At 40.7% G+C, this 144179-nt stretch overlaps 6 protein-coding genes and 2 long non-coding RNA genes across 12 annotated transcripts in view; 6 read left to right on the top strand and 2 right to left on the bottom strand.

The window, feature by feature from the left end:
* Nucleotides 1–43632, top strand: part of peli1b (pellino E3 ubiquitin protein ligase 1b) — a 46950-nt gene extending 3318 nt beyond the window's left edge. The window contains exons 2-7 of the mRNA XM_032553379.1: nt 24240–24540; nt 30168–30297; nt 33104–33205; nt 34516–34713; nt 34874–35062; nt 39775–43632. Of these exons, the coding sequence (XP_032409270.1) occupies nt 24458–24540; nt 30168–30297; nt 33104–33205; nt 34516–34713; nt 34874–35062; nt 39775–40353 (1281 nt within the window). The 5' untranslated portion in view covers nt 24240–24457 and the 3' untranslated portion in view covers nt 40354–43632. The remainder of the gene's footprint in view (nt 1–24239; nt 24541–30167; nt 30298–33103; nt 33206–34515; nt 34714–34873; nt 35063–39774) is intronic.
* Nucleotides 43633–53174: 9542 nt separating this feature from the next.
* lgalslb (lectin, galactoside-binding-like b) lies at nt 53175–63777 on the top strand. The gene is made up of 5 exons (XM_032553362.1): nt 53175–53340; nt 53828–53914; nt 54058–54146; nt 55116–55302; nt 58085–63777. The coding sequence occupies exons 1-5, from the start codon at nt 53308–53310 to the stop codon at nt 58226–58228; spliced, it is 540 nt and encodes a 179-aa protein (XP_032409253.1). The 5' UTR covers nt 53175–53307; the 3' UTR covers nt 58229–63777.
* A 1792-nt stretch (nt 63778–65569) lies between these two features.
* Nucleotides 65570–66121, bottom strand: LOC116713260 (uncharacterized). Its single transcript, XR_004337841.1, has 2 exons — nt 66005–66121; nt 65570–65660 (listed from the first exon to the last, which is right to left on the bottom strand). It is a non-coding gene; the product is annotated as an uncharacterized LOC116713260 (long non-coding RNA).
* On the top strand, nt 65680–72214 carry LOC116713257 (zinc finger protein 664-like). Of its 2 annotated transcripts, XM_032553361.1 has the most exons (3): nt 65680–66331; nt 67908–68524; nt 71365–72214. In XM_032553361.1, exons 1-3 carry the CDS (start codon nt 66133–66135, stop codon nt 71716–71718), a joined length of 1170 nt encoding a protein of 389 aa, XP_032409252.1. In that variant the 5' UTR covers nt 65680–66132; the 3' UTR covers nt 71719–72214. The 2 variants fall into 2 exon arrangements, with proteins under 2 accessions (XP_032409252.1, XP_032409251.1); XM_032553360.1 differs by lacking the exons at nt 65680–66331; nt 67908–68524 and adding an exon at nt 70343–70703 and having other exon boundaries at nt 70925–72214.
* A 476-nt stretch (nt 72215–72690) lies between these two features.
* aftphb (aftiphilin b) lies at nt 72691–83257 on the top strand. Of its 4 annotated transcripts, none has more exons than XM_032554074.1 (10): nt 72691–72942; nt 75890–77061; nt 77176–77315; nt 78356–78482; nt 78580–78636; nt 79468–79584; nt 79657–79714; nt 82079–82165; nt 82282–82405; nt 82535–83257. In XM_032554074.1, exons 2-10 carry the CDS (start codon nt 75925–75927, stop codon nt 82677–82679), a joined length of 1992 nt encoding a protein of 663 aa, XP_032409965.1. In that variant the 5' UTR covers nt 72691–72942; nt 75890–75924; the 3' UTR covers nt 82680–83257. The 4 variants fall into 4 exon arrangements, with proteins under 4 accessions (XP_032409965.1, XP_032409964.1, XP_032409962.1 ...); XM_032554073.1 differs by having other exon boundaries at nt 77173–77315; XM_032554071.1 differs by having other exon boundaries at nt 72709–72942; nt 77149–77315.
* Nucleotides 83258–84066: 809 nt separating this feature from the next.
* On the top strand, nt 84067–99380 carry actr2b (actin related protein 2b). Its single transcript, XM_032554128.1, has 9 exons — nt 84067–84206; nt 87262–87372; nt 89369–89584; nt 89792–89864; nt 92141–92277; nt 92386–92535; nt 94297–94442; nt 94694–94826; nt 97890–99380. The coding sequence occupies exons 1-9, from the start codon at nt 84159–84161 to the stop codon at nt 98058–98060; spliced, it is 1185 nt and encodes a 394-aa protein (XP_032410019.1). The 5' UTR covers nt 84067–84158; the 3' UTR covers nt 98061–99380.
* Nucleotides 99381–105356: 5976 nt separating this feature from the next.
* LOC116713842 (sprouty-related, EVH1 domain-containing protein 2-like) lies at nt 105357–141957 on the bottom strand. Its single transcript, XM_032554127.1, is given in 7 exon segments — nt 105357–110962; nt 111938–112096; nt 119460–119524; nt 120924–121092; nt 121194–121259; nt 121261–121387; nt 141290–141957. Coding segments are annotated over 7 exon segments (1398 nt in total). The 5' UTR covers nt 141316–141957; the 3' UTR covers nt 105357–110176.
* Nucleotides 122246–127877, top strand: LOC116713844 (uncharacterized). Its single transcript, XR_004337925.1, has 2 exons — nt 122246–122317; nt 122424–127877. It is a non-coding gene; the product is annotated as an uncharacterized LOC116713844 (long non-coding RNA).
* Nucleotides 141958–144179: the final 2222 nt, after the last annotated feature.

Here is a 144179-nt window from a genome sequence, read left to right as displayed (position 1 = left end):
TCTGTGACTAAATCATGATATGGTTCGGAGATGGGTTGCTCTGTTGGATGCTGCATGCCTTAATCTGAATTTATAAGCCCTGAAAAACACAATTTGTTCAGGCAAATACTTTGTTCTGCTCTCGTCACCTATCTTCTGAAAACTTCTTTCTCCGTGAGTTTTTTAGGTGCTGTTTTAGTGATGCATATAATTGTAACAGTTCTATGGAGGATAATACTCCTATTAACTTGCATCTGACATGGCAGTACGGCTGCAAAATTTATCTGTCCAACTGTCTTCTCTTTATTTCTCTTAAAAAAGATGAAAAAACTACATAAAAGGGATAAATTAACGCTGGCCTGAAGAGGGTGTGTGATTTAAGGCTGGGTTTTCTTGCAAAAGTGTGTGTGAGTTTATGCTAACAAATCAAAAAAAAAATTTCCTAACGCTTGTTTTTGCTCATCTTTATCAGGAGTTGCTATAAATGAGGCTGATACAAAAGTTTGTTTAAATATATATATATAAAAAAGACTAATTTATGCAGAAGTATGCAGATGCTATACTGTCTGTGGGATTGGGAAAATAACAAATCCTTGGATATTAATGTACTGTTTCTTTCTGGGCTTTATTTCGCTCATTTGCATATTGCACAATGTTACAACGGCTCAGGAGGCATTTTTCATACTGCCGATGCTTTTTAGCACATTTCCGGTCAGAATACTCAAAGATTGAGTGTTTTACCTGTAGATTATTTAAAGTGCAAGTCATGTAAGACTTATGTAAGTCAAATTTGGATGGAAAAATCAGCCATGAAAGCCAAACATTTTTTTCTGTTTGCAGATTTGTCATTGCGTGCGCGCAAAGCAGTTTCTGTGGGGACCTTCGGTTTCTGTTTGAATCATCATGTTTTGTTTTAACACAAACAGCTGAGTTAAAGCTGCTCTGGTTCTACATAACAGGATTTTTGGGGTTGCTGAGATCATCTCTGCGGCTTCCCTGTCAAGTTGTTTGTCAGAACGGCCCGATGTCGTTTAGCGGCCCAAGAAAACACGCAGCCATGCAGGCGCGTTTTCTTATACACAGCGCTGAGTCTCTCAGAGGCTGTGTGATCATGCTCAATACCCATTTCCTGCCTCTCTCCCCAGCCTTCCTGTGTCGAATGAGCTTGAGTGAACGTCGATGATGAGTCTCACACACAGATTGGTTGAGTGTGGGACTTGTTGACGTCGTGGCTTCCCCGCTCAGTGCTGCTGCTGCTGCTTCTCTAATGCACAAAGAGATACCGAGCAGCGTGAAGTAGTGAGCAGTGATTGTTTTTACTCAACCAGGCAATTGTGGAGAGAATTGCTGATGTCTTAAGGAAAGTGTTTCGTCTTCACGGTCCTTGTTTGTTCACTAATGTTTTCTATCAAGCCTTAGAGGCCTTCACAGAACAACTAGATCCACACTTACAGTAAATTACAAGTAGGTGGGGTCTATTTATCAGTCAGAGGATTTCTAAAGCAATTGTTTGGACTCAATTTTATTTAGTAAGGTGAACATACTATATATGTAAACAAGATTTTTACATATATAATTCGCTTTGCTTAAAGCTTAATCTTAATAAACTTGTTATTTTGGCTTACTTTATATATATATAAATTATATATTATATATATACATGTATATATACTGTGTATATATATATATATATATAGAGAGAGAGAGAGAGAGAGCGCTAAATACCAGCTACCTGGTGTAACAGCAATATTAATACCGAACCACATTTTCATATCAGTGTGTCATTAATATTAGGGATCACTATTATAGCTCTACATTGACTGATTTGACAATTTTTAGTTGGAGTTGTTTTTAATGGCTACAGTTAGCCAAAATAACACGTTTTACTCCAACCACTCCCAAAGGGTTTGTTTACATTTTCAAAATGAGGCATCTTTTCCTTATTTAAAAAAGGAAAAATCCAACCTATCCCTTTTATTTGGCTTCAGTCAGTTTGAGGATTTCATGACTTTTTGTCACAGACGTACATTTTGTACATCGAACGGTTTAATCAGTAAAGATCTCAATGAAAGATTTTATATGGCAAAGCAAGCTGGCTTATGAGTCAAATGGCCGGCTGAGGACCAAATATCAGGACTTTCTGTCACTGAAGGCTCCAGAGCCAAGTGAAGTGAGGAAGTCCTGCTGGGGCTGATGGATTTGACCTCTGAAAACTCATAGCAAGAACCTGGGATAAAATTAAACTTCCTGACAATAATAAACATTCAAATTCTTCCCAAGATGTAAGGAAAGAAAAGGACTGAAAGAAGCATGAGTGAGATTATTCCTGCATGCTATGTAACTTTCATTTTCTTATATTGTTAAAACTGAAAATCGGGTTTTGAAGAAATATCAGCTTTTTCAGCTCAGCAATTAGTTGCTGCTTTTCCTGTACAAATGTGCACAAAACTTTGTCAATATTTCGCTAATGTCATAAAAAGATGATTTTGGGAAGTGTTTCCCTCAAATAAATGGAATTGAAATCACACATGAATAAGTTTCTTCATGCGATAAGTCATTAAAAAAAACATGCTCCGACTACTTCATCTGGTCGTTGGTTTCGATACGACTGAAAAAACAACCTAAAGCTAGGGGCAAAACCTTTTATTGAAATTGCCACGTTTCTGTTAAGCGAATTTATTTTCATCTCATCTCTTTTCATATCATCTGAACTTTTTCCTAAAAGACCCCAAAGTGGTTCCATGGGTCTCATTTTCAGCTATTTTAAATCATAAAACACTGAAATCTGCGTCAAAAACCAATGATTAGAAATGTTTGAGTACACTCTGACCCCTGATGAGAGCTCTGCTGTCAGATGCTTTAAGGCCGGCCACAGTGCATGTTTTATAAAATCTAGAGATGACACTTGGCTGTGCAAGCAGTGCTGTGGGGACATACGTGTGCTTATGTAATGTGTATACTCTATCATCCTTGTCACTGTTATTTATTAGAGAGAAGTGTTGCAGCATGCAGCCGCTGACTGGACGCTGATACTGGATTCCTGTGTATGAGGCTAAAAAGAACAGGAGCATCATCTTTCATAGTAAACCTATAAGATTTCACATCCAGACATGTTTATCATGACATGTATCAGCGTCTGACTGTGTGCAACACACAGGCACCTGGGTGCTTTTACTGTAAGCCCGTACTCTGACTGTGTTATGTTTTTTTTGTGCTGCTCCAAGACCTTGCTTATTTGTGTCCAACAAGACTGTTAGTTGTATGTGTGCACAGTATACTGCAGTCGGCGTTCTGCCCGCTGAATCATTGATGAGGCTGTAATTCGAGCGCCAGCCCTCCCCGCCGTCTGTCACAGGATTGTCTCCTCCAGGCGCAGCCCTCAGGAAAACCAGCAGGCGGCTCTTTTACGGTTACATTCACACCAGTCCCATTTAGTCCACTTTAATTTAATTCTATTTTGTTTGCCTAGAAAGGCCGGCCTGTTGGGGACGTGTGAATCAATCGAACTGTGGTTTGCCTCAAAACCTAGGTCTTGACTTGGTTGAAGTGAACTATGGTGCATATGTGAATGTCAAGCGGACCGGAGACTGCTCCAAAAGCAGGAAGCAAACTATAGCGTAGGACATTCTGGGTTAATGCAACCAAAACAAATGCTAAGCGCTAGTGGGAGAAATGGTTTGTGGTTTTTTACCAATGACAAAAGGCAAATCCTACCACCGCAAAAGTTCAACGCCACTCCATTGTGTTTACGTGTTGTCAAAAAGGATGTGGCTCTCAGTGTCTTCTTCAAAGACATTCAGTGGTTCTTGGTGCAGCGCCACCACAGGCGTGGAGGGGAATAGGTTTTTCAAAGAGTTTGGATTGTTAGACACAGTGTAGTGTGAAAGCAAACAACACCAGCTGAAAATGTAACAAATGTTGCTACTTTGGTCCCCATTAGAACCGAGTCTCCTCGACTGTCAGGTTTGAAAACACCCTAAAACAACTACAGGGGAAAATCGGCACCGGAAACTGCAAACAGAAACCTTTTGTTTCTGTCACTGTTTCTGTTTCAGATGAAAACCTGTCCTTGAAACCTTTATTATAAATTGTATCATACCTTTTGGCTATGTCCAAACATGAACTACAAATACATCTTCTTCTGACATCACAGAATATATACTGATACATTGAGGTAAAATACCAGCAAATTAAATCAAAGTGAAATCCATTAACATCTCTTTACAAACTATTCTCCCTTTGTTAGAATTATGTAACTGGTAGCCAGAATAAGGTGCAACCAGAGTCAAGTCTAATCGAGACCCAACAGAGATTTTCCTTCTTGTACTTGTAAGAGTGCAAAAATGCCAACAAGTTTATTTTAACCTGCTATGTACAGCGAGAGAAAGTTTCTGGCATCTCATTGAATTTACCTGAAACTGTTGGAGTGGTAAAGCTGGCGAGGTTTTGGAACTGGAACTTCAAACTACTTGCAGAACTCGACGCCTTTAACTCGCTCGTTCATGTTCATTTCGGTAGAATCTACCAGACGGAAATAATCACACACCGGAAAAAAGAAAAGTTCACTCCAGCTCTACTCTTAATTGTTACTTCTTTGCACATTTTTTAGTCTATGAAGTATGGCATTTCAGATGTATTTGGTTTGATGCCTTATATCATTATTTACGTGATGGGTTTATTCTCAGAAATTAGATTCATGACTTCTTGTCTGACTGTAGAAAAATTTGCATTAGATGAATCCTAAGGTAGTCTGTTTCTTGGCACTTAGTAGGGTAATCTGTGCAGTAGACAATCTTAATCTTTTTTAGTAATGCACCATTTGGTGGTTCCAGTTCAAGTAGGCAAGCAAGTAGTTATAAGATATATCTTGAAAAAATAGTCCCGACAAGTTGAAGACAGAGATTACAAAAGTCGTTATTTATTACTTTATGAGCTAATCAACGTCAGATTTTGGAAAATCTGATTCAAATATTTCTAACATTATTCATAAAAACAGAACCACAAATTCTTTTAATTACTTTCCCTTAGCTGCTTTCATTAGCGAAGTGCAGCGGAGAGAAGGGAATGATTAGTTGACCTCAGTCATGAGTCAGATTCACCTCACAGCTCCACAGATTCACACTCTGACATCTGCTCTCATCCACTCAGCTTTTCATTCAGTCTGAAGATGAACACCACGCCTCGGCCTCCAGCCGGGAACTCCCCCGCCCTGCTGGGGTCCTATTCTGGATCCTGGAGTCTGTGAAGATGCCAATCCCGTGGACGCTCCACAGCAACCAGTAGTTTGTTATGAAGAGTTAATTTAATGCTCAGCAGGAATTTGGCACCAAAGGGTCTGACTGGTTTTTTTAGGACTGGTGGGTGGAGATGTGAGTGGTTCCACTGAGGACTATGAAAGGCCGTGTCCTGATTGAGTTAAACTAAAGATGTGTGTTTTCTGGCTGTACCGTTGGGTTACTCTAAGAGACAGAGCAGCTTATGATGCCACTGTTACAACCTAGTCGCTTCGGCTCTGGTCCGCCTAAAAACCAAGGTCTCGGTTTGGTTGAAGTGATCTCTATTCAAATGCCAAGCAGGCCACGCGGCGCTGCAAAAGTACTAAGTGGACTACAGCGTAGAGCATTCTGGGTAAATACAATCAAGACAAATGCAAGAGTCTAACTCTACCAGGAGAAATGGCTCATGGTCTTTTGACAAAGACAAAAGAGAAATTCTACTACTACTAAAATCTCACGCCACTCTATTTCTGTTTACTTTTTGAAAAGGAGGAAATGAGATCAGTGTCTTCTTCAGTGGTTTTTGAGTTGCTTCCTTCGGTGATTCTTGGTGCAGCGCCAACACAGGTGAGGGGGTGCACAGGTTTTTCAAAAGGTTTGTGTGTTTGACACAATTCAGTGTGAAAACAAAAGGCAGCAGCTGAAAATTTAACAAATGTTGCCATTTTGGCCCCCAGTTGAACTGAGTCTGCCGGACCATTAAGTGTGAAAACAAGCCTAAATTTCCTATTCAGACAAACTAAAGGGATAAACGAATGTGACCCAATTTAAATATTATCTTCATGCACTTTGTTATAAACCGCATTTTATAAAAATGCCAAATATAACAGTTTGATTTGAACACTTTTTTTGACACGTCCTTACTTGACTACCTTTTTACATTTTAAGCACACACTGAACAGTTTTCTGACTTACTCAGACACAAAGAAAGGGATAACTTTGAAAGACCTCTAGAAGCTGCACCCAGAGACATGTTTAAAACATACCAAAGTTTGACTCTTTGGCAGCCAAGTAATTTGTAAACTGTTTTGGCAACAGCGCATTAGGAAGTGTTTCTGTTGTTTCTAGGAGTTTATGAGATCCCTGGTGTGACCTGATACCACTGAATGTGGATTTGCTGTAACACTATGTTTTCATAAAAGTGGGGAGAAGGGGGTCTAACTCCGCTCACATAAAAATGACAAATGATCTAGGGCTAATTAATTTCCTAGTTGCTGTTTTTGAGAACATGTGCTAACTATCCAAAGCGAACAGGATGTGGACCAGTCATTTCCCAGAAGTCGACGGTTTTATGAACGTTTGCATTTATGGTGTTTTACTTATGAGAGTTACAGCTTTGCTCAACTTTCAGACAAAACAGGATCAGTCCCCTGAAGACAGATTTGTTTTTTCATGGGGTGGTTAATAAAACGTCCTCGTGAATTTAAGCTGCTGTTTTGGGTCAAATGTCAAGACAGTATAGAAGATGTGTAGATGTAAAGAAGCTGGATTAATAAACTTTTTATATGAGTTCTCACGTGTTGAGAACAAACATAAAAATACTCCATTCAAGATATATTCCTGCAGCTTTTTGGAACTAGTGCCATCTCAGGAAATAGCAATTTTTTCAGTTTGGTCATCAAACAAAACAAAAGCAATACATACGGATGGGAGGATGTGGTTTAGTTGTTACATGTTTAATCTCAAATTGAAATGTCCATGTTTGAAGTTGGAAAAATTAACTTATTAGTAGTTGAAATTTTAAGAGGAAAAATGACAGCTTTCAAAAAACTAATTCTGACCTCAAATTCCAGTATGGCTGACCTACATTAGAGGTTTACTGATAGCTGGAATCACAAATATTTTTTGTACTTTTAAAGATTTGTATCTCATCCAAATTTTTACACACACAGAAAATACTGGCCAGCTCCTGTAACAGCATGTTGCTAAATTTTCTAATAGTACAGAATTCATAGAAATAGCTCATTAGCATGCAATGCTAGTAGACGTTAGCCTGATCACTGAGCATGAAAATAGGGAAAGTTTATAAATTTATAAACTGGAAACTGAAACATATTTAGTTTGGTTCTCATATCATTTCTTCAGAGCTAAATGGAACAAATCTTTAATGGTGCGTTCACACCAAACATGTTTTGAGCGTCAGGCGCGTCTGCTTTACATTCAAAGTCTATGTGAAGGCGCATCGAGGGCCGTTGTGGCGCGTTTCGGAGCGTCTAGCGCGGTGTGATTTGTACCGTTTTGAGCGTTTGATGCGTCAAAAGCGTCTAATGCGTCCAACAGAAAACAACAGGTAGAGCTGAGCCATCTGACGCGCACTCGACGCGCCTTCACATAGACTTTGAATGTAAATCAGACACGCGAAGCGCTAGGTGTAGAGCAAAATGTCAAGCGTCTGCATTCAGAGTGCAGACGCTTGACACTGCAAGTTTGAAGCGTTGGACGCATTTTTGACACTCGTAACGCGTTTGGTGTGAAGGCACCATAAGTCCTCACCAACACTTCCTGATTTACCATCATCCGCTTTAGTTTCACATAGGGAGTTCTCCGAGTCTTCTTTACTGAACTTCTCATTTGTTCAATATCCAAAGAAGCAAAAATCAATCTGCTTGAATAAATGGCTGTACATCACAGTTGATGCTTCCTTATTTTCTTTCCAAATGGGGTTGTGAAAGACGGGAATGAGAAACCATAGTTAGGAACAAAAGTGAAACTTGTTACTTATTACTGATTACAACCAGGCATAAATAAATAGTATGATGTTTTTCTAGTATAATAATAACCTGAGTGAAAACAACATTACTGGATTTCCACTCCAGTCACAGTTGCCATAGAAACTTCAGTCAGTTTGGCCCATTCTCTTGAATCTTGTCCTGACATTGAAATCACTTATTTAAAGTGAATTAATGTGGAACATCTGGTTGGGATGCATTTCTGTCCTGGTATGTCTTTGTTCTGGGTAACCAACAGAGGTTTGTTCGAACACCACCCAACAACAGCTCTGCCTGCGCTCTGTTTTCCTTGGAAGTCAAGAATCGGCGGTGGGAATGACTTCATGAGGATTTGATCATCGTCACTCTCACCAACAACACTGCCTTATATTTTACACGCACAAGTATTACATGTATTCTTGACTTTCAAAGAGCATAGGAGCATCTGCACTGAGAAAAGCTCAACGGTTCTTTTCCTGTCTTGTTCTTGGAGAAGAACAAGACAGGAAGATTATGAGCATCATTTGACTTTACAAGTTGGAAATCAGATTTTAGGTCTGATTTAAGTGGGAAAACACAGTTTGTAGCTGTAGATTTAAAAAATGGCTTCATTGCCCAGCGATCTGAAGTCAGTGCACTAAAGACGATTTGTGTATGTCGTAAACAATGGAAAAGTGTGGCAGCCTTCTTTCAGCTGTTTATAGCAGTAATTGAATCTTTAGGTTCTTGGTGAAGCGATTCGATTACCGTTCAGAAGAATCCGTTTCCCTTCTAGACCTGTACGTCTGTCCTTCACTACTCTCGTTTGGAGCACAAAATCCACTTAAGAGTCTGTGGAAATGGCTTTCAGTAGCTCACATGTTAGTTATTTTATTGTCGCTTTGTTTTGGTCTTGTGCGCGTGGTTTGGCATTTCGGTGAAAATCGTTGACATTTTATCTTTGCATGTGATTTTCACCATAAACCCTCCTTGTGACGCACTTTGCACACTTCAAAGGTCCAGCCTCTGCATTCCTCAAGATTTAGTAATAAAATAACTTCAAGAGAATCATGTTTTGATGTTTGTTATTGGAGTCAGGATTGTCCACATCTCAGTGTTACTACTTTTTGATTCGTGCAGAGGGTCTGGCCCCTCGGCTATTAGGAAACGATTGCTTCCTGGAGGCATGGACTCTGTTTAAGTTTTAAACAGAAAAATAAAATAGAATAGAATTCAACTTTATTGTCATTGCACTGTCACAAGTACAAGCAACGAGATGTAAAATCCAGTTTTTCTGGTAGAAAGTCAAAAAGGAGAAGTGAAGGGAGATATGAACCAAGTGGAATAGCATAGAAAGGCCAGACTATCCTAATTTGATTTTGACTGGACTGCTACAATTGGTAGTTTTAGCAGATTTTTTTTTTTTTTTTTTTTTTTTTTTTTTTTGTAACCCCTCCAGGGGGTCTTTTTGTGGGCTCTAGTGTCCCTTTTTATGAAGTAGGCTGACAGGAAAGGGGGAGGGAGAGGGGGGAAGACATGCGGTAAATGTCGCCGGGTCCGGGAGTCGAACCCGCGACCGCCGCGTCGAGGACTTAAGGCCTCCAAATGTGGGTCGCGCTAACCCCTACGCCACCACGGCACGCCCAGTTTTAGCAGATTTGATCACGTTCTGTTCCTTTATTTTTATATTTGATAAAGATAGATCTCCAGATGAAAGACATTTGTTCACCAATATTAATGTACAGTACATCTCTGTCTGTCGTGTCTTTCCTCATTATTTCCTGTTTTCCTTAAGCTGGTATCTAACGAGACTCGTGTAGTTTCCATTTGCATTCATCGACGTGCAAAAAGAGAGCCTCCTATAGCCGTACATTCAGAGGAACAGCAGAAAACTCCTGGGACCAGAGAGAATGAGAGGAGTGAGAGTGGGGAGGGAATTGGGACTTCCTGTGTACATCGACACGCTGACTCTGTGTAAATCACCTCTGAGCAGACCGAACTCCAGGGAGATATGTTGTTTTTTGGAATCCCATGAAGTCTATTTCAGAGTAATATGAACATAAAATTTTATTTTAATCAATTCTCCATTTCTAGCAGCTGCACAGCAACACATGTCTGATTTGTGTCCCTAATGAAGTCTCATCTGTCTGTACACGTTAGGAGTTTAATTCATCTTTTGAACCATTTGTTTTCTGTAAGTCTGCAGCAGGCAGCAGGTTTTCCTTTCCTAAAACCCTCTGCTGATCCGAAGTTTCTCTGGGTTACACTAATGTATTTTATTGCACCAGCTTACTTTTAAGTCAGGAGATCCGATGTAAGAGGGAAAATGATTCTGATCGTGTCTGGTTGTATTTTAGACAGTCCCTATTTAAAGACAGCCGAACCCATAAAACATTTCTACATGTAAAGATGAAGACAATTAGATTTTAAAAATGTAGGAGGTGTTGCAGCCTTGCTTCTGAGGTACAATTCACACCAGAAGAAGAAAGTGTGAGCAGGATGAAGAATTAACACAAGATGTTTGCCAGATTCAGATTTGACGTGTTCAGGTTGCCAGAGATGACCACACTGGTAAAAACTGAAAGATGATCGTTATTATCTAATCCTCAATTACTACTGTCATTGTAATATGTGTGAAAAGAGAAAGGAAAGGTTAAATATGTCCATACTACCAAAAAAAATGTTACTTTGTGTCTTGCTTTGAGTTTCTGTCCACATTTACCTTTTTTCTGTCAGAGTGAATTACTGGTGTGGCAAACACTTCACCACAGTTGCTCATTAAAAATAGTGTTCTCACACATTTAGTGTTGAAGAAACAGCAAGCCTGCAATATGTGAAAAAGATTATTTTAGTAAATCTGATCAATTCTGTCTGGAAACCCATGCTAAGATAAAACGGGAGTGAGAAAGGCATTGGCTGGTTGCTAGTATTAAAACACACCAAGGTTTTAAAATGACTGTTCTGATGGCTACTATACCTTTCTCTTACTGACAAGGTAGTCACATTTATCTGTTTGGAAATGCGTTATTTTTATTAGCAAAAAATAGGAACTGAATTAGTGCCAGCCATCGCTCTTATTCGCGTAAATTTGTTTTAAATACAGTTGATGAGCTACGAGAAGAACACAGACAGCACAACTAATCAAGAAGCAAATGTTAGCCAGTCCTACGTGTTTTACTGTATGCAGAACTTAAAAAAACTATGACTGATATACTTTTTGAGTTTCATAAAAATCAGATAAAAGTATAAATAGAACTCAAGTTCTGCTAGTTGTTTGTTTACCTTGTAGTAGCAGAGGGAATACTTGCTTTTTAGGTTAAAACTTGATGTTTGGCTGCAATGATTATTTTAGTAATCACAAATATTCTGCTGATTAGTAGATTAATCAAGCTCTGTCTATTGACTTTTTTTGATGAACTGTATAATATTTGGATAGCAAAAGGAGCTCAATAAAAGACAATATTTTTTACTGAAATTGAACCAGGTGACTAACACTATGCTACTTAAGGAGTTCTGGGTAGAAAATATTTACAGGTGAAGGTTTTTCTTCTATCTTAAAGGCACAATGTATGTATTTTGTACTGTTTTGGCTTAATTACTGATCTGAGCATGTTGCACTTTCAACAGTCGTCCGTTTTTAAGTCTGAATACTCCAGTTAATGATTAATCAATTGCTAAATCAGTTTATTCATTTACTTATTTTTTTCATTTCATTTTTGTCAAATTAGTGTTTTGAGAATTTTTAACACATGCAGAGCATTGTAAAACATTTTATAGTTGTATAATTTAAACAAGACAGTAGTTTAAATAAAACATGAAGAAAGTTTTATTCCATTGTATGCATACAAGCAAAAATCTGAAAACCTTTATCTGACTTTTACTTAACTTAAAAAGGTTTATCAAAAGAAATGCTGTTGACTCAGGCATGTTTAGATTGGTGGTGGGATTTCTCAGCTCCCGTCTCTGACCAGCTTCTTCTAATAGTTTTGTAATCTTCCACTTAAGGCCCTTGGAATGGCATAAAAAACAGCATAAAAGTTCACATAAATAGTAATAATAATTTGATAAATGCTAAAAAACAACTCTGATATCTTGACGACAGCCAGAGACGCTCATCCTCTTTCTGTGTCGCAGGGGAAAATGAAGTCATTGATTGGATCAGTTAAACCAAGAAGGAGACAAAATGGAAGGTAAAAAAAAAAAAAAAAGGGAAAGAGGATCTGGCATTGGGTTTTGCCAGATCCTCCACACGGATCAGTTTCCGAGGCATCAGGAGTCCTATCTTCAATATGTGTAAATCAACCCCTTTCCTCTGACCCGGTCCTGCAACCCTACCCACAGACACCAGGCCCATCCATCAACACACATCCTCGCACGCCTGCGTTTCTGCCTGAAATTCTCTTTTTTGGTTCAGTGTGTTTACTGCTTCCCACTCTGAAATGGAACAGAACAAAGAGACAAACAAAAAAAAACACTCAACCATAAATTGTAGGGTTTGCGCTTGAGTGTTGTTAACATTAAGACCAACACCGAGGATGAGCATGTGGACGACAGTGTAGGCCTTCAACATGATGTGCTGCATAATTCTCTGTCTGAAAGGCCATTTGGAAAACGTTTCCAAGAAATTGTAGGAAGCTTTCTGTTCCACGTCCGTCTGATTCCAAGTCCTTTTTATGTCCTTTTCGATTGGCAACAAATGTAATCTAATCTGATATAGGTTTGTTTTTCTTGCCCCCCGCCCTCCAATTAAAATTAAACCTCTAATCACCAGTTAGTTTGGAAAACTAACTGGTTCATTTTGGGAGCATAAGACATGAATATGAATTTTTTAAAAATCCAACACACCATCAGTGAGCATGACTCCAGCTCTGCTCCTGAAGGCAGCAGTTATAATCCGGCCGCGAATTGAAAGGCGTCACACTCAGATCTGGCGTCCAAATGTGACAGTCACACGCGTGAGATGGCCATTTAGAGGTCTCTCTCTGATGAGCTGCAGACCTGGTGGCTTTCCCACCACGCAGCCGCCCTCTGACGCAGGAAGTTGAGGGTTTCGAACCACAGCGCTGACGTAGGACCGGATAGCTTCACATGGAGCTCCTCTCCTCTGAAATCCGCTTTAATTGGAGGTATTTTAAGCTAATTATAGATGGCTACACCACCATTGAAGTTGAGATCCTTGAGTCTCTTTGTAGTAGTGTACAAATGTGAGAAGTTAGATCCAAACTCAAAAGTTGTTGTTTTTTTGATGATGATACGACAGACTGTTGGTGTTGACAATAAAACATTGACAAATTAAAACCACCCAGAAATGTCTATTTTAATTAATATTTTTGAGGTTGGCTCCAATTCTCTCTCCAACTATGTCAAACAGGAATAAGTGTCATAAATGACACCGGCATCACCCAGAATGAGTCATTTTTTAATATATCTGAATAGGTCCAATAACTGAAATTGGGTTGATATTAAGCACGGATATTTATTTCCATTTTATTGCCATTTGTTTCTCGGGGAGTACAGGAAGTTGGTCATTCGCTTGTGATAGTGATGCATCAAAGCATTGTGGGAAGTTTAACCACGGTGTGATGTTATCGGCCCAGATTTTCTCATCGGTGCATCTTATGTTTAGAAAACTTGCTAAGTCCAGTGGTTGTGTGCTGGGGTATAGTCATTCATCCAGTGGCCTGCTGGGAGTTTGAGTTAAAAAATGTTTATAGTTGACAGGAAATTTGAAAATATCTCTTGATAATTATGTGTTATTGAAAGATTGCAAGATTAATACCTGAACACCAACTATAAAATCTTAAAAAATTAAAACATTTTAAAAAGACTTGAATAAATAAGCAATGCTTAGCCTAGGCACAAGTAAAGCCTGGTGGCCCGCCAGGCTTATAACACACACAAGATTTTATTTTAGATCACATTATGGTACAGAGAGATCACTCTCTGTCACTCCACTTCAACAAATAATGACCTCCGAGAGACAAAGACATTTACTCAATTAAAAAAAACAGAAAAACAGTGATTGTATAGTTTCAGTGATGCTTTATTACTTTTTTTTTTCTCTCCCAAAGACGTGTTTCTTGGTGTTGTGAGACCTTTTTTCCCCACTAAGCAGCCTCAGTCATTGCCCACTTTACAAGTGGGACATGGTTCAAGTGGATTGGGAGTTTGAAAAAGGGAGCTTTTGTTAGAGGTGAGGTCTGCTGGATTCTTAGCAGCGGGTGGTTCTGTGGAGAAGCTGAGTTGCTCCTTTGCGTTACATTGGACCTTTTTATGATCGGTCCAGCCTCTGAATGTGTACACTGTAACGAACTTTAAGTCCTTTGACTTGCTGTAGAGACAAAAGTTCAAAGGTTGCCTTAAAACTCGGAGTAAAGTCAACTTTTCGACCTGAGTTAAATCAACTTTGACATGCTTAAATACAGGACAGTTTACAACTGTAGGCTAAAAATGGGAAAACTCATGAACTCGCACTCTGTATTAAAAAAACTCATAACAAGTGGAGTTAAAGAGATGAAATAAGAGCTTTTAGCATAAAGGAGCTGTCATTTTTTACAGTTAGGACATAACAACTGACAGCTTATGACGTTTTCCATTTTCTTACACATCTTTTGAATCCTTACAATTATTTTTTTTATACCTAATGTTATTTTCTTTTCTTTATGTCCATTTTGTGCATTTCTGACATTTTATTTCAACAAAACCTTCTTCTTGGCCATTTCATACTTTTGCGGTTTTGTTCTTTTCGTAATTGTTCGTCCATGAAAAGAAACGCTGTGGACAACCAGGACTAACTAGATGTCGGCTCACGTTTTGCCCTAACAAAATGTGGTTTTGTGACTAACGGATCATAACCCTAACAGGAGGCCGCTCTAGGTAACACTGGTTTGATTAAGAGTTACAGTCTGTCATATGTAATGAGAATCAGTCGTCAAAATATAATGTAGTATTAAAATAACTCCTAATAACTTCCTTTAATATATAAAGACAACATACATATAGTACTTTGTTTTTCATAAATGTGAAACAAGCCTCTTATAAAACTGTGTTTTTTCTTAGTTTTGAGACCTAAATAAATACAGTTCATATTTTACAACTCCAGACAAATTGTATTTAGTTCATTGTATGCGAGATGGACTGTAAGGTTTGTCTTCAAATCACCACATTTTTCTAGATAAGACGATCCTAAATGTAATGTTTTTACCATCCCAGTGAAAACGGGTTTTAAGCTAACAGCAGACAGAAAACCTCACACGCGTGATCGAGAGCTGTTAAAGCGATTTCTCGATCACAATACCTCATCTGTTGTGTCATAAATCTGTTAGTGAGGCAGAAAAAAAAAGCCAGTTTGATTCATTTGTGTATTTTAATATTAACCCAAACGCTGACGAGGTGAGACGTTTTTACTACCAGAACCTGGCAGAACTGCCATGAGATAATTCCTGAAAGATTTATTTATTATTCCCTAAAACAGCTGTCAAAACAATAAATCCAAACTTCTGTAAGAGGACCGTAGACATGTTGAGTCACGCTAAAACCTTGATTTCCATGCTGTCAGACCTGGTATTGACACACGCTTACATCTGCTTTCCCAGTCTGAATTTAGAAGTTTCGCCTAAACTTGTAGAGCTCTGATGTCCGGACAAATGTTAGTAGTTGGGTCAGAGAAGACAGTGTGTTGTGAAAGTCTGATTAGAAATATCTTTAACAGGAATGGGCCGCGCCGTCCTCTGTTTCCATCCATCTCTCCCTTTTTTTCCATTACACGTTGTGCTGTGATTGCGTTCAGTTCGCCCAGATTCACGTCAGCGAAACACATGTTTGCTTCCAAGGACACATGAACCTCCAGGTAAACTGTTTGCAGATCCATAATCAGAACCACACTGTAGAGTACAGTTTCCCATCCTGTTCTGTCCCTTGGCTCCTTAAAGAGAGTTGTGGGAAGCGGAGGAAGTGGCGGGAGGGGAGGAGGCCTGGGAATATGACGTGCTCGACTTGAGTTTGTGTAGCAAAAAAAAAAAAAACCCAGCCTAAAATAAAAGTCCCTCTCTTCTTGTCAATGGCTCGTAATAGCTGGAACAAAACCAGCAGTCATGGGACGCGGACATGAAAAGAGTGCAGAGGAGGGACGAGGTAGGCTTTCTGTTTTTTGGAAAGCGGCTGCCGCGAGCGTTTGAAGAGATTTCTGCGCGAGGCAGCCGGGGAGCTTCAGAGCCCCGCGTCATCGCGACTCGTCGCCGGTGACATGAAAGGTGCGAGATGCCTTAAAGCCGCAGTGTTTTGAGGATGTGGTGAAAGCCAGCAATACCGGCATGATTAGATATCTGCTGGGTCTTATTCATAAAGGGGCTCTGACAGAGATCACAGCAGCTGCAGGCCTGGAGAGGAGCTTGTTTTTTCCTCCTTCAGGTTTCTGTTTTACACAACCGTCATCCGCCCTCAGCTTAGATTATGCTAAATAATGCCAAATTTCACCTCAGCTTGCAAAACTTCATTAACTCTTTGAGTGACGTGTTCAGGTTGTTTTCACACGTCTCGGTTCGACTGGGAACCAAAATTACTACATTAGTGACATTAGCAGCTGGCGCGGACCAAACTATTGAAAAACCCGTTCCCCCTTTTCGGCTGCAGTGGTGCTGCAGCAAGAACCGCTGAAGAAAACAACTCGAAAACCTTTGAAGAAGACACAAAAATGGAGTAACATCAGATTTTAGTGGTTGTAGGATTTCTCTTTTACTGTGGTAAAAGACCACCAGCCATTTCTCCCGATAACACTAATTAGCTAGTGTTTGTTTTGCTTATATTTACCCATAATGCTTGTAGTCCACGGCCTGCTTTTGGAGCTGTCTTGGTCTGCTTGCATCACAGCGCCAGAGTTCACTTCAGCCGAACCGAGACCTAATTTTTTTAGGAGGACCAGAGTTCACTTTTTTGCTCCACATCAGAGTTTCCAAACGAACCAGAGTTTCCAGGCAAACCGACTACAGGTTGATCAAAGCATTAAAACAGTGTTGGTGTGTAAGTGAATTTGTCACCATCAAGTTTCTACGGATGTTCAGGAGACACCTGGACATACTTTTACTGCCAGTCGTTTATTTACGGAAAGCGGGTTGTTAAAAAATGTCGATGAAGCTACGTGGGAGATGTCGGATCCAATCTTGGACTAAAATCCAGCCTTCATCCTTTTTAACATCCTATAGAATATTCACAAAATAACTTAAAATCTTGAAGAAAGCAGATCAAAACCGTCTCGATATTTAGAGATCGCATCCTTTGTTTTGTAGTGTTTGCAGAGCAGCGGGTCCGTTTCGTCCTGAACCATTCTGCATGTACAGGAGGCCAGACTCATATCATCACCCCTGAGCTTCTTCCTAGCATCCGTAATTATTTATTGATTTCCTGACCCACTTTAACACGAGGATACTCTTACCGCTCTCCAGTAATGAAGACAACAATCATGTTGGAGTCTCTGGATTTTTTGTCGTCCAGCTGTTGCTCTTGTCCTTGTTTGCTGATGGCAGTTTCTTTCAAACACGTTGTGAAAATTAAAATGAATCATTTTTGGTGTCTGCATGTTGAATTTTTTAAAAAATTTTTGTCAAATATATATTTTTTTTTTATTTAGCTTGTAGTTCAACAGGTTTGGGGTCTTTATTATCACACCCTCAGGTTATAGAACCTGTTTAATGTGTTTCTTTCTCCAAAGTTTGCTCCTTCCTGATGTTTTAGTGGACGATCATGTGCTATGCCAGAAATTCTGTAATTATTTTGGGGAAAAAATTTGGATGCAAACAAAATTTTCAAGTTGTTGACGTGAAAAGTTTTCGCTGGGCTTTGTTTTCTAGTCAAGTATCTTTGACAGGGTTTCGGTAAGTTTATTACAGCCAGCAAAAAGCCGGCGTAAAGTCATTAAATGTTGTTTAAAGGGGCAGCATTATGTATTTTTTCAGACATTTTGTAGCACAATCAAATAACTATCTTACCTTTAGTTGTTCTGAAAATGCTCTATATAAAAAAACAAATAAATAAATGTGACTTCACATCATATCAGACACCTTGACATAAAACTCTAATGTTACATCTTCGGTGAGTCCAGTGTTAATAGTTAGAGACGGCTCGCTGCAGGAAGGCTAAATGAAACATTTTGAAAGCTGTCAGCCATCGCTCTTAGAGAAGCCAGAATCAGCCAAAGTGGCGTGAAGCCGGTGAGCCGTTCCCTCTCTGAACCCATTTTGTCCCGTTTCAAGATATAAATCAACGTGAAAGAAAGAGAAACGAGAAAAAACTGGACATACTGTTTGAGTGCGGCGTTTGTTTTTATGCACTGAAACAGGCCGTAGTCAGTCGTGTTTGCAGGTTGGCTTGGCGATGCGGTAAACAGAGGCGCAGCTGCTGCTTCCTCGCCAGCATGAATCAAGGTGTTTCCTCATGTCGTTTGCATTAGGTGCCATGCCGTGGGTTTGTCAAGTGTCGAGCTCTCTCTCTCTCTTCCTCTCTCTCTCTCTGCTGGAGTGGCAGGTGTCACCTGTGCTGGGTTGCGTTGAGATTTATGAGGTCGCTCTGTGTGCTGTCAGCAGCTTGCTGCTACAGTCTGTGACCTCAGCCTGCAAAGTCAGCCTCTCTCTGAGCTCCCCGGCTCGATTGTTGCAGCGCTGTGTGTCTCTGTAGCTTAGCAGCAGTTGGCAAGCGGCCATGCCGGGCTTTAGTGTCATGCAGAGCTGTGCAGACACACTCTTCAGAAACTGCACACACACACACACACACACACACACACCCACCCCCACACACACACACACACACTCATAACACGAGTGAATAGCGGACAATGGCTGTAAAAAGTAAAAGTTGTGTTTTTTCCCCAAAATGCAATCTCTTTAGATTCCTTTAACCCTGTTTGTAGGTTGTTAAAAAGATGACGTATTTTTAAAATCGTAATGGCATTTTTATTACAGTTATTTTAGTAATTGATTAATCGATTATTCTGACAATGGATCAATTATTGGCTTAAAAAAATTGGCACATTCTACAAATTTTTCATTTAACCACTCAGTCCAAAATACAAAGGGAAATGCAAATAAACAAGTAATTCAATTCCTTTTTGTAAGTAAGAAAATAAACATTTTATTGCCTAAAATGCGGTACTGTAGCATTCCTTTAGTAAACCAGATGAAGCTAGAACTGATACACTTAAGACGTTTTGGCTAAAACACATTTACAGAGAAATATGATTTTATCATAAACAATGTATATATTGTTTACTTAGTTTTATAATACTGCTCTGAATTTGTTGTTTTTTCCCCAGATGGCCTTTATTGAGTCCAGTTACTAAATTAGTGGACGGTTATTATAAAAAAGAAAGCGATTATTCACAATTAATTTGATTAATCGTTTCAGCAATAATTTTTTACTGTAATTTCTTTACAAAAACAGGCTGAGTAAACTCTTATCTTCATTTTTAGTCCAAGTGTTTGTTCGCTTTAGGAATCCCTTTTCGCTTGGACATCGATCCATGCCAGCTAATTTCTCTCTTAAGGTTCTAAGTAGTTATTTTCAGTCTTCTGGAATCTAAAAATAAAGACTGCCCAGAAATTCATTTTGCATTTGATAGTAATCTGAAGATTTCCTCCTTTTGATTTATTTGGTCATTGTGTGTTTAAGAGTTGGACAGAGGTGAACAAGAATAGATTCGGGGTATTTTACAGGGTACAAATGCACCAGATTTATCTAACAGGCTGTTTGTCATCCGCAGTCCTGCAGCGGGAGAAACGGATCACATCTTATCCTGAAACGTTCCAGAGATGTTCAGGACGCAGTTATTTTTTCCCCCCACATCTTCTAAAGAAATCGGCAGCGCACCAAATGTTCTGCTCAAGGCATTGTTCTCCTGACCTTTCCAGAGCTTTCCACTCTCTTATTACTATTGTGCACACGTTCATTGACATTAAGCTCATCAATGTAGCCTGCTGTTGCGGGGGCCACCAATGAGATTCTCTGCATTTCCCCTCCCAAAAAACAGCGTGCAGAAATGGCTGCAAAATGTAGAACGGTAGAGATATGTTTTTGGTTTTTTTTACCATTTCCTCAAAATTGACAACCCAAAGAAAAAAACCCGAAGTCCTTAACAAAAACGTAGACTAAACTCTTGCTACAGGACTCTCAGCAGCCGGGTCTATTAATCTTTTGCCCTACCCTGTCTGGATCCATACTCAAGCGATCAATTTCTGGCAAGTCCAGCTAGTAGCTCTATTCAGACCCCTACATACTTATGCACGCACGAGGCATAGTTCGCTATGTTTGTGTGGACCCTCTGATAACTTTGTTGGAGTTTTGTGGGATTAACCCGTTTTTCGCCAGGGAAGCAGTTCAGGTGTCTCCACCCTCCCCCAACCATCTGCTGAAATCAAGCTTGTTAAGACGCTGCTGCTGCTGCTGCTGCTGCGGACGAGCTGGTTACAATTTAAACGCGTGAAGCAACGGCGTTATCTCCGTGTTGCTACTAATTGTTTCACCTCCACCCTTGCTCTGAGAGGAGAACGGCTCGTCGCTCCTTTGTCAAATGTGGGTTTTAAAAATAGATCAGAAGTGAAACGAGCGTTAAAACTCTTGTGTTACCGCTTCACAGGAGCTGCGGTGAGACTGGGAGACAGTTTGTAAAGGAGTGTAGCTTTCCGTCTGCGCTGATTTCAAAATAATGTTCAAATGTCATCAAATTGTCATCGATGAGACACACAGAGAGCGAGAGAGAGAAATGGCTTCCTTGCATCAATTCAAGTCGATTCATTGTATGTAAACAGCTCAATTCATAATTTGCAAAACAAATACAATTTATGTGCAGAAACATCAGTTCAATTCAGTCATTTATTAAACTGATTTAGATTCAACTACATACATTAGAATTTTAGCGTTAGTTATAATGCAGTGCAGTCAAAATCAGGTTATTACTGAAAAACACGTTTTCGTTTAAGGGAAATCATTAATCTTTCTTACTTAGTAAGCATGCGGCAACAGTGAAAAGGAACAACTTCCTTTTTAACAGGAAGAGAAACTTTTGATCGACTTGTCCAGCTACAAAACAGGTGGAGTTGGAATCAGAGGACAAATAAAGTATGAATTCATTAATGGTATGGATTCGTACATCACTGGTACAGGACCGTCGTTTCTGGCTTGACATAAGGGCAGAAACAATTAATCGCGATTAATCAATTATTGAAACTAATTGAGTAATCGAATCTTGAAAACAAACATTGAATAGAAACGAATGAAACCTCTATTCAACATACGAAAGCAACAATAATTTTCATATCTTTCTTACATTAAAGCCACTGCAGAACTAGAGAAGCATGGAAACCATATTTTAAAAAAAAGTGTTTTTAGCTTTACGCAGTTTTATTAAAATCATCAAATCAAGAAATAACATTTGCGTAAGGATTTCCGTTTCACTTCCACATCTTGTCATCTTCAGGTAGTGAAGTGATATGTATCGCTGAAATCACATGTGGACTGTCTTCTTTCTTCTTTCTGTCATAATAATGTTTTGTTGAGATCTTTATCCACAGAACCTTCACCAAGACATCAGTAGGACTTTTACTAGCAAGGAAACTCGATGTGAAATGTTTGTATTTACACATAAAAAGTCCTCTTAAGAATCTTGAAATGGAAAATGTAGCATTAATTTAGTGTCTCGGCGCTCTGGATCCTGTGATCGCACCTTTTCTGAGTAAAAATGTGTAATACCTTCCCTCCTTCAGACAGTTTGCTATCAGCGACATTTTAGCAGCACAAGACCAAGTGAAACTTTTCTCCTGACATTGGTCAACCAAACAACAGAGCAGTCGCTAATGTCAACACGAAGTTGCTTCCTGTGTGAGTGTGGGAACGTTGCAGGTTCACAGCACAAAGTGCTGATGCTCTGAAAGTGAACCGCTGAACACTTTCTAAATGTCCCCTTTAAACCAGTGCTTTGTTTTTTTTTTTGTGGGGTTTTGTGGTGTATATATTAGCAACCAATGTGTTACACGCACACTTTCTCTCATTTTTCTTATTCTAAACCAGCAAAAAATATTGAAGGCAAGTCAATTGATGCTATTTCGTGGCTTTTTCTACTCAGTTTGGGTTTTTCAGACTCGTTGGACAGTTCATCAAAGATTTTAATGTGCATGTTTGATTGTTTTATGCCTCTTGTGGGATTAGTGAATAATAATAATTCAAACCAAACAATTTATAGAGCTACCGTAAATGATGAAGCAAGTGCGAAAACAAATTTGGGAGCTGAAAAACATCGATGTCGGCACAAATTTGGAGCTACGGCAACAAAAGAATTGGCTAAAGTCACAAATTTTGGTTCGTAGCATGAAAATACCACAGTTTGCAAAATGAATGTTGCTGTGGTTCTTGAGAATTTGGCAAAAGCTGTTTTCATTTAGAAAAATAAATGTCTTAAATACAAACAAATCTAAACTAATATGAACATAGCAGCCCCACCTTGGCATTAAAAAAAGACAGTGATGCAACCGCTGGGACTTATTTTTTCCATGAAATGTAACAAGTATCCCTAATTATTCTGGATCGAATAACCTTGATACCTTCAATAATATTTATTTCATACAATTCCATGTGCACTCATTTTAAGAGTATTACATAATGTAATAACAATCACCAGCATTAAATATAGAGTATGAAAATGTTGGACACAAAAATTATTTTTTGTAATTTTAAATAAAAACTGATTTAATAAATCATCTGCATTGGAAGAATATGTTGCTCGATACATATTGATTGACCTACATTTCCTGTTTACAACTTTTATTTATCATTAACTATTTAGCGGTATTTGAATGTGTGTATTGGCTAGAAAAGTCTATTTTTCTGTATTCTATAGAGGTCAAAAGAATGATTTCAAAAGAGTTATTTGAATTTGATTGAACTGGAATAATGTTCTCAAACTGTGCTCGTCAATAAACTTGTATGCAGAAAACTGTTTTTCTATCTTCAGACAGTGATGTTTAACAATAGCATGTGCCTGGGCAGGACAGCTGGTGCTGATAAAACCTTAGTGCATGTTGGGCACACCTAATGGTTCCCACTGAAAAGCACAATTTATTGTGGTTTGTAGTGCGTGTAAAGCACTCAGATAATTAGTCCTTCCAGAACGATCTGGACTTCAGATGTTGGATGCATTTACATTCTTGAATGCCTCCCACGCTTCATCACTCTTCCTGCTCCTGCCCATCCTCACTCATAAAAAAAAAACAACAAAAAAAAACACTTTACGTCCCACACCGTGTGCATTTGTGGTGGTGGAAACTCCCAGCAGATGGGCACTCTGGGAATCGTAGGAGAAATGCACCGCTTCGCCTGGCGCAGGCTGCCTGGAAGCGAAGTCATGATGTAAAATAAATTGTACGATAAATCCGTCTCTCGGTTTTGCCCGTCTAGTGAGTGGTGGGGAGAAAAAAGGAGCTGTTACAAAAAGGTCACGAGTTAGACTCAAACCCGTGTTGATCTGTTTCAGAAAGCCGCCGCAGGAAGTCCACTGCCTTCTGTTTCTCATGCCCTCGTTTCTCCTTTCTGTGATTTCCTGCGTACAGAAAGTCATACACAGATGCTTACTTCAGAGGATAACTCAAAAACAGCATCGATAACTGACTGTAGTTCTTAAATAAAAAAACCCCAAAACATTTGAGTTGTTTTTCTCAGAGGGTCAAAAAGGTTTTGTAGGTACGATTTTCTTCAGTGAAATGTGTAAAATGTTTTCTACATATGAGGGTTGCAACAAATATCAACATATTGTCAAAAACTGCAATAAATCTTAGTTAATTGTTTAAGTGTGGCGTAGTTTTGGCCCAAATATCTAATTCTGCCCGGGCCTCATTCAACCTTGGACTGGCCCTGCAAGTTTCATTAAATCTGCAAAACCTTGTATTTTATGTTGGGGTTTTAACATTGTAATGGAGTAGTAGCAGCCAGTTAAATGTGCTTGATGAATTGAACTAGTGATCAAATATAAAACGATGTGTTTGTACATGAAATATTTTTGCCAAAGTTTGCAGACAAATGGTGCAACACACAAAGCAACTATATGATGAACATGTGTAGAGCCAATAAATCCACTTTCTGTAGAGTAAAAATCTGAAATCTGATTTATTTTTTTTAAGGCTGTTGAAATTGCTAATGCTACTCTACATTTTAAAAAATTTGTAATATTTGGAATCCAGACATGTGTGTTTCTTCCTCTGGTGTCAGTGTAAATAAAACGAGCAGAGCTTTATGCGTGCGTTTCCTCTGTCTCTTCCTGCAGGGCAGGACAGGCGGCGCTGCGACACGCGAACACATGGAGCATGAGAGGCTGGAGCTGAGGATCAGCTGACCCCTCTCCCCTTCTCCATCTCCTCCTCACCCCTCCTCTTGCTCCGCTCGATCGACGTCGCCTTCTTTTCCTCCTCACCCCGTCCCGCCTCACCCTGTTGGATCCCGTCCGACCTCCCCCCCCCTGCAAGCCTCAGTCAGCAGGGCCCGATGTATTCCCCGGAGCAGGAAAACATCTCCACCACCTCGTCCACCAAAGTGCCAGTGAAGTACGGGGAGCTCATTGTGCTCGGGTAGGCGAAAGCTAATAACGTCAACTAATAACGCTCAGAAAGTTTCACACGCTGATTCTATTACAGTCATTTCAATCATGAGGTGTGAAAATGTAAACAACCCAACCTGATGTTAGAGAAAATGTGTATTTCTGTTTGTTTTAATTCTGTACATATGGGAAATATTTCAATCCTACAACACATAAATATTTGTATATATGTTTCCATGCTGTTTCTGGTTTTTTTTTTTTTTTTGGGTAAGCATGATTTTTCTAAAGCTGCAAGCCCTTTTTTGTGCTTTATTTCTGTTACTGAGGCACAGGAAGAAAGAAGGAGGCCAGATTTGGGATGTACGCTGCAAAAATCCAAACTCTTTCCAAGTATTTTTGGTCTAATTTCTAGTCCCCGTACACTTGACATAAGACAAAACGAACCTACAAGTAACTTTTCAGCAAGATATAGGATCTTGTTTTAAAAAAAAATTGCCAGTGGGAAAACTGTCTTCTCCTATTGGCAGATTATTTTTCTTATTTAGTGCCTTTTAATCAACATTAAGGAATTATTGATTTAAAACAAGCTCCAGCACCTTACTGTAAAGTTACTTGTAAGTTAGTTTTACCTTTGAGGTTGCTCCAAAAGCTCCACTATAAGCTCGTGCAGGGCATTACCCAGAATGCCCTGCACGACCACAGAAACAACAAAACAAGCGTGTGAGTTTTGTGCTAGCAATCTCTCGTGGTTTTTGTGTCGTTTCCTTCAGCGTTTCTTCGTACAGCGCCCCCATAGGCGAGGAGGGGGAACAGGTTTGGAGTGTTTGACTTAGTGCAGTGTGAACGCGAACTGCAGCAGCTGAAAATGTTGCAAAGTTTGCAATCCTATTACTCCAAGTCTCCCAGACCAGTAGGAGTGGAAATGATGATATTAAAGGTAAAGAGAAATTAATCTAGCAACCAGATTTAGAATAAAAACCTAACCAGTATCTATAAGAAGCATGTTTTTTATTGGTTTTGGTTTGTTAGTACAGAGTTACCCTATTTGCCTGTAGCAATGGTGGAAAATGAAAGCAGCAAACAAACGACTAGAAGTGGAAATGTTAGCTATATTTACGTTTCTTCACTCTGGTAATCTGCCTGAATTACCCCGATAGAGACTCAGTATCAACAATTAGACATGCCTTTGCATTGTTCCTTTGTTTACACTGTAGCACAAGGACGGCTCAGACTCAATGACAGAACAATGGAGAGGGGCGAACATAACTTCAGTACGATTTAGGTGTGTTCAGTGTTGGGAACCTCTGGATATGTTCATATTTTCCACCAAGTTAGCAGAATTAGATTCTTTAGCATTGGATGGTTATCAAGGAATCAAACTGGATTCCACTGTTTCCACAGTGGAGCACATACACACACGCAGACACACCCACGCAGACGCGCACACACTGGAGGTATTTCTGTCCTGCTCCAGAACAGAACAGTTATTTTTTCAGAAGGAAACGAAACCCATCGCTAGATGAGATAACATTTGGCTGACCGCAGCGTCTGATCAGAACATTTCATTTCGTCACATGTTTGTTTTTCTTAATCAAACTGAGGGGGGAAAAAAACCACCAAAAAAAAAAAACAAAAGCACTCCACTCCACCCTGCTTCTTCAGCTTACCCAAACCGAGCGGGACGGACGTCCACAGTCTGTAATGCCCACAAAGATATTCCAACCATCCTCCCTGTACGCCTCGGATCGGCGCCGGGAGGTCCTCCCCCCATACCGCCTCACACAGCCGAGTCACGGTGTGTTGTTCTGGGCTGTGCCGGAGCAGCATTGTCAGGGAGAGCTGACCGTGGAAATTTTCCCCAGTGGAAAAAACACATTAAGCAGCGCACATACTGTAGTTCCATGCCTTTACAAGGGAGAACCCCAGTTTTCCGTTTGCTGTGCTTTTTCCACCCATAGTTTTTCATTCTAGGTCAGGCCAACCGGATTTTTTTTTTTTTTTTTTGAAAAAGGTTGAGATGGGCACTTTTTTTATGTGCCCTGCAACAGGAGACGTCACCCTCCTCAGCTGAAAGTAAAGCTGCTCTTTAAAACTTTAAACGGTTCAATCATAGGAGTCGAACCCTTAACCCTGACCTTTATTCGCTGACCTACTGCAGGGAAATGGCTCCATTACTGTGCTAAACGAGGCCGGTTGCTCCATTAACCTTTCCCATCTGCAACATAAACCCTCTCTGGGTAATGGAAACTGACATGGAGGGCAGAATTGTAAAAGGTGCACAGATATTTGTTGCTGTAAACATTTCAAATTAGCACCGGACTTCCCATGAGAAGTCTGCCGTGAAGCTAAAGTGACCTGTTACTATACAACTTAGCAACTGAATAACATACATGAATGCTAATAAATCCTTATAAAAGGACTGGATAATAATTTGCAACAGGCTTGCTTTAGGTCTATTATCTCTGCTGTATTACGTGTTGAATGGCAGAAAAATATGAAACTGATGGTGGTGGAAACAAATTGTTGCATTAGTCACATTTCCAGCATTTTATTTTTTGCCCACAAAACAGCACTTGCCTCCAGTCATCAACAATCATAGCTAGTTTAGTGAAATCAAAAGACAAGCTGGTGCATAAATGTGCTTCTGTGACAAAATGATTTGCCGTTGAAGTGAAGCGTTTACACTATTTACTCACGTTGTTTGGAAGTCAAAAGATGGCCTACTTTTTCAATCACCTCATCAACAGGTAGGAAGAAACCTGCTGCTCTGGTATCTGCCCTCCCTCTGGACCCGAGAGACACGTGATTTCATTCAGTTGTGTAATATATTTGCATGTCGGTACGCTTTAACTCGAATCAAACTTAAATTGAGTCCGATTCTTATGTAATCTGTTCGGTATGAGTGTTTTATGAGTCTTTTTCACCCACGGTGATGAGCTGACAGGCCAGTTCATTCAAATGTCTTTTTAATCGTCTGAGTCAGATGGATCCTGCTTTGCATTCTGCTTTGCAGCCAAGATATATTATAAGTTCTTGTGTCTTAAAGTATACGTACATGTGGACAGTTGGAGCTTTTAATGAAATTTTAACTTCTTTAAGTAATATTTTAGACAGAAACATAAACACAGAGCTTCAGAGTAACATCGTTGCCTTTTTCAGTGTGCGTCTTTTGGGAATTGTCTCTACAGAAGTTGTTTATGTTGATTAGCCGACTTTATGTCCTTCGTGTTTGAAGGAAAAAGACTTTCATAAGTTGGTTACTCTTGGGTTACAGGGAAAGAACGTCCTAGCTCCAGCTCTTTCTGAGCACAAACAGCCTGCAGGTTCATATTCACAGGCTTGCACTAATTTCTTGTTAACCTTTGATCCCTCCACTTTTGGGAAAAGCTTGGATACATGTACACACACAGCTCTGCTTCCCTCAGGAGACTGCCTTTGAACCGCCTGCGGCCCTCCGAGCTCTGCAAGTAGTCTGCCGTGGCCTCTCTATGGATACGGGCTAAACTTCCCCATGGTTACGCTTGTGCCATGACAACTCTTCCCAAACGTTGCTCTCTCTCACCATGGTTACACACAAATCCTCACGGTGTTGTTTGAGTTTTAGTGCCTGGGCTCTCGCGGAGGAAACGTTTAGCCCCGTAGGCTGGGCGTCCTCACAACATGCCTGAGCTACCTTTACTGGACCCGACGCCAAGCGTGTGTGGGTGGAGTTGAGGTCTGATTGATCAAAGACCCATAGGACAAGTACTCTTGCATGAGAGCATTTTAACACATCCAAGTAGTACACTCAATGTCTGCTTAATACTTTTTGATGTAATTTTTTTTTTTCCCAAACTACATCTCATAGAAAGTTTTTGAGAAGTCCACAGTTATTAGTTTTCTATTATTTAAATTTGTTTTGGCTTACATTTGCGATTCATCATCTTTTTAGCTTCTGCCCCACAAAAAGAATCCAAGCACTACAGATGAGTCTAAATGATCAAGTAGGGTCGGACAAGAAAGCAATAACAATTCATATCGCGATAGACAAGTGATTAGTAACAATACGTCTGAGAAAATATTCATTAATTTCACTGAACTCCAATCCAGAACTGCACAGCATTCTGGGGGATGTAGGCGGACTTTGGCCGCCCAGCCTCTACCGGCAACCTGTTGATTAACTTGTGGTTACCTAGCAACAACCTGCTGAATAACTTGCGCAGCAGCAGTTTCATGTTTCTCCACCGTGCCTCATGAATTCTTAAAAGTAAAAAACGACGGAGCAAAAACTGTGGATAAAACCAGAAAGGCCACGTCACCAGTTTGGCAGCATTTAATACATTTAAAACAAAAAAACTAATAAATAATTATTCTCGACCGATATTAAACGCTTGCATCGTGATATGTTTTTCTGTCATATCTTCCAGCACTATGATGAAGTATAATAACACAAAGAACCTCAACCGCTGTTATAATAATATTTCTTATTAATTTTTGTATTAATTTCTGGTTGATTGATTTGAGACCCACTTTGGGTCCCCACATCTTGGGTTCCAGCAGTACTACCGTACATACAGAAAATCTATTTTCAGTTGCAAGTAAGCAAGATGGAAAAACAGTGTTTTGCCTGAAGCAGGTAGTGCTATGAGTGTAAAAGATTTGATGAGTTATAAATTGTTAAAGGTGCAACTGTTTAAAATGTGTTTTACTGTAGCAGTCGGTAGGTCAAATATTCAAAGCCTAATCCCACTTTGAATATTTGAGCTTACATTTCATGTTTGCCTTCTTGCACTTTCCTCTTACAGCCAGAAAATAATTCAACAAGCCGAATCGCAGGTGTTAAGATAAGACGCAAAGGACAAACTAAATCAAATAAACCATAGGTGCAAAGAGTGACATATGAAATCAGGAAGTAAATGAAAACTGATCATAATCTGCAGAACTAGAACTAAAGAAAACAAATGAACAAACATGGAAGAAAACTACTCAACAATGAGTTCAAAAATAACTTGTTTGAAGTGAAAAGTCCTTGTGCGTTTGTGTACTCTGAGCCTTCTCTCTGCAGTTCATCTGAATTGAGGGTCAAAATGAGGACAGAACCTCTTATTCTTCTGGATGTGTTAAACTACATGCAGCGTCTTCTGTAAAGCTTTGCTGCTCACGGGAACGGGAAGTTATATGCTGGTCAGAGCTGAAATTAAACACTTTTTTTTTTCTTTTTTTTTTTTGCAATAAAACATTCGGAAATTCAGAAACAGCCTGGAGTAGACGGTGACGAGGAATGGCTTCCGAAAGTTTTCATCCTGAAGTTAATAAGTGATAAACTCTCCCTGACTGTAGAGTCGGGGTGTAGCTGAGGGCCAGAGACTCGGCTCTGTTTATTCTGCTTTCCTCAGACAAATACCAGCCCAAATTACTCTCTCTCTCTGTTTATTTTCTCAGCCTTCCCGGTCTTGCATTTGGAGGACTTTGTTGTGTGTAATGACATTCTGCACTGTTGTTAAAATGCATGCATGGAAACTATAGGCACCCGTTTGTGGATGGGTCTGTGAGTGCGGCGAAATGCCTCAGGCGTTTTCCACTGTGACTGTTATTCCAGCGCATTATCCAGCTGCCTAGACAATAAACGCCCTGTTGTTTTGTGTGTTTACATTTGCGTTTATGCGTGTGTGCGTGTAGGTACAATGGTTCTCTGCCCAACGGGGACCGAGGTCGACGTAAAAGCCGCTTCGCACTTTACAAGAGGCCGAAGGCAAATGGGGTGAAGCCCAGCACAGTTCACGTCGCCTGCTCTCCACAGGCAGCCAAGGTGAAAACTCACTCACACACACACACACACACACACACACTTGAACAACTGATGTAATCTATGTACTCCTCTTCAGCTGCTTCAGGCCTTTCTACCTTCGACTAAAAATAAGTATTGTGATACAGTTAAAGTCAAAGTTATGTATTCCCCTGACAGACTGAGATATTTCCCAAGATTTCTGTTATAATTTCAGAACAGCTTTCTTCGTGTTTTCTCATGTTGAGCAGCTTCATGTTTTATTTTGAGGATGTATCTCCAGTCCTGAACAACCGATGGAAGGCCTCCTTGCCATCACCCTAATCTTTAGCTTTCTCCACAGATTCTCTGTGAGTCTGAATGGGCCAATCCAGAATGTTAATATTACTCCCAGTCAGAAGGAACTTGTTGGTAAAATTAAAACATCAATTAAAACCTAAAACTTTCTGGTGTCTGAATAATGTATCAGATTTTTGTGGCTGGTTTCTGATGTCTGAGGTTTGTCAGGTTTTGATCTGCCAATAACAATTTAAAGAATCGTCTCATTAAGCAATGTAACATATGAAATAGTAGCCACTACAAAATACGGCTTTACTGTTTTAGAAAGTAGGCAAAATGACATTTTAAATTGTCTTTGCTGTCTTATATTAGCGGTTAGTGAGGCTAGCATTACCAAAACAGCTGTCTCTCTCGCTAACACGTAGCTCTTATCTATGGTGCGTTCAGTGGTCAAAAGATAATTTTGTAAATTTCTAACTAATTGGTCACCAGTCAGGGTCAATCAAGCGGGATTTTTGGTGCATCTCTAATGATTTTTATACAGGGTTAGTATTGTTGGGGATCTTTTCCTGTTTTACTGATATTTTCATTGTTATCTTACATCTTTCATGTTTTTTCTGCCAATGGCCCCCACTCTTTTTGGCTCATTTTCTAAAGAAAAGAGATTTAAAAGTTGGTTTGAATCTCTTTGGAAGCTTTTCTTTGGTCTTCAGCTGCTTCTTTGCTCTCTCTCTGTCCATACACTGACCATGTCCGTCCAATTATGTAACTATCAGCCCAGCCAACAGGTTCTTCCATCGTTGAAGCAATCTGAAGAGATCTCTTGACCTGCCTCTTCCCAGCTCTCCTGCAGGGAGAAACTTTGGGGTGTACCTAAGATAGCCGTTAGATATTTACCCATTTGCCCCAAAGCCTCTTGAGCGCCTTTCAACACTGGCTGAGCATCTAAGTCACTGTTTCCTGTCCAGGACACAAACGGAGTGAGCTCACTTCTAAATCTGACAGTCCCCTCCTCGAATCGCCACCTTACCGTGGTGGAGGGGTTTGAGTGCCTCAAGGACCCCAGAAGCTATGTTGTCCGGGGCAGTTTTTGCCCCTGGTAGGGTCTCCCATGGCAAACTGGTTCTGGGTGAGAGGTCAGACTAAGTGCGATTCAGTGGATTTTTTTAAGGAGTACATGATTGAGGGATTCGGTTAACTATATCTGAGCAAGACCCAGGAGAAAGGCTTCTGGCTAGCACCTGGTAAGGAACCGCCCAGCCTCCTACGGCACAAAAAAAAGAGTAGAATATTAACTGAGCTACATTTGTCGATAAAACCATTGGTAATTTGATTCCAAGTTGAGTTCTAAGATGTCTAAATATGATCTTTTAGCCATAAAAAGCTTCTAAAACTCAACAGATAAACAAGTGCTCTATTGACAGGAGACCAGCGTCTAAGAAAATAACCTGCTTTAACTGGCTGTTTGTTTCAAGAAGTTGACAAAGATGCAATTTGTTGCCAGTTCTATAATCTATATAAGAAATGCCACAGATAACTGCTTGACAGAAGAAACTAGGATTTTAGCTCCATCAAGGTTAATCCCAAATAAATAAATGCTGAAATTCCCCCCCCCCCCCCCCCCCCCCCCCCCCCCCCAGTTTAATCTGCTGCAGATACAGTAGATTTATAGCCTTGACATTTCTCGTTTTGTTTGCCATCTGTCCAATTTCTTTGTTCTTCAGCACCGACTTTCATCGCCAGGTGCTGCGTTCGAAATGTGTGGGCAGGGAAGTTCAAAGAAAAACTTTGGAAGACCTTCAGAAAGCCTGAAGACCATTTTAAGAGGAAGAAAGAGTGGCTCGCTGGAGAGAGAGGACAGCTTAAAACTGTTTTTTGTTTTAAGCTGTCAAAAACACACAAAGTTCTCTGGAGCCGGACTCTCCACCACATGTTTGCTTTGCGATTTTAAAAGACAGGAACACAGAGAAGCTCACTGTGACAGCAAATACAGGCCGGTAGAAGAAGGGCGTTTTAACGCGGTGTTAAACTGGAACACGGTGAAGCTTTTATAAGGGAAATAAGTGAGCGGTTCAGTGGAAGGTAACGGAGCGTTTTCCTGCAAAATCCTGGGAAGCAAATGTTTCCATCATCGGAAATCCTCCGAATCTGTTAAATGGTCAGAGAAAGGTAATAAATGAGGGACGTCTTTCAGGGTTTTTTTTATTTTTTATTTTTATTTCATGGTTTAACATCTGTAAGCAGTGTGCTGACTGTGGACACACTTCTACGCTCTCACTTCAGCAAAACTACAGGCTTGTTGTGTGCAGTACCTCAAAGAATCTGGAAGAGTCATTGACCTCTTTAGTCGTGTGGGTGGTCTAGGGTTTGCTCCAGTTCGTGACGGCACTTCTGACATCTGTTGTTCTCTGGAAACTGAGCTCTTTTTCTATCAAACCATGTTCGAGTCTTCTAATGAGTTATTGTGACAGCATCTGCAGTTAGTTTTGTCTTCTTCTCTCCATTCTCTGCCTCTGTTGTCATCCACCATCCCTTCCTTGTGTCCCATCAGGCCATAAGCAACAAAGACCAGCACAGCATCTCTTACACTCTGTCCCGAGCCCAGACGGTGGTGGTGGAGTACACTCATGACAGCAATACTGATATGTTCCAGGTAAAACAGCCCAGATTTTATCACTGATCCTGGAGTTTTACAGCCAATTTACAACCTTTATTTATTTTTTTGTTTGTTTTTTTTCCCCCACCTCTATGCTTCATTTACTCGCAGCAGTTAATTGGGACCTATATAACAAAGCTGGTTTGTGCAGAGGTTTTCAAACACGATGTTAAAGATCGAGATGAGATAACGTTTACGTCATAAAGAGCCGTGGAGTCTAAAAGCAAAGTTCAGTCAGACCTGTCCAGCTAGAGGTAGGAAATGGTGGCCATGCTAATTAGCCTTAGTATTCACGACGGTGGAGAGATAGTGCAGCCTAACAGAGAGCAAGGCTACAGCTCCTCCTCCTCATTTTCCAGCTTTATTGGAGCTAAATTTAGATAGGTTGTTCTATTGAAGAAATTCTAACTTTGTTAATGTGTTCAAGACAACACTTGTCTTACTTTCTTGTCAAAAACGTGAATTTCTAAAATTTGGTCTAAAACTTGAAATTAGACGTGAAATTGCGGTTCCTTAAGTTACCAGTAAGACGTGGTAGATTTTGTGTTTACAGCAGCTATTTAGCAGGAGTGAGGCTAAAAACGGTTCCTTGGATTGTAAAGGCTGCTGACCCCTAGATTAGCCGATCGCCAATTAGGGCATCTGGGCTGAAAATCCTCTACTTTGGCTGCAAGTAGAGCTTTTTGTCCATTTCGGTTGTTAATCATTCTTGACCTTCGAAGTGGCAGAAAACAGGTCAACTGGATAAACTCTGTACCTGTCACGTGTCTTCACAGACTTTTGTCCCTCAAGAATGTGAAAAAATGGAGCAAAGTGACAAAATAGGATAACAATGAAATTAGTTTTGGTTTTTTTTCATTTTTCTGAGCAACGGCAAACACAGCAACCCATTTTTAAAAGGTGATCATTATTGATGTGAAACATGCTAAACCTATTCAGACTTGGAGGGGGTGGGGTATAAAATATATTCACAGCATTTTCTAAAATTACCCTACTCTTTGCTTGGGTAGCAATAACACCGTGAGAGTCTGTTGCCATGTTATTTTGGTACAGTGATGATGCAGGTCGCTGTCAACAAAGTGCCTGTTAGCACAGCACAAAGTCCAGGTTATCCTGCTCTTAGAAAAGCAACAAAATCAAACTAATTATATGCCATTTTCTTTGTACTTTCCTAAAACGCCAGCTCATTTTTACCTCTACAAACATTGTGGTTTTCTTACGCCCTTTCTCAGCTTCTCCAAAGCTAGATGAAAAGCTGAACACATTTGCCTCACAGATGTACTCAGTTTCTTTCTACCCGTCGCCAGATCGGCCGATCGACAGAGAGTCCGATAGACTTCGTGGTGACGGACACAGTGGCCGGCAGCCAGAGCAACTCGGACACTCAGTCGGTCCAGAGCACCATCTCCCGCTTCGCGTGCCGCATCATGTGCCAGCGCGCGCCGCCTTACACAGCTCGCATCTACGCCGCGGGCTTCGACTCCTCAAAGAACATATTCCTAGGGGTAAGCGCCGTCTCATCTTCACACGCAAGTCAGAAAAACACAACGCGGCTCCATGCATTAAACCTTCTTAGATCTTTCTTTAAATAGCTCCTCCCCGGTGTGAAAATGTGGCGTTTCAGGCTGGATAACGAATGATTTTCTACATCAATTTTCACATCAGGAGAAAGCGGCGAAGTGGAAGACGTCCGACGGACAGATGGACGGGTTGACCACCAACGGCGTCCTGGTGATGCATCCTCGCAGCGGCTTTATGCAGGACTCCAAACCGGGAGTGTGGAGGGAGATCTCAGTCTGTGGGAACGTCTTCACCCTGCGAGAAACCCGCTCAGCACAGCAGCGGGGCAAAATGGTGAGATCATTCACAGAAACTTAGCGCGGCCGTGATAGAAAGTACTTTTCTGTCTTTGGTCTCTTCGTGTTTCCGTTGTTAGAAAGTTTTCAGCTTTAAACTGTTGCCTGCAGTGGCGTAAAATATTGCTGGCTCATTTGCAGAAAATTCAGATTAACCCAGAAAAAGCCCTTACACTTTGCTTATCGCACACTTATGCCTGACCGTGCCCTGTCCAACCTTTACACCATCAGAAGGTTATCTGGATGCCATCTCCCAAGCAACAGTCTGCCAGACAAAACTGTGAGTAACACGATCTTGCAAGGGATCGTCCAGCTATCTCTGAGCCAATCACAGCCTCTCACCTTCACAGCCATGACTCACTTATCTGACTACACTCAAGACGCCGGTGGTCTTAATTAGGTTGTTTCATTCCCTCCTCTACAATATCAACTTATTAATGTCTAGCTTGTCTCCCACCAGTTCTCAAATTAACAGCTCCCCCATCTCTAACTACATCCACCGCTCCTTGTTTCAATTGTTCTCAGACTACAGGCACAGTTTTTTGTAAAACTGTGCCCTTTTTTGGTTTTTTTTTTTTTTTGTGATTCTGAATGTTATTGATGAAAAAAATATGTATGTATTTTTATTTTATCTTCCATTGTCTGTATCGCAAAAACATTACTGCATCATCTGCATATCGGAACTTTCATATCCGCCGTGTCGGACAAATGCACAATAAAATGCGTTTCCATTGCAGATGTCTATACTTCGTCTACTGTATATGTATAACAATAGTAAAAAATAACAATGTAGAAAAATAATAATAATTACAATTTCACACTAGCGGTCTTTCCATTAAATAATAAGCGCAATTAAAATCACATTTGAATAAGTTTGTTCACACAATCATGAAATATTCCTCATATTCCACCTCCGACTACTTCCTGTCCTCTTCTTCTTTGTGGTTTGCGCCAGTGGCCACATCCTGTTGTTGATCACGTGACTCAGGTGGTGCGAATAAAATAAACCAATTTCAACACAGCCGAAAAACCAACTCATCCTAGCATCAAAACTGTTTTTTATCCAAAATACTAGTTGGTTAATAATTGCTGTGTTCCCATGAAGTGTGTTTATTTTCAAAATGTCAAATTGCGTAACTATATGGTCAAGGGAAACACCTGGTAAATGATCTGCTTTGGTCTAATTTGATCAAATGTGTGAGAAGGGGGAAAAGCTGAGGTTTACATAGATGACACATCTGGGCATTCAGACTGACTGGGGAAGTTTTTCAATCTGCTGTTGTTTCGATGTGGTTCTTAGGAAAGGCGTGACCTTCTGTTCCATGAGTTGGGTCATTTTCAACAGCAGAAACTTAAAAGTCTTTCTGTACAAATGCCTATGTGTATGCAATGAAGACTGGATGCTCTTCCCTGGCCTACATGAGAGCCATAGCGACCTCAACACAAACACCTGGAAGTGCTTCCTCATCTTATCTCTCTCTCCCTTCATTTTTTCCACCTCCTTTTTCCGTTTTTCCCCTCCTCATGTACTCCGGTTATCCAAACATTTGATTTCCCGCTCCGTCTGATCTCACAAATCCTGACTTGAGTTGTCCCTCAACATTGAGTTCATCTAGACATGTCCAGCAGCTGTCCGCTTCACCATCCAGCAGCATGGATTTCAGCTTCCTCGTGTCATCTTCCCTCCAGCTGTCACTTTTCCTGCTCCTCTGACAGGCCCACATGCGTCTGTAGTCTTAGGGACGGCTTTGTTACACTGCCACCTGCTGCGCTCACAGCGGTACTGCAGAAATAACAAATCTGACACCTTTTTAAAACCAAAGCTCGCTAGCTTTTGATTCTAAGAAACAAGATTTTCTTCTACAGGCTGAAAATGATATCATAAAATACTGATTATTTCTGATTTCTGTTTAAATCTCACTAAGAGTGTATAGTTAAATGACAAATGAGGGGAAAAAAATATTTTTGAGGATTATCAGAAGAGAATATACACTGCCTGGCCAAAAAAAAAGTCGCCACCTGGATTTAACTAAGCAAATAGGTACAAGCCTCCTATTGGATAAGTACTGCATAGGCGATTATCTTTCAGCTGGCAACAAGTTATTTAACCCCAGCTGATGCAATGAGTAACTCCTCATTTCTTAAACAACCATGGCAAAAGACACATCCTGTGGTCGTGGAAAAGACGTTAGTCTGTTTAAGAAGGGTCAAATCATTGGCATGCATCAAGCAGAGAAAACATCTAAGGAGATTGCAGAAACTACTAGAATTGGGTTAAGAACTGTCCAACGCATCATTAAAAACTGGAAGGATGGTGGGGAACCATCGTCTTCCAGTAAGATATGTGGTCGGAAAAAAATCCTGAATGATAGTGATCGGCGATTACTTAAACGTTTGGTCAAATCAAATCAAAGAAAAACAACAGCAGAACTCAGGAGTATTTTTAATTGTGAACGCAAAAGCATTTCCACACGCACAATGCGAAGGGAACTCAAGGGGTTGGGATTGAACAGCTGTGTAGCCGTAAGAAAACCTCTAATCAGTAAGGCTAACCAGAAAAAAAGGCTTCAGTTTGCTAGAGAGCATAAAGATTGGACTCTGGAGGAATGGAAGAGGGTCATGTGGTCTGATGAGTCCAGATTTACCCTGTTCCAGAGTGATGGGCGCATCAGGGTAAGAAGAGAGGCAGGTGAAGTGATGCCATCATGCCTAGTGCCTACTGTACAAGCCTGTGGGGGCAGTGCTATGATCTGGGGTTGCTGCAGTTGGTCAGGTCTAGGTTCAGCAACATTGTGTGCCCAAAGAATGAGGTCAGCTGACTACCTGAATATACTGAATGACCAGGTTATTCCATCAATGGATTTTGTCTTCCCAAATGGAACGGGCATATTCCAAGATGACAATGCCAGGATTCATCGGGCTCACATTGTGAAAGAGTGGTTCAGGGAGCATGAGACATCTTTTTCACACATGGATTGGCCACCACAGAGTCCAGACCTTAACCCCATTGAGAATCTTTGGGATGTGCTGGAGAAGGCTTTGCGCAGTGGTCAGACTCTCCCATCATCAATACAAGATCTTGGTGAAAGATTAATGCAACACTGGATGGAAATAAATCTTGTGACACTGCAGAAGCTTATTGAAACAATGCCACAGCGAATGCGGGCTGTAATCAAAGCTAAAGGCGGTCCAACAAAATATTAGAGAGTGTGACCATTTTTTGGTGGCGACTTTTTTTTTGGCCAGGCAGTGTAGTAGAAAAGTCTATTTCAGTAAATTAACTCCAATTAAGAAAGACATTTATTTGGATTCATTACACATAGAGTAAATCAAGTGTTTAGATTTGGGTTTTCAGCTAGATTAAAGCTGAAAAGCCAAAATCCAACTTCTCAGAATATTGGAATATTTTGTAAGACCAAAACACAGGAGAGATATTAGATATTAGCTAATCATTATGGCCTACGTAATGATTGGACACACGGGTGAGTAGACATTTATACACAATAGGGCACATCACAAAAACCTGGCTGTTCAGAATTGTGCACTCCTGATGACAGACGAGATTTTATTTTGACTCAAAATGAAACACCATTAAAGCCGTATCTGGACTCCTTTGAAGAACCGAGTCTACGTAGGATGGGTCCGGCTACATAGACTCGTAGCCGGACTCAGTCACAAAGTGAGCGGCTGTAAATTCAGACAAACCCGGCTGAATTGACGGATGCAGCTGCTGAATTCGGACATGGCATAAATGTCCGGCAGATGTTGTCTGCGGACTTTCAGCGAACACTGGCTTGGGCGTTGGCTGGACGTTTGCTAGATATGGTGATGTACACACTCCAAGTGTCCCCACTTAGTGTGCTTTGGTATATATCAAGCTCACTAATGGAAAGTTGAGGCGAAGAGAAACATCGCGATTAAAAATACAAGAGAACTGCTTTTCTCGATAGCGTTGGAAACCAAAGCCCGATCAAGTGTTTAAGGGAGATTTAAAAGTTATGGACTGCAGCTCAAGTCAGATCGTCAAGACTGACCACATGCAGATGGGTAACAACTGACTCATTTAATACCACTCCAGAACCAGAGACTGTGTAAAGAAAAATGTTTCTTGGGGTAAGAAGAAAACAAAGAATTGACTTTTACTCTGCAAGTCCTATTTTTAGGCTTAAGTACATTTTGTTTGGCAGTCGAGGTCCCAGAGGAGGAAGAATGGTAAAATCCCAGCTGCATGTGATCCAAGTGGGAAATTTCCAGTCTTCAACGATTTGGGGAGGCATGCCAACTGCTGGTGTTGGTTTTTAAACTTAGTTTCTGATAAATATGAGCCAATCAAACATAACAACTTTACCGGGACGCACATCAGACAATCATCATGTGTCAGTCGGCTCTATCTTCACCTTTCTGGAGGTCCGATGTTGTGTTTCAAGTTGAAACAGGATGATCTCTGTGAACAGGGCACAGAAAAGGTGACGTTGCTCCCTCTCCGTTCATTTCCTATGGTACTTCGATGAGACGACATATCTTTATCGACCCCCAGCCAAGGGGAAATTCATGCATGTGAAATTTCGAGCTCGTACATGAAGATGAGCGCTCATAGGCAACTTAAGAAAACTAAAAAATTTTCAACTGCAGTTGCTCTAGTGTTTCTTGTGTTGGGTTCACCCCTCATGTGTCGAGCCCAGTATGACCTGCTGTCATGTTGTGTTCCAGGTGGAGACCGAGACCCAGGAGCTCGTCGACGGCTCGCTCATCGACCTCTGCGGCGCCGCCCTGCTGTGGCGCACGGCCGAAGGCCTCTCCCGCACCCCCACCCTCAAACACCTTGAGGCGCTGCGGCAGGAGATCAACGCGGCCCGCCCGCAGTGCCCCGTGGGATTCAACACGCTGGCCTTCCCCTCCATGCGCCGCAAAGACACGCCCGACGAGAAGCAGCCCTGGGTCTACCTGCAGTGCGGCCACGTGCACGGCTACCACAACTGGGGGAACCACCGTGAGGAGAGGGAGGGACGGGAGGGCCGGCTGCGGGAGTGCCCCATGTGCCGGGCGAAGGGCCCTTACGTGCCGCTGTGGCTGGGCTGCGAGGCGGGCTTCTACGTCGATGCCGCTCCGCCCACACACACCTTCAGCCCCTGCGGACACGTCTGCTCGGAGAAAACGGCGACCTTCTGGAGCCAGATCCCGCTCCCGCACGGCACCCACACCTTCCACGCCGCCTGTCCTTTCTGCGCCCAGCAGCTGAGCGGTGAGCAGGGCTACATCAGACTCATCTTCCAGGGACCCCTCGACTAGCAGCGGGGGAAACTCCTCAGCATGCTTCGGAGGATCCAGATGGGGCGAAAGTTCCCTACTGATGTTTTTCTCTCTGGACCTTTTTGCCTCTGTCTCCTTTTTAAGTGACCTTTGTATTGCTTTTTTCATGAATGACAAACAGATTTCTATATTTTCATGAAACCAGAGACACAAAAAAAACAACAAAGAACACTGCTGGGTAAACTTTGTTTCACGGGGAGAACTTTCAACAGTATTTATCTGACGTACTGACACGCCGTTAGCGGTTTTTATTCATGTATTTGTTGCAATACACGTGTACATCTCTCAGAACCTATTTAAAGAAATGTGTTTATTTATGACCCAGGTTGTTGCTTCAACCTTTATCCCTCATCCATAAGTAATTTTCCTTGAAAATCCAGCGTATTTGTTAATCAGACATGAAGTTTTGGGCTTGTTCCAAGAGTTTCGTTTCCCCTCTCTCCCTCTCTGTCTGTCCATATTCACCTGTCGAAGCCATTCAATGTATTTACACACCTTGTGTCCTGATGTTCGCTCTCATCGGTTACCTTCTCAGACGTTTCACTTTCAGAGCAATAGAAACCTCCTCAAGTGTTAAACGGAGGCATGTTTTTTGATGCCTGCTCGGCCGCCGCCCTCCCTTTAACGAGTGACTCCGTCCCGATCACCTGTTAGCCATAAAATAACAACAACAAGAAGGAAAAAAAAACGCAATTTTGTAGCGGTGGACTCGCACTCTAAGCTTGAACTGTTGTTTGTTTTTATTTTTATTTTAAACATAGAGGACCTCCCAGACAGAAACTCGTGGTACTAATGTTTAACAGATGTGGATAGCGTCTTGATTCATTCTGCACGGCTGCTGTGACGTCAGTGAAGGTCTGTGTCAGATACCGACCAGGAAAGTCAGAAACCGCTAGGATCTCAAATTGCTTCTTGGTGCCTCCAAGAGTAACAGTGCCCTCTGCTGGTGGCTTTTGAAACACACACACACACACACAGGGCCCTAATATGGGGCTTGTCTTTGTATTGAAGCAAACTGAGGCAATTTATAGTCATTTTCTCCTACATTTGGTTCAGAGACGCACCAATCAGACTCATGTTGGTTGATAGCGAGTCTGATCTGCCTATTTGACAAGCTGTATTTTTAGAAGAAAAAAAAAAAAAGTACCACATATTGTTTGATTGCGGCCAACAGAGAATTACCAGCTTGTTCCTACATATGCATTAAAGTGCAGTGTTTAGCGGACTGATTGTAAACTGAAAATGTGCATCAAGTTCTTCTTTGTAGCTGTTACGTCTATAGACTAAAATGGCTTCTTCATTTTAAAACACTTTGGAAAAAGAGGAAAAGTCATTTTTCACTGTCTGAACTACTGATCACCGATCAGAACTGATCAGAGAAAAATCTTCCAATTCCAATCTCTGGCTAATTGATCGGCGCATTTCTGCTTTGATTGAATAATCACAGCACAGAGGATCTGACTCGTCCGATACGTGCGTTGATTTTTTTTTCCCCAGGTCTTTGTGACAATTTGTGCTTTTCAGATATCGTCTTCATGTGATTTTCTATAATGCACAGGCTATCAGGGCTGCCTGTTCTTTTCTTTTCACTAAAACGGTTCTCGTAGCGCTTAATGAGAACAACAATGCATTTTTATTTTTCTAGATCAAGACGATATGAGATACTCCACATATAACATGATTTAGTAAAAACAAAAACAAAAAACAACAGTATTATGGAATTTTCCCCAAATTTTTACAAAACAAATTATTTTTTTATATATATACCACAAAAGCAAACATTATTCATACTGCTGATGAAATATCGATTTGTACGTCAATGTACAGTATTATGTATTTCTTTCTTATTTAATGTCTAATACTTAGACTTAAACGAGAATGAAGAATAAACACAAGTAAATACAGTAACCATTTTTTTTATGTTTGCTGCATAGACAGTTAGACTGCATTATTCTTTATATAGTAACATGAACATGAATAGAAAGATTGATATTAGTTTAATTTGTCAAGCTGGTTGCTTTTGGAAACTAGCCTGAAGACTGCTGCTTCACAGACATGCTGTTTCCTGTTTGCCAGTTCTACTTTTTAAACGTCCCTAAGATGGGTGGCGCTTTTTTAGATTAACCCTCCGGTGGTTTTAAGCGCGAGGCTCAGGAAAAACGGGGCTAATGTGACAGTCAGACAGCAGGGAGGCAGGGGGTTGTCCCGTCAGACCGTCAGTTCCCGAAACCACACACAAAGACACATAGCGAACCACGCACAGAGTAAAAAACTCGTGGCGTCCAAATGACCCCCCATCTCTTAAGACCGCAGGAGGATTTTGACACCATGACTATTTTTTGTGCAAACGTCTGACTTTCCTTCTTATAAGCAAAGAAGAAATGTGATAGCTTTCCTCCAGCCAGCAGACTGACACTTTCTCAAGCAAATCATTAAAAGACGTTACGTTATCGGAATGAGTTGGTGAAATTTTTTTTAACCCTAACTTGCTGTACCTTAATAAAATTCCTACTGCTCACCAGAAACTTTCTAGTTGAACTATGCATCCACCCTCTTCTCCGCTACTAGAGAAAGTGGGAATAGATTTAACTAAGGCAGTCCTGATGTCACTTTTTCTTTAAAAAAATAAATAAAAGCACAGATTCTCCCAAACTCCTACTGCCTCGCACGCGTTGGTGCGGCCTACATTAGCGAGACACTGAAGCTGTAGACAAAACCGAAGCGTCTCTTCCAACCTGCGCCCCTTCAGGGTCCTCGCGAAGCCCGAACCCTCGCAGGTAATCGGTCGTTCTGTGTTTGTATGCAAGAAAGAGAGAGACTGTAATTTAACGGGTTGATTGTGTGTGTGTTCAGTTTCTGTCCACGCTGTAGCTCTCCTCCTCGTATCCTCAGACCGCCACACACTAACTCACCTCAGGGAGAAACCGATGACCCGTGTACGCGCTTGCACACCCTATGCTACAGCCATCTGAGGATACGTCACCTTACAAAAAAAAAAGAAAGAAAAAAAGACGAAGCTTCTGTCCTCTCCTTCGCTCAAGTCTTGTTTGGTCTCGTTTAATGGACTCTGTGTGAACAAAGGGCTTCCCTCTGTCTCTCTGCTGTTCTCTCAGCCATGTTTTGACTCAGACACCAGTTCCTCCCTCCATCCTTTACTCACCTCTCCTCCTGTCCTTGTGCGTGTAAAAGGCGAAATCAAAGAATGTTTCCAGCAAACACGTTTTTGTATCGACTTTAAACAATAAAGTGTAAAAGTGACATTTAGTTGTGCCGAGTTTCACTTGGACGCTGCCCACCGACGGGGGGGAATTAGTTCTACTTCTGTGTCAGATTATGTTCCACCACTTGGTGATATTTTTCAGATTGATTTATAATGAATGGAGCTGATGATTCAGCCATAAGGAGAGAGACTGAACAAAAAATAGCATCCATGGAATATTTATAAGACCAAAAACACAACAAAGGTCTATTTCATGTGTCCCAAAAATTCTCTCTAGAGAGATGGAAAAAAAAAGAAAAAGCAGAACTTTATGTGATCACATTGAGTAAAACTAACAGAATTTCAGAGTAAATAAAAGGTTTATCATGCAAATATGACGGTGGCCATAGTGACGCTTTCCAGCTGCTTCTAGACTTTGCTTCATGACCTAAAGCTTTGTAGACTTGGGTTATCTAGCAGCGCATTGGCAAGGCGCACTATAAGGCGCACCTTCAATGAATGGCCTATTTTAAAACTTTTTTCATATACAAGGCTCACTGCATTATAAGGCGCATAGAATAGACGCTACAGTAGAGGCTGGGGTTACGTTATGCATCCATTAGATGGAACTGAACTAAAGGGAATGTCAACAAAATAGTCAGATAGGTTCAGTCAAACTTTATTAATAGATTACAAACCAGCGTTCTGAAAACTCCGTTCATTCCCAAAATGAATAAACAGCTGTTTTATTATTTTCCCCGAGGTAAAGTAAGTGACGTGGTATTTTCGTGACACAGTTTATCTTTTAACAACAGCAAGGTGTAACATATAGTGGAGGGGAACTTTTCCTCGATTCAATAAACACGTAAAAAACAGTCTGATACTGTTACAGTAAATCAAACGTTAGTGCAATCACAATATATATCCACTTCCGCACCATTGATTGTTCATGTTAAATTCTCTCGCTGCTGCTCTATTCCCGTGTTCTACTGCGTGACTGATCACCTTGAGCTTAAACTCTGCGTCGTAAGCGTGTCTCTTAATAGGAGCCATTTTGGGGTCTTTACACAAAACCCAGCGTGCACCGCGTGCTTCTCCTTCTACGGGGGAAAATGAAGTCGGCGGCTGCTTACCGTAGTTGCGAGACTTGTTGTGGTTCAATATTGGTCCATATATAAGGCGCACCGGATTATAAGGCGCACTCTCGGCTTTTGAGAAAATTGAAGGTTTTTAGGTGCGCCTTATAGTGCAGAAAATACGGTAACACGACAAGAATTACGACTACCCAATATGCAACTTTATCAGGAAGCTTTTATACGCGCACAAATAACATCACTTATGTTAAACAACCATAATATCCGATCTGGGCGAACTTGGAAGGTGAAGTAAATGCTCCATTTAAAGCTTTTGATTATCTATCCCAAAATCCAAATGATGGAGTAAAATCCAATCCAATCACACTAAAAACGTTTGGCAGCATTTACTGTATGTATCGTGCAGATTTAGTTGTTTGTAAAGAAGTTTTTTGTGAAATGCCAGTTTTCCATAACATCTACAATGTTGTTGTGAAAGATGACAGGTTACTGTCAAATGTCTTTTTTTAGAGGAAAATCTTTTTTCAAATTGACTAAATTTTACTCTGGAAATTTTCCTGTGTAAGAACACGCAAAAAAAAAAAAAAAAAAAAAAAATACACCTGTTCTTTTTCCTATTCTTTTATTTGGATTACTGTGTAACTTTGCCATTAAAATGATCAATACACCAGTCCCTTGTCTGTTCTGATTAGATCTGTTGCTGGCAGAGATGGTCATCCCTCTAGTGTCCGTGTTGATCCAAAAGCTCCAGAGTGGAGAATCGACATGTTTACCACTTCAACTAAACACACAGACCGAACTAGACCCCACATCCTGTTTGAAGGTTGTGATTATGATCTTTATTTGAATTTCCAACGAGAAGCTGCACTTAAAGACACAGACTCAGTAAGGAGGAACGAGCGCCAACAAAAATCACCAGTAATTTCTCAACAATTATTTGACCAATGCTGCCCTCTGCTGGCAGACAGTTGCCATCACATTTTTTAAAAAATGGCTTTATTGCTACAATTAGAACAAAATGCGTTCGTGTTCTCATAAACAACGCAATAAACCCAGAAGCAATAAAAATCTACAAAATTATTTAAAAATGATATTTTTATAAGTTAAAGATTTGCTGTATTGCTGAAGCAGTGTTGGAGCTTTGTGCCATCTGACTGCGCCTATAAAATGTATTCATTCCCTTGATGTTCTATTCATTGCCTTTACAAATCCGTCCTGATCAACAAAATTCAGCTAATTTGACTATTGTTTTTAACTAAGAAATATTTTAATAAATGTCCAAATGACATGTAACATAAAACAAGTGATTGCACAAGTATCCAGCCCTTCAAGTCTGTATTTAGATGCACTTTTAGCTACAATCACAGCATGCAGTTATCCAGAATGAATATGTCTCAGTCACATCTGGAGACTGCAATGTAATCCCATTCTGCTGAAGTCCTGCTAAAAGTTTTCTATGGGATTGAGGGCTTTGACAAACCCTTACCCTAACCCCAGAACATCTTTGTTTCGACAAAACTGTTTCAATTTCTATGTAGTTTCACCTGGGTTATTGTCTTGCTGGAAAATAAGAGCTGTACTTGTCTCTATCTTTTCTCCATGTACATTTTTTTTGGTCATTTTGTAGAACTCAGACTATATAGCGGTACTCAGGAAACCTCTACTCTACACGCTGAAGTATGTTTGAAACAGATTGGCTTTAATGTTAGGCTAGTTAGCCCACAGAGGAAAAAAAGGCGCGTGTATTGACCTTGTGAAGAAACACTCACAAAGTGAACCGTAAAACAAGTAAAAAACTTAGCCATCAGGCTAATTGCTGTTAGCAAATCAAGCTTAAATGAATTCACTCAGAACATTTATGTGCTTTTAATGTTTGCGGTGATTCATTGTGACTCTAAGCTGCAAATGAACAGTTTGTTTCTCGTCACCGAAGCCATATTGAATTTTTCCGTAAGTAGGAAAGAAATAAAAATACATCGTAATTTGGACTTTTTCTGAGTTATTATCGCGGGGATAATAATTCATCTGACAGTTTTGATTGTGTCTCTGTTATGCTGGTTGTCTGAATGGTTTAAAGGGCCGTTTTCATGTTCGGTTCCATCTCAACCTTAACAGACATAAACATGCAGTGAATAAATCGACTTTCAATCAGTTTTTTGCACCAAAGACGTAATAATAATAATAAACATGTTTTATTATTATAAAACACGACAAACCAATGGGAATCTCATCTGTCCGTGTATCAATCAACTCCAAACCATTTCTTTGTTCTGTCACAATTATCGATTTATTCCATTTTGATCATCATACTCCAAACTTTGCAAGGACTGACCGCCCCGCTCACCGCTTCCTCATACACACAAAGCCAGCAGGCCAGTGACCTTCCCATTCATACTTGGTGACGTCACGCCCACATCGACACACCCACCACCCAGGTGTCAAAGTCGCTGCTACTGTCATATCAATAATTACTTATTTCATTCATATGGCTCTTACAGAGCCTCAGTGAAAACGTGTTTATTATTATTAACTCTGCTGCAAAAAACTGATTGAAAGTCGATTTATTCACTGCTTGTTTATTTCTGTTAAGGTTGAGATGGAACTGAACATGAAAACGGCCCTTTAAACCATTCAGACTACGAACACAACAGAGACACAATCAAAACTGTCAGATGACTTAATAACTCAGAAATAGTCCAAATTAGGATGTATTTTTATTTCTTTCCTACTTATGGAAAGTTTCTGTTTATATCATAGGTTTGAGGTGCCTTTCTATCCTAAAGAAAAAGATATAAAACTTCAGATATTTCACAAAGAGATATTAACATTCATGGAAAAACCTGATGATAACCTTATATTAAAGCAGAAAGTACGGCGGCCACCGTAAGAAAGGCTTACAGTATTCAATTATGCCGCATTAACTGATCAGTACAGTACTGCGAGGGAACGTAAAAGAACATTTCTTTCCCCATGTCCCCCAGAGGGCTCCATAAAAATCACCTCTGTGGGAGTTAAATCAACACTGGGCTTTTTGCTGTGCACAGTGTTTCGTTGGGCTTCCTGCATTTGGGGACAAATCAGGCCAAGTGGACTTTTGTCAGGGTTTTCTTTTATTTTTTTATGGACTTTTCAAGTGAGATATACTCTCATTGTTTAGGGTACTGCTGTGATGTCATGAGCACAAAGATCATGACATAGTGATGTCATAGTGAGAGGCTTTGACTCCGTCAAAGTCCCGGTCACAGTCATTGTGTTCCAAGAGTTCCAAGGTAAGGTTACATTCTGTGAGTAGGAGACATAAAGCGATTGCTATCCAAAAACAAGAAGGAAATGAAACGTTCATCGCAAGATTCGCGGACCAAGGGCAGGTCGGATCAATTAACTGAGAATGATCCACGGTCCCATAAGAAAGCCCTGAAAAATGATAGTGGAAGAGCTAGAGAGACAACGCGGCCTTCCATACTGGAAGAGATCAAGCGAAGAGAAAGTTCTGTGTCCAGAGAGAAAATTCAAAGTATTGAGAAAAACTTACAGACACAACTGGAAAATGTTTGTAAGCAAAAGAAGGAATTTAAACAGTTAGAGGCTAAACATTTTAAACTTTCTAGCAATCATAAAGGGATTTTGACTAAACTTCAGGAAAGTGAAACTAGAATTCAGGAACTTGAAAGTCAGGTAAAATACACGGAACGATGTCTTGCAGAGAAGACATATGCTCTCAGGACTGAAACCACACGGGGGTACCATCTGGATGATACAGTAGAAACACTGAAGGGGTTCAAAGAACGAGCGGTGGCCGCAGAAAAACAGGTGAAGGAGCTTACAGATGAAAACCAAAGAGTGAAAAAACAGCTAGACATGTCTAACCAGAAAGCAACCACATTTAGAAAAGAATCAGAGACCCTTAAAGTCGAGCTTAAAAAGGAGTTAGATCTTATGAGAACGAAATTGAAAACGATTGGCAATCTTAAGCTCGATTTGGATGCAAAGCAAAAGGCAATCGATGCTCTAAAAGAAGAGATTCAGAAACAACACAAAGTTACCCAAGAAATAGAACTTGAGGCGAAAAGAAATCGACAGAATGAAGAATCATCACTGAAGCGGGTCAAGTACATGGATGAAGAAAATTTGAGTTTAAGAAAAGAAGTCAGGTCACTACACAAGTCTTTGTACGATTTTGAGATGAAGTTGTCAAAACAAGATTTGCAGTACCAAAACCTCCAGGAGAAATTTGAAAATGCACACACAGAAAGAGCAATCCTGCAGAAAAAAAACCACAAACTGGACATTTCTACAGCGAGTCTTGAGAGAAAGGTTGTTGAAACCCAGACACTCCTGGAAAAGTCCCAGCAAGAGAATCAGTTTCTTAAGAATCAAGTGGAGCAGATGAAGATAAGGATGGCTGAAACGATTCAGATCGCCAAGGAAAGTAAAATAAAATTGGAAAAAGACCTCCAGCGTACACAAGAGGATTTTATGAAACTGAACATGCAGAGAGAAGACGCTGTGACAAAAAACAGAAGAGCCACAGAAGCACTTCACTCTAACGAGAGAAAAATTGGAATACAGGCTGATTTAATTCGCGAACAGGATTGTAAGATTATAGAGCTAACTAAGGAAGTTCTGCGACACCATGAGAATGCTCAGAAATTTAAAATGGTTAGAGCAACTTATTCTAAGGTGCAAAGGTTAGGGCTAGATGAAGAGAGAGGAGATATTATACTTCTCCCAGACACCGACAAGAAAACAGAAAAACTAAAAAGGTATCGAATTGAGAACCGCAGATTGTCCAAAAAACTGGAAGAGAAAGAGACAGAAATTAAGGATCTCAAGCTTGAGGAGCAGAAGCTGCATCATGTGGTGAAGAATCTCAAATCTAAGTTAGACTATCTGCCAGAAGATGCATTGCATGAAGTGCATGTGAGTCAGACCAAATTTAAAGCTCTCAGAAGACAGATAAAAGCCCAAGAAGCAGAGATTAGTGCATATGTAGCAAGAATAAAACTGCAAAATGCCACCAACGAAGAGTTGAAGAATAAACTTAAAGACATCTCATTATCAAAGAAAAACAGATTTCCACCCATTGAGTCAAAAAATATCGAACTGAAATCTGAGGACTCAGACCCAAAGTCTATGAAGAAACCCCGAAAAATTGTTTATCTACCGCCTCTTCAAATCAGTTCATTTGGAAGAGCAAAAATGTAAAAGGATGTGGTTGTTTATGTTTGACTGCCTCTGGGCTATCACAATGACGTCATTGAGCACGTCATTGTCTCACGTGGGCAATGACAGCGAGACCTGGAGGGGCATGGTTGGGAGGAACGGTCCCCCCGATCTGAACTCGAGCGGTGTTCTGTTGCTGGACTTCTGTGCTCGTCACGGATTGTCCATAACGAACACCATGTTCAGGCATAAGGGTGTCCATATGTGCACTTGGCACCAGGACACCCTAGGCCGCAGTTCGATGATAGACTTTGTCGTCGTTTCTGCGGCCGCATGTCTTGGACACTCGGGTGAAGAGAGGTACGGAGCTGTCCACTGACCACTATCTGGTGGTGAGTTGGCTCCGGTGGAGGGGGAGGATGCCGGTCAGACCTGGCAGGCCCAAACGTGTTGTGAGGGTCTGCTGGGAACGTCTGGCGGAATCCCCTGTGAGGCGGAGCTTTAACTCCCATCTCCGGCAGAACTTCGAAGACGTCCCGGGGGAGGTGGGGGACATCGAGTCTGAGTGGACCGTGTTCCATGCCTCCAGGCGGCAGAATACTTTGAAGACCTCCTCAATCCCACCAACATGCCTTCCATTAAGGAAGCTGAGCCTGGGGACTCTGGGTTGGGCTCTCCAATCTCTAGGGACAAGGTCGCCGAGGTGGTTAAAAAGCTCCTCAGTGGCATGGCCCTGGGGGTGGATGAGATCCGCCCAGAGTTCCTTAAGGTTTTGGATGTTGTAGGGTTGTGTTGGCTGACGCGACTCTGCAATATCGCATGGACATCGGCGGCAGTTCCTTTGGATTGGCAGATTGGGGTGGTGGTCCCCCTGTTCAAAAAGGGGGACCAGAGGGTGTGCTCCAATTATATGGGGCCATGGTCTTGAGCCGGAAAAAGGTAGAGTGCCTTCTCCGGGTCGGGGGGTTGTCCTGCCCCAAGTGGAGGAGTTCACTTGGGGCAGTGAACTCCGGGATCTTGTTCACGAATGAGGAAAGAAGGGAACAGGAGATCGACAGGCGGATCGGCGCAGCATCTATCGTGAGGCGGGCTGGATGGATGGATGCCTCTGATTGGTTGTTTCTAGATAGCACTGGGAGAAGGAAGAGGAAATAAAATTTTCCCATATTATCTCTCATGCCATAATTTCGCAACATAATGATAGTTTCAACAAATATGTTAAAAAATGCCAAGCTAACACTGTGGACTGGCTGCAGAGCAGAAAGGAGGCTGTTTTTTATAATCATTTTATTATGAATGTTTGAATTTTTGTCAGTAGTAAAAATATTGATAATTGTAAAAAGAGCAAAGACACAGAGAAATCCTAGATTCCCTGGAATGATGCTAACTAGCTTGTAAATGAACAAAGTGTCGCTCACCTGTTTTTTTTACTGGGACAGAGGTCAAAGGTTATGTTGGGATTGGAGCTGCTGCTGACTGACTCGCCTGTTGTTAATGTGGTAAAAGGTACAGGGACAAGTTAAATATGCGAATATCTTGGAATTTCTTTTCCTTCGTTCATTAAATGCCTGTGAAATGGAGGCAAACAACAGTCTGTAGCTAAGCTAACTATGCTAAATGATTGATAGTCTCACAGAGTCTACCCACCACTCTTGGAAAAAAACTGTGCTACAAATTGACTCTCATGTCTTTTTCTCTCTCTTTTTGTTGAAAACCTGACTTTATTATTTTTCTAGGCAGCATAGTAACTGCCACAGTCGTTCTGGGGCCTCATGCATGTGCGGTGCCATATTTTATGCACAAGTCGGCATGTATAAAAATTAATTGGTTTGATGCTTCTTGGTCTAAATAACAATGAATGAATAACAAACAACATAACATGCAGACAAAATAAAGAAAATAAAAATAAACGAATGTGAAAACTTCACTCGAATGTAAATAGTACTTTACCTCAGTTTTTGTCTCATAAAGGTGCAACGCATTGGTCCGTGCATTGAAGCGCATGAAATGCATCTATGGGGTCATTTCATTCTCACTAAAAAAAGTAAACGGGGTTGGATCAACAGATTAACTCCAGACAGGTTTGATTACTTTAAGGTGATCAAGGTGTGTACTGTACTGTAACAATCATTTAAACGCTATTGTTGATGTGAAGTTTGTCAAAGTTTGCTCATTTATTCTTTCAGTATATTTTATTTAGTCAACAAGTTATTTTTCTCCTGGCATTTATTGCAGTTTAAGTTATTCTATGCAGCTCTTGACTTTGTAGTTACCATAGCCACCAGTGACCGTCAGCTCACCCCTCTGCCCCTTTGCTGCTGGCAGGTAGTGGGATCAGCTCTGTGTTTCTCTGTTTAATTGTTCTGTTTCTCTGTAGTTAGTATACATTTATTGCAGAAGTAGCTGGACTGATGTAAACCGCCAACTTGACTGTTCAGTATGCTCCCATTTTTTTTTAAATTAAAATGAACATTTCAGTTGCCAATTGTGTGATAGTCTTTGAATTTTTAATACATTAATTGTGGCATCATTTCTTCTTTTTATATTTTACAAAGAATCAAGAAAATTATGGACAACCCTGAGCATCCTCTTCATGAGACTGTCACAGAAAAACAGTGTCTTCAGTCAGAGGCTCCTTCAGTTTCGCTGTGGAACAGACGGCTACAAGAAATCCCGCCCTCGCCATCTACTCCTTAAAGAATCTTGAAAGATTTAAATTAGAAAAGCATTTATTTTTCCATTTGGGATCAATGACGTATGCTTGCGTTTTAATATGTATTGTTGTAACGTCTCTAAGTGTCCACGCGGGGGCAGAGTGACTCCAATTAACTCAACTCAGTCAGGGGAGAGAAACTACAGCGTGTTTTAATGGTCAAGCCGGAGAGGGCAAAAAAAAAAAAAAAAAGTCAATGAATCTTTCACTTAATTTAGCAGGAAGTTTTTTATAGGTGCATATGCATTTGCGCATTTTTGGTTGTATTTTGTGCACCTCGTTGCCCTCTCATGCATGCTGTGGCGTCTAAACATTTACTTAAAAGGTGGTGGGGAGGGGGTGAGGGACTCCCCACTTTGCGTCACATTCAGACTTCTCCTGACGCTCATTTACTCCAACCACCTCCAGCCTGCTGACAATACCGAAAACAAACCCAAAGAGCGCGTCCGCCTAATCGGCTGAAGGCTCGGGGAAGATCTGTCCGATGATTAGCCCTCTCCGACAGACGGGGATTAAAGCTGCTGGCCTCTAATTATTATAAAGCATTCGTCAGCACATTTCTCCACCCATTTCAGGGGCCGGCAGTAAAGCGGAGGCGGGGAGTGTGGATGTCCTGTTAGGTGCCTGGAGCCGACCAACGTCGGGGGACGCAGGAACTGGGAAATCCTCCCGAGGCAAGTCCCACGACGCAGACACGCCACGCTCCGCTCCGCTCCCTCCCTCCTTCCCTCCCCACGCTGGCATCCTGTGCTTTTCGGCTCAAGATGGCGGTGCAGGCAGCAGAAAAGGACGGAATAGTGAGTATTCCCAAAGCCACATCAGCGAGAGAAACCGTAGGTGGAAGGAATGGGGGGTGTGGGAGGAGGGATTGCGTTCATTTGTGCTTTCGGTGGGGGTTGCTAGGTAATGCGCGTCGTTATCTGGACGTGGAAGGGCTGTAAACGTGGAGCAGAGCGCAAAAAACTAGAGGAGGGTGGGTTTATGAGGGTGGTAGGGGGGAGGGGGGGGGGCCTCCTCTTTCATCCAACTATCATCCCATGCGTGGGGCTAGGGGGAGGAAATGAGGAGATCCAGCCCGGCGTGCCTTCACCCTACGCCGCACGGTGCTCAACACGCAATCAGCTCCCTAAACCTGCCAGATCGTCATTGTTGCGAACCGCGTAGAGCGAGGCCACAACAATTATCAATTATTGATCACACAGGCCCGCATCCTCACGGTGGGTCTCTGACCTCGGTCCTGCTTGCGTATCGGCTCCTGATTTGTGTCCTGTGTATCCTTTCAAGAACATGGACGGGGATCACACGCTGAACGACTCACTGGAGAACCCCGGTCTGATCTCACCCGACAAGGAGGACTTATCCCGTCTTTTGGTAAGAAATCTCTCCCCCCCCCGCACGTCCGTTCCCCCCCCCCCCGTACCATTGTTTGAGTCGGGCTTTGAAGAGTGTATCATCATACCCCAGTGTTTGATTTATGTATTTGTTTGGGTGGGGGTGGGGGGTGTTGTGCGCAGACGGTGCCTTTCTGCGGGCGCATCCGCGGCGGAATGCGACCGGGGAAGAAGATCATAGTGATGGGCATCGTCGATCTGGAGCCACACAGGTGAGATAAGGGCCTCACGAAGCGGCAGGCTCAGTCCAACCTCTGCATATCTATAATACTCTGAATACAAGTCTGATTGATGTCTAAGATAAAATCCTTTTTTTTTTCTTCTTCTTCACTTTGTCAAACTTGTACATCCACTTCATGAGGGCAGTGGAGCTTTAAATGTGCAGAGACGGGGCGTTTCCTCACCAGCAGGAAGAACAGAAAAGAGGGGGTGTGGGGGAGCTGTAGGGGAAAATATGAGGAATAAGAATCCCCAGTGAGGCAGAATTTGTTTGGGTGTGTCTTTTACCCTTCATGGAGACTTGTGTTGAATTTGAAGGGGGGGGGGGGAATCCTCCCCATGACCTCATCTTTCCTGCTGCTGGCAGAGAATTCAGAGTCCAAAGTTCATGTGAAAAATAAGAGCTGCTCCAACAGGCTGTCTTTGTTTCGCTTTTTTCTTCTTTTTATTTTTTGCTGTGTCTTGGAAAGTTTGCAGCAAGGATGAGGTGCTTGAGTATGTATGAGCTGCACAGCTGCAGGGGAGGGAGGACAAACAGAAACTGCAGCATGAGGGATTATGCATAATTAACACACACACTCACGGTTTGCTCTTAGAGAGCAACAGCAGAATTATTCATATGTCTCATCCCAGATTAGCTGCAGACGTGGACACGTTTGTTGCCCCCAATGGTGACGATGAGTAAAAAGCCTAGAGACGAGTCCATCTTTTATTGAAGTGGTCTAATTGCATTCAGTGTGAGAAACATATGTTAAGTAATTGTTTAGCATGTTTTCACAGGGAATAAATATGACGTGACACCTAGAGCCATTTCCTTAAATGGGGAGCGTAAGGGAAGACGTTGGATAACCTGGAAAGATTAAAAACAAAATAAGTTGGCACCTTCTTTAGCAGAGGTGCCAACATAATAGTAAATTTTTGGCTCTACTTTCCGACTCCAACATGTTTTATTGTCTCCTCAGCTTCGACGTCAGCCTGACCTGCGGACGGGATTCGGAAAAGGATGACCCGCCGTTCGACGTGGCCCTGAAACTCACCGCTAGCTTCGGCAACCGGCAGTTTCTGCGGCGCGCCCGCGTCTCAGGGAAATGGACGGATGAGGAAGCTTCCACCGCCTACTTCCCTTTCATCCCTGACCAGCCTTTTAGGGTAAGAGCTTCTTTGCTGTTAGTATCTCAACATAAGAAGAGGTGGTCCCTGAGATCTGCCAGGTCTTTACCAAACTTGGAAGTCAGGGGATCGAACACCAGAACCAAAGACCAAGACAGAATTTAGGGAGCTGATGTGCTGACATCACAAAATGACAATTGTTCCTTTTTAGACTCCTAAAGACTGAAATTGAACAATTTACATCTGACATACCCTGACTTTTATAAATTAAAATCGGATCTTTTTTTTCAAATCATTGAACGAATCGCACAAAAACATTAGCAGGTAGTTCAAACAACACTCTTCAGTGTGGAAGTGGAAAGAAGACCCTTCTGTACCAGTGAAGTGTTTAAAAACATGAGGAATCATGAAGGCTGTTGAACGCTTCCTGGAAGGAAGATGAATTTTATATTTAAAAACAACTGAACTGGTTGCTCAGCTGGAGGACGGGAAGCGCCTGTTATTATGCAAATTATGTAGGAAAGGAATGAAGACGGGTCGACGTCACCCTCCTGTCAAGCCCTTTAGGCAACAGCAGGTAACAGGATGTAGAATCTACTAAAGTGAAGTTGCCAGGTTTCATATACTTTTGAGGAATCCAGTTGTATTAGTCAGCAAACTGGATAAAGAAATGTTGGTGGTGTTTTGGAAATCTCACCGTAAATTCCACGGTCTCCTCCTGACTCTGCATTTGAGTAGACAGAGACTTATGTTGGCTAAAAACGGTAGAAACATTCAGTGGTATCGGACAAAATTGGTCATTTCTGTTGATTTCCTATCAAAATCAGTGATCAAAAATCGTCTGGAAGACCTTTGATCGGTGCAGCTTTAATACACAAGGCCATCCTCAGTCCTTGCAGCGTTAAAACCGAAACAAACGGCAGAAACCCCGCGCGCCGTCACGTGTGTCTAATGTTAACACAACCTGCATGTGTGCAGTGGTGTGTTTACAAAAACAGGCATCAGCTGCTCACATATAGGATGAAGTCAGTGCCGGGGGGGGGCGGAGAGAGAGAGAGAGAGAAAAGAGGGACGCTTCGGGTTGAACAGCTGTGACTCATCACTGCTAGACACGAGGGCCCGGATGCTCATTCACATTCCGCTCTAATAAATTATGAATCGCGATCAGCCAGAAATAGTTTGAGTTTAAAGTTATCCTGGACTTCCACGTTAATATGCGTTGTGTCTGGGCGTCCTTTCTGCCTCTCGCTGCCGTCTCTGTGATAAGGCGATCGTTGCTCGTGGTGGGTGCGCAGTCAGTCAGGAGCTGGGGCCTGGAGATTACAGCTTTTTGTTTGAAACAAAGTGGAGGCATGTGGACAGACACATGATGATCTGTGGTTTTTACAGTGAAAAGGCTTCCCCCCCCCCACCCCCCACCCCCCCTCCCCTGCTGATCTCTTTATGGAAACAGGCCTGTTATTGGCAGGGAAAGCTTCCTGCGGTCTAAGGAGTGGGTGGATGTCTTACCAGTGTGGTTTATGTGTTTATTACTGTATTTGGTCAAAAGTTGAACTTGCCGTGATCGGGAGCATGCTTCGGGTCAAACTGAACAAGTGGGGCGAGGGGGAAGCACTAATGGGTCCAAAAACCTGGCCCTGTTTATAAAATGAAATTAAAAATTTTACTGAATAAACCAACTGGGGAAAAAAAAGTGTAAGAAACGAGGATTGCTTAATTACTTTTCTAATGACGAATGTGTAAAATCTGTTATAAAAATAGCTGTAAAACCATAGTCAAAAGCTGATGCAATATCTCTCTCTGGCTAACGCATTAATTATTTTCCGGTGCAATAAGCAGCATATAATGAAGTCGGGTTTTTTTTTTCTCATTTGTCCCTTTGAAAGCACAAACTCTTGAATGGATTTTAACTGAGATTTTATGCTGTAGACAAAGAGAAAGCAGCCCAGCTTTGTGAAATGAAGGGAAAATTGTACATGATTTTTTTTAATTTAAATAGTAATAAATAATAATAAAATCTTAAAAAGGTTAGTGGGTTATATCTCTACCATCTCTGCACATTTAGAGACTAAAAATAGTCTCCATTCTTCTGTGCAAAATCCCTGGAGCTCAGTTAGTTAGGGTGGAGTGTATGTGAATGACAAATCTTAAATCTAGCCGCACACTCAAAGTCAAATGTGAGTTTGTGCTTTGACTAGACCGTTCAGTAACCTTAATATACTTTAATCTAAACCATTCCGTCGTAGCGTTAGGTGCATGTTTAGGATCACTGCTTTGCTAATTTCAGCTTTTGTTTCACAAGTTCCACTGGCAGATTTTTTTTCACTTGCAAGACATTTTTCCCCCGTTATAAATGAAATAATCTGCCAGTGAAACCTCACTTTAAGATATATATATACTGTATATATTATGAAATTATTTGCTTAAAACAAGCTCCTATATCTTGTGTACAATGATATTTTCACTAGGAAAAAACAAAAATACTTGATGACATTAAATTAATAAATTTTTTTTTTTGCTGTGAATTTTATGGTCGCTACATGACAAACTGGAAATGGTTAAGGGATAGATAGACTGAATAAGCTGTTGAAAATGGGGGGCTGGAGGACGGGAGAAAAGTTAATGAAACAAATAAATTTTGTCCCAAGTTACATTTTTATTGCAACCTGCTTTTTGAGTCTGAATCTTTTCAGTTATTTTTCTTCCGGCTGAAAATGTAACTTGCTAAATTAAAACGCGTGTCTTTTTTTTTTTTTTGAGGTCTTCTGCCCCTGCTTTCCTTTATTTTATCTGCCTCCTTTCTCTCCTTCCCTCCCTGCAGATTGAGATCCACTGTGAGCACCAGCGCTTCCGGATATTCGTGGACGGACACCAGCTCTTTGACTTTTATCACAAAGTAAAATCCTTGCCCTCAATCGACACAGTACGGATACAAGGAGACCTACAGATCACCAAGCTCGGTTAACGCTCCCTGCTCTTCCCACTCGCAGGAGATCTGCTTTTGCGTGTGTGTGTGTGTGTGTGTGAAGCAAAGACTTGATCACAAATGACCACGCGCACACACACTAGCGCTTTACATCGTCCCCGGTAAGCCGTCATGCAGCGCTGCAGCATTCCATGTTGGGGGTGAAAAAGCTCTCTGTTTAGGTGAGGATATAACGTGTTTCTGCTAAGTTTTTTTTCTTTTTTTTGTTTTGAACTTTATATCCAGTCACTAATTTAAGCACTAAAACCCTCGTAAGTAAAAGCAAACCTCTGAAATTAAAAGATTGTTTGCGAGGAAAATTTGAGTTCAAGATTGGAAAATTTACTGTTTGTTTGGATTATGACCAAACAAGCTTTCAAGGATTCTTTAATAGAAATTATACTTCAGATGAAAACAAATAAATCTGCTCATATTGTTCAACAGTCAAAGCAAATTTACCAGTAACTGCTGCACAATGGGTTTTACTCCAGATAAAAATGATGTCAGGAATATCACAGTTTTGTTTTTTTTTCCCTGTATGTTTGGTTTCCATTTGTTTCAAAGCTCAGAGATGTCAATTCAGTTCAAATTTAAAGTCTTATTACTGCAGAACTAAAACTTTCCGGCCTATTTGCTACTTTCCGCCGTTGCACTTTCAACTCTTGTGCTCTCCGTGAGGTTTATCCTAGTTTGCGTGATGATGTGCTGCAGCCTCCCCGACCGGAATACCTAAAAACCAGGATTATATCGAGACGGCCCATATTGCTGTGTGCTGCGTTGGCAGGCGGATTTCTGGCGACTCCTGCAGATGGAAAGCAGAAAATCGTGTTGAAATGACTTATTTTGTGTAATTGGCTTAACTTCAAGAAAATCCTTCAAACCTGAAAGAAGGGCCACGTCATTGGCGCTACTTTGAATGTACGGCGTGCATGTTTCCATGGTCGTGCAGACGACACAGCGATGTACATAATTCATTTGAAACGTTTAATAGTTCAGCTGTTTTTGCAGTGTGGATGTCGAGGTCACAGTTCAGGAACGTGTGTGTGTGCTTTTTATTTGTGTTTTCTGAATCGTTCCACAGCAGCTCATAGCGAGGCAGAGCTTTATTGTCACCAGCAGCTCCTTCTAAAGTCTTACTAGTAACAATGCGATGCACCAGTCTGTCACTATGACTGTTCCACTGAAGAACCCTTTTTTTTCCCCCTCGGTTATGACAATTCTGCACTAATTGTCGTAGTAAAACTGCTAAAAGTCGTACTTCCCGTTGGTGCTGCGATTGCTCCTCGTCCAGTGTTAACATTTTTACAGGGCTGTAAGTTCCTGCTGAAGCTCCATAAGATGAAATGTACTAAAGTTTCACAGAGAAAGCGAAGGCTGTGGGTTGCCAAGTTGGGGTATGCTGATTAAAATATAGCATATTTTATCAACCGCCATGTTACTGGGTGGTCGATTAAGTTTGTCGAGTATTACTTTAAAAAAATATTCAGCATTGATGTTGCATCCAGTTTCTCTGAATTCAGAACATGTATCTGGAAATTACATCAAAATTTGTTGAATTGTTAACTGTTATTAGCAAATAATGCAATTATCTCACATCAGTGTGCTTTAACACTAAAGAGACGTGTTCACAAGCCGATATCGCAGACTGCTGGGTTTGTGGTTGGGTTTAATGTAATGCAAAAACAGTTTCTTGCTGCAATGTTTACTATATTTATTTGGCTATTGAAGTTGGGGCTGTTGGACACCTCCAGCTTTGTAAAGACATCAAGGGGCGTTCTTGTTATAATGAACTAGCTGAAACGTTTTTTGGGTTTTTTTTCATAATCTTGCTCTAATGTCATGAAATAGATAATTGTAACTTTAAATAACCAGTCACAAAGCCCAATTTTTGCTGTGGATAGACTAAAACTGATAGTCTAGAAGAAAAATTGCCACTGATTGGTGACATTGATCTAGGCTGAACCTGTCTCAGGCCTTCTACACACGTAGCCAGGTCTTTATAAAAACAAACGTCTCCGTCACATTGTTTAAAAAAAAAAAAATTGTACACATGAAATCTGTTTCTGAAAAGTTTTCATCCACATTAACTTGCATAAATACGTCTCTGAGTGTTGTTTTAAACATGCCAGACCCACAGAGGGCGGTCTAGTGCTAAGCTATAACCAATGTCAGCCAATCATTTTGATTGATTGGCTGATTGCTCGAGAACAACTTCCTGTTGGGGATTAAACATGGCGCCAGGAGGTATATTTTTGTTTTTGTGGAGAGGTTGAACTGCTTTTAAATCGTATTAGAAAGTGACGTTAAAAAACACAAAGCGATGTTGATTGGGAATCATTTCAAAGTGAGCATGTGGCTATGTTGGCTCATGAATACGCAGGACTCCAAGTCTCATGTACACACGGAAAGACAAATATGGAGGTCTTTTTTAAACATAGACTTTGGTCTGAATTTATATAAATGCGTGACTTTAGTGATATTAAACAGTTTTTGTGAGGGAGAAAGGCCAAAATGAATAAAAAATGTTGTTTTCCTTGATATCTGGCTACGTGTGGACTAGGCCTAAAATTCAAACAAAACTAAAGAACAATGGTTTGTTTGTTTTTTTTTCTTGTGAAGGATATTTTCAGGAAAATTTTGTAGAAAGAAATTTGACCTCGGACACCGTCCGGTGTACTCCACGTTGATCACAAAGAGTTCAAAGGTTTTTCTGTCGTCGCTGCTGTGAACCTGGAGTAAGCCATGACATCTGTGCCCTCGGCGGCGCGCTGACTTCACCGCCTAGAACTTCATCCGCCATATCGCTTTTTACACGTTTTCTTTTTCTCCTCATGCCGCATCCATCAAAATCTCTCTGTGTGCACCAACTGTTCGTTCCCTCCCTACTGTAGCAATAAATAACGTTGCTGCTGTGTGAGCGAAGGCTGGTCTGAGGCAGAGCGCCTCTTTGAACCGGGTCTTCCTGAGTTCAGTCCTCGTTCTTCGCTGGCAGGCGTTTCGTTTATTTCGGACACAAACGGAAGACGCGCGCGGTGTGGTATGCGAGTGTGCTGAGAGGTCAGATCAGATCTGTACATGATGTGTAAATGTGCATTGATGGTGTTTGGTATACTCCCTTGTGGTTTTTTTTAGGTTTCCGAACAGTGACTATTGCTACTGCCGCAACATGTTGATATGGTCTTACGTGACGAGTGAGAGTGACTCGGTGCTGGTGGTAGATGTGTGTTCAGTTCAGTGTCATGTTTTTGGTCCTCGGCTGTTTGCAGAGTTGACTGCTGCAGGAATTATGGGGGAGGGAGATAAACAATTGAGAAATTATAGCTCTGTGTTTATGTAAAGCTTTCTCAGCTGGGACTCTCTGCGCCTGTCATAATTGGTCATTTGCAAGTTCGTTTTTTTTTTTTTTGGTGTTTTTCTTTTTTCTTTTTTTTTAGTGGGTTGTACTAGGCCCGGGTCTAAATCAGATCCTTACGGTATAACGTTGCCAGAACCAAAGCCTTTTAAGATAAAAACAAATGCATAACATTCTATGGTTGCTTTTATTTAACACCATAAAAGTTCCTACTGCTGCTAAAATAGTTTAGCATATTACAAGTTTAATAACATCTATGATAATTTTTCGTTACACTGATTTCAAAACAAAGACCTGAGCAAAACTGCGACTCCTGAAATCAATGCTGATCTTGGTTGGATGGCTCTTTTTGGGTAGGATTGTCAGTCTTAAAGGAGGCTTATTGTGCAAAATTTGTATTCTGCACTTTTTTGTATTTCCGTTCCGAGTTTCTACTGCTTCTAAAAATAGCACAATTGCTTGGTGGGGAAAAAAATCCACACAGATGTTTTTTGGTGTCTGGAAATATAACCCGTTTCAAAGTCCTTCACAGAGTAACGATGCAAATCAGCAGGAACTGCGCCTCACCTAGTAACCCAAGCCGAACTCCAGCACGTTGGTCAGCTGGTTTTACTTCTGTGTGCACTGTACAATGGCTGCTGGAGAGGTTTGTTGTTGACTCACCATTCAGACACCAGTTGCTGCATTCTTGTTGGTTGCGCAGGAGGCTCTACTAATGCTTTTCAAAGATGTACGGTTGTATAATTACGCATTTGTTTTGTTATTTTCACGCTGGAGGGCGTGGCCAGCAGCAGCTCATTTGGATTTAAAGTGACAAGAGGCCCTAAAACGTCTCATTCTGAAAACTGACCAGACAGAAAAACGTAAGCAAAAAAATATAAACATGTTTTTTTGGGGTTTTTTTTAATAGACCTATCCTAACCTGGTCACATAATAAGTCACCTATAAGTGTTAATCAACGCTTCTTTGTTTGCTCCACTGTCACTGTATAAAGGTATTTCTACGCAGTAGAAACAAGAAAACAAATGACTGTGTGCAACAACAGGTGTGAGAGGGGCAGCAGCTCCGTCACAGCCAAACCCAACTGTTGCACCGTCTTGACCATCTCGTTGAAAAGAAAAACGTGAAACTGTTACGAATGGTATTCAGAAAACTTTAGCGGGTTTTTTTTTTTATTTGTTTCTTTTTAAAACCTTGACCCCGGTATCCATGCCATGCCTAGGTTGTAACCATGTCTGCTCGTATGTTCCTCCTTTGTTCCGTTGCACTTTAACCCCACCTTTGAGAGTCCCGGTTTGGTACGTGCGCTCAGAAAGCTTCTGTTCTGTACTTGTTGATCTCCTTATGATCCCATGAATCCTCTACAAAGTCATTTAAAGTAAACTCCATTTCCCAGATAACTCTGGGAAATGTTTTTTTTATTTATTTATTTATTTTTTTTTACTCCAGACTGTTCCATTATTTGCTCTACAAACCCATTTAAAATGGAAAAATGTAACCGAAGAACTGAATGTCTCTCTCTTTCTGATTGTAACCGGTTTAAACACAACCCGGCTCCTACTGCCGCCAGAATTTATTCCCAGCTGTGTTCAAGTAAGAAAATCCACATCTTATTTTGAAAGCTCCCAGTTGATACGTGTGCTACCCTATTTTTATTTATTTATTTTTTAAGATGTAGGTACTGGTGGGTGTGGCCTCAGGGGATTCATTTTGTACATTTTATGAATGAGTTATGAGGCATAAATATGTGCGTGGCTCGTAAACGTAACTGTTGCCCCTCCCAACCCCCCAGTTTCTGGTTTGGTCTAGCATGCTGTTCATTTTCTCTTCATCATTTAGTGTTTGTTGAGGCTGTTTACAGAAAAGTATGAATAGAAATGTTCTGTTCCAGTACACGCCTTGATTGCAAGCTAAAGGATTAGGAAGAAGAAATGCCAACTATTTCAATATCTAATTGCTAATATTTATTTATTTTTTTCCCTTCCAGTTGGAACAACGTCCTAAAAGTGCGAGAAACTAAAACGGCTGTTGTGTGAAATACTCCATCCCATTTATTTACAAAGTGTCCTAGTAGAAGTAGGCCGATCTCTTTCTAATGTGTTGTGTGGTTGTACAGGTCATTTTCTAATAATTTATTGTAACCTGCAGGATCAGTGAGCCTGCTCTATGACGCTGTCTAAATAAAGGCATATTGAGAGTCACAGTTTCCAATTTTGTGCAAACTTTACATTTCTTCCCCGGGGGCGGGGCAGGGGGCGGGGCTTACACTTTGCCATTAACCAACAGGTCTACAGAGTTGGATCGTCTCCAGTTGGTTTAGCTGTCGGATTATTTGTCATGGCGGTTCTTGGAGCCGCTGTCCGAGTGTGTCGTTATAGAAATCACAACATGGAGCAATCCTGAAAATACGTGAGGGAAAAAAAAAATTATTCATCTTATTAGTCGGTCAACTTTGCTGATGAATAAACTTTAAATATGACTGGAAAATAGACGGGAATCAAAAGGGCAATAGACTGCGTAGGTCTGGTGGTTTTAGCTTCGAGTCTCTTCGCTTACGTACCCAATATCAGAACCAGAAGTAAAGTTCAGCCGTCTTCCTCACATCTGCTTATTTATAAGTTCCATAATGGATTAAAAGATGTCGATGTGATTGATGGTAACTCTGAAAGAGGTGTGCTGGTTTCTGCCAAGTGCTGGATCTGTTCTGTTCTGTAAAACAGAAGTCATTTATTATTCTCTGAAAACCAAATTTGAAATTTGGCCCCCCCACCTTTCCACAAGGCATGTTTGACACAAAACAACAACAAAAAAAAAAAAAAAACACTGAACAGCATCATGATTTGCTTTTCGTGTGGAAGTATTTGTCAAGGTGGCTGAGAACATGAAAATGTTGGGACAGTTTGAACTCAAAAATGCCTGTTGGAAACCTGAAGTAAAAGGCATTTTATTTTATTTTTGTGAAATTAAGTACACATCCAAAACAACTGAATAATGTGTCTAATCTTTATAAACTATTTGGAGGTGAGTTTTTTTTGTTGTTTTTTTTAGAGGAAAATTAAAGTTTGGGAATGTTTAAGCCAGAGAGAAGAAATGAGTTCCTCAAACAAAATCCGAGGTCACCTGAAAACACCTGTGGGCTAAAGATGTACTCACAATCTGATCAATCTGAACTTTTGCTTGGTAGAGAAGTCCAATACTGCCACATCAAGATGTGCGATGCCAAAAAAAAATTCTCCATAACATTATAGCTCTGCCTTAAACGTGAATGAAATGACTGAACTCAGGTAAAGCATCTTCAGTGTCCTAATGAAGCGTTTTACAAGTCTGTCATTTCTTTTCATTTAAACACCGGTGTCCAAACTTTTTGCCCCGGGTGCCAAAACTGGCAAATTTGAACTCCTGGCCAGGCACAAAGTTTGTTTTGGGGAAGAAGAAGAAGAAAAAAAAAGCAAAACTGAGTTTATTTTTGCATTTAAACTCAAATGCAAAAATTAGAAAAAAGCAGCCCACTGTCAGGACTTGTCGTTTACGTCCTCACAGCTGCTGAGTGGCCTACACCAAGCCCTAATCATTTGCATCCCGGTTGCACTGGATAAGCATCTCAAAACAGAGAACATTTCAACCCTGTACGCAAAGGTAAATGTCTTCACCGGCCGGCCACAAGAGCAAGCAAATGAAACGGCTGGCGAGGAGTACGGCAAAGTCCTGGTGACAATTGGAGAACAGCAAAAAAAAAAAACCTGAGGAAGCATTTTAGTTTTAAGTATTTAAAGGAAATGATAAATGTTGAAGAGGGAAAAAAAGTCTGTGAATAATAAAATCAAAATGGCACCAACACAAGACTTATCCGCTTGAAACATTATATTTTAGAATAACAAATAAAGTATTTTTCTTTATATAAACGCCCTGACATGCACGCGATGTTTGTGACATTTATCAAACCTGTGGAGGAAGAAAACGCGGCAGTTTCTTCAATGTGTTTTTTTTTGTTGCCAATTTCTTCTGTAAATACTCAACAGAATTTCGAAATTCTTCATCTTTAGTTTCGTTTCTTTATTTGCCTGTACCTCAGCTTTAATTCTGTAATGGAAGAGAGAGAGAAAGAAAAGAAGAAGAAAAAAAAACATCACAGAAAGCATCCACCATTTTATTTTCTTCCAAGTGACCCTAATAGCTTTCTCCTTTGTACAAGCTCAAAAAATGACAAAAAGAAAGAAAGAAGAAACCAGGTCGACCTATTCCAGTCTAGTCTATTTCTTAAGTAACTCAAAAGACTATTTCTGATTGTATAAAAACCAAACGGCATCACAGAAAGCCGTCATAGTCCTCCTGAGCAACAAGGGGCGCTACAGAACTACATTTTTTAATATATATATATTTATTTTATAAGCCAGTATGAAAAGACAAAAGATTAATTAAATTACTTTGATTCGGTTAGACGGGGAACTCATTTTCGGTTCAAAGGGACTAGTTTCTTTTTCATTTCCCCTCCCTGCGGCATCCTTCTTGTTTGCTGGCTGTGTGTGTTTTTTCCCCCCCGGGTGGTTCCGTCATGTCGGGGATGCAGCAGCTCAGGCTGCTGGTCAGCGAGCGGCTAACGGCGGCTGCAGAGGAAATCTTCGGGCTCGTTGAGAGGACAATCACGGAGTACCAGGAGGAGGTGGTCCGCTCCAAGAGAGAAATCATCCAGCTGAGGCAGCAGATCGAGCAGCTGACCGTCTTACAGCCCCGAGTGTCTTTGTTCAAAGGAGGTTGGTAGCGACGCCGTCGAAGCAGCCTTCCAGCTGTTGCTAAGTAACCGAGAGGAAAAAAAGAAGTAGAAGAAGAAGAAACAGCCACTTTGCGGCCATATGAGCAACATCCGCAGTAATTAAGTTTAAGAAAATGGGCTGTAAAACATAGCTAAACACAGTTAAACTGTATCAAGAAGCACATAGAAATTTTACTGAACTTTTACACTTGTAGGTCAGTTATTCTATCTATCCATCCATCCATCCATCCATCCATCCATCTATCTTGCAAATAAGCTTTAGAGGGGGCCTATTCTGTAAAATTGACATTTTGCTGGTTTCGTTTTTATACTTCCATCTGGGTCTCTACTGCATCTACAAATAGCCCAAGCGCTTAAAAAAAACATCCAGCTGTATATATTTATATATAAATTGCAATAAATGTTTTCGGTGGTCTGGAAAGCTAACTGTTTCAAAATCCTCCTGATTGTTGAGTTTCACTGCTAGCAACCTAGCAGTTACCTATAGCAACCCAAGCGGAGCTCCAGCACACTTGGTCAGCTAGTTTTATGTTCTTTACAATGGCTGCTGGAAATCAAGTGTTTTGCTGTTGAGGTATCATCCGGAAACCACTTGGTGCATTCTTGTTGGACGTGCAAGAGGCTCCACTTCTGCTTTTCAAAAATGCATAGTTGTATATTTGCGCATCTGCCTGTGTGAATGTTAAATTGGGAGGCTTGGCCAGCAGCAGTAGCTGATTATTTGGATTTAAAGTGACAATAGTCCCTAAAAGAGCTCATTCTGAAAGGAGCTCAAAAAAGGTAGTACTGTGCAGATTAAAATCTCATCATCTAAGAATGACTTTGTACAAAAAAAATGTAATAAACAAGTTTTGTACAGCCTGTAGACCTCTTCTAACATGTCCAAGGAAGCATTATAGATCACCATTAAGTTGGTGCTAAACATATTTTCCATTAGGCTCATATTTCTATATTAAAATATATTTTTTTATTAGTCCAATATAACATTCAAATCTAAAATGTCATCTTGTCATTAGCTGCTATCAGGGCTGGGTGACATGGACTTAGAATTTTGGCACAATATTTTACGGTACTATTGTGATAGCAATTAAAATAACAATAAAAACTATTTATCACGACTTTCTAAGATAACTGTATGTCTGTGACTGCAAGGAGCAGCATTCATAGCGCCATGGACACTGTTCTTGAAAAACATACCTATCAGAAATAAGCCTCTTCAAATTTATGAATGTACAGATATTTATTATTGTTCTTGTGGACAAAGCAGTGGAGACAATAGTTAAAGTAACAGTTTAGTAAATGTGTTTTAACATTAACCGAAACTTATTGAGACAATGAAACAAGCTTTGCATCATGATAGGATTTTGTTTTTTATTACGATAACCGATTTAAACGATGCAGTAAAAGCCAACTCCTAGCTGCAAGTGGAAAATCATCACAATTAACACAAACAAAGGCTTTAAAGCTTACGTCTGTGTGTAGTTAATATACATAATGTGTTTTACTTTGCGAATTGGTACATATAGTCCCTCGTTTGCATGTTTTCTGTCTCCTAGATGTCGAGTCAGTGTCAGAGAACCAAAGCCAGCCCCCAGCAGAGGAACAAAAGGAAGGTGGAGACCATCAGCAGGTTAAAGAGGAGCAGCTGGACGTCTGCATCATCCCAGACGTGGACACCGATTCTTCTGACGACATAAAAGTTTCTCCTTTCGAATCAGAGACGACCCCTCACGTCGACCCCCACCTGTTACCAAGCGTCAGCTCCATAACCGTGACTCTGAACAGCGGCGACGAGGGAAAATGGATTCGGAATTTTGGCGGGGGCTCGTCGCATTGCGGTCCAAGTCGCGGCCTCGTTTCCCTCGTGCAGCCGGAGCACTTCCTGGACAGCAAGTCCTGCCGTCTCTGCGGCGTGTCCTTCATCAGGGACTGCGACCTGATCAGGCACGTGGACGAGTCCCACGCGGGGCAGAAGGCCTTCAAGTGCTTCGAATGTCACAAGGAGTTCGCCCGGAAAGACAGCTTGACTTTGCATCTGAGGGTCCACACGGGCGAGAAGCCGCACAGGTGTCCCTTCTGCGGGAAGTTCTTCACCCAGACCTCAAACCTCAGGGTTCACATGAGGAAGCACACGGGCGAGAAGCCGTACTTCTGCAGCTCGTGTGGCAAAATGGTGGCACACTCGTATCACCTGAAAACATGCTCCAGGCGGTCTTCAGTCACGATGGACGTTAGTGGACATTAGAGGTCTTCTAACTGAATCCTGGGTAATAAAAAAAACTTACACTGCAAACTTGAGTTTGCACAGAAAAGCCTTGGAATCACGTTGTATTATGGAAGCTTTCTTCTGATCAGATACAGATGCTATAGATGCAGACTATTTATTATTTTTATATATTATTATTTGTGTTATTATTGTCATAGACGTCTTTTGGAATCACGTGAAACTTTTTTAACCCATAAAGCTTAATGTTTAACTCTTCAAGTTTGATTTGAGTAGTTCTACCCCTGCTTATTGGGATGTATCTGTCAATAAAGAACAACTGTGAGATTTAGTACGTATTGAGTCTTTTTTTTGGGATAGTTCATTATTTGGCCCCTGAACTGTGTTTATTTTATGTCCGATTGTACTGAGCTCTTAAATGCAACCACCTTTTTTCATGTATAGTAGTTACCTTTAGCACTTTGGAAAATGATGAGTTTAGAGAACGAAAACATGCAGGACTGACTTTGGACACCACTGAGCATCCTTTTGCTAATGTCTTGGAAATTCAGGCTAAGAGCTACAGCTAACTTTAGCAGCAATGTTTCACTAACATTTGGGGTTGCTGGCTAACTGCTACAGCTTTTCCAGGAATTCTTTTTGGTAAAGTTTCATGAATTTAGGCTAAAAGTTGCAACTAACTTTTCCAGTAATCCTTCGCTAACGTTTCGAGGGTGCTGGCTAAAAGTTACAGCTAACCTTTCCAGTAACTTTCCACTGACATTTAGTTGTCTCAAGGTAACAACTAACTTTTGCGGTAGTATATTGCTAACATTCAGGGGATTTTTAAAAGTTACGGGTCACTTTTGCAGTGTCAGTCTTCAGATTTATATAATATGCTAACTTAAATTATGCCACTGTGATTCAAGGAGGGTGCATCTGAATAAATAGGAAATTAACAAATGTTTGTCAGAAATTGAATTCAATAATGAAAACTCTTATTGTATACAGATTCATTATACACCCCCTGATATACTTCAACCATAATTCCTGCTCATTCTGATTGCTATGGCTTCATGCTACCATCTGCTGTAAGCTTTACACAAAAGGTGATTTCAGTTTTCAGAAGGGCGTGGCGTGTGATCAGATTGCCAAAAGTACCAATTTCTGCGTCAAAAGTCGTATCACTCATATGATCAGTTCCTTTTAAATTAACCTAAGAAAATAAAATTGGGTTGCGTATAAGATGTAAGCAAGACAGAAATTCACACAAGTAAGATATCACGGACATCTTGAAGTGTCCAAACTTTGAAAGCTCTTGGGATCACAAAAATAAAAAAAGGAAACTTTTGGTGCATTTTTTTATTTTAACTGATCAACAATGAACTAAACCATTTAAATGTTTGTTTTTTTAAAAGAACAAAACAGTGTGATTTTTGTGGAAAACCGATCTGTAAATCACAGTTTCTACATTTCTGGGTGGACTGTTTTCTTATTGGAGGAGAAAGATTTACTTATGAGAAACACATAGGTCAATGTTTGCAGTTCTAGTTACTCCAAAAATAAGATGAATGTAAAAACTGTGTTAATAAATGGAAATATATTTTTGTACCTACTATCTTACTTTTTAAAAACACGTTATATTCTTGTAAAAAAATGTAAAAAAAGTTCCCCTAAAAATAGACCATATATCATACAAGTTTTACAGTTGGAAATGAATTAAGCTCGTTTCAAACTATTTAAGTACTCCTAAACTACAGGGGGCGCTGTGGATGGATGTATTTTACTTTTACAGGCGAGAAAGGGGAGGAGGGAACAAGTCACGGTTCTGTCATTTAATTAGATTATGGATATGCTTTTTGGACTGCAGTGATTGTATCTTTGTTTGACAGTCCGGGCGGCATCCTTCTTGTTTGCTGGCTGTGTTTTTCCCCCCCGGGTGGTTCCGTCATGTCGGGGATGCAGCAGCTCAGGCTGCTGGTCAGCGAGCGGCTAACGGCGGCTGCAGAGGAAATCTTCGGGCTCGTTGAGAGGACAATCACGGAGTACCAGGAGGAGGTGGTCCGCTCCAAGAGAGAAATCATCCAGCTGAGGCAGCAGATCGAGCAGCTGACCGTCTTACAGCCCCGAGTGTCTTTGTTCAAAGGAGGTTGGTAGCGACGCCGTCGTTACTTAGCTGTTGCTAAGTAACTGTGATGTACTGTATGTGATGCAGCTAGTGGTAAATGTATCTGTCGATTTCTGTTCTTGCTTCACAAGAACTTTGTGGACATTTGCTAACCATAATTGCCAATAAATACACAAAACTCTTTCTGCAGCATTTCTGCTCTGAAGTTTAACATTTATTGTGTGTATTTTGTCTCCAATCAGTGCCAGAGAGTCAAATTCAGCTTCCGGTTGAGCAACAGAAGGAAAGTCAGGCGTGTCAGAAGGTTAAAGAGGAGCAGCTGGATGTCTGCATCAGCCCTGACCCCGATACTGATTCCTCAGAGGGCGTGAAAGTTTTTCCTTACGAGTCGCAGACGACCCCTCGCAGCGACCCCGAGCTGCTACCAACCGTCAGCTCCATAACCGTGACTCTGAACAGCGACGACGTGCACAACGAGTGGAATGAGAATCCCGGCTCAGATTTGGCTTACTTCGGCCAAAGTCACAGGGATGCTTCCTTTCTGCAGCAGGAACAAATCCTGGATAAGAAGTCCTGCCGTCTCTGCGGCGTGTACTTCATCAGAGACTGCGACCTGATGAGGCACATGGAGGAGGCCCACGCCGGACACAAGGCCTTCAAATGCCTCGAGTGCCACAAGGAGTTCGCCCGCAGGGACAGCCTGGCTTTGCACATGAGGGTCCACACGGGCGAGAAGCCGCACAGATGCCCCTTCTGCGAGAAGACCTTCACCCAGACCTCCAACCTCAGGGTTCACATGAGGAAGCACACGGGCGAGAAGCCGTACTACTGCGACACCTGCGGCAAAATGGTGGCGCACTCGTATCACCTGAAGATATGCTCCAGACAGACCTCATACACGGCAGACATCACCGGGGAGAGGGCGTTTCGCTGCTTCCGGTGTGGCAAAAAGTTCCACACGATTTCAGACCTGAACGTGCACATGAAGATCCACGAGGCGAGAAAATCGCACGCGCTCGTGCAGGTTTTCTCCTAATCGGCCGTTTCGCTCTTCATTATGTCAAGACGTTGTTTAGAATTGTGAATGCAAATGATTTTTTTTTTTTTTTTTTTCACACATTAAAACAATAAAAATTGGTGTACAGGATCACATACAGAAGCTTGGTGTGTTTTAGGTCCTTTTACTTCCTGTTGTTATATCTCTGTAATTAAATTGAGAACGATGAACGAAAAACCTCTTCTGTATCATTGGTTATATTGACAATTGTTTTAGTTACCCTTTAGATTTAAGTTGAGATTCTGGAAATGAACGTTTTTTTCCAGCTTGTGATGTTGGAAACGTGTTATATAAATAAATTGAAGAAAACAAAATTAAATTTATTTTGAAATTGCAGGTACAAAATGTCTTGCACAAGTAATGCAGTGTCTTTTTCGACATAGCATAGCTAAAAAAAAAAACGGTTTAACCTCTTCATTTCACTTTGATTATGACACTTTCTAATTAAAAAAAAGTATGTTTTTTTTTTTCCTTTCTAAATATTCTTAAAATTAGGATATTTTAATCCAACAGAGTGAGCAGGATCACACTGATTAGACATGAGGTTATTCAGTTTTTATGGAATTTTGTTCCAGATAGGTGGAAACCGCAAAAATGATGAAACACTGAGTTCCTTTATTTCAATGCTAAAAACCTGTATTTGTTTAATGAATAGCAAATGGAACATCATAAACTATAGTCTGTCTTTCAACATGTCATTACTCATTACTTTACCACTGTAATGTTGTTTGGTTTTTTTTTGCTTTATAATTGTTTTATCTTCATTCTAAACATGTAAAGCACTTTAAATCGCCTTGAATTACTGAAGATGCTATACAAATAAAACTGTCTTACCAAATTTGGCCAGCAGGAGGTAGTATTTCACCCAGGCAACCTGGACGTCACCATAGATTGTCTATTTTAAAGAGGTAGCACGATTTTCGGATCGGAAAATTTCTGTACACTACAAAATTGCCTCTATTTGTTTTGGAAAGTTTGAGTTACCTTTTGCCCCATGTACTGCGCATTTTTTAAATTGGGGTTCTATAACCGACAGTCCCAATCCTAGATGTTTCTGTTGCTCATTTCCTGTGTCAGCCAGAATGTACTGACATATGGAGAGCAGTGAGACCTCTTTCTCTGCCCTGCATTCCAGTTTCCACCTCATTCCCATGCAGAATAACGCTGAGAGATGATGGAGGAAGAGGGTTGCGATTCTGACAGGCAAGCAAAATTAATTGTTGCTGGTAAACTCAAAAGCTGCACCGACTAAAATGTACTAACTTTTAGTCAGTTGTAGAGAGATAAGGTTTTATAACATGGCGGCTGATAAGTTACAACAGAAACCGGGTACTGGTGGTAAAGCTAGCTAATCTGCTGCGATGGGAACAAAAATAATGAGCTAATGGGGTCAGATTTCTGTTTAAAGCACAATTAATGGTCAGTGTAAGATTACACTGACTTGCCACTTCTCTCTCTGTTTTTACTTTGTAGTGTTAGTTTTCACTTCGTGTTTGCATGACTTCAACATTTGTCTGTTTTTGTCACCTGTCTGCTCTGTTCATCCATGAAGACTGGGGGGAAAAGGACAAGGTAGGAACCGCAGTGGTTGTTTTCTCTTTTCTGACAACAAACCCGGAGAGCTGCGCTAAAAAAAAACACCAACGAGGGATGTAGGATGATGTAGGATGATGTAGGACGCCATTCAAATGGCGAAACAGTCGTTAAACGTGTGTTTAAATTAAAGGACGGTATAATAAAGCCGTTAATCCGGTACCGCGGAGGAGCTGCTGCTGAACTCTGAGGCGGATTATCTTTCCTGTGTATCGGTTTACTGGCCTCTCTCTCTCTCTCTCTCTCTCTCTCTCTGTGTTTTTTTTTTCCCACGAACGCTAAAGTCATGAACGTTACACATAAATGTAAAACTGACTTTTAGGGAAACTCAGAAAGACAACTTCCGCAAAATATGAACTGTCAGCAGAGTCTCAACAACAAAAATCAGTCTGCGTGTTTACTTCATATGAATCTACACAGACTCATTCAAAAAAAAAAAAAAAAAAAATTAGAATATTAAACATTTTAAATAGATTCATTATACTCGGACGATTTTTCACTTACAGATGACTTTTAAAATTAGTCATCTGTAAGTGACTTTTTAAAACTGGTTTGGTGTTTTATGTTACAGATTTTAAAAATCCTATTGTTATAAACAGAAACGTGGACTTCATGAACAGTATGTTTAATACTTCCTTAAAGTACTTTTAACATGACTCACTGGGACATAAACTCTGTTTTGTTGTACATGACTGTAAACATTTCTCATAAAGAAACTGCTTTACAGATAATTATATTTTATGATAGTATTATCAAACTTCTTGATAACAGTGTCGTGTTATGAGAGTCTTTGCATATAGTCTGAGTATGTTGGAATGTGAATATGTATTTAGCCCCCTTCTCCCTAAATAAAATAAAATTCAATACATTTTATTTACATAGGGCTAGTTCACAACAAATGTCATCTCAAGGCGCTCTGCAAAAAAAAAGAAGCATTAATTTAAATATTACATGCATTCCAATTTATCCTAGTTATCAAACAGTATTCTCAATTGATTAGTCAAAGTAGTTTGAAAAGTTTCTAACTAAGGAAACCCAGGTTGCATTGAGACATTGACTTGCAGCATTGACTCCTCCTGCATGAGCAATGCCAATCAAGAAGTCCAGTCAATAGAAGGTAAACATACAGCCAGCAGTACAGTGGGATAATCAAAGCAAATTCTTGTGTCTAAACAGACTCAAAATCAGTGAGAAGACTTCAAATTTTATATTTTCAGAGCCTTCCCACTCGATCTGGCTGAGCTTGAGCTTCTTTGCAAGGCATATATCAACCATCAACAGTAAGCAAGATGATTAGTTTATGTCCGGTTGGCCCTGTTTTCTGTCCTGAGGTCACTGTTGAAATCACAAACACTCTGATTTGTCTGGTAGGAGCTGTTTTCTACCCTGTGCTGCACTAATCATGTCCTAAGTGGTTAAACACAACACAGACAATCCATAGATCCTTTGTTAAACCTCTGACCGAGCATCGGTCTTCAAATAAAGTCCAAATCGGATCATTCCATCTTTGTGCTTAAGTTTTGTCACAAGGTGTATTTTTTTAATTTGAGGTTTATTAGTTCTGTGTTTTTTTGTTTCATATTTTATAGTGTTTCAACTTCTTTGAAAAGAGTCCTTTATCATATGTAAAAACAATTTTTTTTTAAAAAAGTCATCAAATGAGTGCTAGAAATTCTCAAATGTTTAGATTTCAACTAGGTGTTTTCAAAGTTTTTAAAGGGCTTTGCAGTCAAACTGCACAGTTTTGTAATAAAGTTGGGGGTGGGAGGATGTCATGGAGAAACGTTTGATTAAAAACCTAAATTTGGAAACCGTCATTTACTCTTGATACCAGATATTTTTATACACATAATGAAAAGACATCTGACCAATTTTACCGCAAGTTAAATCAGAGTAAATTTCTGGTGTTAGGGCTGTTAGAATTACCAAAGTAATTTTTTGTGAGGCATAAAATTTTGTTATATTTTAGTTGACCTTGTCCCTGCTGTAGAATGTCAAAGGCAGCAGAGACATCACTAAATGACATATTATAAATGATATATACTAGTGAATAGAAACTGTGTAGTTTATTTGTATTGTTTTTATCTCCAAAGTGTGGTGCTGAAAATTTGTGAAAACTAATTTTTGAGTTTTAAACTGTATGAACCCGGTTTAAAACACTTGTCACATATAAAACATCCTTACTATGGATTTTGTAGTGTTACAGCTTCTCAGTGTGGTTTTTGTTTGTTTTCGTTATTAAAGTGATAAAACCCAATTAAAAAGGGCTAGATTAACAATCTTGGGGGTCCTGCTTTCTGAAACCACAAGACAAACTTTCTTGTGATTTCAGAAAGTTTCTGAAATCACAAAATTTCAGAAACAAGATTTCAGGATGCTTTGTTGAGCATCCTGAACAAAGCTTCAAGACACTTTGTTGTTAAGCAAGAGTTATTTCATCTCCAGCACTAAATAGGTTTATAACTAAAGTTTTACCCCAAGCTGAATATAATTAAAAAAAAATACTCTTAAAGGATTGTGACTCTACTTTTTTTGTTTTCCTCACCTGCCCTGCCAGACGCATGAGGCCTTTGGGTCCTGCTAGACAAACGTATGGAGCCTGATGTAATGCCCCCGCCTTCTTACTCCCCCCCTCCTCTGGATGATGACGGTGATGATGGGGTGGGGTCAGAGGAGGATGAATTTGGGGATTTCTCTATAGGGGGCGTTTGCTCCCCGCTCGGTCATGCCGACTTCACAGAGTCAGCTACCCATCAGTCGGATGGTCACCTGGTTGAACAAACACAACGCACTCCGTCTGAGGAAACTGGGAGCCGCGATCCTGACTCTTCTTTGCACTACTCGAATGGACAGGCAGGAGAAGACCTACAGCCCGGGGCACAGGGCTCTTCTGTGGAGGACACGGGGTTTGCTGATTTCGCTATGTTCACAGAGCAGGCAGGACACCCCTGGTGTTGTGGCTTCACGGAGCAGTGGGACGGCAGAGTGGACAAACGCGAATGTGTTTCCGGGCAGGAGGTTGTCATGGAGTCGGAGCCTAGATCCCAGCATGCATGCAAGACAAATGGAGGTATCTGCGTTGAGGGCGAGCACTGTGAGAAAAGAGATGCAGCACTTGTGCACCCGCCTCAGGACCACAGTCAGCCTCAGGGAGACAAAGAAAATGTTTGTTTAAGATCAGCTGAGGAAAGGCAAAACGTTGGGAAAACTCTGGATCTCTTTGTGGCAGAGCCTTCTTCCGACAGGGTGTCTTGTCATGACAATTGGTCGTCAGAGGAACCAAATGTTTCATCCCTTACATCTCAGTGTGGCCAGTCTGATTGGGACCAGACTGATGATGAGGTGGAAGACTGTGGATATTCTGACGCTGTCGTCAGCGGCGCTGTGGAGAACCTTGGCCCGTCTGAGTTGAATGCGCCTCACTGTGATGCCACTCAGGAAACCTCGGCTACCTCCTGCCCAGAGAAACGTACATACTTCGCCGACTCTAATGCCTTGCGTCACAGGGAACCTGTTGAGACAGCTGACACGGGAGCAGAGAGTCTGGGAAACCTTCCACCCAGTGACAGCTTTGCGGATTTCTGCTCGGCGCCCACGCAGGACGATGAAGAGAGACCAACGTGGGCGGACTTCACAGACCAAAGCGGACTGACGGAGGGAAGACCGTCGACACAGCGCAGTGAGCTGGTCGATGAACAGGAAGGCGTAACAAGAATGACTAACTGTCAGGTAGAAAACAGATCTCTGAAATAGAATCCCAACTTTGTTACTGTTCATCAGCACCTTTTTTTTTCTTTTTGCATCCTAATTGTTCAGGATTCCCTGTCCTGCCATGTCCAGCAGCTCCTCCAGTCCAGCTTCCCAAAGGTCTGTGTCCCAGCTGTGGAAGGTGAGGAGGACCTGCCCAACCTTGGTGCTTTACTTCACATCCAGCAGCCTCCAGAGACGGAGGAGGAGATCCCAGAACTCAGCCGTTCTCTGAGGTAACGACAAATGACTCAGCTGCTGTGTCCAGACTACAGAGTTAGAAAAGACATTCATGATTATAATGAAATTTCTGAATGGGTTACACATCTACAAAATCTGATAAGAGTCTGGCACCTGAAATATAAAAGTTTGAGTTTCTCATGAGTGCTAGTAGCTAGGCCTGCTTGATTATCCAACTATTTTTTTTTTCCAATTATGACATCTGAGTTTGAAAAACACTTTATTTCTTCAGGGTGTCCTGAATACCTTAAAAGGTCTTAAGTTTGTGTGTCTAAAATTAAAGCCTTAAAATGTCTTGAATTCATAAAAAAAGTTACCTTTTAATACTAACTACGTTAATCAGGTTTGTTGTGGCAGGACTGTTTGAAGTAGTTCTTTGGTTTCTGGTAAAAGCTGCTATTCTACTGTTGCAAACTAGCTAGCTTTTTGCCTCTATTATGGACACAAACCCAGGTTCACGGTTTGTGCTATGCTTGATTGTTATGCCATTCCCCAAAGTAATAGTTTTTTTTTTTTTGTCTTAAATTTTATTCAAAGGTGACAGTAGAATGTGGCAAAAATTATTTAATCCATAATTTTGGGGGGCAACTATGATGTTTGTTGCCAGAACCGTCAAAATGCAAGTTTGATGGCCCATAGAGATACCAATTAGTTGGTATAAAGCATTATACCTTATAGGCTTGTTTGAATCAGATTTGCTTCTCAAATCTGGTCTTCAGGATAGACATTTGCATGTCATTTGCAAAGTTCTGATTCTCCAAACCTGTTTTGAAATGCTTACCTAAGTAACCCGATAGCCTTTGATGATGAAAAAAAATCTAATTATTTTACTTAAAGTGGCATGAAGCTTTCATTATACCTTTGTGTTGTTTAGATTTGCAGTCTCTGTGGTTTCACACTGTCGTTTTTGGTTAAGCACACATTGGATCTGGACTTGCCAGTCGTGAGCTGGGTGTGTATCCAGTCAGATTGTCTAAGTTACAAAAGTAACCATTTTTGCTGTTTTTTTTTGTGTTTCTCTCCCAACTCCTCCCAGGATTCAGCGGCTGATGTTCAGCCTATCTGAGGACATGCACTGCTCACTTGGTCTCCAGTTTAAGTGGGGAGGTTCTCACAGTAACACCTCACTGCTCAGGTGCCTTGGTGTGGACACTAGGAACATAGTAAGTTCATTTGCAGAAGGATATTTTATTTAACTGTGTCCTAACAACCTGAGCCAGCATATGTTAGGGATTGTTTTGTGTTTTTGTCCCCTGAAAGGTTTTTATTGGCACAAAGAAGCAGGCGGTGACTGTGCCAGCGTACGCCTCTTCCCTGGTGAGTCCTCAGACTTTTTATGTGTGATGATGATGATAAACTTGGTTCGCACTAATTATTGTGTTGTTGCTAAATTTAACACGCTAATATTACCTAGTGCCGATTAATCGAATTACCCATTTATACCTAAAAGCCTCTCTCCCGCTGAGGGTTACCTGGTTCGCAGCAGCGTGTTACACGGTCTTGTACTGCGGTCAACAATGCAAACTCGCAAATGCAAGCGAAAAATTGAGCGAGGCGAGTCAAACTGGTGTTCTCATCGGCGAATTTGGATAAAACCAAGGTAGTATGCATGTATTGCAGCGAGGAATCGTCCTTCCACTGAAGCACAATTTATAGTTAACATGTTTAAATGACGGTTTTACACAAAATGACTTCCTTTAGACCTCCCTGAATATGAAAACCTATAAAACTGAGAATATTCAGACATGTTTCATTTCAGACAATGAAACTCTTTTTTTTTTTTTTTTTTGGAAAACGTGCATACAGTGGCGGTTTTTCACATGAGCAGCTACTTTCTAATGTCCAGGGCGGCATTAGAAACCCAAGAACTAAATAAAATATATCTTAACTGTCAGCTGTCCCCTGAAAGAGTTTTCTACTACTTGCATGCATGAGTGGAGTAAGTTTCCCTTAGTTGCTGTTGAGTACCATGACGATACCTTTCATTCTAATCGGCTGGAGTGCGGTAGAACCGGCTTTGCGTTGTGTATTTGTATTTCAAGCTTACAAAGTTAAGCATAGTGATTAATCACAACGCTACAGTGTGATTAACTTAATCTGTTGACCACACTATTTAAAATGTAACTAGGTCTCTTACTATTTCTTCAGGGAATGCTGGACCCCACCAAAGACCCTTCGCCGGCTGTGTGCTCTCCAGGACACACGGCCGTCTCGGCACCCTCAGGGCCCCCGGAAACACAGAAACCCTCGACTCGTTCGGCGCAGGTGGCGTTTGCTAGACCAGCACGACAATAAACGCGTTAAAGCCGAAACGCTGATATCAGTTTGTCTGAACAGGAGCTTCCTTCGAACCAGCCGGACTGGAGCTGTAGAGGCCTTAGCAGCTCCCAGGAGGGTACGTCCCCTTGCCTCACCCCTCACCCCTAGTAGTCTACCAGCCACGCCTGATGGCTGCTGCTATAAAGCCAAAAAGTGTCTCACTTCCTCTGCTTCTGTCGTTTTTTTATTAAAATTTTTTTCCTCTTTCTTCACTCAGCTGGTTAGCGCTGAAATCATGTTGATAAGAAGAAAATCTACTTCTTCTGTTGTCTACTTTACCTCCTGTGACCTTTTGGAGTGTTTATCTCAGTATTTATCAGTCCCATTGTGATGAGGAAAAGATGAATATATTAATATTTAATGCATATACACGGCAAAGACACAAAATCTTACCAAGTAATTTTTGTGTCGTTTCTAGTGCAAATATTTTAGTACACTTGGAGAAGTACAACACAAACTTCCAAGTAACCTTTCAGCAAGACATAGGAGCTTGTTTTAAGTCAATAATTCCTTAATATTTATGAAAAAGTGCTAGTTCCATTGGCAGATTATTTCATTTATAACAAGACATTTTCCCCATGTTGGAAGTGAAATAATCTGCCAATAGAACTAGCACTTTTCCCAACAATATTAAGGAATTACTGACTCAACACAAGCTCCTATTTCTTTTCTGAAAAGTTACTTGTAAGTTAGCTTAGTCTTGTTTCAAGTGTTCTAAAATATTTGCATTAGAAACTACACAAAAATTACTTGGTAAGATTTTGTGTTTTTGCAGTGCACCTGCTAACTTAAAACTCAGTTGTTGTTGTTTTTCTGCAAAGGTGTCAATGTCATCTGGTTGTCACCTTTTATTTGACGTAAAAAGGTTTCTACTTCAAAAAAAACAACAAAAAAACATTTCCATATTATTTTTCATTTTTGCCTCACAAGGCCTTGATGGCTCCCTGAGCTTTGGAAAAGCTTTTACAGATAAAGTATAAACAACACACACATCAGCTCAGGTCATCAGCTCATCTTTGCTCAGGAATATTTGATTAAATCTGCTAAAATTTGATTTGTTCAACTTTTTAGGGGTAAAGAAAAATCTAAAATTGTCATGAAACTGGACATTATTGTAGCATATTTTTAAGCAAAGTTCATGAAAAGAAAATTAAAATCTCCATTGCAAAATACCTCTAGCTCCAGCAAATTTTAACGCATTTGTTTTTTTTCTCATAGACAATTTTGAATATTATGTCTCCTTTTCCTTCTGCGCTTCCTTGTGTTGACTTTTCATACGACATCCATCACAAACGTTAGTTTGTGGTTTCAGCATTACTAAATGTAAAACTCTTCAGAGGGTATGCACTGTAAATGAAATGTGCCTGTGCTGCAGTACTTAAAATATTAACTACCAGCATAACTAGACTGAATGTTTCCCAACATGCACAGGGAAGCTAACTAATGTAAATACACCTATATTACCTTCAGAAACTCACCTGATCAGCATGTTTTTCCTCCTCAAATGAAAACGACATAAACTCTGATTCAAATGAGCTCGTCTCACTGATCATTTTTGAAATGTTAACATCCACATTTTCTGAAATGCTAGCATTCTTTATTAAAATGGAGAATTTTAAATGTTCCCCACACCAAAAAAAAAAAGAAGAAAAAAGACAATTTCCTCTGACCTATAGAGGGCGGTATGTTCTCAAAAAACAACTTTAATTCAAAAATAAATCAAACCTAATTTCATCAAATGTAAATAAAGCTTTAAAACCTGCATCCTCCATCCAGCTGCAACGTTCTACTGATTTTGGTCATTTTCTTTTATTATTTAAGCACCTTAACATTTCTCACAAGCCCGACTCCTCGTTTTGTGGCTTGTAAATACAATCATTTTAATAATTTTTGTTGTTTTTCATCACCGATAAAAAATTGTTTCAGCTCCAAAGATACGGCAGAAATTTTTATCGATGAGTTGTAACTTGTGCCAGCAGTTTTTTTTTTTCTATCTTAGACTGTTTTTTTTTTTAATTATTCAGTTTTATTGCTCAAATTGAGACATGCTCTGCATAAAAGACTGTCGGGAAAATCCTTGTAAATACTGAAATAAATCAGTTGATCCTCCCTGTTTGGTCTTCTCCTCATACCTTTGACAACTGTTAAAATTTTACGACTTTGCTCTCTGGTTTGAACGCAAAGTTGAGATTTGTTTTTGTATGTTTTTTTAAAAAAAAAAAAAGTTTTTAATGATAACATTTTATGAAGATAACATAGTTCTTTACAAACACAGCCAGAGAGAAACTGCATCTCCTTTAAGTTGCTCTTTTTTTTTTTTGGATAAAAACTAAATAAAATGCATTTAGAGGAAGCTTTAAAAACCAAATAGTGAGGTTAAATAGAGACTGAAACCCAGCATCAGTTCTCATTTCCACTCAATTTCTCCTATTGATATCAGTCTGCTCCTCATTCAACCTTGATTATTTTGGGTCTGAGGACGAGAGCAGATCCAGCAGCAGCAGCCGAGCCAGCAGCCCTCCTCCAGGTCAGCACACAGACGTTGGTGAAATTTTCCGTCAACATTGTTGATTTATGCTCCTGTAATTCTCTTGAAGCTTTTGTCCCCTTTTATGTGTTTGCTGCGCACATCTGCGCCTGAAGGTGTCGACCGCGAGCTGTATGAATTAATTGTAAGCAAACTGGAAGCTGACAATAAAACCAGTCAGATAGAAGACACTCTGAACCGCCTGATGTCCGCAGCAGAGAGCACGAGCATTCCCGCCAGGTCTGTCAGCAAAAAATGTTCAGATGCTATACTTTTTTGGTGTGTTTTATTTAGCCTAATACAAAACCACTTACAGAAGCCAGCTATTAGTGTTTAAATTTGTTTATTTGTGTTTCTGTCGTTGACCAGGAAGCCTTCAGCCCAAGAAGAGCTGAGTGGAGAAGCTGGCAGAATGATTTCTGAACTTCCTGACTTGTCCTTCATGCAGGCCAAAGTTCTGATGTTCCCCGTCTTTCTCACACCCGAAGCTCACAGTTCCCCAAAACTACTTTAGCTACTCAGCAGCCACTGACGACTCACTTGTTTGAAAAGACAAATAAAGAACAAAATATACGTGGGTACAGTACATGAGCTGATGTAGATTTTAAGAAGTACAATCTGAGATGCCCCCTACTGGCCTAATTTGTTTGGTCACGGACCGTCATGTTTTGATCAAACTACGCCACCTGCTGGCTATTTAATGTATCTTATTCAAAATGGAAGGCAATCAAAACTATTAACTGTCTTAAGGTTCAGTCTTTGGATTTTATTGCGGTATTAACCGACATGTATTTACTTTAGGTATTGTATAATGTTGTATTCTTTGAATATTTGGAGTATGCATGTGTTTATTTAAAATAAAAATGTGTCAGACTAAACATATGTAAACTTAGAAGTAGCAAATTATAGGTTGGCTTTTGCTCACATGTTATAGAGAATGTACTTTATGGATCAACTGAGAAGTCCTGAAGATGGGAAGTTGCATTTATGTACATTTTGGTGACAGTTAAAAAAATTGTAATGTTTTTTTTTGTTGTTGTTGTACTTAAATGTTTTGAATTATCATAAAAACTTATATCTGATATCGATTTATTACATATTAATATCTGATATTGATTCAAAAAGGTCTCCAAGCCCTATGTGAAAACAAAATTTCTATCATTTAAATTCACTACCTAGGCCTAAGTACTGACAAAACCTGTAGAATCAAAAAATCATTTAAATAGTCTCACAATGAGAAGTGGGATAAAATATCTTATAAAGCAACACACAAGGTCACAATCTAAAAATATTCAAGAACAGATGAGAAACAAAGTCACAGACTGAGGGACTTGAGTGAATCACAGAAGTTCACATCTTGGCAGAATGATGAGTCACAGGTGATGAGGCAAAGTAATATTGTAGGCTGTCTGAACCAACATAGTTTTGCTTAGTAAGTAGAGTCACTTCCATGGCAACATATGACAGTGTGACCTCAAAGAGAAGGAGAAAGCAACAAGTAGCAGTACTTAAAAAAACAAAACACAAACTTCATTTTTATTTTTTTTTGGTAAACGTGAACATAAGTGGCTTCTAAAGTGATACTAACGCAACTCATGTAAAACATTTAAATATTAGATGGAACAAATGCACGGTTTTATTAATGATTTCTTGGCATTTGCTGGCCTCCATAGCTGCGACTGTGAATCAGAGAATCATCTTGATAGGACAAGCTCAAGCATAAAATATGTCTCGAACTCAAATAACGAAAAATAATACTTTGACATTAAAATAAAAACTTAAAAGACTTCTACGCGGTGATGTAATAAGGTTATGAAAGCATTTTATGTCGAAAATCTAACAATCTCAGAGGGAGTAACCATTGATTTTAGCGCCTCCGTCACATACCGGATGAGCACCCTTCCCTTCCTCTTCTTGGCCGGGCTGCTGTGTCTTCCTTCCGGCTTGCCGAAGAAAGTTGAGGAGGGTTCAGCGGCAACTGGGCTTTTACACAATGGACAGCCAGGGAAGGAAAGTAGTGGTCTGTGACAATGGAACCGGGGTAGGTTTGTGTTTTCGAGGTGCAGCTTCACCGAGCTGCACCTCGCTTTAGACGGAGCCGAAATGTCGAACAATTTGCTGAAACAGGAAGTGGGGCTGTCAGCGTCTGAAGCTAGCTAGCCTGAACTGGGCGTGTAGCTTCGTTTTCAGCAAATTTTCATTCATCCGAAATCGCCTCGGAAACACCTCTCTGAGTTTCTACAGTTGTCAAGTTTAGAGCTGAAGTCGTCGCTGTGGCTGAAGCTCTCGTGCTGTTTAAAATCGCGACAAACGGGAACTGTTCATCGTAACGAACGGTAGCTGAGCTAAAGCTGCTAGCTAAGTAGCCTGTCAGGTTAAACAGCTGGTTGTCTGCTAGCAGCGTCGGGGATTTATAGAGATTTACTCGACAAAAGCTCGTGATTTGCAGTTTCATCATTTTTGCTATTCATTTGGTTTGCTTAAAAATTTAAACGAATGACTTTTTTTGTATAAATTGCCATCAACAGCTAGGTGGAAGGCTATCTAGGCCGTGTCAGGTGAATAGAGGAACCTCCTGTATGGTCTTTGCAGCGACTTCGCCCCAAAAAAATATTACCTGGCGGCGGCTAGACTGGGTGAAAAACACACAAATGCAGTCATGTATTAACCGCGTTTCACACTTTTTAAAAACATTGTTAGGTCCATTGCTGTTGACAAGCATTTTAGGAAGTCGCAGGATACAGGAAATGCTAGCATACGAGCCTTCGCTTTTGTGGAAAACTACCTCCAAACATTAAAACCATAAAATTGTCACAGCGGTCGACCAATGTTGGGTTTTCATTAGCCAATAAATATGTCAATCTTAAGGCGCATTTTTGCCATTTCCTCCTAATTGCTTTATATTTACACACATTAAAATCTTCGTTGTTTTAAAGGCAGAAAATTGTGACAATCCATTTATTACCCTTAGACCTTGATCAGTTTTGTTTTTGATGCATTTAAATTTATTGCTGTACACACAGACACAATCACAATTATATCTACCATTTATCAACAAAGTATGGTGATCATCCCAACTAATTGATAAAGACATTCTTTTTATTATGTCCAGCTGACATCTTTGGTTGCTTAATTACATGATAGTAATGATTGTGCATTTGTAAACCACTGATGAATTGAAGATGCACCAGTCAGAAGGCCAGAGGTCAAAATCAGCCAATATTTCAACAATACTCTGATCGGTAATTTACAGGTCAAATAAAATCTTTAAAAATCAAGTAGTCTGACTATGAATGCTTTGATACCCAGTAGTAGTTCCTTCATTTTCGTTGCGTTCAAAGCAATTTTTAAAAAAAATCATAAAACCTGCAACAAATTTTCCAACTTTACTTTTAATTTAAAGGGAGGAAAAAAAGATAAGGTAGAAGATCAGAAAGTGGCATTTGCCAAAAAAAAGAAAAAAAGTTTAACTGGTTCAAAAACTAAATCTACATTCTCCATCCCATCTTGGAAAATGACACAAATGCTTGAATAAAAGTATCATATTACAAAATCTTTCAAGCATATTGCAATGTATCAAATTTATATAAAAGTTTTACTTTTTGTGTCACCACAGCTGAGCTGATTTTGGTGTAGTTTCTACCTCTTCACATGCACAACGCACTCGGCTTTGCCGAAACTCAGGAGCGTGCTCACTGCACACACAGGTACCTCTGCCTCATCTGGAGTTGCAGGGACTTCCTTATCTAAACACCGTCAGCAGTCGAGGAGGATGTTGGCTCAGCGCGTTACTGACTAATAAGGCTTTTTTCGGATGTGAACTTTTCAATAGCTCTGTGTGAAGCCAGCAAAGAGGGAGAGAGGAAGAAAAAACCAGCCATGTGTCAGAGTTGAATAGAGAAGTCGAGAGGAAGCGAGAAGAGACTAAACCACAGGCGCTTATGTCACAGGCTCATATTCAGAGACACAGAATGTGTCAGATCTGAGTTCAGTGTGAGATGACTGAATTGGTTTTTTTGTTGTTTTTTTTTAAAGCTGCCGATGCAGAGAGTTGTAAATCAACACAAGAAAAGACCTTATTTTAAAATCTTAGCTTTTCCCTGAAGCTGGTAAAGGAGGGTTGAACTAATTACTCTACTTAAATATTGTGTTCTTATTTGAGAAGATTAAAGCGTGAACAGTTCTTTCTTTTTTGTACGTTATTTACTCTATTACACAATTGAAACGAGTGCTTTGTGCACAGAAGCTAAATGTTGCAACAAGAGACCATGAAGATAGTTGTTACTAAATTGTTTGGAATATTTGGTCATTGTACTGATGGGGCAAAGTTGCAAATTTAATTTTAAAGGGCAGGATGGTTTCAACAATTTTATTTTGTGTCACTGGGTCTTGTTTGGCATATGAGTTTCATCGTATGAAGAGTTCATATAAAAATAAATGCCACATTTTTCACATGCCTTTACTAAAGCTGCTTAATGTTAGGAAAATATGAAATTGCAGTATTTATCATGAATATTGTGATATAAATTATGTTTCTTATTTTTGATTGAAACAATGACCAACTAGGAACTTGATCTTTAGCATCTTGGTCATGAAGATCACAAAGTGGGGCTATAAAGTACATTGAAAGCTTATCCAACTTACTAAGTATAGTGATAGCTCACATGATTTGAGTGGTTGGAACCTAAAATTTTGTGGAATACCAAATATTATACCAAAAAGGTCCTTTGTGAATTGTGATAATCCACATATTTATATTGTGATGACTTTGTTTTTAATGATTAAAAAAAACATCTCCCCAAACCAATAATTATACCGTCGTTTGAAAAGTGTAGGCAGCTTTTAGTTCTTTGAAACGTCAGCCCCTTCCCATTCAATTAACTTTAATTTGCATGAAAATCACAATTTCAAAACCTTCTAGCCTTGGAGGTGCAGTCCACAAATTTCTCTTAATGCAAGAAATTAAAACATTTTAAAGGTTTTGGCTTGATGCGCAAGATTTCTAGAGCTAACTTGTGGGTTGTATATGTCTGAAGCGCTTGACTGTGTCTGCTGATCACTTCCTCTTTCCTCTGGTCACTTTCTGCCTCTTGCAGTTTGTCAAGTGCGGCTATGCAGGCTCCAACTTCCCAGAGCACATCTTCCCTGCGCTTGTTGGGAGGCCCATCATCCGCTCCACAGCCAAAGTGGGAAACATTGAGATCAAGGTACGAAGTGGTTTATCTGATCAAAATCTTTTTTTTTTTTCCTTCTTCCTTAATATATCCCTTAAAATTCTAAGTAAAAGAACACAGTTTGTGTGAAAACCCCCACCTGTAAATCAGTTTTAGATACCAGGTGTTGTAAGTTCAGAGGTAATCAGTTTGAAGACAGCAGAGGGTTCGTATTGGCACATGTCTCGACTTTTCTTCCTGTTTGTTTTCCTTCATTCGTCTTTTGTGTTTTTTTTTCTACCTGTTTTGCTTTTTCTCCACGTTCGTTCTCCCTCGGTGAAGTAGAATTCCCAGAAGATGGTAAGTTCAGGTTGTTGTGGGAGTCCTGTTCTTGCCTGCTGCCGATGGTTTTTAAATGTCATGCTCAAACTGAAAATGAGGAACCTGGTTTCTTTTCTTTAAAAAAAAAAAAAAAAAGTAACACCTAATTTGTTTGCTGATTTTTTTTCTTTTGTGTGTGTGTTTGGGCCAAGTTAGTGGCAGGGAATAAGGAAGACATCCATCACTTTGTTAATGTACTCCCTTCTGCAGGCTTAGCGCGTTGGCAGATATGCTTGCGATGAATCAGAGGCCAGCTGTTATCGATGGAGCGCTAAAAGAGATTTTGGACCGTTTCCATTTTTAGAGCCTCTGATTTTGTCGTGCGCCCTGACAGCCAAAACGCCCACCTCAACCCTGCTGCCGCTTTAAGCGGGAGAGAAATTGAAATGTCAGCTTAAGCCCTCGGTTCTCGCCGGCTATGTGTTTGTTGGAACTGTAGGCATTTTAACGCGACGTCCAGTCAGGAGCAGAAGTGTCCTCACTCGAGGACACATGGCAGACAGCTGGGAGTCTGAGATGAGAGGACATCTGGTTTTCTTTTAAGACCACATCGAGGCGATGCCTGCGACTGGTACTTTGCTGATGCCAAAGCACACAGGATGAACCCATAAAATGGCTGCTTTCAGTCGGCTTTTGATGTCTCCAAGCGGAACGTGAGATGCTTGACTGTGTGGCTAACGCCGCGTTCTAACCCGGCAGCTGTGTACATTGCCAAATGACTTTGCATGTGGATGGTTGGATGTGGGGGTCGAGGGGTGGTTTGCTATTGCCGAGGGGAAGTGGTTCCAGGTGTAAATGCATGAAAAATTATGCCTTGTAGTGCATGCTGGGTAACAGAGTCCCAAGCTGAAAGGCTACAGGAATACATATGCTTGCCAGTAGACAGATGGCGCAAGATGTATAAGCTTTAGTCAACAAGGAGGAGCCGAATGTAATAAAGTTACTGTATAGGGCTGCAACAGAGATTTATTTTAGTAATCGATTATTCTATTGATAATCAAATTTTCAGAATTTTCACTTAGTCACTTAAGCTTTTTTAAAACCCTATTAGAAGTGCATTAAACGGGTACAAATCAACAATTTAATTCCTTTTTTTAAAATAAGAAAATTCACATTTTATTTCCTAAAATGCAATAGCAAAGCATTCCTTTAGTGAACAGCTTGATCATTTCTAGCAAAGGATGCATCTGCAGTTAAAAAAAAAAAAATTACCGTCAACTAATCTGTTTGTGCTTTTGGATAAATGTGCTTAATATGTTTTCTCTCTAGAATTTGAACCAGGTGAAGCTAAAAATGCCACTTGATCAGTTCTGGGTAGAACATATTTACAATGAAGGCGTCATCTTAAATGCAAAAATGCTTACCTTTTTGTACAGTTTTCGGCTTAATAGTCTCTCTGACTGTGGTGTTTTTTTTTAGCAAATGTTGAGTCATTTTTAGAGTCCGTATACTCCGCTGAGCGATTAATTGATTACTAAATTAGTTGGCGATTATTTCAATAATCTATTAATTGCAATTAATACACTTAATCGCGCTCAGTTTGATTAATCGTTTCAGCCCTATTACTGCATTGGTTTTCAACTTGCCTGAGTGACACCAGGCGATCCAAATAAGGAGCTTCATGAGCTGAATTCCAACAGTATTCGTCTCTGCTGACCTCTTCCTCCAGGACTTGATGGTGGGAGACGAGGCCAGCGAGCTGCGCTCCATGCTGGAGGTGAACTACCCCATGGAGAATGGCATCGTCCGGAACTGGGATGACATGAAGCACCTTTGGGACTACACCTTCGGCCCGGAGAAGCTCAACATCGAGTCTCGCAACTGCAAGATCCTGCTGACCGAACCCCCCATGAACCCCACCAAAAACCGGGAGAAAATCATCGAGGTACAGCGACGCGTGTCTTGTTTTGGAGCGGCTTACTTTGCCCGATTGATTGAGTTAAACAAGCTGTCACGGAGGACGCAATGTATTAAAAGCTTTGCAGAAGTGACGCCGATATAAATCTTGTAAATCATGTTTTAAAAGCTAATGTTTGCATGTGCTGCTAGCTTTTTCTTATCAAACAGATACATTTGTTCATCCTCCACACAGGTGATGTTTGAGACCTACCAGTTTGCTGGAGTCTACATCGCTATCCAGGCTGTCCTGACTCTGTATGCCCAGGGTAAGAGTTTTCATCCCACGGTTGGAAGGTTTATACCATCAATCTGTAACTTTTACAACCCAAAGAGCCATTTTTTACTATCGGTCCAGCTGAATAAAACTGGTTTAGAGCCACAGTTGTTACATGATCTTTTTTAAAAAAAGACAACTCTCATAACTTTTGGTCAATATTTACTCGAGGTAGTTTGTCGTTTTTATTAAAGAATCACTATTTCAATTCTGTCTTTAGGTTTTGAAATAATAAAAACACATCTACATGTTGCTAATAGATGATGGAAACATTTCCTTATTCGAAATCAATATTTGTGGAAATGTGTTTATTTTTTTAAACCCTAATGATAAGAAATCCATGTTTACAGGTACCAATATTATTTTTTGAGTCACTTTGTTCTAGAAATTCATTGCAATTATTCAATAAGAAACGCCCTGCTATTTGTTTTGTCCAAAGTTATTAAGAGCTGTTGTAGAAGGCTCCGGAGCCTCAGGTTGGAGTCCCCTGGTTTAATCAAACGATTACATGATGCCTTTTCTTCCTTGTTCAACAATATTTCACTCCCATATTTCTGCTGAACTAAATAAATAATGTTTTTTTAGAGATACACCCAGAAGTTGACAGGTAGCTGAAATTTGAGGGCTCTTTTAGGGGGAAACTGTTTTCTACGCCACGTCAGACATGTTTGTAGTTCATGCAGGCTGAGAGAGAATGACACGTTCAGCAAATGACTAGAAAACTGACTAAAGTAGAGAAGCAAGCCTGTTTTATCTTTCTAATCTCAGCCTGTAATGGCTGAGTTGTCCTAAAGGCTGACTTTTAGAAACAGAGTTAAGATAAGAATTCATATTTTATTGGAGACTTTAGTTTTAGTAAACCCAGCTGTGCTAATTGCGGTTATAAGACAACTTTAAGAAGATTTAGTCTATTTAACAAAAATCTTAATTCTTGCTTAAAAATTGGATCTTAAACAATGAGTCTTTTAAATGACAAACTGTTAAAAAAGCCTATAGTTGATTTGATTTATTCCCGTTTTAGACTTCCCCTATGTCCTCTCCTTTCATTTAAGGCATACATGACCAGTGTTGGCTATAAAAGCATCACCTATTATCATTACACTAACAAGTGTGATGAACAGTTTTAGAGTTTGATGAGGTCTCCTGCACTCTAATGGGTGGAGTTTCATACAGTGAAAGAGATATTTTCCCACACTCATTCCAGTACGTGGTCCTCCTTCAACTTTTTAATTTTTGAGTCAACTGGCAACGGTTGAGCTGTTTATAATAAATAATTATCTTCCACTCATCAGATTTTCCAGGTTTGCCTCAGGACTAGATGTGTACATTTTAATCGTTGCTTTTCAACCAGTGTAATTGTTGGTCTAGTTATAAATCTTATATTTTTCCAGAGGAGCATATATAAACCAGATTAGCTTTTAGAGTTGATCAGGCTTTTCCTGGTCAATATATATAAAAGTGTTGGAAGAATGTCAAGATTATTCTAATTTTATCATCAGAGTATACGTCTCCATCCCGCATCTGAATTGAACCAAGTTCAATAGTTAATCCAAGTACATAAATATGAATTTACAAGGATGGGCTGGAGCCAGTTTTGGTGCCCTGCCCACTACAGAAAAATTCTACTAAATTGTAGTACATTAATACATAGTCCTATATATCAGTAGGTATGAATTGATACATTGTAGGTTTAATATGTCCCCTGTCCAAATAGTTCCATATTGTTTCCAAAAAATCTACAATAACTTCATAACTTTCAAATACTTCAATATTGTTGATATTCATAAAAAAATCTCCAAAATAATAGTAAAACTCACCTGCTTATGAGTTTTATTATAAAGTACATTTGAAAAACACACATATGTGAGGAAAAAATAAATAAATCATTGGGTCTCCCAGAAATTTGCCGCCCTGGGCTACTGCCCACATAAGCCCTTTTTGTCCTATTTTTGTCTCCAACCAGTTGATTGGTGCAGCTCTTGGCTTGTAACACGTCACATGTATGCACAATTCATATATGAGAAGGTTGTAGAGCAATTTAACTTGTATGTAATGTTTTTGCTGTAAGATTTCAACCTTTCCTAAATCTCCAAAATGCTTTTGGAGATTTAGTTCATTTGCATGAATCCCGATAAATAAGATGCTGCTATGATTTAGTGTTTTTTGTTCCTCCACTCAGGAAGTCTGTTCCTCTTCGTCATAATGCCCTTGTCTGATCAACATTTACTCGGGGAATAAATAATAACCTGCCCTGCTTGCTTGTGTCAGGCCTTCTGACTGGTGTGGTGGTGGACTCGGGCGATGGTGTGACACACATCTGTCCAGTGTACGAGGGTTTCAGTCTGCCCCACCTGACACGACGTCTGGACATCGCAGGCAGGGACATCACCCGCTACCTCATAAAGGTATACGGTCTCTAAGGAAGACGAAAAAAATGGCTCAACTGCCCTGATTTGATCTAATCCAGCTTCCATCTCCCTATTTTCTTTTCCTGTTTCTTTCTCTGGATTTAGCTGCTGTTGCTGAGAGGCTACGCCTTCAACCATTCCGCAGACTTTGAGACGGTTCGCATGATGAAGGAGAAGCTGTGCTACGTGGGCTACAACATCGAGCAGGAGCAGAAGCTGGCTCTGGAGACCACTGTTTTGGTGGAGTCTTATACGGTACATCTACACTTATTTATGATTTTTGTACAATTGGTATAACTTCCTTTGTGATGTCACTTGATAAGCTCCTGAAATGGAGTTGAAGGTGTGTTTCACAGACCTTATTGCGTAACCAATGGCCTGCATTGGTTATAAAGGGCTAACTTCTGGTTCAGCTGGTTCACTTCTATATATGGAGAAAAGGAAGTGCTGTGTTGAGAAATTGCACCACTTATTTTCTTTATTCAATACAAGAGTTGCATTCCTCATATTCAACCGCTACAAACGTTCTTAAGCAAATTGCTTTAAAATATTTGTGCTTGTACTGCCTGCTCACAATTCTACGTTATTTAATTCTGCTGGAATTTCAGCTCCACTGAATAGATTTGGTTTGAAAGTTTTTTTTGTTGTTGTTTTGCTTGTGTGAAAGTTATTGCCCAACTCAGTTTTCTATATTCAGTGTCTCTCTATGAATAAGATTTTCCCTATAGGGAACTTTTCTTATACTCAGATTAAATCAGAGAAGTTAAAACTAAAGAACAAACATAGTCTGCAGTCACACCATCATAAGTTAATGAAATAATAGTAATCATTGGATGGCTAAAATAAAATGTCTGAAAATGTGGAACTGGGGTCATAAAAAAAGGGAACAACAAAGATATGAGAACACACACAAAAATCTACCGTACATAAAACATAAAATTGGATTTCATTTGATATCTAAAATGGTTTTAAAAAAAGAAAGAGTAAACTGTAGAAAAACTTTTCACTTTAATAGTAGACAACATCTAACTGTCTGTGTGGATCTGCATTTTTAAGACAGATGGGTCGTCCACCTCCAGGTGTCTAGAATAGAACTTGCACACAGATTTTCAGTCACTTGTAAAACAAAAAGGACAAACTGGAACATCTGCATTCTCCAGGCCTGAGGTATCTCTGCCACCCCTTGGGGAGGGGAACATCAACGTCGAGTTTACTTTATTTAATCTAAAATTATTTCTTTGCGTACCCTACACACGAGCTGAAGCTTCACGTTGCCACATAGCGCATCATAATCAAAGAAATCTTCTCAAAGGGTTCCTTATGAAGTACCAAAACTGGTGGGTTATTAAAATATCAGCACTGCCACATGGCTGTAGTTGGCTGCCTAATGGCCGGGTAGTGCTATTTTCTCTGGGTCTCAAACATCTGGGCGTGCAGCTCTCCGCCATCAGCCTTGCTTTTCTTTCCGAGGTTCTTTTTCCCCCTCTGGAAGGGGAACCGCAGAATCTAAACGTCTGTGTTCCTGCACGCCTTTTTGAGCACATGTTGTGTCTCGGCGCTCACTGTGACCGTGTGTGTGTGTGTTATGGTTGGTGTAGGCGAGTCGGCGTGCAAGGCGCACCGAAACAAGGAGGGCAATGTGACTGTGGCCGAAGGGCTGCTGAACTGTGCGTGACATCATTTCCTGTGCAGCCACTTTGTGGCAGCGGCTGGGCTCCACTTCCTCCCACTGCTCTCTACTCAATGAAGCCTTTTTTTTTTTTTTTCTAACACTTGAACACGTTGGCTCAACATGGCTTGGAGTCCACAGTTTCTGTGGCTGCTCATTATCTGCACTCATTAGAGAATGTTGATGTCCATATTAGGGGAAACGGTATTTACAAGTTGTGTGGGGAAGGTTCTACTTTGTTCAGAACCATTTTGGTAGTATTGTACCTTTCTTAACCTGGAATAGCACCCCAAGGCGCTCTACCAAACTCTCCTCTTTTCATCTCATTCCCTCCCACACGTTTCCAGCTGCCAGATGGCCGTGTGATCAAGGTGGGAGGAGAGCGCTTTGAGGCCCCCGAGGCTCTGTTCCAGCCCCACCTCATCAACGTGGAGGGCGTCGGAGTAGCCGAACTCCTCTTCAACACCATCCAGGCCGCTGACATAGACACCAGGTGAGACCCAAGAGTCCAATACGCCATAGTAACCTAGATCTCTTGATCTATATTTGAAATATATATTTAAAAAAAACCTGTCAGGTGAAGTCAGTATCTTCCTTTTTTTAAACCAATGATGTGGTTACTGAGAGGATATCAATTTGTGTCTGAAGTGAATCTTGAATGTTTTAAGACTTGAAGGCTAAATGCGCCCGAGGACGATGGGTTCTCAAGTCTCATTCACTGTCCTCCATCTTCCCTCTGGTCAGGCCCGAGTTCTACAAACACATCGTGTTGTCAGGAGGATCCACCATGTACCCAGGGCTGCCGTCCCGACTGGAGAGGGAACTGAAGCAGCTGTACTTGGAGCGCGTGCTCAAGGGAGACGTGGACAAACTTTCGGTGAGAGACCAACCCTCGCATCTTTCCCCTAAACTGACTGTGTGACCTAAAACTGTCCGGATGTGGCTAACAGCGTGGCAGAAAGAGAACCCACTGCAATGATTTTATATGACAATCAGTTGAGTTGCAAACACTTAATTTTTTAAAGGAAATGTAACTTTTAGGTTCAGCTTTTATTCTCTGAATTTAAACATCCAGAGATCAGATTAGTGTTACTCTAGCTTAAAACAAGTGGGAAAATGTTTAGGTGTTTCTTTTAACCACTTAAAAAAACTCAGACTATTTTATCTCCCTGAAGTTTGCAAAACAGAATAAGATTTTGTATTTTTGAAGCAGTGTGCATAACCAACCACAAGGTGGTGCCAAAAGTGAAAAAGACTTTCATCTTTGTACCCGTAGGAATCATCTTTGTGATTCCTGAGTTTCACTTTACTGTCCTAATCCAGTCCTATATTTTACATTGAACTTCAGCTGCAAATGGCAGCTGTTTGATTTATATCCTTTAATATGAGCAATGAAATGAAGAAAACCATATTGTCACAGTAAAAAAACCCCAAAAACATCTGCCTTGAGTTTTGACAAATCAGAAAACAGAAAGTTTAGTTGGGTCATTAAATGATCTTGAAATGAGGTGAAAGTAACCTTGGATAATCGGTGTCCTGTATTCTTATTTATTTATTCACTTAGTGGTAAGATTTGTATTAGTGGTACCGCTTGTATGCCATACACTATTAAAATATATACTTTTTGTTTTATCGGAGATTTTCTGGAGAAAGTTAGAAATTGTGTTTTTAAGAAAAAAGTATTCCTTATTTAACTATCAGAACAATAAAAATAAATGACAGCTTTTATCTTTAATTTTTTTACTTTTTATACAGCTTCTTATTGAGATCCAAAATCTCATTTACAAAGGAGACAAACAAAAATTACAAACACACCAAAAACCAATTAAGATATTTGACTGTTAAATAAGAATAAAATAGGAGCTCAAGCAATAGCGAATTTTGTAATATTTGTCTTAAAATAAATATTAAAGTAATTTACGTTTTGAGCCAGTGTCAGGAAATAAAAAAAATAAAGTTAAAGAAAAATAATTTTCAAAAAAACTCTTTTTTTTTTAAATAGAAAATTTTCAGCCTTGCACGTATGAAACGGTAATTAGAAAACTGGAACACAAACTTAACAAAGTCAAGATAAAAATGTTACATTAACAATTTGTGAAGAATAAAGATTGAAATAGCCTCACTGATCTTTGTACTGCAATTTCCGTCATATTATAGGAGATACAGAAAGAATCTGGATGTTTGTCAGAAAATATAGAAAAATCTTGTTTTCCCAAAAAAAAAAAAAAAAAAAATCACAACCGTATTTTGAGTTGTAAACTACAGATTCCGTTAAGTTTTGCTCTGACCAAAAGACGACAGCTTTGCTTTTCACCCCATTGAGAGGAAACTGGGGTGTTTCTCCAGTGTTTTGGAGTCTTTTAATCTTTCATAATCTGACTGACATGATCTCAATCTGATCAGAGGATCAAGCTCCTGACACGTTTTACACACCAACGAGATTTGATGTGCAATAACTCTACAAAGCATCTGCGTTTCAGATCGTTTCGGTCCGCTCGTTGGCGTCGCATTAGGCTTTTGAAACATTTCCCAGGAAATGAACCAACGAGGAGGAAGGAAAACATTATGAACACTTTTCATTGTATAAAAACCGACTCCAGAAAGCGTCATTAGCACTGCAGTCTGCAGGATTTAATGTTGAAACTGACGTGCCATGCACCAAATAAAATTTACAAGGTAATAACTTGTATAAATATTATGCTAGGAGCTTATGTGTCTCCCCGTAGCCAAAAAAAATAAATACTTTTGTGGTTTGCTACTTCAACGTATTTATTTATTTTTTTGAATATGAAATGTCACTACTCTTGTGAAGTTAATGCACAAATGTTCAGGATGTTGCCACATTTTTTTGTAATATATAACTTTTGTGTTTTTTTTTTTTATTTTTGTCCTATTTTGTGTTTTAAAAGCTGCTTTAGTTTAGGTAATTTGTGAAATTTTAAATATGAAAATGGAGAAATTTCAAGATACAAAGGTTGCTCAAACCAAACCTGGTTTTTTTTAATATACAGTACAGACCAAAAGTTTGGACGCACCTTTTAATTCAATGAGTTTCCTTTATTTTCATGACTATTGACATTGTAGATTCACACTGAAGGCATCAAAACTATGAATAACACATGTGGAAATATGCACTAAACAAAAAAGTGTAAAACAAGTGAAAATACCCCTTATATTCTAGTTTCTTCAAAGTAGCAACCTTTTGCTGTGATTACTGCTTTGCACACACTCTGCATTTTCTTGATGAGCTTCAAGAGGTAGTCACCTGAAATGGTTTTCACTTCATAGGTGTGCCCTGTCAGGTTAATAAGTGGGATTTCTTGCCTTATAAATAGTCATGAAAATAAAGAAAACCCATTGAACTAGAAGGTGTGTCCAAACTTTTGGTCTGTACTGTATATGAAAAGATGTCAGTTTTCTGTCTCTTCATCTATCCATCTTTCGATTTATCCAGCTCTCTCTCAATCAGTCCATTTATGTAGCAATTCTTTTTCTGCTGTAAATTCCCAGAAACTTGAAGATAATTCAGAAAATTTGAGTGTGAAAAAAATATGGAATTTAGGAATGGGAGGGAAAAAGATGTGTAGGAACTCTTGACTAGTGTTTTTACTGCTGGGTTTGTCTTTCAACAGCGCGGTTTAGGAACGGGATTGCGAGAAGATAAACTGAGAGGAACTTGAAGGTCGTACTATAAAAACGTTGAGTCTGGAAACGCAAACTAGCTTGATTTTAATCATGGTAGCTACTCATTTCGTGGCACAAATCCTGATCCCGGGAACAAAACCGTATCTTCATCCACGGCAGAGGCCGGTTGGGTTTTTCTGATCCCGATCTCCCTCGCCCCGCGGATCAGAGAAACCACGAAGGCCTTCGCTGGGGGAACACGCTGTTGTGTTGTAAACTTATTATAACTCCCTCTGCGTTCCCCCTTGTCGTGCAGAAATTTAAGATCCGGATTGAGGATCCTCCCAGGCGAAAGCACATGGTGTTCCTGGGTGGAGCCGTGCTGGCCGACATCATGAAGGACAAGGACAACTTCTGGCTGACCCGGGAGGAGTACCAGGAGAAAGGAGTCCGCGTGCTGGAAAAACTCGGAGTCACCGTCAGATAAAGCACCGGGACGGACAGAACAGCCGCACACCTGAAAACACAGATTCACAAACACATTTCCTCCATTCGCCCATATAGCAGAGTTTATATCTATTTATCCCTCTCTCTTTTTTTTTTTTTTTCTTTTTCCTAGAAGCATTGGCTGCTCTTGAATTTTCCTCAAACACCTGAAAGTATCAAGAGTTTACCTTTCTCTCTTCCCGCTCCTCTCCTCTCCTCCTCCCTCCTTTCCTTTCTTCTCTCCTGTTCGAGGATTGGCTCCAAACTTGTCTGGGAATCCTCCCACAACCCCGCGAAGCAGCTGAAATGTTTTATATTTACAGTTTTTTTCCGTTTTTGTTTTTTTTTATTCACGGTGGAGATGCTCACCTGATAGACGGGTCATTCCACCAGCTTCAGGCCTTTTAGGAGGATTAAAACGATGCAAAGTCTCAAACTCATAACGTCGCATTCACAGCCCATCACAAACAGCCACGGCCGCTTTCAGCATCTGTTATAGGCGAGCGCGAACTGATCACATTTTTTTGGTGTTTTTTTTTTTTTATATATATATATAAATGATATGACGTATGTTTTCTGGGTGAGGGGTTATGGCTCTGCTCTTCTGTGGCTGCATTCTTAAGTTCTACATTACTGGGTTTTTTTTGTTTGTTTTTTTTTCATTATTTTCCTCCTGGTGTTGTGCATTGAGCCATTGGAAATGGATTGCACAGAGTGACACATTTTTGCGCTTTTTTTCTTAGATTTTTTTTTTTTTTTTTTTTTTTTTATGAAAGAAATTAATGGTTGATTCATAAAGGGACGGAAAAAGTAAAAGCCTCTAAGCTTGACGGAGAGTTTGTGACGGTACGTTTGGGGTTAGTTAGTTAGTTAGTTGTGGGAGGGGAATCACGGTTAATAAGAAGTGGGAAGGAGTGAGTATTTGTTCATTTCTACCTTCTCTTTAGATGTAAATTTCGAATGGATATGAGTGGTCACCGCCGTGTCGCAGCATTTTGTCTCTCGGATCCAAATGGTTGGAAAATATCCCACTATCCTAGAAAAAGAAAACGTATTTAAGTTCTCCAGGCTCCAGTGGTTTGACGTGTTACTGGAGGCACTTCTATTTCGGGTATGAAAAATGTGTACCTTTATTATTATTATTATTTTTTTTTTTCTTCCCCTCTTTCCATGAACGTCTTATCCAGTGCCAAGTGCAGTTATTGTTGACTGGATCTCATGTTTTAACGTCTTTCTTTTTTGTCAGTTTTTTGTTTTTATTTTCCTGTCGTTCATAGCATAACTGCCTAACGCTGATTTAAATAAAAGTGATTTATAATGATGGCTGTGTGGGTCTCTTCACAATTTCTGTGCCTGTTTGAAGGTGTGGAAGTTTCCCCCTAAAAGATTTTAATTTCCATTTCTTAAATTATCGGATGCCAGACGGGCTGCTTGGAGGGATTCGTTACGCTCGCTCACAGACGGAGGAGAGAGAGAGACGGAGGCTCGTCCACGGAGGACAGGGATGTGTGTGCAGCGACCAGAAGGAGGAAGAGGAAATGGAACAGTGGCGGAGGCAGTGGCGCCATCAGAGGAAGAGACTCTTTCCGTGCCTGAAATAAAGATCTCACCCCAGACTCTTCCGGCCTGGTTCTGTTTTAATCCCCTGACGCGCAGCACTTCCCTCGTAACCTTGAACTGGTACCGACACGTCTGGGGGGGCCAACCGCGACATCGCCTAAAAACGTTCAAAACTGGCTTGGTACAAGACCTGCTATAGAGTCAAACTCGGCTTGATAAAACCGTTCAGTAGGCATAGGTCAAAGGTCATTTACAAATACCAAGTGATATAATCCTGTAGTTTAAAACAAAAGCGAATGTCAGCTGGCTAATAAGTTATAATTTTAAAATGGCGTTACTAATTGTGGTGGTTGTAACTCCTTTAGCATTCTGTGGCTATTTTCTGGTGACTTCGTTTTTAGCCTGGTTATAAACCAGTCCCTTGTTCTACGCTTTTCTTTTTATAGTGAGTCTGGACCCTCGGCTATTGTGAAACGATGTCTTACTGGAGTGTTTTTTTTTTTTCTTTAAATATTATCTCTTACCCAGTTGCTGACGTCTGGCCATGTAATGCGCCAGTTTGACGGTATGAAGCTTGCCGGAAATCACTTGAGCTGTAAACTACCAGCCTCCGCTGCTGGTAGTGGAGTTTTAAACTGGTGGAGCCTCCACAGCTCCACCAGTTTAAAACGAGGGTGATGTTCCTGATTTTAGTGAGAACGTGAGCAGCAGTGTTCTGGATCTGGTGTAGCCGTTTGATTTATTTATTTCCTTTCTTTAAGCAGACTTGTGAAGACACTGTTGCAGTAAACAGCGCCACTAAAGATAAACACGTGGACGAGTTTGACTAGATCTCCCTGCGACATTAGTCCTCTACTCTTGGAAATGTTCTTCAGGTGGTAGAAGGCCGACTTTGTAACTGTCTTTATGTGACTCTGAAGGTTTAGGTCTGAATCCATCACTACACCCAGATTTCTGGCCCGATCTCTAGTTTCCAGCTGTAATGAAGCTTGTGTTGATCCTAGATCACTCCTCTTTAGATCCGAAGATAATAACTTCAGTTTTGTTTCTGTTCAGCTGGAGAAAGTTGTGGCTCATCCACATATTTATCTGTTTAAAGCATTTGTTCAGTGCTTGTATGGGGTTTGCAGTCACCTGGTTGTAATGTAGAGTTGTTTAGCTCAATGCTGTAGCTCATTACATGTAACTGACTGGGTGTCTGGACATGTCACCAGCAGCTTGCTAGCTGTAGTTTTTAAATAGCGTTACTTCAACATGAGAGATTGGTGACGTTCCTTTAGTTTCCACGCAATGACTTTGCTATTAATCTGAAAGCCCTCCAATCATCTTGTTTGTGTGAAGGGAAATATTGCATCTGTCTTTCAGGCAGCTGACTTGCAGTGGACAGCAGCAGGTGCACTGCAGGTGAGCTAGACTCCAAGGAAAAAAAAACTCTCTGGATCCTAAATTGGAAGGATTTTAAACAGGAGAAAAAAAACAAAACTACGTGGAATATTAGTGTCTTTGAAGTGAAAAGTTTTACATGTATCATAAAAGGACTTGATTGCGGGGCGTGCCCTGGTGGCGTGGGGGTTGGCGCGGCCCGTATTTGGAGGCCTTGGGTCCTCGACGCGGCCGTCGCGGGTTCGACTCCCGGACCCGACGACGTTTGCCGCATGTCTTCCCCCCCTCTCTTTCCCTGTTTCCTGTCGGCCTACTGTCACGTAAGGGACACTGGAGCCCACAGAAGACCCCCTGGAGGGGTAAAAAAAAAGACTTGATTGCAATATGAAGCTTACTGAGGAAAGAAATGGGGGGAAAAAAACACTTTTTTTCCATGACAAGGAAGTACTCTCAAATATCAACAGAATAAAAAGTGTATTTCCCTTTTATGCACTGGAATACTTACATGTCTGCAAGTCTGGATCTGACCTGTGCTAAATGCCGACATTACTGAAAAGGCTTTGTTTCAAGACTCGTAAAAACTGTCGATGCCAAAGTATGTCTTCACCAGCCAAACATCCGCTTTTTGTTCATGTTTTCAAGGACAAATTGGAGTCGAGTACATTTACTCTTCGGTTTTAGAGTTGCATTTGCTCGAACTCCAATGAGCCAGACTTGATGGAGTAACAGTAGGCCAGGATGTTGCAGCTCTCTTCAAGCCGTGCTAAACCCAAATACTCAAGGCATAAGAAAAGAAAGAAAGAAAGAAAGAAAGAAAAAACAAATCCAAATCCTTCCCTATCTTTGGAGTCGACTCCACGGTCGCCTCGTTTCTGTAAACTGTGGTGGGAAGTGAGCGCCGGTGCTCGGTGCACCCGGAGAGGGGCCATGTTGACCCCATTACACAGGCAGATATCTTAAATGTTTGCACATGTGGACTGTGATGCTGTTTGCAGCCGTTGAGCTGCTTAGCAGGCCCCCAAAAGCCCTGAGGGACCCTCTCTTTCTCTTCTCTTTGCTCTCCCTCCCCCTTCCTTCTTTCTCCCTCTTTTTCTCTCTCTTTCTCTCTCTCCTGGGCTCCATCATTATCGCCCACATGCTTTTCCAGAGACGTCCTGAGTGAAACAGCTCGACGGCTTCGATGGCTATCACATGTTCCTGCTGAGGAGGGAGGCAGCTGTGAAAAGTACATCTTGAGACCTACGTTTGCACCAAGTTTTTCTTTAACATTGTTTTAATTAGTTGGGTTTTGGGTTTTTTTTTGAATCCGGCCAAACTTTGACTACTTTTAATGTGAATCTCTGATCAGTACTGTTAGATCTGCGTTTACCACATGCACTGGCATTCACATCTCAAAGGGACAACGCGGATTTTAGTTCCATGCTGGGTTCTGAAATCAACTGCCTGAATGTTGAGACTTGATGTCCTCGTCCTGCTGCTGGTGAGGAAATGAAACCTGCTGCAACAGCTGCAGACTAACATTTATCTGCTGTCTTTGAAACCCTTTAACGTTTTTCTAAGTAGGAGATTATGAAAATTATTTGTTAATAACTTTCAACTCCCAGCATGAGTTCGACTCATGATCGGTTCCTTTGTCCGTCCGTTCCCGTCTCTCTGTCCCTTTCCTGTTGGGTTACTATCAAATAAAGCCCACTAGTGCCCAAAAAAATCAGCTTTGGCTTCATAAGATCCAGATTATATTCTACCAGCACTTCATAGGCTTGTCCAAATCTTCTACAGCAAACTTTAACATGCTATTTCTTCAGCAGTGTGAATAGAAACTGCTGCTGTTGAGTGACTTGCTTATCGTTTAGCGTATTTCCAGGCTTTGCTGCAGCTCGGAGAGTGTTCCACAGTTCTTGGGACAACTGTTTAGATTAATCTTTAGACTCTTTTTTCAGAATATGATGAGGGAGACCTGGTTTATGATGAAATGGTGGTTCTTTTCACTTCTGAAATATGATTCCAACACCACTCGCTGGACCATTCAAACGTTTAGAAATGCCACTGTAAAGGTTGAGTTATATTTGCGTTTTTGAAAGGTCACGTCGCGCCAAGACAGTGGTACGGCGTTTAAAGTTTGACGCACACGTTGGAGCGGCATTCTCATAAAAAGAGCCTTCATAGAGGGATTATATACATGCCGGTGCAAGAGCACCTTTCCAATCATCCAATCTCATTTTCAAGAGTGACCTGGCAAGGTAGCAGCAGTGTTTACAATTTCTAAACGCTTACAGACTTCAGCTGCTTTCTTGGCTTCCTACACCTTTTTGCGCATCATTTTCTTCATCTGTTCGGTATATAAAACCTACACTTGCTTCACAAGAACAGAGATATTTGAGCTTTAGTGTTGGCCAGAACAGTAACAAAGTTCTGTCTGGCCAGGGAACTTCATACTTCACAAGAACCCAGTGGTAGAAATCTTAGGAAATTGTCACTGGTTCCTGCCTTTGCAGCATTAATAGTGGTTGGATACCAGGCAACAAAGAAGTTTTGCCCAGATGTTCTTGCAGCCCCAGGAGAGAGAATAAATTCTTTTGTTCTTGCAGAGTATGTGTAGAGTTTTTTTTTTCCCCCCCATTACTTCATTTGTGGACTAATTTGCTTTGATTCCTTTGCACATGTGGACTAGTTGGGTCATTGCCAACATCTTGGGTGAATATTATGTCAACAGCCCAATTAGAAATTTTCTAGCTGAGAAAAAAAAGTTGATGTTGATATGCTTACCTTACTGTATACCACTGTGCGGTGAATCTCGAGTTGAAACCACACATTTACATACAGCTTATAAAAAGACATGACCTTTTTCTCACTGACATTAAATCAGATGAAACTTTTCCTGTTTGATGTTGTTTAGGATTATGACTGAGGTCAAGGGGTTGGGCTCCTTCCTCAAGCTTCTCACAATGGCTTCCTTTAATTTTTCTGCTGTAGAGCTCTTGTAACTGAGCGCGTCAGGTTTGGAGGCTGCTTTGCTCCCACACGACCTTTCAGCTCTGTCAACAAGTTTACTGCGAGAATGAGGTCAAGGCTTAGGGATGGCCACTCTACGTCTTCGTCTTTGTCTTAAAGCCACGTTGGAACTAATTTGGTGGTCTGCTCAGGATCTTTGTATATTTGGAAGACCCATTTATACTTTAACTTCCTGTCTGATGCCTAAAGATGTTGCTTCAATATTTCCATTTCTGTTTTGTGAAGTGCACCAGTCCCTGGCGAAGCAAATCACCCCCACAATATGATGCTTCAGCAATCTCAGGCTTGCAAACACCCCTTTTACCTCCAAATGGAACAATTGTCATTATGGCCAAAAACTTTCAATTTACAATCATCAGAACTACCGGACATGTCTCTAGAAATTAGGGTCTCTAAATGAATTGGCCAAATTCCTACCTGGCTTTTCCTGATACTTTAGGAGTAATTGCTTCCTCCTGACTGCATGGCCTTTCAGCCCAAGTCGGCGTAGAAACGGTTTCATTGTTGATAACTCCAGGTTCAGCGAACAATTTTGTAAGATATTTTGCTTTTGAGGAGATTGATTCACACAAAAACAGTCACCTTTGGGATTTGGAACCGACTGGTGGCTTTGGAGGACGTTCCCATGTCGTCTCACAACACGCTCCTCCAGGCATAATGCACCCAGAGCAGTGGAGGTTCATTGCCTTCCAGATGTCTTGCCTTATTTGATTTGACCACATGTTACACAAGGAAGCAGTGAGTATATGGTACGCCTCCATTTAACGCAAATATTGTCAGTGAGCCTACTAGAAGGTTACAAAGCTCCAACATCATCAACCAGGCCTTACCAACTTGCTTAAAGGCAACATCTGACTTTTATCTGGTTTCAACTAGATACAAGTTTGACTTGTTAAATGGAACAAGTAATCATACTCTATTTTACTAAAGTGCCCATGTAGCACTGTGCAAAAGTCTTGGGTCAGCTCACATTTCCTTGGGATTTTCTTTCAAGACATTGAAATATTTTGAATTGATCTTACTCTATGTTTCCGGCTTTTGTTTTGGAAATCTCAACCTTATATTCCACCCTCCCCTCCTTCCATCTCTTTGAACACTTTGTCAGTTCAGTACCAGATAATTTTCAGACTCTTTGTTTGTTATGCCACTAAGCTCGTCGGGGTACAGTTGCAGCAGGTAACACTGAAAAGCAAGTTTGAGAAACACCAGAGAAACTACCAATCATGTCCAAATTCTGGGATTTGAAGACAGGAACCATTTCTAAAGCTAACTGGAAAATTCTGCAGGTTGGACACTTTAAATCTGAGATGCGTGGAATAAACCAGAAAAGTTTCATGGGGAGTTGTGGGGGTTTCCTCTGTGTTCTCTCTCGTTTTATTAAAGGCAGAAGAAGGTAAGACACACATTTCGATTCGATTTTCTCACAGACCCTGGCCACTCTTTAGTATCTAGAAAGTACTTCCTTGTCCTTCTCAAAAGCAAGAGCTACATCCATCGTACATGTTATAAACAGTTACTTAAAAAAACAAATATAGAAATAAAAATGTACAACATACACGAGATATATATAATATAATTTTTGCTCTTACTTTGTTTTGTTGTTTTTACAGAGGTAAAAATGCTAAGTGTAAAAAAAAAAGAAAGAAAAAAGATCCAAATTAGTACAGTGTTTTTTTTTTTGTTTGTTTTTTTTTACCAATTCTTTTTGTCGTTTTCGATTTAAATACACAAGATAAGGTGGATGTGTTCAGGCACTTTGTTAATGGCTCTGACATGTGAGATCAGTGTAAAAAACAAAACAGAAGACAACAACACACAGACACTTTCTGAACGGATTGGCCCAGTCCCTGATGCATCGTCGTTAATGGATCCAAAATTAGTAGAACAAAGCCAGACTGCAAGTTGATCCCAGTATCTTCGGATCAAGGAACAGGATGGAGAGGCTGGAGAGGATGCCACGTAAATACACACACACACACACACACACGCCTTCATACAGTGACACACAAGTGGGTACAGGGGACAGGATGTGTCGAACAGACACAACCAGGGGGGAAAGAGGACATCCTTAAACACTTTTCAGCTACAGTAAAAGGACATTTCCTTGGCAAAACAATGAGGGCTGGAAGCTTGTTTTTAGAATCGCAGACGTCTTTTTTACACTTTGTGCTCTCCGAGGGATTCCTACTGACGTCCTGCCTCGTTTCATCTTTAAACGGCCTATTGTGTTCACCGTCACGTTCCAGACGCTGCCATCACAGAGGCCAAGGGCTAAAGAGACAGTAAAACAGCAGGTGGGACAACGTTCCCACTTTTTTTTTCTTTTTTCTTTCTGCATTTGCTGTAAAATTCAAAGCGCTCGCAAACCCCACCTGCACCCCCTTTTACATAAACTTTAACCATTTCTTTCCCAATCAGTCACAGACGAACCCACACTTTTGTTGCTGAGCCAAATCTGGCATGAGGGCAGGTTGAGGGCTGAGGGGACGATTTAGGGCAGAGATTAATAGCACACGCTGGTCACATGTGGTTTCAGCAAGTTTGTTTCTCATGTTCACAACAACTTTTAATGCCTGAGACGGACAGACTGACGTTTGGCGATAAACCAAGAAGCTTTATAATTAACAGAGAATAAGTGAAATAAATCAAGGGGGGTATGCGTTTTATTCTGAACCCCCTGGAAGTCATCTTACCTTTGCAACAAACGGTCTGATCATATAAAACATTCACTTCTTTATTTCTGTTTAGATTTCGGAGAAATGGGTGGCTTTTAAAGAGCCTTAAAATATTAGAATAAAATAATATAGAAAAGAGATCCAATTATATTATGTGCTAACTGACCTGTCCGTGTATTCAGCTGATCCTTTGGGTCACGAGGCACGGGCTGGTCATGAACGTATACCACGGTTTTAAAAAGATACCCTTTCAAAACGGCACGGATTTTCTGCCATACTTTCAATAAAGTGTAAACTTTGTTTACTGAGATGAGGGAGAAAGTGCCAGAGTGACTAGAAATGTGTCATTCTGCTGAGCAACGTTAGCCAGCTATCTGCAAGAAGGCTACTAGACATTTTGCCTGAAGAAAATGTAACTATCAGGAAATATTTACAGTCACAAAGAACACAGGCATTCATCCCTATATGGATCATCAGTCCATGGTTTGTGTATTTCAACTCGCGTTGCTCTAAAAGCATGCTCTGAGTTGGATGTCTGTAAAGTAGCAGACTGCAGGCTAGCTTCCAAGCTAACCATGTAATATGAACTTGCTCTGCTTGTGTAACTCAAAGAGCAGAAGGGGTTTAATATTATCTGCATTAGGCATGTCTGCTTTGAAACTACTGTTAAATGTAGGCGGTGTTTATTTTATATTGTGGCTATGTATCAAAATGAAAGCACCAATTATCAACACGGTATTACATTTAAGCAGAAGTATGACTCATTTTTGGTTTTCTCTTTAAAGTAAAAGCCATTTATTTTGGGGTTAATTTTAGTGATAGTGATGAGTCTTTTTTGTCTTTCCTTGCAGGGAGCTTATTATGGACCTTTTTTGTAAGACAAGAGTACAATTCGTCAGGCCTGTGCTGTTCCATATGTGACCAGTGAGAAAGTTTGGGATTTGATGGTTAAAAAAAAAAAAAAATCAAGGGTGCGGTGATTGTGTATCGCAGGCAAACTAGAGTCCATAGCTTACATATGTAGTGAGAACTTTTTTTTTTCTCTCCAAATTTCCTTGAAATTTCTTGTTACAAAAACAGCTTAAATCACGTCCAGTTGAATAGTTTGATTGTTGCAGACATCTTTACAGAGACAAGTGAAGTTCAGACTGAGACTCCACATTTTAAGGCATATGGGCACAAATAGTTAAACGGTATGTGATTATTATTTCAGTGTTTGACCAAAAAAATAAAAAAATCCTGATTTCTGGATGGAGGCTCTTGCTTTGCTGAACAAATCGAGCTGACTGGAATTGTAAGACTCAGTGGGCGACCTGGTTAAGGGAATTTCTAGGCACTGTTTTAAGGTCATGAGAAAGATGAAGGGATGCTAGATTATCGTAGCTTTACTTGAGGCCACGTTGAATCACTCTTCTAAGGGTAGGAGATGAGTAAATAAATAGGATTTAAAAAAAAAAAAAATCTTTGGAATATCTTAAGAGTATTAAAAGGATAGATTACATTCACTGAAGAGAGATTCTGTGAAGGTATTATCGCTAATAATTCCCTTACCTGTATTAGAAAGATGTCACATTGCAGCGAGTTCGTAGAAAGTGTTGAAATCGTCAGAGCAGTAGACCTTTGATGGCTAGCTAGCTCAGCTTAAGCTGATTTTAAAATATCTAACTGCGACTGTTCCGTATTCATGGAGATCAATGCTAAATCAGCAAGATACTAAACGCTTACTTTCACAAGACATCATCGTTGAGTTGTTGCCATTTTCTCAGTCAAATATTTGTGCTACGATACAAATTTAAGTTGGTGGAGGCTACTAACTAAAAACAAGTCTGTTAGACCAAAAGCAGCTTTGCAACGTTAACTATTTTTCTTTTTTTTTTTTTTAGTGCATCAGGCTTGACTGATTCCAACCTTCCAGGGTCTCTTATTGGTTCTGATTTCATTTTTGACAGTGGATTTTGGAAGGCGTGCCAATTCACATTAGCTAGCCATTTTAAAATGTGTAACTCTACCATGATATCAAACCTCAATGTTTATGCTAACAGGGAGAAAAAAAATCAATAACTAATGGCAAGACACACTGCTGGTTGGAAGCAGAAGTGTAATCTAAAGTCTCTAGAGTGTTCGATTATGAACGAAGGCATTTATATAAAAACCTCACCAAATAATAAACTAGAAGAAAAAGTTTCTACTTTAAAGGTCATTATTTGACATGTAGTGAAATGCATCTAAATTCTTTCACATTTAGGAACCTAAAAGCCGTCCTGAAGATTCAGTCAAGACCATTTTTAGCTTAGTCTACCGTCATGAACATGCATGTTCATCTGTGCATATGCAAAAAGTCTTATTTCCAAGGTTCCATAAGACTACAGCTGCGTCACGTCAGTCTAATCTCGAGTCCACCAAAAGGGGAGTGAACTGTTGACTTTTGTGACAGGCTTGTCTTTAATGCATTCCTGAGCTTTTCCAGGTCTTGTAAGTTGTTTAGAAATCATTCCGACAGCACAACTTCTCCTAGTGACGTTGACATTGTTCGGCGGAGAAAAGCGACAAGCCTCTCGACGGCCTCTTGCAGAAGCGTAGACGATCGATATCCGCAGCTGTAGTGTCATAGTTCCACAAACATTTTTAGTTATACTGACCAAATCAGATGTAACGGGGAGTCCATGTGAGGATTTATTGACGTTTCTACAAACTCGCTCTGATAAGACGTCTGTCTGCTCACAAGAAAGGGACATGTTGCTGATAATACCTTCACAGAACCTCGCTTCAAAAATCCAAACTGTGCCTTCAAGATTTGTACCGCATTTGTTTGAGCGAGGAAAGATGTCCGCAGAGAACTATGAAGAGTGTATACATTAGCTTTACTACAAGCTGCAGTACAGACAACAAAAGGCCTCAACTTACACTCGTATAAACACACATGTACGCGCGCACACACATTCCCAAAGAGGTGTAGTGTCTGATTTCTGTTGAACTGAACAGGCCTGATGTTTGAACAGAAAATAAACAATATGGCCACAGAGACATTAAAGGAAAGAAAAGAAAATACAACAAAGAATTCAAGTTCTTTGAGGCCAAGTCAATGTACAAATATAACAATATAAAGTACCTGCATATGTGATACATGACGTATAGGTTGGCTATAAAAAAGGCCCCCTGAAAAAGACTGCTCTCTCTTTAGAAACAAAGCATGAAATGGCCACATGGAGAGCTGAAAGAACTGTCTGCCATAAGGGGGAGCTTATCTTCCCAGGCTGTTCACAAAATGGACCAACTGTTTTTTTGTTTTTTTTCTTATTTGGCTTATTTCAGTGTCTGGAATTTGTAGAGAAACCCAGAAAAACCAAGGCAAGAGAGCGAACAGCCGCGACCACTTCTTCCTCCTCTTTGAGCTTTTACCCCATCCCTCCTTTTCTCTGCGTTTGCGTTGGGTTAAGGTTTTTATTTTTTCCGATGTTTCCTCTGAGAAGATTCCAAGTACGACATCTCAGCTCTGGGCCTTGTGTCGGCCTCCGCAGCAGCCGCATGCGAGCCCCACCCGGTGGCAGGCGTGTAGGGGCGGGTAGAGGCAGAGGCACGGCGCCACTGCGGACAAGCCTAGCAAAGCCAACCAACGGGTGCCAAGTCGGCCCCCGCCGCTACCCTCGCCTCCGTCGCAGGAGCAGGGGTCCGAGTACTCCCCCTCTGGGTCAGACATGCAGTGGTAGAGCATGGTGTCTGCCAGCCACATGCAGCTGACACGTCGAATGCACACTCGCAGGGGATCTGGGGCGTCCTGGCACCGTCCTCTCCGATTTTCGGAGAGGTAGAAGGCCTCGCCGCAGTGCTCGCACTGAGCACGCTCCAACCCGTTGTCCTTCCGCCCCTTCCTTCCATTGGAGGACGGGGAAGAGCTCGTGAAAAATGACCGAGGCTGGCTGGAAACGACAGAAGAGAAGGGTTGGTGGTAGGGGCCGCTGTGACCCTTAGAGGTCAAGGATCCTAGGGCGGGGTCAGAGTCTGAGGGTGACAAGGAAGGTGCCAGCGGGTAGGTATAGTCGTGCTTCTGCGCCTCTGTTTTGTCAAAGTGTACATAGGACTCTGTCTCATCCGGGTGGATGTATCTATCACGCACAATGGCGTGTCGGTAGTCCTCATAGCCCGTGTTCCAGGAGCGATCTGCCTGGCGTCCAAGGTAGCGTTCTGTGCTTCGCTCCCAGCTGCGCTCCCGGGGGTTGATTCGGACAATTTCCTCATCCTCGAAGGTGACGTGTCGAGGAATCCGAGACAATGGCTGAAGGGGAGAGACAGAAAGAACCTTTACTTGGACAAATGTCATTAGACAAATATACAATACAGGTACACCTGGTTAAGAGCATTAAAATAAACTTGTCTGTAAACCAAGAAAAATCTCACTGAGGCCTACCAAGTTACTGTCGATCACACTACATCTCCCATAATACACTACCACAACAACTCACCTTTGCACTAGTTGTACTTGTGGGAAAGTCAAATGCAGTAAGAAAACTGATTGCACTTTTTGTGGTTGCTGTGCAATAACAAACGAGTGCATTCACATCAACCCTGTCTAGTCTACTTTAATCAAACTAGTTTGTTTCCCTAGAAAGTCCGGTTCATTTGCGGAGGCGTGAATGCACAATCGTACTCTAACGCGATTAGAGCAATCCCTCAAAAGCAATCCCTTGTCCACCTAAAAACCTAGGTCTCGGTTTGGTTGAAGTGAAATCTGATGTAGTTCCAATGCATATGTGACTGCCAAGGAGAGTGAGAGACCCCTCGAAAAGCAGGAACCGAGCAACAGTGCATGGCATTCTGGGTATTTACAACCACAAGAAATGACTCATGGTCTTTTATCAAAGACAAAAGAGAAATCCTACAACTACAAAAATCTGACGCCATTCCAGAAGAAAAAGGAAGAAGGAAGTTGCGCTCAGTGTCTTTTTCAGAGGTTTTCATGACATTTCCTTCAGTGGTTCTTGGTGCAGTGCCACCACAGGCGAGGTGATCAACAGGTTCTTCAAAGGGTTTGGATCGTTTGACAATGCAGAGTGAAAGCAAACCACATCAGCTGAAATTGTATCAAATGTCGGGAATTTGGCCCGTAATCGAACCGAGTCTACTGGACTATCTGGACATGCATCACATGGTCAAAATAGTGATAGAAAGGCAGTTGCACTAATCAATGAATAGCTAATACTTGAGAAGATGCACATATCTATTCAACTGTGAATAAAGGAAACCCGTTTACCTGGTCCAAGTAGTAGTGGTCTGTGAGGCGGTAGGAGTCATGCAGGTCATGTCGATGTCCTGGCGTGCACTTGTGTCTCTGAGGAAGGGGCGAGGACTCGAGCGGCGTCAGGGAGCTGTCCAATTTCTGAGAGGAGTTGGATGAGCTGTCTGTGGCGTTCTGAGTGTACAAACAAACACAGGATGCGTGCTCAATCGCTGCTTTCTCATTGGACGTGGCAGACGAGTACACCGTGATTGGACAAACAAAAACAGGAAGCCTTGTAGCAGCGCTGATTGGGAAAAAAACAGGAAAACACGTGAAATGTTTTTTTTTGTCAGAGCCACTTCATCAAAGCTTGGATTACTGCACGTCGAGTCAACATTCAAGATATGAAGAGGCAGCAACATAACTGAGACCATCTTAGAGACCACAAAACCTTTTTAATACTCAACAACAAAGATCGTAAAATCCCTTGCAATCTGTCACAGCAAAAAGATTGCTTAAACGTTTAGTGAAGAAGAAGCACAGATAACTTCAAAAATGCTCCACATAAAGTATGTGGTGCAACTCAATATTATAACTCAAGACATTTGCACACGGTAACCAGAGTCGCCTTTTTTGGCCTCTCCAACACACACCCCAGGAACCCCCTCTGATCTTAACTCTTCTAGCCTCACAACAACCTGTCCTCCTCTCTCCCCCATCGCACTTTTCCCCACATTCCGCCCCTTTTCCTCTCTTGCCGGCACATGCAAGAGAGGCATATGCGCTGCTCTGCATATGCCTAGATGTGTGTGTGCACAAACAGTGTCCCGTTCCTCTTCCGCTAAAGGCTGTCAGGGCTCAAATCCAACCCAAGCCGTGGCCAGACACAAGGCAGGCGGGCTGTTGCCATGTAGTTCTCAGACAGACACATTTTCAGACGGAGCAAACCAGGGGTCATCCTCTGAGGGCACCGTCTGACAGTCAGGTTGGTGCTGCTCCTGTCTCATCATGTCATCATGGTTATTTGAGTGCAAGGGTAGGTGCTATTCAAGCTGTGGTTCAGTCCGGTGAAAGGGGTGAAAGAGTGTAACTGGACTATGACAGGCTAAATAAGTCACTGGTGATTAAGAAAGAGCGTGTTAGAGGAATAGTGTCTTACAAAGAGCTACATGTTTACATTACTATGATTATTAAATATGTAAAGACAGTATAAAATTCTTCTTCAAAGCCGCAGTATGTAATTTTTATTTACATTTTTTCGTTTTTTTCCATATTTGTTAAAACCATCACCATGTCATGACAGTACAATATGAGACACAGAATCTGTGCAAAGACTGAGCTCCGCCACCTTCTCCCAGTGCTACCATTGCCGTTTGAAGAACAGCACCTCTCCCGGTCAAAAACAAACCAATCAGAGCCAGGAGGAGGGTTAGAGCTGTCAATCAACCTCATGTATTCGCTGCTTACTGTGTTGATGGAGTAGAAACAACTTACCGTGACAGAAAAACTGCATATCCGCTGTCATCAGAATGCTAACTAGCCTTCCAGGCAGGAATGCTAATTAGCCTTAGCGTTTCGGGCAGTATATCAGTCTGATATTATTATTATTTTATACTTCAGTGAACAGGGAAGAAAATTCCATACAGTTTGATTGTATTATATGTATGGCCAACAGTGATATTAAAACTATAGCAACACTGTAGCTACAATATTGTATATTACATTTTTTATTACTCTATTTAGATATTTATATTATGTACTTATCCTAACCTGATGTAGCTCTTCGCATGCCAACTTTCGCCAACAAGGACTGTGGCTTACACAAAGTATGTTTTTTCTTTATTTAAAATAGAAGCCTAATGTCCAATCTCAAGATAAAAGGTTTTGTTCAAAGGTTAGCAGTGCTCAACATAGCTTGTTATTCGAGAAGGAGTTGTTCAGTTGCTGAGTTGACTGCTACCATTCGCTAATTCAATAATCTAAACACACTCAAAAATACAATAATCACATAGATCTTCATTCAGTCATTTGTGCTTTGATGTGCTAAGCTGCTAGCTGAAGGTTTAGTAGCCACTTTTGCATGGCAGCATGTTCTGAGCGGTACTAAGCACAGAAAAGAACACTAGTCTAATGCGACTGCTGTCCAACACATCCGGGTAATATTGAGACAGTCTGAGGACCCTCTGCTATTGAGTTAGCCACCAGTTGTAATAACCTTTGGTCCAGCTGGTAGATAGAGGATATTGATCGGATATCCAATATTGGATATCGCTGACAAGTCTTCCTATCTTGGCCTGTGATCACGGTTTGCATGCCAGTGACTCTTTATGAATGTTGAAACTGCAAGCACCTGTTCAACATGCAAACACTTGTAATCATAAATATTGGGCAAATTAGAATGGTGTTCAGTGTGCATCACCTGTAGGTTACATACAGTCCTGGGACATGTTATCTGCAAGCATTTTGAACCCCTCCATTACATACCACTTCAGATCAAATCTGGGATGTTATTTGAGCTATATGACCCAGATCTGGTGTGTGTGTCGGTCTGCTCTGTCTGCTGAAGCCATCCCCATTATATCCTGCTCCCCACATGGATACTGCCATGCCGAGAATTTCCCCCAGCTTTCTTACAAAGCCCTGAAAGCAGCTAGCCAAAAATAACATAACATACTGCCTCTGCTCCTGGTCCCGCCCCCCCCTGCAGAAGCCATTACTGGGGGGAAGGAGGAGTGGATACGGTACAAAACCAGTCTGACTCTGGCCTCCATGGCTGCAACTAATTCAAAACACAGACCAGACTTTCTGCAGCTGAGCCCAAACGCCACAAGAGGACAGAGAAAGAGGGGAGAGTTTATATTACTGGACATCCTTTTGCTGTGTATTCCAGTCCAAGGCTGGACGGAGGGTATTTCAGGTTATTTTCTGATACAAAACATGCCCAGACTAAAAGCCCAGGAGGAGTCATCCTTCAGCAGGCCAATCTTGCACGACCTAGAATTGCTTCAATAGTTTTCACTCTCCCTGTTGTGAATGAGCCAAAATAGACACAGAGACAGGAGATGTGCAGAACGGGGGTGGACTGAGTTAAGTTTAGGTTTGATGAATGAGGAATAATTTAGGGAAGTCCGTCATTGCTCGCGCAAGACAGGAAGAACTAAGGTCCTGTTGCACAGAGCCGCTCTTCAGTTAAACCTTAACAATTTTGTCCAGCTTCCTCCCACAGTCCAAAAACATGACTGTTAGTTTAATTGGTCTCTCTAAATTCTCCCTAGGTGTGAGTGTGTGTGTGCATGGTTGTGTGTTCTGTCTGATTCTGTGTTGCCCTGCGACAGACTGGCGACCTGTCCAGGGTGACCCCGCCTCTCGCCCGGAACGTTAGCTGGAGATAGAGACCAGCACCTCCCGACCCCACTAAGGGGCAAGGGTGTTAGAAAATGGATGGATGGACTTTTGTTGTGATCCAGCCGCTCGTTTACACACCACCAGTGACCGGAGCCTCTCACACCAGCACTTTTTGACACTTTTCTGTAACACCCCCGTAGAGGTGTGAAGTAGTCTGCTTGTATGAAAACGCACATGCGCAGAACACACAGCTTCAGGGTTTCTTTTGCGCATGTGTAGGGAAGATAACAAAACAATGGCGGATAGCATTGTGCTGTGTTGGGCTACTTAACATGTTCAGTTTAACACAGTGTGTGTTACATGAGGACTTTGTTCGTGGGACACGGATACGGGTTTTTTTCGCAATGAGATACCAGCTAGTGAGATGGAACTAAGGGTCAAAAGCGCAGATGCATTCAACGACATGCTGAAACCACAGCGCCATCTAATGCCCTGGCATGACAACTGCAGTTGACTCGAAGCGTCTTGGCGGTGCCATTGAAACATGGACCTTTTTCCCAGTCGACATCCAAAAACACCAGCAGTTTTCAGGCAGCAGTCTCGTGTAAACCTGAGTAAGCTGTTCTCACTATAATTTAATTCCTACAGCTCTAAGTAAGAGGGAAAGTCTAAAGTTTCAACCAAAACAGCAGCACAATCTCTGACTTATCAAAGAAGTCAGAGATTAAAGATTCACAACTCATAGCACTTGTGGTATAAGCTCAATACCACAATTATCCTGAAATTTAGACAAAATATTGCTAAAGCGAGAACTCTGATCAAAGTGGTTAAATGCTAGCATCACCTGCAGCTGTAATGCTAAAGAGAAACATACAGGCTACATGTATGCTCTCTGGGTATTCTAGATTAAAAACACAGATAGGACAACTCATGGTAGACTCTTTAAAAGAAGGCAGACAAAAGGGGATTGCTTTGTATTTATTATATGCTAAACAAATCCTACTAAACTGGAAATATTAAACATATTTTTGTAACTCATAAGGTTTTGTTAACTGCTGCAACATTAAGTTTGGTCTGAAATATACAAGTCTTTATTTTACAAAATAATAATAATGCAGTTTCTCTACCAACAAAAGAGGACTGCTTCGAATTTGTTCCGCTGAAATCTTCTACAGTATTCCCCGCACCACCATCCTTCCCCCGAAGCCTCACCTCTCCACTCCTGCTCATGTGTTTGTGTGTGTCTCTGTGGTGGCTGTACACTCCCAGCAGAGCACCTATTAGTCTTGGCCCTAACAGACAGCTCGAGTCAAAGATGAACCACGAGGCACTTCCTCTCGTAAATCAGCAGCCCCGCACTAAGCTGGGAAACAGCTGCTCTGCGCAAGCTCGGCGGCTTCTCTCCCTTCCAAATGGGAGGGCGCAAAGATAGTGTGTGTGTGTGTTTGTGTGTGCGCGGAGGGAGTTGGTGGGATACAGGAAGTGACCTTGTGACCCTGCCTGCTGGCTCAGGTGTCAGATTTCAGTACTAAAGGAGGAGGTAAATGGTGGGTTAGCATAAAATGCCTTTAAGCTGACCTAAGGTGGAGAACTATCTGCTGTGGCAGGTATGCATAACAAAAGACTAATATTAAATCCTGAGCTGATAAGATTTAGCTTGCAAATGTTTCACGCAGAAGAACAGCAGTACAGGACATCATTCTACGTTTCACTTCAGCTTCTTCGAGTAAGCTCTTAAATTACATAAGATTTATAGACGGTAGAAGATTAGATGCTGTCATGTCTAGTTTGGTGTATTGTGATATTTTAAGCACAGCCCTTTATTAGGATGCCGTGCTAAAGTTTCTAAAGGTGAATTCACTCCAGCCCTGTTTAGTCCGCTTTAAACAAACTCCAGTTAGTCTACAAAGTCCAGTCTGTTAAGGGAGGTGTGAATGTGTAATCAAACTCTGATGCAGGCCAAAAAAGCAAACTCCGGTCCACCTAAAAACCCAGGTCTTGGTTCGGTTGAAATGAACAGCAGCACAATTCAAATGCATATGGAAACCCCTCCGAATGCAGGAAGCAAACTACATTCTAGGTAAATACAACCAAAACCAACCAAAAAGTCTAGTGCTATCGCCAGTGGAAACATGTTGCTCAATTAGTTTGGTTCATTTGGCACAATAAAAGCGAACAGCACTACATGAAACTATAAGAAATGCTGCAATTTTGGTCACAAAACCAACCAAGTCTCCTGGACTCGCAAGTGTGAAAACACTGTAAAAGTATCACAGTATTCTTGGTATATTTTGACTTTTTAGTCTCACAGTTTTGAGAAAAAATTGTAGCCTGGCCGTAATACTTTGCCTGTGGAGGTGACCTGAATTCAACGTCCAAATAAACAGAAGTTGTAAAACATGCTTGACAAACAAGATGGCGGTCCTGAGTGTGCTGACTATCACTCTGAACTATGGAAACCCAAGAGGTGGATTGGTGAAAAAAAAAAATGGATTTATCGCCCAGCCCTACTTTAAGTCATATATTCTGTATGAAGGAACATTTTTGAAACTTTTTAAAACCGTTGCCGTGGCTGACACTGGCAACCAGTTTTTAAGCCCAGGTTCTATATATGCCAAAGCTCTCTACGACAGTCCGGGCCATTCTCGGACTCTATGAAAGTGGCATGACGTTGTGTTGCAGCAACTACGTTATCCTGTGTTGCAGCATAAACAAAAGGAAAGCAGCAACACGATTACATGGCCAAATAGCACCGCCACTAAGGGCCTACTTCTTCTGTTTAGCTTCTGATGATTGCGATAAAAGATGCACTTCTAGAGCAACAAAATCTACTTCACTGCGTCATAAACTTCTGTAAAGTCAAAATTCTTCCAACCCATGAGACCTGAAGGTCTCAAGTAAGGGTCAAGTGAAATTTGTCCTGATCAGCTCAGGATTATTAGAGCTTAGTGATTTGAATCTGATTATTTTAGGGTGCATTCACACCAGCTCTGTATAGACCGCGTCGACCAAATTCTAGTTTGCTCACCTAGTTCGTTTGGGTAGGTCTGAATGCGCAACTGTACTTATATGGACCGAAAAAGTGACCTTCTGGTTCAACTAAAAATCTAAGCCTCAGTTCAGATGACATGAGCTATATAGTACGATTATGTATGTGAACGCAAGCAGACCAGAGACCGCTTCCAAAGCAGGAAGCAAACTGTAAAGCAAAGACTTCTGAATAAACACAACCAAAATAAATGCGTGAGTCTAGCACTAGCAGGAGAAATGGATTGTGGTCTTTTACAAAAGACAAAAGAAAAATCCTACAACCACTAAAATCTGACGCTATTCCATTTTTGTTTACTTCTTTTGAAGAAGAAGAAAGCTGCGCTCAATGTCTTCTTCTTTTTGTGCCGTTTCCTTCAATGATTCTTGGTGCAGCGCCACCACAGGCGAGAGGCGTGAGGTTTATCAGGTTTTTCAATTAGTTTGGTGTGTTTGATACAATGTAATATGAAAGAGAACCGCAGCACCTGAAAATGTATCAATTTTGGCCCCCAATTGAGCCGAGTCTACCTTTCAGGCGTGAAAAGACCCTTAGAGTATCAAGTTTTTGAGTTTTTGTTAACATGTGAATGGGAAATTAAAAGAAACAAAACACATTAGGGTTTTTTTTTTTTTTTTTTTTTGTCCTTGTCAAACATGTCATGTCGTGGGCTTCCTCTTCACATCACACATGCTCCTCTCCGTCCCCCGACCCTGCAGTGGGACCCGCAGCCAGCTCATACCTCAAACTATGATCCCCAATAGAAGATTACAATCAGTGTCGCGTAGTTCCTTAAAGAGCTACTTAGTTGCTTTTGGAGGAAGTAAGAGGGAGTTGAAACATTGCCTTGCGTGCTGAATGCAAGAGCTCGCCCGACGCCGAACGCTCTGAAACACGTTGCACAATAAAAGTTGGCTCTGCGACTTCCTCCGCCGATGCTCAGCTCAGAGATGAATCAACTTTGACCCCGTCTAACAAACAGACCAGCACGGTGCAAGGCAACCACAAATGTCCGGCCTGCAACCAGCAGCGTGGATGCGTCGCCGTGCATGAGTGAGATTCCTTTATCGTGCATTTGTCGAGGGGGGGGGAAAAAAAAACAAAACCAAAAAAAACCCCAATGAAATGTTAATGTTTTGGACTCATTTTCTTAGGGACTCTGTTCATTAAAAAAATGCTTACAGTGAAAACATCGTCGTCCCCCAGTTCTCCCTCGTTCTGGAGTGCCGTAGAGGAAGTCGTGGAGCCTGCGGAGAGGGAGACATCGCAGTGAGCAGCTCGGAAACGCAGCTCGATCTTTCATCTCTTTTAAAGATGCACTTGCAGCAATAACCGGCGGTCAGGTTTGACAACTTCTGAACGTAAACTTCCTCATCCTGTCGCATTATCAAAACTTTAGAAAAACTATTTTCGGAACACGTTCCCCCACATACTTTGAGCTCATTCACGTCCTCGCCAGGACCGACCGGTTTCACCTGCCATGTTTTGGACACCGCCCGCTAAACACCTCCAGTCATGAACCGGAGAAGTGTTTTCTCGCCTCTCTGACTTTGTAGAACTCTTAACTTCAACATGGAAGAAATGGACGCTTATGTGGTTCGAGATACACAAATTACAGTTTTGTTGCCGATTTCCAGTTTTCTTTTTTTTTTCTTTTTAAATCTTTGATCTCATACTGATTTCAGCAGAGCAATATTTCTCTTTAAGAACTATAAAGAGAAATTGATATTAGGAGATGTCACACTGTATGAGACGGTTTTCAAATGATTATTCAATAATTATTAAATGATTAAGGAGGCAGAATGTTTACATCTTATATTAGCATTAGCTATTGTGACTGTGTGTTTACTCTCGACAAAATGAAGACCTTAACATAAATTTCCACTCAAAAGTATTGCTTTCCCCACTTTAACCTTCCTGTTACCTGCTAAACTGACACTCTCTTTTTCAGTACTACTCTGAATAAATGTCCGACAAGACTTAAGAAAATCTAATTTCCTCTTTAAATCACTCGTGTTCTTCCACTGGGTATGGAATAAACAGATGACCGTGGTAGAAATTTACCCCAGAAAAACGCCTTGTTCGTGAGGTAACGTTTTTTATTTACCAAGAAGTTTTTCACAGGGTTTTGTGAAGAAACGGCTGCTGAAATCCATACATTTCAAATTTGTAGATATTTGTATCCAGCATTACAATTTATTAATATCAGATTTTAAAAAAACAGCTAATTATTAAACTTAACTAGAGCCATAATGTAGTTTAAATAATAACATCCATTTACAGTCATCTGTAGTTTAATAATAAGTAAAGAACAAATTCCTTCATTCAACATAAAATCTATGCTGCCCAAGATATATATTTACCTAAAATCATAGGTTTTTTTTTATCATGATATTTATTGTTGTACCACAAAATATTACGATCAAATTCTAAGTTCATATCACCCACCCCTATTGCCGAATAAGTACTGACATAGCAAATGTCTACCTGCTTATTACAGCCGCGCATAAAGTCAACATCTGACGTAGTCAAACACGCTGAATTTGCATTTTCTTGATTTGCAAAATTTTAAAAGTTCGCTCAAAATTTGCACGAGAATTAAATGGAAACACAGCTTGTGACGACCCACATTCCAGCACAGCGTACCTTCAGCCAGGTCTTCAATTGCTTTGTGCACCCCTCTGTCGAAGGCTCTGGCATCAGCTGGACACTGGAACGACAGGCCGCACCGCCTGTCCTCCACCTTCCAGTGGTGAAATGTCGGCATTGCGATAGTGTACACTATGTCCTTCTTCAGCGGACAATCCAGGATCACCTGTGCATCCAGCCAGTAGGAACTCAGCATCACTTCCCGTAGCAAAAACCAAAACACAAACGTTCACGGTATTTAAATTATTATTATTATTTTTTTTTTACCTGTTTGTCACGCAGCCGTTCCCCCCGGATGACGAACTGGGAACTGCTGGAGCCTGGAGAGATGCATCACCTCCGTAGGAAGGAGGCGACAGACGCCCACCCGGGTGAGGGCCCCCCCATCCTGAGCCAGCCAGCCGCCGCTCGAGTCGTCTCGCGTCATCACCACCGCTTTCACACGCACGATGTAGCTGTCACTGGACGGAAGGACGAAAGAAAGGTGGGAGATTATTAGAACGGGGTTCTCAAAGTGACATTCGTGTTAGTCTCAATCTTAAAATGCTAATTACAGGAAACCGACAATGCTTTAGGAAAAGCATTAACTGATTCGTCATTTGCATTATCATTTGGAAGAAGTCTTTAGGATTATTAGACGATTGCTTTGTTAAAGTACAGTCTAGTTTGCTAGTATGTGTTAAGCTGCTTCAAGCGCAAACCACTTCCTTCCGTAGTAAAAACAGAACGACGGGCAAATCAATACAAAAATGCTTTACTTTATGTTAAAGAAACTAAGATAAAAAACCCCCCAATTATTTGAAATATTAAACAAAAAACATCCTTCAGATAAATTGTTAATATTCAAATTCTGTTTGTTAAAGCTGAAAATGCTGCAAAGTCAAAGTGGACTTAATGCCACAGAAGTTTTGTGCAGTATTGGATTCACACCCTGACAGACTGTTTGAGGGCGTCGCAAGTCACAACTTTGTTCAGTGCACACTGTGCTGAAGTGGGAGGTGTTGCACCAGGATAAGTCAGCATTAAACAATTCATACTTTAGTCCTAAATCTAATCCCTGACCCATAAACAGCATTTCCCTTGTGGGACCAGGTTTCGGTCCCCACAAGGAGCAGTGGGTCCCCACAACGTAGTATATGTGTCCCCACAAGGTATTACAAACAAACGCACACACACACACACACACACAGTAAAACTTATGGAAACAGAGCTCAATGTTCAAAATCTCATGGTCAGCAGTCATAGTCTTAACTGGAATATTTCAGAATGACACGAACACAACTTCAAATGGCGGTGGTGAATCTCCTTTGGTACTTGACTCGTTTTTGCTTTCTGCATCACGAGTTACAAAATTTCAGCGTTGGGATTTTAAATCATTAAGTGGATTTAAAGTCCACTTAATGATTTAATCCACACTATCAAGAAAAAGAAAATATAGACTGAAAATATTTCTGGTTGCATTAAATCTAGACAGAACGCTGCAGGTTTTCTGTAAAGCAGATACGTTGCAAAACCTGAGGCCATGCAAGTAACTGAACTTACCAAATAAAACAACCACAAACAAAGCAGTAAGGATGCTCTTTTTGGACTGTAATATTGCAAAACATGTTTATTCCAGACTGCATAAAAAAAAAACCCCACACCCAGCTGCTGCTTGGGTCTAAAATGAGTGATAGCAGCTTCCTGGTTTCAATAGTTTTATTCAAAAAAGCCTCAACTTCACCAGCTCCATAGTCACTCACCGTGTCGCTATTCATCTGAGAGAATAACACTCAAATTTGCCCAACTAAAGTTTATTCTATGCCATTAAACATATTTTGCCGTTTTTAGAAACACTTCCTGCAGTAGGACTGGTTTATTTCACATGTACTGCAGAATAAGGTTTATTTTGTAATTTTTTATGCACTTTTAATTAGATCATAACTGCAGGGCAAATTAAAAAGATCTACTCGGATACATGTAAAAGGTTTCCCCCAGAAAACTTGCTAAGCCCGGTGGTTGGGCTCCAGGTCAGTCATTCATCCAGCGGCCCGTTGTGTTTTAGAGTTAAAATTTTTTTTTAAAGTTGACAGGAAATTTTAAAATATCGCCTGATAATTATGTGTTATTGAAAAATTGTAAGATCAATACCATAACACCAACAATAAAGTCTTTAAAAAATGCAAACATTTTACAAAGACTTTAAAAAAAAAGAAGCAATGCTTAGCCTGGTTTGGACACAAGTAAAGCCTGGTGGCCCGCCAGGCTTATAATACACCGAGGAAAACCCTGCGCGTTGCTGATCCCCAACATATTATTATGAAATTGTGGGGGTTTCCTTTTGTGTTTTAGAAGGCAGCTGCAGTAAAACAAGAAATTAGTTCTGTTACTCCAAATAAGGAAGCAGAGCAGTTAGATATCTAAAATGTTAATCTCTGTTTTATGTCAGTTACTTCATAAGAAGCGAATATAAATGTAAAAGTAAGTTGAAATGAGCACAAGTAGATGTTAAAAGAAATAGGATGCTTCTTTGTTTCCACATGCAATTTGTGTGTCCAGCCAATAAACTATTGTGTCTTGGAAGTTAAACAATTTAAATTACTGACAAGTTTAAATATGCCACGAGTTTTTTTTTATTATTGTTCTTTATCTGCTGTTGTGCCTATCTAATATGTGGGACCTGATTGCTTTCAAGTTATGTTTCAATTAAAGCTTCACATCTGAAAAACAGTTTGTCATAGCTGTAAAGAGCCAAGACTACGATACAATTAAATGATCAATTCCAAGCACCAAGCCAAGGTTCCCATTGTATTCGGCAAAGGCCACTACCAAATGGCTAGATGCAACAATGTTTTAAAAAATTGCTTTCGAATCACTAAAATCTTCCAGCATACGTGCAGCTTGTGAAGTGACAGAAATGATCTCTGACTGAATGGTGGACAGAGTGCCACAGTGCTGTACCTCCCCCACCTGCTGCTGCTGCGCAGCGCCGACCAGACAACTCAAACGAAGCCACTAAACCTTTTTCCACACTATCAAGAAAAAGAAAATATAGACTGAAAATATTTCTGGTTGCATTAAATCTAGACAGAAGGCTGCAGGTTTTCTGTAAAAGCGGCAGAATGCAGGCTAGCAACTCCACTAGCCAGCCCAATTATTTAGCTAAACAGAAGCAGCGGAACAGCAAAACGGGACATCAAGCAAAATACTTATTTCAAAACTTGTACTAAATCACCATATGTTTAGTCTATATTATGGAAAGAAAATAAATATCACAGATACCATTGTTATACAGCAACTGTAACTTTGAATATATAGCTATGTTTTTGTTTAAAATGAATTACATTATGTTTTAAATTTTTGTTTTAATTTTTAGTGATAATACTGTAAAAATTGGCCTTTTTACTCACGATTGTCAAACTGTGACAAACTCATATCATTCCAAATTTGCCTTTAAATGTAACATTTGCAGCCCAAGTGCAGGTCTTGGAAACGAAAGTAAATGTCTGGCAAGTTATTTACTAAATTAGCCTAAGTTATGTTTTCAAATCTAAATGAGTGTTTCTATGCTAAAACGCCGAAAAGTCGCCAGGCAATAAAACTAATAACACTAGTAATCAGGGAAATAGTTGCGATCTTATCCCAGCTACAGATCGTTTAAGTAAGACGACAGCCAAGTGGAGCCTGAATCGGACACACATCAAACCAACAAACAAGATAATGCAGCCACAGTTTAGTCTTGAGGAGCACAAAACAATACATGACAAAAAAAAAACAACACAAAAAACAAGCAGGAGACCGGAGGTGGAGCAGCAAACAACACCAGCCATTCCCCAGCCTTAGCATGACAGCCACCACCCTCACGGGGACACAATGCACATGGTCCCAATCCTCATGAACGACCCGACAATAACAGGATGTGCCTCTGTATATTGAATCGATGCTCTTTGTGTGTGTGTGCGTGTGTGCGGAGGGGCTGGGGGATTGAGGAGGGACATTAAAAGAGATATGGAGGAAGAGAGGCAGAGTGGGAGTGAATGGGAGAGGTGTTATATAATTAGCTTGCAGATAGACCAAAAGATCTAATGCACATACACACTCTCGCACACACGCAAACACAGGTGGCAAAACTGGTTCACCAGCTCCCACCCACACACATTCATAAAAGTGACTGAATGACAGACTGGCTGACTGGGTGATAGCAGACAAACAGCCCATACAGAAAAGCAGCCACACAAACACCCACGTTTGTGCTTTTGTGTAAGGCGCGCATGCATAAAATGAGATGTTTTTTTCCATCTAGCAACTACAAGTTGTTGTTTTTTGTTTTTTTTTCTTTGCACAATATGGGCGCAATAACTGAAAGGGTCACTTAAAAAAAAAAAAAAAAAAGATGTTATGAAACAGACCAAACTGGGAGGTTCAGCGGCGTTTACTGGCAGAGGACAGAGTTAGCCATGATGTCGGTGCGCAGGTGGGGTTTTACTTGTCATGTGAAAGCATGATGGGCGTAGGCAAAAAGTCATTCAGGTTCCTCTGTGGAGCTGGAAAACTTGAAAAGCAACAAAGGAAATAATAGAAATTTAAAATAGACACCTCAGTTACCTACTTGTGTTTCCATTAATCTAAACTAACTGCAAGCTAGCTTACACTGTAAGCTATCTTACACTGTAAGCTAGCTTTCTTGCTTACAGTGAAAAGCAACTATCTCATAGTTCATTGGCTAAATGGCTAAAATTGCTTATAAAAATGGCCCTAATGTGTTATACTTTTAAAATATCATATCTTGACTTCATTATTCCAACTAGAGTGATGTTAGCTTTGGCTAAAATATCTTCCCATGTATTTTAAGGTTGCAGTACATTGAGGCTACTTTGGTGGCAAATGAAGCATTTATGCAACCTTTGTGGCATACCAAAATAATAAAAAAAACAATACAGAGAAAATGTATCCTATTTCTATCAAAGGAATAAATAGCCTTGCTCCAGGCAACTACGATGGATTATCACTATATGCCTCAAATAAAACCACCAAAATAAACACCTGAATGCAGCTATAGAATGAATAACACCCCAAACATAGAGCTTATTTTCCAAATGTGCAGGCCAAATCTGAACAAGGCCCATATGGGGCCAGAATTAGTTGGCCCACATGCAGCTAAAAGAGTCCAAACACCCAAAAACCAGTCTTCCCTAGTAATTACCACTGAACCAGAGCTCACCAACCACCATTAGAGCACTCCCACACAGACTACGTCATTATATACCGACTACATGGTACTGATGAGATCACTTCTAGTATTGCAGAAAGAGAATGATGATGTGTTCTTCAGCTTGAGCAACAATTTCTCCATTAACTCCTAGAAAAGCAGTTTATAAATAACTAGCACGATGACTGAAAAACTACACAGCAGAAATGCAATCTTTTGCATAAGCAGTGACAAGAAAAAATACAAGTACAATTTTGTTCTTGCCTAAGAACTTCTAAAAAAAAAAGAAAAAGAAAAAAGACCTACGCTTGCTTTTATTTTAATTGGAAAATGAACAAGGGTTCTGACTGGAGTTCAGCACATTTATTGATGCTCCTTCAGCTTCCACTCAGTAACTCTCACTGTTTTTTAATGACCCAATATTTCTAAACTGTAGCTGCGTTTCCATTACAAACGTGCGCGAAATTTTTCAATATGCCGCTAATGTCAGCAAATTAAAGAAAAAAAAACAAACAACAACACAATTTCACAATTGTGGTGTTTCCAGTAAAAAAAAAAAACAAAAATAAAACACAATTAAAATCACACTGCAAGACAACATTCACCCACTACTTCGGGTTGTCTCCGTCATCTGGTTGTTGATCACGTGACTTGTGTGATGAAAAATAAAATGTTTCTATTACTGTTTAGCAAAAATAATACACTAAATTTGATACAGCCAAGAAACCACCCGACGCCCTCAGGTGGGTTTTGGGGCGTCGGGTGGTGCGGTGGTCGGAGGGTGCGCCCCGTATGCACCGCAGAGCTGCAGACTTAAGAGTCCCGTTCTCGGCTCGGTATCGTTCCCACGTGTCTTTCCACAGTTCTCTTTGTCTCCTTCCTGTCGAAATATTGTTGAATAAAGGCCACTGGTGCCAAAAATATATACGTGAAAAAAAGGGAGTTGTTTTTTTTTTTTTTAAACTGGCATTTTTCCATTCAGTTGCTGTTTTTTTTGTAATTCCAGTTTGCACAGTTACAGTATATTGCTAATGGAAATGCAGCTGTGAATAAGACTTTCTTGTAAGTAACGAAAATGTGTAGATACTTCCTTCAGCCAGCTGGCAGGCAGTGTGCAGTGACAGTTAGAGGAGAGGCAGCTTAGCGTTATTCTTTACAACTTAAGAAAACTCTAGAAAACTGGCACTTTTTTTTAAATGAATGTTCAAAATGGTGGGATGGCAATTTGACTGCAGTAAAATCTTATTAAACCAGCTTGCTCCGTACATTAAAGTAAATCAAGACGCAGTTACTTTGAACTTCAAGTCATTCATTTGTTACTTTTGGCTCTGTAAAACTGCCATAGAAAATGTTTGCATTTGGAAATCCATACTGTTGCCTTTACATGACTCAGACACACATGACGAATCCAGATATAGCGCGACAGCATCCAAGCCATCCGCATGCAGAAATAAACACCAAATTCTGCAATAAATAGACACATGTGCTTTCAGATACACGATCCAGGCTATCAGCTCTCTGAGATGAACTCGTCACATTTTGGTCCGTCTTGTGACCCATGTCTAGCGCCCCGTCTGCCGACAGGCCCTGTAATCTGTGGTCGGAACACACAGACAGCCACAACCAGCAGCAGAGCGCTGCTTTAATACCCTTGGAGGAGACTAAACATCTTGGCACAGATGCACTCACACTAACATTTAGGAACTGTGAATCTAATTCTGTCCATGTCAATGTTGCATGAAGCGCTAGGTGCTGGAAAGAAAGAAAAAAGGGCCGACAGCCGCTTTGAAAGAAGACGACCGATGCGCCGAGGTCGTCCATTCATACAGATCCAGCATGAAAAACATCTTAGTTGATCAATTTTAACCCGGCATCAAAGTGGCTGTGAATTTTACTTGGCGTCACGACCAAATGTGAGTGACGACTCGGTTCGGACGGGCGATAAGAGGGGAGCTCACCGCCTCGCAGATAACAGCGGCGAATCCGTGAGTCGTGGCCTTTTATAATTTATTGTAAGCCAGCAGGACAAAAGTGCAGGGTGTGTCAGGCAACCGTGTCCTAAAAAGGCTCACGCACGTCCAATCGCCAGCCGTTATGCATTTGTTGCAATGCCACTTATACTGCATATCAAACAATAAGTCATAAGCGCAACAGCCTGGAACACAAGCCTGAGGTGTCACTAACTAGAGCCCCAAACTGCTCTCTGCTGAGTTTTCAAACGGCGATATTCTTAGCTATGTGGAACAAAGCACTGAAATAGTCGAATGTGTTGGTTGCTAAACAACACATTAGTCCAAGTTCATCTGAAAATAGCATGTTTTGAGTATGTGCTAAAAGGATCTACCTGGGTTTACCTGACCTATACCGATTTCTACTTTACTTTGAGATTTGGACTCAGAGTAAATTTGTGATATGTCCCAAACCTTTGTTTGATTTTTTTTTTGTGACAAAACTCCTTCTCTCCTTCCCCTCAGTAGTTCTGCTGGCGACTACAGTCAGAGTCAAAACCAGAGAAAACTTTATTTATTCTCTCACTGGCTCATTATGAGGTTCATTAATGAAAATGAAAAAACAAAACAAAACATGAGAATTTCAAGAAATAACTGGAAGATTAAATGTCCTGTTTTGTTTCATCTTTTTGACCTTTAAGCTCTTACCTGCTAGGAGACATGAGGAATTTGGGTATGTTGGCAGGCTTTTGGAAATAACAATATTGAGGTAAGGATTTACATTCTCTAGATGATAAACTTGGAAACCTTTGATTTTGTGATGCTAAGACAGCTAATCACTAACATGCTAATGCCATTTTAAAACGTCAACTCTGTTTTTTTATTTTATTTTAAAAACCTGTCTAACAATGACTTTTCTCTCTGACACCCATACAATTTAATATTAGTTCCTAATGAGAAATCTGACTCCTAATGATCGGTGTGGTCGAACCAGAGTTTGGTATCTGTTAGCGTTCATCGTTAGCTGTTTGCTGGCAGTCTTCAGTAGGAATTGTTTCGTTTCAATTTCTCTCATTTGACCTACAAAAATACTAAAACTAACATAACTTTGACAACAAAAAAAAAAAGAAGAAAAAAGCCTTTTAGCACCAACAAGAAGTTTATCATAGATTCAACAGCTTTCCCCCTCTTTTTGCTTAAAGACAAATACGATAGATTTGCGCGATCAAGTTTGGAGCTCGACTCTTCCTTTGTCCTCCTCATACGAGACGGAAAGCATTGGATGTAAAATTAGTTAAAAAAAAATTTAAAAAACTGCAGGCAGAGACTAAAGAAAAGCTAATCGAGACCACTTTAAAAAATTTTACAGAGCACGACTGCACTTGAAGCATGACACAAAAACAATTAGAGCTGCTTTATAACTCTTTCACCATGCCCACTTTATAGTTATACACAACAAACAGGCTATTGAATGTGCTCCAGAGTTAAATGGACCCTGAGAAATCCCCCCCTTTGTGCAAGAGGGCCGTAATAAAACAGTAAACGGGGCTTGGAAGCCGGCTTGGAAAGGTGTGGAATCCAGCTCATGTGTGCCAGATAAATGGGCCGGTGAGGGCAGTCCAGCCATGTGTGATAAGGGTGGCTACACTTCCTGTGATAAAGAATGACTCGCCACGCCTCTGCATGATCAACAGCGCCACACACACCCCTCTCTGTACACAGTATGCGCTCTGTTTGCTGCAATCAGGAAGTGACTGAAGGGCACTTCACAATCAGGATCATTTCATTATTGGTTTGTTTTTCTGATGTCCTGAATGCTCCCAGTCTCACGGCATTGTGCGATGCTCCTGTGGCGAAGTCACTGCAATGCATGGCGCGCAAACAAAATAAAATGAAAATAGAAATAAGCTGCCGCAATGCTTCCAGATGTTTGAATTTGCTCGTTTTCTGACTTATATGAGTCTAAACTTTGATGTCTTTGGTTTTTTTTCTCAATTAACTGCTACTAGTAATTAGACCAAGTAAGGATGAAATGTTCTTAATTTGATTTGTTTATGCTGAAGGACAATTTGCCGCTTGTTGGTTAGAAGAGAGGATTCGTCTGTTCTACCTGATCTTTTTAATTTCATTACCTCTCATTCAGAGAGACAGGAAGTGCGGGGTTGGGCCCTGGGGGAGAGGTGAAGAGAATTCATTCACAACTATTGACGCGGGCGCCTCCTGGGGGGAAGTCTGATCGGCATTCTGTCAATCAGCTGCAGTTATGTGGAACGTTCACATGTCCGGCCAGCACAAGGCTCGAGCCGCTGCTTAGGCCCAGTGCGTCAGTTGATATGGGAGCGGCGTTAACGGATAACACGCCATGCCCGACTGGCCAATCACGGGGCGAAAGCACCAAGGGCGCTCTGATCAATTAGTCACCGATCGTTATGGGTCTATATTCCCTTCGAAACAGCGAGGGTGGTTAAAGATCCGCAGAGGAAGGCGACCAAGCCATTCCTGAAAACATTTTTCGTCGAAGTTGCAGGAAATGGCATTCGGTCGCCCTCTGTAAGTAACCAAATAGAGCCTCTCCTTCGCATATTTTCACATGCTACGTCTGCGGTGGTTTATTTTGTGTTACAACAGAGTTACATTTTCAACAGCTCCGCAAACAGACGCTACCCTCCTCAGATAAATGGAAATAATTAGAGAGCACCAAGAAATCGGCCAGTCGCCCGACTGACAGGCTGCTGGGGAAGTCAAAGAATCTGATCTTCAGTGTTTTAGTTGTGAAAAGAAGACTTGGTTAGCCACTTTCAATATGTATTAGTTTTGGAAGCAGGAAGCAGAAAAATATAAGAAGCTAATTCAAGGAAGTAGATTTTTTTTTCCCTCTACTTCTTTAGTCTGTAGGTCATTAGGGCTGCAAGACAGAGAAAATATTCAGTAAAGACGTTTTAACTTTAAGCTTTCAACCACATAGTGTCTATGTTCTGAAGGGCAAACACACAACGAGCCATTTCACAATTAACACTAACTGTGTTAATTGCTAAAAAAAAAAAAAAAAAAGTCGGCTGTGATCATTTTGTTTGTTTTAAATGAGTAAAACCATGCTTTACAACGACCGGTGGGTCCCCTTTATACTCAGAAGTCAGGTTTGTTGTGGAGCAACCAAAAGATTAGCATTTGGTACGGCTCCTGTGGATGCAAAATATCTGTTTGAAAACTTGCTTCTTTTTGTGCTTTAACACATAAAACAGAGAAATTATTACGGGATTTTATTGCTAATAGCAGTTAGCAACGCAACAATTCAAAACTCTGATTGTTTTCCCGACTTGTTACTAGAACAATGCGAGTCACTCCCAATGCTTGCACAAATGGATTGTGATTTTGCTTCTGCTCCTAATATGAATAGGTAATGAGTGCTCAAATCAGAAAGGTTAAAATAAAAAGTTGCTTTTACATGCCGTTATAGCTTTCAATAGGAAATCTGGCAGATCAAAGCTTTGCCAAACTGAGAAAACAAAAATCAAATCCAAAATTCTACCAGTGCATCTTTAGAGTTACATCATTGGCATAAATTCCTTATTGAGAAAGCTTTATGTATCTTCTACATATTTTCAAAAAATCTGGATGGTTTCGGGTATCTTCCTCAAAGACACGTCACAAATTCATCATGACTATAAACGTTGCTCGGAGCATAAACAAGCTTCACAATTCATAAAGTAGGTAGGCCAAAAAGTGAAAACCACTGATAAATAAATCAAACTCCTGTCTTTTACACCTCTGTGCAATTGTTGGCGCTCAGCATTGCTCTTATAACTGTACTTCAAAAGTGGCAGCCCCTCCAGTTAACACGAACTCCACTGAAACTAAGCTGATTGGTCCTAAACCTCTTACAGACCCTCGATAAAGCCTCCCATCCGCTTATTCTTGGTTCGACTTAACGCTTCGGGCTGAGTGAAAGTGACGAGCGAAGGGGGGTGGAGAGGGGGGGACTTTCTAATCCTCTTTGCATCTTTGACGGACGTCCAACACAATGTCAGCCGGAGGTGTGTTTGATCAGGTGGACTTCGTTTACATAAACTGTCAGATGTCAATGGTTTATCTTGTAATTGGACAAACTGTGGCGCATCAAGCCAACTGAAAACTATTTGCATGATGAACACTAGGAAGCCTGTTCACTCAGGGCTTCCCCAAACGAGGCACATCGGGATTTTTACAGCTACGCATGAAAGGCAACAGCAATATTAGATGTTACTTCGCCCGAATTTGTTGCAGGTTGGAATCATATTTCACAACATGTGATATTTATACATAACATTCTTAGAATTAATTTAACTCTTCCTAAAACAAATAGTGTCGACTGGAGCTTACCAGCGGCATCGCAAAGACTGGGCCTCGAGATAAATATGCCGTCACACTGGCTATATAGTTTTGTATACTGTACCCACTGTACTTTTTGCATGACTTCTTCTAAAAACACATGTACTGCCACCAACTGTTAGTTAAGGAGGTAAACTGTAGTCCATCCAAATGATTAAACCCATTTTGAACATTTGGTCATTTGGGTACAAAATGGAAACGTCAAGAACAAAATTCGTTCTACCTACGTTGACAGAAAACTAAAGCTATTTTCTGTCTACTGTAAGAAACTTTGCCCACTCAGCACTTACCAGCAGTAATCACCCCTGGTTATTTAATCATTTTCGTTATTTCACACTATTCATACAAAGGGATTCTTTAAACATTAATGTTATTTAATTTGTCAGGCCAATGATAAACCAAAATACCTATCATGGTAAGAAATTAATCTAATAAAGACCCAACCCTATGCTCAACTACTAAAAGAAATAAACAGATACACAATGACTAAGTACACAAGAACAAAATTTGATGACGAGCATAAAAAGAAAATAGAAAGTTACAAAGCAGCAACATGTGGGTCTGAAGTGGAGCCATTACTGGAGTGACAAGTTGACTTGAAGTTGTATCCAAAGCAGCAGTAAAAACAAATGGTTAGCGTTGATGCTATGATTCATTGCCCTTAAAAACTTAATAACCCCAACAACATTAACACAAGGACTGTTTGGTGGAGATGAAAAGCTAAAAACACTAATGTTAAAACCAAGCTGACAAATAAACCATTTCTTTTTGTTACTGTTGGGGAGGGGGGGGGGAATAAATATGTGCAAGGAATGTTTCCTCGGCTTTGAACGCCTTATAAATTAAAGTCACCAACACGCCCTCAAGCTAACTACGGTGTCACACTAGCTAAAGAACTGAAAGTTCACGAAGTTCATTCACTGGGGAGAAGAATGGGAGTTATCTGCAAACAGCCTCTTGAGTCGTCGTACATACGGGTTCACCAGGGGGAAAAGACACACGATGAAGTGAATGAATACTCGAGCTATTATAATCTTGGTCATCCAGTCAGCTGATGAGCAGAGATTTTTAAAAAAGGGAGGGGGGGTGTGAGGGGAGGAAAACAATCCAGGTCCATTGTTTGGTGTCCTGATATAAACAGCTCGGACCATTATATGGCCTAAAGGCTCCGGAGAGCAAGCAGCGATGAGCCTCTCTGTGAAACACAGGAAACACTGTGGAAAGCATCTGTTCCATGTGATGCGTGCGTGCACGCGTGCACCAGCGGAGGGGGAGTACAGAAACTTAAAAAAAATACCGAGGGCTCTGCAAAGGAAGCGGACGGGCTGTATGTGTTTACGCGTCTGATTTTGACACGTACCGTTCAATGCAGCTCATCACTTCACCGTCTGCAGATAGTGTAAAACGAAGCCACACGTCTTTAAATACACAGTCAAAATGTGACGCCGTGACAGCGGCGCTGACTTCATGCGAGTCGTTGGTCTTGAAGGCTCTTCCTGCCTCTTCTAGATTTTTAGACCTCACCCAGGTTGACAAACTTGGTTACCACGAGATATTAAGAGAGACAAAGCAGCGATTGTGCCTTTGCAATGTTCCATAGAATACCGGTTCAGGTCGCAGAAACCTAAAGGTGTGCTGCGAGAACTTTTCGACATTTTTTTGGCCTTCTATAGGTTGTAAAGACCAGTGATCCCAAATAAACTGTTTTATCTGTAATGGAAAATTGAAGGGGGAAAAAGTAAAATATGCTGCAATAAAAAGTTAACTTCTACCGCGGCTCATACATTCATTTGCCAAAATAGTTTAAATCTTTCTGACGGTAATGTGAAAGACGGTTTCTTCCTCCCTGGTCTGCTCTGCATTTGACGCCATCCAACTTCTCATTGGCTGTCTGCCTGTACCTGCTGAACAAAAGCATCCCCCACAGCATGATGCCGACACCACCTCCGTCCGCAGAACGGTATGTTCAGAGTAAAATACACTATTAGTTGTTCAACACACATCTCTGTCTGCAGGTGTAACCGGGTTGTATTAGCAGTTTCGTATGACGCAGAATGCGCTCTGTAGCAAAAATAGTTCACATATCTGTCGGTGAACGTCCTGAAAGCCGCCAGGTGCAGCGAGGTGACTTCAAAATGCAGACCCCTTCTCTTGATTTCTTCTTCCTCGGTATTCTTTTATTTCTTTCTGGTTGTACTTGTAAATAATGTTTGGCTATATTTTTATATTTATAGCCTTTCAGACCGGCCTCCTTGCAGGCAGTGTTTCATTGTGCAGGTAAAACGTGTTTCCACTTCCCACATGACAACAACATGTTGAGGTGGGTGGTGCTACCATCAAAATTTGATTCATAGTACATTGTTGTTCTGTTCAGTAATATTTTTTCTGTACCTACCCCATAACTTGGACATTTAGATACATTTCTTTTTGTGAAGTTATACTTATGAACCAAGTTAACAGCAACACCAAATGCATCCAACATGGCCGCTCGGCCGTTGGGTAATATTCTCCTGAGAAACGGGACTTGGAGCGGTCAGTCTGTGACATGACGGTTTTTCTGTTATCGCTCTCCGAAAGACGACATTGTGTCCGAACTACTTTGGCACAACGTGAATAAACTCCGGTTACTACAGAAAATTAGCTTATTTCAGCTAACTTGAGCACATTTATATTGACAATGTTGATTAAATCTGCGGTATGTAACTTTTACAAAAACATTTATTTTTTTTATTTGTTAAAGATGTCACAATGTCATGATGGTGTAGTATGAGACAAACAATCTGTGAAAAAAATTGCCGCTCTTCCACCTCCCACTGCTATTATCGTCTGAAGAAATGCAACGCTCCCGGTCAAAAACAGCCAATTAGAGCCAGGAGGAGGAGCCTAGAGCTGCCAAACATGCTTGTGTAAGCACTGCTAAGGGAAAAGGAAAAGCATTTATCCTTCGTCATCAGTATCTATGCTAACTAGCCTTAGACCTCTTGGCAGTCTATGTTGTGGTGAATCAGCTGCAGACTGACTTATACTGTCATGACATAATAATAATTTGAACAAATGTGTAAAAAATATATATTTTTTTAAAATAGAAGTTACATACTGTAGCATTAAGATGCATTGAAAAATAAAATCTGGATCAAAAAGTTGGATTTTGGGCCCATCTGACCAGAGCATTTTTATCTACAATATACCCTACAAGTCTTCTTGCAAACTACCATTGGGATTTTTGTTATGGCTTTCTTTCAACAATGGCTTGCAGCATCATATCAGTTTCCAAAAGGGGTGAATCATTTAATCATCCATCTATGTCCGGTTTTGGTGACGAGCTTTCTCACTCCTATCAGGTTTATTGAAACGTTAATATCGGATTCAGCTAAGTTGGAAAAACGGGGAACAGGACAGTCCTGCAGAGGGAACATACAGGTCGTCTGACTCCTCGCTGCTGCGTTCACCACTTCGTGACTGCTTTTTATTTCAGGGACGGATTCGGTTTCAACTCTTTGTCGACCTTAGCTGAATGTCACCGAGCATCTCCTGTCCAATACTGACTGTGCACATGCTGACTGGGCAGTAGCTCACACCAGATCAATACATCCTCTGCTCATAGTGTTACTCTGTGTACAGGGGGTGGGGGGGTACAATGCACCCTTATAATGAGTAATAACTGAGGAGAGAAGAGGAACTTCCAAACCTGGGATATGACAAAGATAACACATTAAATCTGTCAACATTACAGCCCAAGCAGGTCGTAAACAAACGCGTCAACAACTACACGGCAACACAACAAAAGGCAGATAATGAACCGCTGATGTCGCAAGAGACTGAGAACTGTTACCGAATACTGACATCATAAAAGAAATACGTGACACCACGAGTATAAACGGGTGTGTCTTTATGTCCTGACCCGACATCAAACCCATAACTGGCTTTACTTCAGATAAAGAGACCGCATTACACAAAATAGATAATTTTTACGACGACCGCTTCCGACCAGCCAAAAAGATAAAGATAGCAAGGCTACAACCAACAGTAAAAAGCACATTAATAATCTTAATAGATACTGAAATTATATTTTAATCTTTTTTTTTCTCTAGTAAATAGCTGTAGTCCAATAAAATTAGCTCAGACTCTCCTTTACAAGTCAGGAATAAGCCCAACAGATAACATTCAACTGGGAGACAAAAAAAACTGTCACAAGATGAGAGTACACTAATGTTACGAGTTGTACTTGTTCACTGCATATATTTTCATGCAAAAAAAAAAAAAAAAAATATATATATATATATATATATATATATATATATATATATATATATAATATACTGTATATATACATATATATATTTCCAAAGTGGTTATGCACGTTTGTATTTGTCGTCAGGGTTGTGGTTTCACAGTCATGTGAAAAACAGTCAGTATGACCTTCAAATAAAAAGCATCAGCTTCAAATTATAGGTAAACCCAAACCCGGACATGAGATGCTTTGACGACGTTTACCCAAACACTTGGCCAAAAAGTTACGCCGTAGTACGGCCTTTAAAGCTTCTGCATTAATCAGAACCGGGTCACGCCAATCAAACTAGCTTGTCAAGTCAATTATATATATTCTAATCTGATTCTGGTTCTAAAACAAGTTTAGTTTATCATGCCAGTTGGTAAAAACTTTTCAGTCAAAGGAAGCCAAGATGATTGCCTCAAGTCACAAACTTTGCAGCAATCCCTCCTCCTTGTTGACCTTGTGGCGACACCAGATAGTTGATTGCATTGAGTCACCAACTCTGCTGTAAATCCTCACACTGGTCATCCATTTGGCAAAAGAAAACTCCCATCAACTCAAATCTGGTGAGAAATGCCCCCAGTGATTGTAGGGGTGGGCGATATGGACTTGAATATTGTTTTATTACAATATTTTGTGGTAATATTGTGATAAACAATGAACGTGTCAAGTGTCAGGATGACAACATGAAACGGCAACCACAGCCCCACAAAAACCAATAACGATCTTGATAAACATATCCATTTGTAATGCGCTTCTTTAGAACACCGGTCACATAAAGAAGTGTGATTTCTGTCACTATACTCCACACAGTAACTGCATTTAATCAAAATGTCAAATTAAACCATATTTATTGGTACTTTCATTGAACAAACAGTGGAGAAAATAGTAAAACTATCAATCCCGATAACTCGGACAGCTTTTAAACATCATTAATTGAAATTGATCACAGCAACGATAAATTGGAATTCTTATCATGATAAGAAATGTATCACAATAAATGATAAAAGATACGATAAATGCCCAGCCCCACGCGATTGCTATGAAACTCTTGGTTCCACAGTAAACAACATTTGTCAACTGTAGCCAAATGGTTCCGACAGAAATGTCTTAAAATACTTTTGAACAATTATGAGAGACCTGAGGATAGAAGTGCAAAAGCAGCACTGGTGTTGCCATCCAAAGTCACCCAGCCGGGTTCTTTTGAAAGTTTCCAGGGTGTGGTTTGGTTTTGCACATTAGTGGCGAAAGCAAACTTTATCAGCAAGGCCATAAAGGTATCGTCTGCAACAGGAAATGATCCAACAGCTTCAGGGAGAGATTTTTTTGTTGTTGTTGTAATATATTGTGACAAATGTATGGCCTCTGTCTCGCCGGAGAACTTGGGTGGGGACAGAATCAGATGTGGGACTGTGCAATGAGAGGTACACTGAGAGAACCGAATAAAACTGATGCAACAATTTGCAAACATCAGATGGTGATACGTATATAATCAACCCCTCTGAATAAACATGGTTAAATTAATTGACTTCCAACCAACTTCTCAATTTTGTTTAGACAAAAATGGTTTTAAGTTATAAATTTAGATTTATTTTTCGCTAATGTGGATTGTCCTGTGTGAGAAAGAAGCCGAAACAAGAACAGATTTGCGATTTAGGCATTAAATGTTAATATATAAATACAATTTTCAAATAAATTTTATGGTGGTCGGATGTTAAACATTTTCCTTGACAGCCACAGCTAAGACGAATGCTTCAGGATTAAGAAGTTTGGTTTCTAACTTGCTAACAATTTAGCATTCGCGCTGTTATTAAACTAGCTACAGCATGAAATGCTACTGAAACCATTAAAAAAAAACCTTCAAAATATCTCCCATTAAGGTGGCAATTAAGTTTTTTCTCAACAACCTTGAATAAAAATAATTAGCAAAAGGTTAAAGAAGCTCAGCACACTAGCATCTTTTTCTTTAGCATTAGCGTTCAGGAAAATATGTTACCAAAACCGTAACAGATTTTCAAAATATGTACTAAGGTAGCATTAAAACCTATTTTTCCTGACAACCACGGTTAAGGTTCTCTATGAACTCTAACATTAGGAAGCTTAGCTTGCTAGCATGTTTGTCCTCAACATTTCATGTTGCCAAGCTAGTTACAGCTGGATAAAAGCTCATAATATTTACTAAATAAATAGAAGTAAATACACTGAGGAGACAAGGTGATTTGTCTGACTTACTCCTGTTGTGTAAGGACTACAACCTTTCCAGTAGATATGCCTACTGACCAGTATCATTCATCTTCTATGATATTTTCTATCTGAAGGTTAAAGTCCTTTTTAATGAGACTCCAGGTACAGTGCCAGAACTAAAATATTATTTTTTTCTGGCTGCAGAGCACAAAGTTTCACAGTGCTCACCTCCCACCTTTTGCTGCACACTGCTGGTCAGCAGACTGAGAGAAGGCTACTACACTGTTCTTTCACAAACAAGAAATATGAGTTTCTTCCGGTCATGAAAAACACAGATAGTGTGTGTAAGCTAACTCACAATTCAAGGTTTAGTTGTATATAAGTTGGAAGAACTTTGACCATTCCAAGCAGTAAGAAATTAAAAAATACAACGTAAGACGACTCCCCAAAAACACGCACAATATGTGAATGTCGCGATACAGATATCACTTGCTATGGATAAATCATTTTTTAAAAAGTCCTTCTACTTTGCAAATAGACCTCAGATAATAACTACCAGTAGTTTATCCATCTCAACAACATGGCTTTATTGAATAAATCAATTCTGGCTAACACCTGCTGTTTTCACAAAGACCTACCTTACTCCAAAACATTTTGTGTTGTATTAAACTAGAAGGGCCATGGGGAGCCTGAACGTAGGGTGCTTAAATTATTAGCTCACATTGACTCCAGTCCAAGATTTTCTTCACCATATGCATATTGTATACATTGTGTGATATTGAAACCCTGATCAATTTGTGACATTAGCAATAGTAAATACAATTTTATTTTCGCTAGAGGTTATCTTAGCATAAAAAAAATATCACACCAACTCAGGCCTTGTTTCAAAACAGACTTGATGGTGTTTTGTTTTGAACTACTCTTCTTCCTGAAATAATTGTACCTGATCATTATTCTATAAAACACGTTCCTGTGTGAAAGCAACTACTACATGTCAGTAATTTTCTACTTTCAAATTTAGTACATTTCGAGTATTAGTAGAAACTAGAAATGTTATCTACATATTGTATTTTAACTGTATTTTCTACTATTCAATACCCTCCCAAATTCGTGTTAATATAGTGCCGACCGGTGCCAGGTTACGTACTCGGGTTTCCCTGTGGGGTCGTAGACCGGGGAACAGACACCCAGACGCGGGGCTTGTGCTGACTACAGCACGGCCAACAGGCATGAATGGGGACTCGCTGAAGGTTAGAGGGCTTTTATGAATGAGCCGCCGTCACGCTACCGCAGCGCAAACATCCCCCCCCATCCGGTGCCCTTCGCCCTTCCAGCCCCCGCCAACAAATCAGCCCAGGCAGGCATTGCCACCGAGCAGCCTAGCTCAGACGAGAGGAAGAAAAAGAAAGAAAGAAAAAAAAACCCGTCTAGTATAGTTTTTGTGTCGCCTAATATGAAAACAGCTGGTTAGGGGTAAGCGTTCGGCTTTAACTGGTGACCCACTGGTGCCGTGTAAACAGGTCCGTGGGCCTACACACACACACCGAGCTACATTTCGCAGAAGGCGAACGAGCCCGCGTGGCGGACAGAAACGAGCCGCGACGACTCGAATCAACCCGAATCCGACGCTGGATTTTTTCTCTCTCTCTCTCGCCTCTGAAAGCCAGCCGTCGTTTACAATCCCATTTAGCCTGCTATTTTTTTTTTTTTTTTTAGAATTTTTTTTATTTTTATGAATGGAGCGCGGTAGGCTATGCAAATGAGGGCGATTGAGAAAGAGATGGCGGATGGGGCATATCGGATATCTCTTATCCGGTGAGACTTCCCCCTTCGGTTGAAAGCAAACACACAGATGTGACCAAACAGCAGAGAGAAAAGGGGGCAGAGAGAGAAACGCGGCCGTTACACCGTAACAAACCGTGGGCCCCCCCCACGCGCGCTGCCGTGGCTGTATTTCTCTCTATATTTAAAGCTCGTTAGGCGCGTTTGAGTTCCTAAGTTACGCTGCAACAGGGCCTCACTCGCTGCTCTCTCGCTTGAGATCCTTTCAGAAAATGTTTCCGATCCACCCACGCTTATTCCCCTCCTCCTCCTCCCACTCTTCTTTCTCTCTCTCTCTCTCTCTCTCTCTCGCCTTCTTTAGGCTGTTTTCTAGAACATAATAATATGGGGCGGAGGAGGAGGGGGGGGGGGGGGGGGGGGCACCGTAAAAAATAAAAATAAAACAACAAAAAGAAAAAATACAAACGCAACACACAGCCGATGCATTAAAGACACGAACGGTTACGATTAAAAGGGAAGTACAGCTTTGCAAGGAGAGTTTTTGCACATTCCACCAAGTTGCTCCAAGCAACTTATAAGCACGGGGGGAGAGAGAAATCTTTAAAGCTGCATTACTTACTCGTTTGGGTGTGTTTCCTCTATCATTTTTTCGTTTCACCTCAGGTAATGTACCACGGCGGTTGCATACTTTTCACTCGTCATTCTTTCACCTCCGATCCTGTGTCCAATTCCGCATAAATCCCCCCTGCGCCTTTGTGCGAAGTGTCGGCTCTCAGGCTTTGCCCTCGACAGTCCCTTTTTTTTTTTTCTTCCTGAAATCCTTTCCTCCGCTGAAGCCACGCTGTTTTCTTCTGGATCCCAGAAGAAGAAGGAATAAAGGACCTCCTCTTCTCCGTCTGGAACTTTAATACCCAATCAGTGGATAAACGCAGGCTGCACTGGCAATTTCGGTTGCCGAATCTAGCTCCTGATTCTCTCTAACCCCCCCACCTTCCCCAAACACACACACGTACACCCACTCACTCACACACACACACACGCTCGCGCGCGCGCAAACTCGCTCGCTCACTCCCTCTCACACACGCTCCGTTTTTTAAGTCCTAAGGCGCATGTTTTCACCGACGACTCCTCTTCCAGTTGTGCGTAAAAAAAAAAAAGAAAAGAAGCGCGTCTTTGCTGCTGTTGCCGAGGGGTGGCCCCGCTAGAGCCCCATCTCTCACTACTCCATGTTGGATTGCAGGCGGCTGAGCTGCTCCAACGACGCCGGGGGGAGGAGAGAGAGGGAGGCTGGGGGTGGAGAGCGGAGCAGGGCGGAAGCGGTGACGTCGTGCTACATTTTGGTGGAGGGCCCAAGACGGCTGCAAGCTGTGGCCTATAGTGGCCCTTGATAAATGCAACAACCCCCTCCCTCCTTATTACACACACACACACACGCACGCACACACACGCCCACACACTCCTTGATCCTTGATTTCAAATCCGGGCATGTCTCATATCAAAACTCTTAGTTCAAGTACAAGCTTGGTCTTAAAAGATAGACTATTGAGTGGGAAATTGTGGAAAGGGGTGATTATGTATGGAATGCCCAAAGTACCAAAATTTTCTAAACGAAATAAAATATATGCGAATGTTAAATAAATATGTAATTAAATAACATTTTTTTATATATATATTTAATCAATAGAATGCAGTTTGAAATAAATAAATGTGTTTGTAATTGTTTTTGTGGCGATAGTTAACTTTATTTGGTTAAAAATAGTTACATGTAGAATCTATCAAGCACATTCTAAAGTCACATGAATTCATTTAAATTATTTTACAATGTATTAGAGCCGCATCGCATAAAAAAAAACACAACATGTCAGTATTGTTTTTTTATGATAATGTTATTTAAGTAAAATTTTTCCTCTACTGCAATGTCTCCAATGGTGTATTGTGATTGTGATGTATTTTCTGTTTTTTATCGACCATCAGAGGGTTCTGATTTTGATTACTCTGATCTATGGCCGTAAGCAGCAGTGGATGTCTATCCAAATGGCTAAACATTCTTGTGGCAGCCAGAATGTTAATTCAGAAAAAAAGAACAAAAATATTTTTATCCTTTGGGTATTTTTTTGACTAAAGAGTACGGTGTTATGTGTTCAGCTACACAGATGTTAAAACCTAGCAGTTAAACGTCAAAGAACTTAAACATCAACATTTTATATGGCTGCTCTTCTTTTAAAAGTTAGATATAGTTCCAGTAAAAGCTAGTTTATTAGTACTTTGGATGATTTGTTAGCTAATAAAGTCAGCAGATCCCACTGGTTTTCAAACCTGTGCCAGTGTTTGGATGTCATTACCAGAAACAAATATCTGACCTCAGAAGTTACTGATGTTCCTGGTCAACTACCAACCATTTCATCAAAGTTATTTTGTTCATATTTACCTTGCAAATAATTACTACAGCCACTTCTCAGTACATCTAAAAGCAGCCGTTGTACCATAGTTTGAGATCAGTAGCCCTACCCACTGACTGATACATAAGACTCGCTAATAGATTCATTTGTGATGTGTTGTCATACACCACCGTGGAATAAAGGAGTATTAAATAAAAATACATTTTAATTAATGGATATATTTAATAAAATGACTATTCGTCATGTATATCTTGAATACGTTGCCTAGGCTGTTAACATGTTTTTAATACAGGGACTTTTGAAAAAACATTGACAGATTTATTATTATAATAATTTTTTTTTTTTTCAAATAAAATTCTGGCCCCTTCAGACCTCCATAGTTTTGTGCAAATTTCTCACTTTTTAAGGAATAAAAGTAACAGAGCCACAAACTATTATTCATTTATGCTTAAACAATCAATGTAAGTGCATGTCTGGTCAAACACAACGTGATTAAAGGAATTTCCGGGCTAATCCTGTTAACGTTTTACTAGCATATCAGTAAGCAGTTCTGTTAATCCTGTATTACCTTTGTGTAAAGCAATCTCTGCACTGATCTCTTTAAAATCTATTGATCTGCTAAAGAGTGAACAAGTTAAATGATTGGTCACGTTTGTTGGCTAAGAATCCAGTCAGATTTTCATTCCAACCACCCAAGCAGTTGCCAACATTGTTGTTTTCCTCTCAGGTTCATGTCTGTGTGACGGGAAAAAAAAGCGAAGAGATTATTAGGGTGAAATAGTGATGGTGCACCGCCCTCTGCTGGTGACTGATCCATTGTACACCCAAATAACGTACCTTGTTCTTTTTTTCCCCCTTACATATTCTAACACAATAGTTGTATACTTTTGTTTAACCAAGTAAGACTTTAATAAATGCCGAGCTTATTGATCACTATTTAAAACTACATTAAAGCATGACCTGCACTTTTTTTTTCTTCAGTTTTCTGTGTCATAAAAAAAGGAAACAAAGCTGGCATCCATTGGTAATTGTATGACCGATTCAAGGATGTGGTTTGATACGATATTCAATATTTACTCAAATAGGGAATATTATAAATTTTAGTCAGGA

This window comes from Xiphophorus hellerii, chromosome 22 (assembly GCF_003331165.1).
Source record: "Xiphophorus hellerii strain 12219 chromosome 22, Xiphophorus_hellerii-4.1, whole genome shotgun sequence".
NCBI classification, from domain to species: domain Eukaryota; kingdom Metazoa; phylum Chordata; class Actinopteri; order Cyprinodontiformes; family Poeciliidae; genus Xiphophorus; species Xiphophorus hellerii.
The sequence above is the reverse complement of the archived record's forward strand: the minus strand, read 5'-3'. Positions and strand labels throughout refer to the sequence as shown.

Excerpts from the sequence above, each read along its gene's own strand:
- lgalslb (XM_032553362.1), top strand. The coding sequence starts at position 53,308 with ATGGCGGTGCAGGCAGCAGAAAAGGACGGAATA. Across the intron at positions 54,147-55,115 it reads GTCGATCTGGAGCCACACAG|CTTCGACGTCAGCCTGACCT; the intron begins GTGAGATAAGGG and ends TTGTCTCCTCAG. Across the intron at positions 55,303-58,084 it reads TCCCTGACCAGCCTTTTAGG|ATTGAGATCCACTGTGAGCA; the intron begins GTAAGAGCTTCT and ends CCCTCCCTGCAG.
- LOC116713257 (XM_032553361.1), top strand. The coding sequence starts at position 66,133 with ATGTCGGGGATGCAGCAGCTCAGGCTGCTGGTCAGCGAGCGGCTAACG. Across the intron at positions 66,332-67,907 it reads AGTGTCTTTGTTCAAAGGAG|ATGTCGAGTCAGTGTCAGAG; the intron begins GTTGGTAGCGAC and ends TCTGTCTCCTAG. Across the intron at positions 68,525-71,364 it reads GCAGCTCGTGTGGCAAAATG|TTCGCCCGCAGGGACAGCCT; the intron begins GTGGCACACTCG and ends TGCCACAAGGAG.
- aftphb (XM_032554071.1), top strand. The coding sequence starts at position 75,925 with ATGGAGCCTGATGTAATGCCCCCGCCTTCTTACTCCCCCCCTCCTCTG. Across the intron at positions 79,715-82,078 it reads CCTTAGCAGCTCCCAGGAGG|TCTGCTCCTCATTCAACCTT; the intron begins GTACGTCCCCTT and ends TATTGATATCAG. Across the intron at positions 82,406-82,534 it reads AGCACGAGCATTCCCGCCAG|GAAGCCTTCAGCCCAAGAAG; the intron begins GTCTGTCAGCAA and ends GTCGTTGACCAG.
- actr2b (XM_032554128.1), top strand. The coding sequence starts at position 84,159 with ATGGACAGCCAGGGAAGGAAAGTAGTGGTCTGTGACAATGGAACCGGG. Across the intron at positions 87,373-89,368 it reads TGGGAAACATTGAGATCAAG|GACTTGATGGTGGGAGACGA; the intron begins GTACGAAGTGGT and ends CTCTTCCTCCAG. Across the intron at positions 89,585-89,791 it reads ACCGGGAGAAAATCATCGAG|GTGATGTTTGAGACCTACCA; the intron begins GTACAGCGACGC and ends TCCTCCACACAG.